Source organism: Patella vulgata, chromosome 2 (assembly GCF_932274485.2).
Source record: "Patella vulgata chromosome 2, xgPatVulg1.2, whole genome shotgun sequence".
Classification (NCBI taxonomy): domain Eukaryota; kingdom Metazoa; phylum Mollusca; class Gastropoda; family Patellidae; genus Patella; species Patella vulgata.
The window spans coordinates 40,057,075-40,201,253 of record NC_065880.2 but is presented as its reverse complement, the minus strand read 5'-3'; the positions used below and the strand labels follow the sequence as shown (position 1 = coordinate 40,201,253).

General features: G+C 36.6%; 1 protein-coding gene across 1 annotated transcript; it reads left to right on the top strand.

Moving 5' to 3' along the window:
* The first annotated feature begins 27,420 nt into the window (after positions 1 to 27,420).
* On the top strand, positions 27,421 to 92,240 carry LOC126812313 (allatostatin-A receptor). The gene is made up of 3 exons (XM_050538651.2): positions 27,421 to 27,541; positions 55,798 to 55,828; positions 90,719 to 92,240. Exon 3 carries the CDS (start codon positions 90,820 to 90,822, stop codon positions 91,909 to 91,911), a length of 1,092 nt encoding a protein of 363 aa, XP_050394608.1. The 5' UTR covers positions 27,421 to 27,541; positions 55,798 to 55,828; positions 90,719 to 90,819; the 3' UTR covers positions 91,912 to 92,240.
* The last annotated feature ends 51,939 nt before the right edge of the window (positions 92,241 to 144,179 follow it).

Sequence of the window (144,179 nt, the reverse complement as noted above, 5' to 3'; positions counted from 1 at the left end):
TTTACTATTATAAATTAATCTCTTGGCATTTTCAACACTAAAAACTTTCACATTTTGTCGCGGTTTATGCTCATCCGCAGCACGTAATCCAAATATATTACTAGTATAAATTAATCCATTGGCATTTTCTACACTACAAACTTGAGAACTCTACAACTCGTCTTCATTTAATGGATGTTCTTGTTTTTGTCTGTCAGTGGATGTCAATACCTTGCGAAGTTAATGAATTGATCTGTGCGGAAATGATCAAATCTACTTTGCTTATCAAAAAGTTAAAATCCAATCTTTTGTACTGATCTCGAAGTGTCATCATATTCCTATGCAATTGGTATTTTTCCTTGTGTTTGGCGGAATTCGACTCATCTGTATGGCTTTAATTTCTTGTTCTGTGAAGGATCGGGCTTCTAAATCTTCGCGATCATTGAAATCTCTTGCAGAACTGATATTCTCGGTCTTAGAAATATATATCTGTGACATTATAAAGTAGGATTCTTCGACGAATTCCCGCATTCATTTCTGCCATCCACTACAATCGACGCAGCCAGGATGTTGGCAAAACAACAAGAAATGGCTATGAATAATATTGTACAAAATGATTGGATGACGTTTGCTTTTCTCAACCAATCAATATCCCTGTTATCAACATTTTCCCTGACCTGATTTAAACCGTGAAATGCACATGCGGTGTACTGACATCATTTACCTGAGTAGAAATAAGCGTTTGCGATGAGATAATTGGGGGGGGGGGGCTCTAAATGGGAAACTTTGATAAATTTGTGAAATGAAAAATGCTTTTGAAATTGGGAAAAATAGAAAAAATCTCTATTTCTCGAAAAAGTATTTAGTATAAGTCAGTTATATACCTTGTTTTCTCGGTCTATGGGTTGATACACCGTCTCTTTTTTGAGTGGAGATCTCCTCGGCCCACTCAAAAAAAGAGACGGTGTATCAACCCATTGCCGAGGAGAGCCCCACTCGAAAAAGAGACGGTGTATCAACCCTTACATCCCACTTCTACTCATTGCCACTGGCAACCTTTGATAAAACTGTCCTGTTTATTAGCAATTCTTGCATAAAAGTATCCGTGTATCAGAAAGAGAACTGTCCATTTCTGATACACGGATACTTTTATACCGTTTTAAATACCTATCAAGCAATAAGTAGCGGACGTTTAGTCCGACCCAGATCGCAATTGAAAAGGATGGCTCTATACATTGTTCATGAAACAACTAGTCAAAATCATAGTAACAAAACAAAATGGGGGGAACTACATGGCAGTTCAAAAACATATACAATGACATTAAATTAACATAACAACATATTACAAAAATCAATTATTATACATATCAATTGGCATCTATTTCATAATTTGGGTTGATTTATATTAATATGCAAAATATATAAATTAGAATATTGAATAATTATTTTAATTAATTGTGATGATAGAAGGCGCAGTTCTCTTGCTGGACACTTCACAGGCATTGAAAATAAGCAGGATGAAAAAAAAAACGCCTAGAAAGTCATAAACTTTATTACAAATAAATTTCAACGGAAGAACCATCCGCCGATGCATACTTTCACCAGGAATGACCCACGTTTCGCATTTCCTTTACACTACATTTAATAATATCGCAGTCCTCTACGCCATAGACAAGTTGTTTTGACGATGTGGTCTAAACAAACACGTGATTGTTTTACGCTCAGAGTATCATAGCAAGACGCACGTGTAAATACTACTCAGGTCGTCTCTCCACTGCGAAATCATTCTACCATGAAATGTAACGTGAGGCTCAGAAAGGGATAAATAATGAAAGAGCAGAAAGTATTTGTCACTTTTCGGTTGAAACAACTCGATAATAAATACTATTTTTCACATTTTGCTTCACAATACTCGATAGAAATGTGATGTAAGTAACTTATTAGCACCTTTCCTCGGTGTATCGGTGAAAATCAGGACAGTTTTGGTCGGGAGCCGCCTCGGCTGGGCCCCTCGACCAAAACTGTCCTGATATTCACCGATACACCTCGGAAAGTGTGCTAATAACTACTACATACACCTTGAAAACAAGGTATATGACTATTACTTATTGCCACAATTGCAAAAAGTGACCGACAATAAAAAGTGTGTTGTACATGCATATTCTACACGCCATAAGTAGATTACTTATCAGATATTCATCCCAGTCTCATATAATGGGATACCTTTTCGAAAAACGGCCTGTTTTTATGAGTTACTGGTGACAAGTTTACAACTGTGGTTATATCGATTTGCCGGTATGCACATGGTAGTTTCGTGAAACAAGTCATTTAATCGTTCGAGGGAATTCTGTAACATCATAAAGGAGTAATGATTTTAACGTCCCTGACCACTTTAAAAAGAAATCTATTCAACTGGTGTACTGCTACTGTGGCTCAGTGCATACGGCACTGGTTCCTTGACCTGGATGTCTTGCTTACTTTGGTATAATGGCTTTGAATGCAGTGTTTATGAATTAAGGTGCTGCATTATCACTTTTCATCGATTTCTGATAATTGCTTTGAACGTTTATGCCCTCCATATAATATTAAGATTTAGGGGGAACTGGATATACGCTCGTACATTGTTATATTAGTAAAACCATGACCACATTCGTACATGCTTAAACACATTGCATACATGTATTGTAAAACATTCAAATAACCATCAACAAGAACAATCGTTATAATGCAAGCACACTGTGTCCGAGTTGGTCAAAATAGTGTTCGTGTTTCTTGATTAACACTGCAGGGCTAATAATTTAGTTTATCCTTAGAGGTGTGGCCGTCTGAAGCAGTGACGGGTTATTACAAGGGCAACAGAGGCTCGGCGATTTGGTGACAATTGTTTTTTATATATTTTGTAGAAAACAACAATGAAGACCCATTTCCTAAAAATCGTGAAAAATATTGGCCTTTTTTCAAATTATTAGGTAGGCTGGCTCCATGGGACTCCTAAACCCCAAGAGGAGAGAGCCCCTTCCCTCCAGGGCACCATCTTGTCACTGGGGCTCGGCGGTTAGGTTACCAGAGGGTCCGGCGATCTCACGATCCGTCACTGGCCTGAAGTAATAAATGTAAAAAACAAAATGAACAAGATATTGGTTTATCACAAAATGCAGAACACCACAGGACAGAAGATTTTCCCTATAACTATTCCTTCTTCCCTAACGTTTTACGCCCACTTCCACCAAAGGTGATATCGTAAACAAGTATAACTCTAGATATCGTAGTCCTTAAATTCTAATGAATTTATGGTTTTAGTACATGATCGATTTTGAAACGAACCGGGTCTGAATTTAAGGTCCATATATCTAGATCTCGTAGTCCGTAATTCAGATACAGTTCGTTGCAAAATCGATCATTTAGTGAAAACATAAATTCATTAAATTTAACATATCGCATAATTCAAAACATATAGTGACACAATTTTGTTGTGGGGAAATGCATAAATTATGCTTCAAGAATGTCCTTAAGAATCATCACATGAAGGCCCCATGGTATGGAAGTATAACGTTGCCAATATTATTTTATCTGCATTCTGCATTTTGCATAATAGAACCATGCATAGTAGAACATATACCTTAATATGGGATCTACGACTAACGTCATTTGCATACGGAAAAAAGTCCGGGCTATGACGGAAATTAATGATTTACGCGATAAAGCCATAAGGTCACCCGGATACGAAATGAAGTTAGCACACATATTCCTAGCGCCAATAAAAACCTAGATATAATGATCACGAAAATAATTGTTACCTTTATATTAGAAAACGACATATTAATGCAAAGTATATATGTAATAGATCCCCCCCCCCCCCATGAAAAAAAATATATACTATTACCGTAAACATACTAAAATATCGCACACTAGGCTAACTGAGCACGCAGAAAAGGGCTACGTCCACCCTGCATCAAAACGCACCGAAACCAGCTTTGGTGGCAAAATGTTTTTTTGTTTCATGGAATCAAGGGATGAATAAACTACTAGAATACAAATTTTCAGAAGCTTCCGAAGCTGGCTTTTAGAGAAATATCACCGTAAACATACTAAAACCACGGGGGGTAAGGGTAGGCTCATCGCGCACGCAATAACTTATAAAATAGCTTTGGTGGCTCTAAGATCTTTATTTCACCAAATCAACAGATGGATAAGATATGAACAGGCCAATTTTTATTTACTTTCTATGTTGGCGTATCGAGTTATACCACCGCAAAGTTTCCAGCACCTGGATTCGAGGCGGGGTTCGCGGGTGCAATAAACAAGGGGTACGTCCACACTGCACCAAAAAGCACTCCAAAAAGGCTTTGGTGGCAAAATGTTTTGTATTTCACAGAGTCAAGGGGTGAATAACTACTAGAATACAAAAATCCAGAAGCCTTCTATGCTGGCTTTTAGAGATATATTACCGTAAACGTACTAAATATGTGAGGGAATCGGGATAGGGTAGGCTCGCTGCGCACGCAATAACTTCTAAATTAGCTTTGGTGGCTCCAAGATCTTTATTTCCCCAAATCGACAGATGCATAAGGTGTGAACATGCCAAATTTCATTTACTTTCTATGTTGGCGTATCGAGATATACCACCGCAAAGTACCTAGCACCCGGATTCGAGACGGGGTTCAATAAATAAGGGGTACGTCCACGCTGCATCAAAAAGCACCCAAACCAGCTTTGGTGGCAAACTGTTTTGTACTTCACAGAGTCAAGGGTTGAATAAACTACTAGAATACAAAAATCCAGAAGCCTCCTATGCTGGCATTTTGAGATATATTACCGTAAACATACTAAAAATATGGGGGAATCGTGTTAGGGTAGACTCACTGCGCACGCAATAACTTCTAAACTAGCTTTGGTGGCCCCAAGATCTTTATTTCACCCAATTGACAGGTACATAAGGTATGAGGATGCCAAATTTCATTAACTTTCTATGTTGGCGTATCGAATTATACCACCGAAAAGTTCCTAGCATCAGGATTGGAGGCGAGGTTCGTGGGTACACAAAACAAGGGGTAGGCCCACGCTGCATCAAAAAGCACCCAACCCTGCTTTAGTGACAAAATGTTTTTTGTTTCACAGAATCAAGGGATGAATAAACTACTAGACTGCACAATTTCAGAAGCCTCCTATGTTGGCTTTTTGAGATATATTACCGTAAACATACTAAACATATGGGGGAATCGTGTTAGGGTAGACTCACTGCGCACGCAATAACTTCTAAACTAGCTTTGGTGGCTCCAGGATCTTTATTTCACCCAATTGACAGGTGCATAAGGTATTAAGATGCCAAATTTCATTAACTTTCTACGTTGGTGTATCGAGTTATACCACCGAAAAGTTCCTAGCATCAGGATTCGAGGCGAGGTTCGTGGGTACAATAAACAAGGGGTACGCCCACGCTGCATCAAAAAGCACCCAAACCTGCTTTAGTGGCAAAATGTTTTTTGTTTCACAGAATCAAGGGATGAATAAACTACTAGACTGCACAATTTCAGAAGCCTCCTATGTTGGCTTTTCGAGACATATATTACCGTAAACGTACTAAATATGTGGGGGAATCGGGTTAGGGTAGGCTCACTGCGCACGCAATGACTTCTAAACTAGCTTTGGTGGCTCCAAGATCTTTATTTCACCAAATCGACAGATGCATAAAGTATGAAGATGCCAAATTTCATTAACTTTCTATGTTGGGGTATCGAGTTATACCACCGAAAAGTTCCCAGCACCGGATTCGAGGCGAGGTTCGTGTGTACAATAAAGAAGGAGTACGCCCACGTTTCATCAAACGTGACATTGGTATTGTTGAGCAATGGAAATTGTAAATTGTAAAACTAAAATACGTATTTTGAACTACTGACATTTGCAGTTTGCACCGTGAACAATGAAATAATATTGGCAACGTTATCCTTCCATACCATGGTGGCAAATGCTTTACAACGTATTAATAGACCAACGGATTTATTGCAGACGTGGCGCTTATATACACAGCAACATGTGGAATGCAAACGAATTTCTATGGTGGCTGACATCACGACATTTTTAACCCGTCAATACGACATTTTCACCCGACACTAAAAATGTCGTAATGTCACGTAAAAATGTAGTATTGTCGGGTTACAATGTCGTGGTGTCGGGTTATCGGTTATATTCTTCTCAATACTATGATTATATACACTGATCCCGGTGTTGGTCAAGAAAGTTCCCCGGAATTTTGCAGCGTGGTTTCTCCCTGTCGGAGTGGTGGACAAAGGGTCTGGCAAATTAAATTGTCTAACATCTTTAATTGCCTAGAGTTAGGGCATCATCCTACAATGTGTCCCTTACCTCGTAAAAGTTTCCCTGCTGGCTCTTGGCGAGACTGGGGATACCATTTCAGTAGACTAATCAGAGATATCTGCTGTACCAGTTCCAGTGCCAGCACATTCAAGGCCACATCATTCAAACTCAGAACTGTTGGTGTTATGATCCCTTCCAGTTCCGGTATTTTTGTTGAAGGGAAAGAAGAGGGGCTAGGCACAACATTCTTAGTTGGTAACGGTGCTAGCCTGCCAATGATTTCGGAAGATTTTTATTATTCACTTGAGGACAAACTTGTATGTTGTTACAAGCTGATGGTTTGTCCTTAAATGGTCAGGATCATGCATCTCTTAAGATTGAAGTTACCGATAAGAGTTTTGTTGTGACCATGCCAAGAAAGGCTATTCTTGTTCCAGATGTTGTAAAACAGGAAATGTTATTTCAATGTTCCTTTGTCAGACTAAGGGTGGAATTGGCGTATGCCGTGTTAATATTGTAGAAAACACAACATTATTACCAGGGCATGGACAAATCATCACTGCTAAGGCTGATAATAAGGATGGTACCAATCCAGATGGGGATTGTCTGTGGAACCCCTAAAGTAAAAAAATCCACCTTCGAATTATCCTTAAATTGGATGTACCTTAGTTAAACCAGAGTAAGTAAGAAAACATTGTCTAAGCGAAATATGATCGAACCAGCTTCTGGGCCATGGCCTGCCCCCTTAGTTTTTGTGAAAAAAATGTCCATCAACCCGTGGCTTACAGGTTCCTGTTGGTTCTCTTGTTTAGATTTACAGAGGGTTTTTTTTCACGTAAAGTTTGACGAAAGAAACAGACCAAAAACTGCATTTTGAATTCCGTTTGTAATGTACTAATTCAAGTTTTGACGTGCCTACTTTCAGGATGATGAGATAAAATATCAGCAGGAGAAACGATAGAGGACGATCACCGAGATGTAGGAGAGATGATAGAGGTCAGATAAGCCATATCCTTACGAATGTGTCGAAAGTAGATTGTCTTGCTGAAAAGGAGGAACACACGGAGCAACAGGGCAGGGTTTGCCTCGTAGATGATTTCCAGAAGAATTGCAATAGTCCTCTAACTGGAGTAGACATCTTGCAACTTATCTACCAAACACCTGAAGAGCTTATGAGGTGTATGCCCAAATGGTCGTGGACGAGGTTAGTACAGCTAAAACAAACCAGCAGCCAACGCCTGGTCGAATTGTTAGATCCCCAACTTCTATTACGAGAAAGTCTCTTGGATCATCTGCGGAAATTATAGTAAACGGGAATGCCACACAGCGCAGTGTATGTCATGTCTCTAACAAACCTCATGTTCCAATAACCAATCCTATGGTTGCATCTATACCGTCATCTCTCCAAAGTCGGTCTCCTGTTTATATGGAATCAACCAATCTTGATATACCTCCCACGATTTAGCTGACGTAGTACAAACTATGACTTCAACGGCCATGTTGACTTATCCACCAGCACTTGTAGTAAACCAGATAAAATATATAGTAACCCCTTCTAGTATTCAATGTATGCCAGTAACTGTTATTAAACATTTACCCAATCTTATAGTCAACCCACTTGCAGTGCCACAAATTAGATCGACAACTACTGGTATAATGAGAAATTCTGTTCGTAATCCGAGATTACAGAATCTTTGCACTCTATACGAGGTTCTTCTGGTGAAGGACTGAAGGTATTACCTACAGGCTTATACCAAGATGGGGTCAGGAGGTGGCCAACTTTGATGCACAAGTAAATGTAACGTGATATACAATCTTCATTCTTTATATTGACCTATCGAAATTCCATAACCACCCCCGACGGAAGCCACGGAAGAATTGCGACTACGGAAAGAGACCACGGGGAAGATGTAACCCGTTACAGTACTCTAAATGTCGGAAGCATTCAACAAGTAATTATCTGTGATTAGTGCTACTATTAAAAGGAAATCATGGTGTTTATACATACGAATATGTAGTATGATTTCATAATCTTTTTAAATAAAAGTGTGATTTCATAATTTTGGTTTACGCGATGTGGAAATATTTCGTTTCTGGATGGGTAAGTAACAATAACATTTTAGAGTTCATCAAAGGGTGGTATAAATTAATTACTTCAAATTTGCTATTATTGTGATTTTATTTGTACGTGTTCAATATCTATTATGTGTATTATTGTATTATCCCAAAACTAAGAAATGTGGTATTTTCGTCGCCCGTAATTTTTTTTTTTATTTGAGGCGCAGGTTAGTTATTTTAAAAATGTATGTTGTTCCATATGAGTATGTCACTCACTTTCTTGGAGCTTGATGTATATATTTAGGACTTTGTACACCGTTAAATTTCTCTACGATATCACCCATAGTGGAAGTGGACGTAAAACTCCAGGAACGAAGAAACGAGCACCGTTAAACTGCCCTGGTCTGACTATGCAATACGCCATATTACTATTTACATAAAAGGCTGATTCGTAGTTGTAGTTTTGAATATATGTTTATGTTTGGAAGGTATTCTATTTTGGTTATATTTTTATGTGAGATTATTTTATACGTGTATGGACCTGGTGAATTGAAGCAAATTGTTATAGAAATTATTACATATTTAGAGACGTTGGCAAGACGTCCCGTTCCATTCATTCAAAATTACCCGAATTGCTGCTGGCTAATCACGTACCGAACGAATATTCAGTATTCACAATTTAATTTATTAATTTAACAGTGTGCAGGTAACATATTTCGGGGCTTGGTTTTGTTTAATAAAAAAAGGAAACGTATTACTAGAAACTTCAAATCGTCTTTTTTTTATAACCAAACGTATTACTAGAAACTTTTGACCAGAAATGGGCTAGTTACGTGGAGATTTTAATATTAGCCAAAAATTACAAATGTGCAGTAAGAATTGATCGATTAGAATAAATTTTAGACTGAAATGGTTTTAAAATAATTAAATTATTAGATATTAAATGATTTAACTCCATATTACCATGGTAATGCTTTATTACTGAAATGGAATCCGACATCTCCCCACTGACTTCTTTGTTTAACCATAACAGCCCAACATGTCATAATCACCTGATACAAATATGACCATTTTTTGATTGGCCTGTATATAGGAACCTATAGGCACTGACGTCATTTTAGTAAGCGATCACTTATCCGTGTCTGTTAACCCCCTGGTCATTCCGTACCTAGATCATGAATATTCACCAAAACCTGGCAGAAAATGGAAATTCAAGACCCAAAATAGTCACCACTACATCATAAGATCACGGGAAACCAGCGATTAGTCGTAGACAAGTCGACAGCATCCGGTGATACTTCATATTTTCCAAACATCCAGAAAACTATAAAAATATATCGTGGAAAGCCGAGTGTCTCAGTACATAACTGCCATCTATATTGATATGTAAAAGTTATCATATTGGTACACCTAAAGCAATGAATGTCAGTACTTAAAGCAAGCTTGCAGAGGATGGGATACATTATGCCTGGAAGAATTAGTAAATAAAAAGATCATAGCCCAAAATCATGCCAGTGAATTCTGTTGTGTGTGACACAGCCGTCAAATAGTTACATTCGGGTAATAGATTGTTTGTCGGGGAATTATACACCACAATACCGTTAAATGCTACCCGAACCGTCTCCAACGCCTCTTAGCGATCTCTAATTGTACTACTTACTCCACCACATCGATTTCTGACAACTTTGTTTACTTATCTGTTGGTTTGTGACAATTTCCATTTGAAGAGCGAATATTTAGCTATTATTGGCGATAAACTAGTTAGCATACTGTCAAAATATTATCATTTCTAAAAGCTGGACGACGCTGTTGACACAGACTGTGTATTAAATCCATTCTTGAAAGTTCTTGATCAGTAATGAACTGTTGGCAAGCGTATCTTTGTGAACTCCACGGAGCGCACAAATCAACGGACATTTAATTGATACGGTCAGTTCCAGAGACGTCCAATATCAGGACAGTTCCCAGAAGAAAACACGGTAGTTCCCGTCAGTAACAAATCCTGTCTCATCTGATGTATTAATATTACAAAAAATCACAAAAACTCGCTCTCTCTAGATTACAAAAAGGACACTGACAAGTCTATTAACTGGTATCTATTTTGGTTAAACGTTGCTTACATTTTGTTGGTTGAAAACGATTTGGCATCTGTCTTCCTTTAAAATGATAACTATTCAGCGGTTCTCGGCAGAACTATTGTTTCCTTTACTAGTTTTCCAATTCGAGGACCCCCCCCCCCCCTTACGAAAATAATAAACTCTGTTATCCCCTATCACGTTGTGAATCATCTAACTAGTTGCGAGCAGTGTACTAATCAAATTTATTCCGCGGACATAAATATAAAATTTATTGAAATGCCTGTGAAAGAACCCAGTATATTTCATATACGAAATCCCAAGGTATGTCTTCTAATTAATATTGCATAAATCGTTTAACCATATATATTTTATTGCAAATAATTTACAAAGGGATTGGGACAATTTATAGAAATTATGAACCTTCTCCCGGTGAACACAATAATATAATATAATGTGTTGATGGCAAAACAAACCTTTGACATAAACTATATACACGTATTTATAATTATCTAGTTATTGTTGTGATATATAAAAGAAAAGTTAGATTATTATCATTTTTCTAAACTAAGCACCTAATCTTAACTATAATCATAAATATGTGTGTATCTAAACAATATAATAAATATGAGTGTATGATTGTGAGGATGTACACTTACCAATAAAGAATTAAAACCATGTTTATACTTTAGTATTAAAACGTTTTGTGCTTGGAATATACTCTTCAAAAAAGTAGGGGATATACAGAAACAATACAAAACCGTGGAAATGCGCTGCTGTATTTATTAGAGATAACAGGCAATTGCCTACACATGAACATAAACAGTTCATATGGGTGGCTTATCTGACGGTCTCATTTCACTCTTTGCGAGTGTGGCTCCCATAAAATGTCAAGAAAATATTCAAATCCGCACGTAAGAAAAATAGGAACACCTCGCTAGCTTTTTTTGTACTTACACATTTTCATGCGGACGTATATTGTTGTCGCTCCTGTCCGTCCGTCCACAATTTGTTTGTGGACACTCTCTACAGCACACAGTTTTTTTATCAACAAAACTTGAAATAAAATAAAACCAGGCACGAACAATCCAAACCATAGGACATAATTCGAAGTCCTAAAAAATGTATAGGCAAAATAGTATAATCAGCAAATGGACTGTTCACTGTGTACAAAATACGCGACAGACACGTGCCAGGAAGAGTAAGCTTACCCGACTTGGCGCCACACCTGTATCCAAACCATTAGACGAAATCTCGGTAAAATAGCGCAATTGGTCAATGGACTTTCCGTATGCAAAATGCACATGATGAACAGTGTTAGCAGATGTAGTAGACATAATCAGGAAGATAATATACACGTCAACTAAATATATCTAGAATAATAGCCTAAAGAGACATGCTGTATTTGCTTATCAAATAAATATGACGGTCATGCAACTTTTTAAAGGCTTTTGTAAGTTCGGTGGGGAAGTAATAAGAAAAACCATAATATGGAACACAATTACTAATTTAATAAAAGCGACGTTTCGTTGAGGGTTCTTTCTACGTTTTCAGGCAAATAATGATGAAATGTTGTTGTTTATTACAGATTTAACGTCCAATACAATGAATATGATATTATGGACAGGTTGATTTAATTAAATTATTTACATTTAAAAATTGTTAAAAACACAAAATAAAAAGGTCCTCGGATTCCAAAAGTTTCTTAAAGCACACTTATAAATTCGCTGTCGTGAGAAGAGAGGGCGGGTCATCTCCCTTTGTCATAATAAAGTTAAAGCAGGAGGTCCAACTGACTGATGTTTGGCGTCATCAGGGCGGATAGAAAAAAAACGCGGGGAAAAAGAATCCGCTGGCTTTATGTGGAAAAGCGAAGTGCTCGCAGTAAAAAACACGTAGCTGGACCCGTAGATAATTTACAATAAGTTCCATGTTGTTGAAAATTAACTAAAAGTTCAAGACTTCAAAGTTTAAAAGTTGTAAGCATTCTATTAGAGTTTTCCTTGCGTATGGCTCTCCACAGATAAAGTTACCTGAAAAGAGAAAGAATAGCCAGCAGCAACACAAACACAAATAAACAATAAGACAAACTGAACCATTTATAGGAATAAATACATTTTTAAACACAGGTTAAATTAAATTGATTGATCTGCACTGTCATTGTGTAGGTCCCTATTCCTTTATTTTGTCATTATTTTCCCTTGTATATTATTATATTAAATCATGCAGCAGGCTGAACCGCCATACTGTCCTACAACAATAGTTCCTTTTTTGTAACTAGATATGTAGTTCCCTATCTTATTAAAGCATCCAGATGGCTTAGGGGCCAACCTGATCTACACAACCAGTTATCTTTCTTTGACTAGTGCTATTTTAACGCAACTAATTTAACAGTTAATTCCCGATTCTGCTATGAATTTTGAGATAGCTTCATAAATTTTATATGACATATTCCGAGGGGGGGGGGGGAGAGTGCATTTTGGAGGGTATATTGAAGTTTGGAATTTTCCATTAATCTTCGTACCGGGAGGGGAGTCTTTTCTTCTCCAATTTATTGCAGGCAATGATAACATGATTAACGGTCAAATTGTGGCCACATTCGCACTTCACTGGGTTAAATTTATGGTCGGTAATTAAATCCTTAGTTCTTAATCTTGTAATTAACCCACAAATTTTGCGCGATGGGTGATTAATCTCCGTCTTTACAACCAGATCGTTCTTTAAATTGAATCTAAAAGTATTTGCTATGGCCAACTCAATTTTCCATTGTGATTTAATTTTAGTTTTGACGATGCGATTAAATTCCTGAACGCTATATTTTAAGTATTCGGTCTCGCAGAAGCTGGGTCCTTTGCGAGCCAGATTGTCTGCGGACTCATTGCCTGCTATGCCAACATGGGATGGTATCCATGTAAATTCTACGGTTTTATTTTTGTTTCGGAGGAAATAAACACTTGCTCGAATATTCTGCACAATTTCTGGTCTAGGTGGGGTTTTTTTTGTCATGTATTATTGACTTTATGCTGCTAAGGGAGTCTGACACAATGACTGCTCTTTGAACGGTAGATGACACGAGCCACTCAAGGGCTGTGGATATTGCCTTTAGTTCAGCTGTATAGATAGAGCATCCATCTGGTAGCCTTTTCGATATATTAATATTAAATTCGGGAATGACCACACCTAATGCAGTTTTGGTAGTGTTTGGATTGTGAGACCCGTCCGTGTATATTTTCACATGCGATGACCATTTTTCATTCAAGAATTCCCTCGATAGCAATAGAGCTTGTGGATTTTCTTTTTTCTTGACAACGTTACCGAGGCTTATGTCATAGTTTGGATTTTAAAAAGTCCATGGGACTTGATACGAAAATACCCTGTCAGTAATCTGATAGTGATCTAATCTTAGGTCTTTTAATAGATCATTTGCGTGACCGAACGGCCGAGTCTCTGATTTGACATTTCCTTTGAATTTTCTCCTTGATGTTTTTGTACACTTAAATGTACAAATGTACAGCTGTCCCCCAAGATACTGTAACTTGGCCAAGTATCTCAATGTCAGTTCGTTTCGCCTCAATTCGAAGGACATTTCACCTACTTCCAGCAAAAGACTTTCCCTTTTTGTACCAAATGAAGCTTTCGTTGCTATCTTTATTGCCTGATATTGTAAACTGTCTAGTTTGGCAAGAGCTGTTTTATTTGCACTTGCAAAAGCGACACAACCATAGTCACATATTGATCTTATCATGGACCTATATATCATTAGCAGGGTCGTTTTATTTGCTCCCCATGATATGCCCGTCAGATTCTCTTTGCGATCAGAACATTCTGTCCTCGTTTAATATTTTCAATACCTGGTATAAAAGTCAGTTTGCGATCAAAGGTCACCCAAGGAAGCTTTGTCTGATCTTTAAATTTAATTTGGCTATTGTTCAATTCCAGTTTCATAGATGACACTTCCCTATGATACCTACAGAAGTGCATGCCTATTGTTTTACTTTCAGATATACGAAATCCACAGTCATTAGACCACGAAAATGATACACAGGTTTATATACAAAAACAAGTAACGGCTATTCAACCATTCATCAATAGGGAAACCATTTCAATATATTAAGTCAAATCACCACCGATGAAGGAAGATCTTATGAAACCATATACACAAAATATGTAACAATTAATTATAGCCAATAAACCATTTGGGGAAACCACTAATCATGAGTAAAAATACTTATAAAAACATATACAAAATAAATTACATCTAATTAGCCAATGATCATTAGGGGAAACCTCTTAATCATAACCTTAGTATAGTAACAGTATAGTATAGTGTACACTGCAGAGCTTGTGGCCATTCGTGACGCTATATCATGGATTTCCCATAATAAGACTAGTGAGTTCGTCATTCCAAGCGACTCTCTGAGCAGTCTGATTTCAATCCAAAATGACAACTCGGACTCAAGACCAGAAGTCATTTTGGAAATCAGGCAGCTGTACCAGAGGGTTTTAGAGAAGGGAAGCAAAGTAGAACTCGTGTGGATTCCATCACATGTCAACATTAGAGGAAACGAGGAGGCAGATCGACTCGCCAATGAAGGTCTCAAGGACACCGCACCAGTCCGTACCACAGACTACAGCACCACTGAAACCTACAGGTCAATTCAATCTGGGAATTAAATCTCGTTGAACTTGACACATACAGATTTCGGCTGGATGACAAGATCTACACAAAGACAACACTCCATCACCCTAGAAGAGATATTTGTAGACTTATATCGAAGCTAAGGGTGAAAGAGCGGCTGCGAGACTACAAACACCAAGTCATCATCTGTGAGTGCGGAGAAGAATGTACCACCAACCATGTCCTGGTACACTGCGAGGTATACGAGAAGGAGAGAAGGGAACTAGTGAGAACAATGGAGACCAACAACATACCATTCAACACTAAGAACCTACTCTTCCCGAGACCAGATTTGAAACTGCAAATCTTCGAACAAATCCACGCCCTAATGGACACAGTTGGACTAAGTAGAATAGTGAAGTAAGAGGGGGTCACGGTTAGACGGGCCCGGCATCTAAACACTAAACTACATAGGGGATTTATACCAAACTGTATAGTGGAGTAAGGGGGAGTCACGACCAGACGGACTCGGCATCTAAACACTATTCCACCAAAAACAGACACCAAACCTACAGAGTGGGATAGTGGAGTAAGGGGGGTCACGATAAGACGGGCCTGGCTCCTAAACCCCACAAAGATGACATCTACTAAACTAGCAGGATAGTGGAGTAAGGGGGAGTTACGGTCAGACGAACTCGGCACCTAAACACTATTCCGAAAATAAAACTGATACCAAACCCAGAGAGTGGGATAGTGGAGTAAGGGGAGGCCACGATAAGACGGGCCTGGCACCTAAACACTAACCCCAAACTAACTACCAATCCAGAAGCAGACGAGATCATCTACCAAACGATATGTTTTATATTAAATAAAGGGAAGAACTTTCCACTAAACCAAATCCATGGCCTGAGGCCAAATGGAAAGATTGCAAAATCATATTCTAAAAAACAGGAATCAGCTTCGGCTCTCCTATGTCTTGTCTGCGATATCACTTATGTTGAAGCAGACGTTAAACACCAAGAACTAACTAACTAACTATAGTAACAGATCAGAAAGAAACTTATCTAAACATTTACATCTAATAGCACATCTCATAGATGAGAGCCAAACAGATAGGAAAACATTATAATTATATTCAGTTATGTCCCAGTTTAAATAAATTAATATATAAACACACAAAATAAATTAATTGATAAACACAGAGGGCAGACTAGAGTACTATTGTGATTAGACGTTTATCGCTACAGTTATTATTACTTGTTGTCATATTGTTCAGTTTATGTATATATTTAGCAGTCACTACAGTAAAATTATAGACATATATGGGTATCTCACACATTTTTGTTAATAAAGAAGTGTTCAATTACCTGTGTTTATGGCATCATAAGCACGTGGTAGATAGATACCTTCATCTCTGTTTAATGCTGGTTTGTAGCGTTTTATGTTGATGGCTTCCAAGATCTTCCTTTTCTTTGTGTGATTTTGGTGGATTGCTAATTTCTTTGTCTTTTCCCATAGTATCTTGTGCTTTGGCTTTTGTCGGATATGGTCTGCTACAGCTGAGGTCTGGTTACATGGTCTTTGGTTGGTGTTGACTAAGTCTTATCAATTAAAAAGTCCATCATCTGAATTATCTGGTTGGCGGTGTACTATTTTTGAAATGACTATGGTTCGTAACAAAATATGTGGAATTGTAATTAACAACTAGATTTTCATATCTAACAGTTGCCGATTTAGATGAAAAGACTGGTTCATGGCCCCTGATTGTACGACAAATCGCTTTTTTTTTCAGTGTGTTCTCGGTCCATCTTTTGTAAAATGTGGGCGTATCTTGCATGGCAACCGCTTATTTATTATTTTTAATTCCCGTATGGTATTCATATTTCTGTCAGTAATATTCTTACAAAATAACGTGTTTTCGTAATACGATAAAATGAAAGCTTGCCGATCCGTGCCCGCTTCAATCAAATTCACGCAAGTTTTATTCCTCAAAAATTACGAGTCTTCGTTTAAACGGCAGCAAATAAAAGAAAACCGTCGAAATAAGAATTACTTGTGATGTCAAAACATTTTCGTAAAATGACATTTTAAGTTACATTCACAGTTAAATCACACACATAACTTCAGCGTATGGCATATGTGACCGTTAACATATATATATATATATAAGCACTGCCTTATATGGTAAGCGATTTTCGTGCGACAATTGAGCTCGCGGTAAAGTGCCACTGTAGATGGGAATTTATATATGGTGTCTTAGAAGACGTTGTTTCATTACGGAAAATAAGTTCATGGTGTAATAGCTAATAATAGGTTTTGAAATTTATAATGAGTGTCCATAGATTTGGGGGTTATATATTATTACGATAATATGTGACACCAAGGACTAGTTTCTACGTGCCGTCGGTTGATATCAATGATATTAAAATGTCCGGTAATAGAGAAACCACCTGTTGTTGTTTATTACAAATTTAGCGTCCAATACATAATGCATGATATTATGGATAGGTTGATTTAATTAAGTTATTGACATCTGAATGAGTAAAATATAGAAAATAGGTAAAAACACTAAATAATAAAAAGTTCTTGTATATCTAAGAGTCACTTTAAAACAGATTTAAAATAATAAAAAGTTCTTGTATATCTAAAAATCACTTTAAAACACGGTTTTAAAATCGTTGTCGTGGGAAGAGAGGGCGGGTCATCTTCTCACTTTGTCATCATGAAGACAAGTTAAAATAGGAGATCCAGCTGTTTGATGCCCTGTGGGATAAGAATCCGCTGTTTAATGTGGAGAGAAACCACCGAGGTAATCACATAGATAAGGTTGATACCCACTCTTATTGGATTGATAAATAGTCCGACAAAAGAGAAGCAATGACTTTGTTCATGATTAGATTGATGAATTTCCCGACAAAGGAATAAGTCAGTCAAGCAAGGCAGATTAAGCAGGTAAACTAGGTATGTGTATAGACGGGATTACACGATAAACACGCTGATCACTTATTGGTCTAATTAATCAAGCCTATCATCAACGATAATCGGGATGAGTGGTAATTATACACCAAGTACACTATATTAATTTTGAAATTTTTAATATTATTCACCATATCTTGATGTCCGATTGGACATATTCCTGACCGGACATTTGGAAAGTAGGGTAAGGTATGTCCGAAATGTACGGGCGAAAGGTAACGAATTTCGTAACTTTCGACACTAATTTTCCTACTGTCGAAGGTTAGTTGGCTGTGATTTTATTTTTTTTATGTTGTTAGAACAGGTCAAGCTGTAAATAAAATAATTTCATTTTTATTGCAAACCCTGCTCCAGTGGAGTTATCGCAATTTGAAGAAAAGGTATAATTCAGGTATCTGCAGACATGCATATTGTGTAGTCTCATGACAGCTACGGTAAGAAAGGTTGCACTGGGTGACCATTATTGGTAGGGTGAGACCCAAACTATATTCACTTCACCAACCAAAACCTAGTTCGCCACTGGTCGATTAACTGATGTAGCAATACTACAAAAATGGTAGAAATTTGATCTGAAAATGACGAAAATCAGTCGAAAAACGTAATCGGGCTGTATCACAGAAACAGTTGATTTCTAAAATCCGCGATTTCGGCTGGGGAGTAGGCTCTATGGGCCGACCAAACCCTGTAAATATGAACTCAATCGGCCGACCCCGACCTTCGAATCTTCTGCATGGTTTTCTTGGGGGTGGAATGACCTATTTCTTGCGTTACAATTAATTGTACGTTCCCCTCTATTATTAATTCTTATCTTTATATAAATTAATGGTCTACAAATATTTGGGTCGTGGAGATTAATTCTGCTTCCATTTATGTATGTTGAGGTAGTCTCGATCACCCAGAACCTCAGAGTCTTCAACGTACGGAGGGTCTGGGTCTTTTGTCAACTTTAGCTAAAACGTTCCATTAGCCATACGTAACCGGGAGGGTTTATTTATGTGGTTGATTATCCAATAAAATTCGCCTAGTCAAGTAAAAGTTGCGCCCATTCCCGAAATAAATCCCATAATTCATGCATTATTACAAACATACATGAATCGTGACGAATTAATAAAAAGACCTAGATAATATAATATGGTCCATGAAATTTTAGAATAAAAAATAAGAGTGTTGGATATTGAATTGATAATGCAAATGGGTTTTCTGAAATGGCAATTATTAAATTAATTTCATGGGCGTCGACAGCTTGTTTTAGAGCTAGTTATCTCCCTTAGATTCTGTTCACAATAATTAAAAGACCCGATAATCTAGCCTACTTCTTCTCAAATATTGACTAGTTATCCAGACTAATATTCGTGGAATATTTGTCTGAATGATAGAGACTAATATTGAGGTGGTGCTAAAAGAGCCTATTAACTATATAGTGGATAATTTTTTACTTGGACGTATTTTTTATTTATTTATGCATTTACCGTAACAAAGAAGTACTTGTACTTTATCTACTTTAATTTAATATGTCTCCAGAAATATTAGCACAACAGTAAAGCTGCACTACTTTATTTCACGGTAAAGGATGAAAAGATAAAAGGTATGCCGACACAAACTGATTTCAACACTGGTTATATACGGCATACATGTATCAATTGATTCAACCGGGCTCTCCCTTGTTTCTAGTTTTCACCTGTCGGGAGATAATAACACTAATTGGTTCCATTTGTATTATGGGTTTTTTTTGCTGATGTCTACGCAGAGATCATCACCTTCTAGCCACTGTTGCCGATCGCATCGCAAAAGGACAACGATGTTTTCTTCATGCTCTCTGTAATTGTTAGCTTTGGTATTTGCAAGAAAATTAGTTTCCGTTGACCAGAAAGCATTTCACTTTGTACTACTGTATATGTCAGTACCAGCTCGGTTATGGTCAAACACTTTTCTTCTCGAAGAAGCTCACGGATTTGCGGACCAACGGATACACAGCTGCCCCGGTCTATCCATGCGGCCTTAAAATTAAATGAAAAATCCCAGTTTGGTGTGTTTAGGGGTCACTTAAGAATTTTGTCCAGTGCCTTACGGAGAAATCAAGGAGACAGTTAAAAAGCCCGTTTGTCGACTTTTAGGAACACATAGGTAGAATACCCCAACTTGCTATTGCTGTAAATTAGGCGACTGAGTTTGACAACGAGCATTTGTCGGCTTAGGCTAGGCAGAGATAGCTATTTCATTTATCGATGCTTTGGAACACGTTAACCTTTTTTCTGCTTGTCATTTGTCATAGTTATGTGGTTCAACAGTTGCTACAAGTTATATTCCTTTACGGGGGCTGCATTACCTAACTAGAATTGATGTGGTATCTGATTTTTACCCAGAAGCTTGAGGGGGCAAAAGAAAACAGTACACCAATTCAGTTAATGAAATCCCGCGCCCATCTCAGTGAAAAGAGTAAAACAAAACTACTCATGCGAAATGTTGGCAATCGTATGCAGTTTTAACTTACGAATATTATTGTGACCGGTTTGTGCACCCGCCAGTCAAAAGATATAAGCCACCGACACGACTTCATAAATGGGACCAACTGAACATTTTCAGCGTCCCAGAACAATGTTATTTCGTTTTACCAACTCCTAGCTAGCGCGAATTATTTGCACCCAAGATACTTGGGCTTGATATCATTTTACTTACGAACTTACACGATTTTATTTTAATCTCTAAATCAATATTGTACATTAGGGTTAATTATTTTGATAGTATAATATTGAATGTGCGGTGTTTTATTTCTTGTGTCAGAAATAGAGACCCTCCAAATAATCCAAGCAAATGCCGTAACAGCTTTTGTCTTAAAATATATTCTGAATATATTCAAATGAATATATTGTTCAAATTACATTTACTAATCTGGACGTTAAACCAGAAAATCAAACTCTTTAGTGGCTCATGTAAACTCATTTCATATTGAAGAATAACGTTGTCATTATTATTTCAATGTTCACGCTCTACAATATCAATGTCACAGTGATGAAATATAGAATACACTTTTAATACAGCATAAAGAGATTCATGTATAATAGTTATTTTGCATATACAAAATGTATTTAGGACTTTGCATACTAGAACACGGAAACTACCAGAACCGCATTTGCATCCGGAAAAAAATGCAGACTTGGACGGGAATTAATGAAATACGCGATCAATCTAGAAGATTAAGGTCAGTAAAGGGGGGCGGTGCTCTCTGAACTCCGTGATGTAGGCAGACAACCATTAAATTTCCCATTGACTTCAATGTTAATTTTGTATCTTTGCTTGGCTCCCACTTTTAACCCAAATTTTTGTTGGATTGAATAGTTTTAACTAGAGACTGCAAAATAAATGGTCATGTTCGTTCCTTTCTAGAGTTTAACGTCCACTTCCACCTAGGGTGAACTTCCACCTAGGGTGATATCGTAGACAAAATGGTCATGTCTTTTGTACCAAATTTTGTAGGAGGTTGACCGCCAAAATTTTGAAAAACACAAACTTGAAAAACATACTAAAAACTTGTAAACTATTCGCCGTACATATCACCGTAACCAACCTGTTAACCTTCTGCCTCTAAATCATGACTATTTACCAAAACCTGGCAGAAAATTAATTCAAACCCTCTTTGTCCATTCTAGAATGAAAAATCAATAAAAATGGCCATGCAAAAGGGGGTGGGGGAGAGGGGGAATTGTTATAAATATACTAATTCAAACCCCCTTCGTCCATTCTAGACCACACAATTAACAAAAATGCCGATGCAAATGGGGAGAAGAGAGAGAGGGGGGTTGCTATAAATAGATAGAACTCAATGACCATTGAATACCGCTCGGGTTATTCAATGGTTCAAGAGAGTGTATCCCTGCGCAAGTATTCCACGAGCGATAGCGAGTGGAATGCGGCAGGGATACACTCGAGTGAACAATTGAATAACCCGAGCGGTATTCAATGGTCATTGAGTTCTGTTTTTATTCTATAATTACATGCAAATCTTAAAATACACTGTACTATCTAGATTATCATAAAAAAATCATCACCAATAACGTTAAAATTCATCATAGGTTCCGCCCTTTTTTCTTTCTTTTTTTACAAAAATTGTGGTTGCCTAGTTGTGACGTCATTACAGTTTGACGTGGTTCTGTAAGTGACGTCATTATGGACAAAAGTAGTACGTTTTCAAGCCATTGAATACAACTATAGGTTATTCAATGGCCATTGAATACAACTAAAGGTTATTCAATGGCTGTATTCAATGGCCGTAATCGATGATATTTGCTTGCATTTGCAGGTAGTTATAGAATAAATAGACGAATTACAATTTATGGGTACCAAGATTTTGAAATTTGATGGTGGTCTGTCTCCTAATATTTTATTAGTTCATATATCAGGAAACGTCTTTTCCGCATAGCTTCACATTTATTCTAGCAACATCATTATAATACTAAATCAACATAAATTAATCACTGCAAAAATGTGACCCTTTAAAGTTTTGCGCTGGTTTGCATACCGGGTTGTAGCTCAGGTCCATGGGCCCTTTTTTCTACACTTTAAGGTTTTTCTTAAATGTGCAAGAATGTGAGTTCTGCAAAAAGATTTAAAGACTTTCAAACAAAGCGCATCAAAAATATTCAAAATATTGGAATGTTTTTTTTTTAAATGACTTTCTTGTACCTTTTCCTGCAAAATGATCCATTTTTTTATACCGCGTATCTCTCAAAATGCCAATTTTTTGCACAAAGTCTGAGATGAAATGCATTTATTTATAGAAAACTTTGGTCAGTATACAAACAAACTGCAAATTGGTTTCATTGAAACGTGTAAGCCCACTTCCTAAAATGTCACTGTGTTAACAAATCCAACATGTGCCTGCATAACGGCCATGTTTTACTATCCCTGGTTTATATACATACCATTCACGTGGTGTATTTTTTTGTGGAAGCAAGTTATTTTAATCTTCACATCCATTTCCTGACAAAATGAAGAAGACAAAAGGCAGCTATGACAATTCACAGCATTGAAGGAGTATGCAAAGAGTATAAATTTATATTTTATTGCTTTGTAAGTGCAACATATTAAACGCTCTCCACAATTAATAGATTTACATTCAAAAGGTAGAACATTAAGCTGCAAAAAAACACATCTACAATATATCCATTTTTAGGTGTGGACTCATTAGGAAGAAATGTCATAGGATTCTATGTTTGGCCATAAACAAAAAAGAAAAAAAAAATCTTAGAAATCATTAAAATCTTACAAGTAACTATTTCTTGGTGCAAAATGAAAATCCAAGTTATAATTCTAGCACAAAATTTTATATTCGTCTGCAACCAACCAGAGAACAGAGTACCGCCCCCTTTTATGCCGTATGCAAATGAGGTTCACCGCAGTTTCGTTATAGGTATATTATGTTCTATTATGCAAAGTCCCAAATACATTTGTCTATAATGGAGAGTCGTAATTTGCTAAATAACTATTGTGGCCTTGGTATTGTGGAGCAATAGAAATTGTAAAACTGAAATAAATATTTTTTAATGCTGACATATGTATTTTGGACCGTGAGCACTGAAATAATAATAGCAACGTTATTCTCCTATAATTTCCTTCATAATATTCATTGGAAGCTACGGTATCCGAGTGACCGTGACCTAAAATATCACTAAATCGGCCACAAACGTACAACCGTTGTCCGACAATTGCTTCCTTAAATGTCTGCAAATAAACATGCCCAACAGTTTTAATCGAAACGATTGTGAACCCTGTGTTAACAAGGGAAATAGTTGTTTTTTTTAATATACAAATTAATAGTTGTCTTTATTGTTAAGCTGACAAATCACTCAAAATTTCTAAAAATAAATGACATCTCTAGAATGTGCACCAAGTTTCCGAAATCAACAGTACATAATTGTGGCCCAAAGTGTGAATAACCCACTTCGAGCTGCACTTTGTTCTGATACATCGGGAAGTAGCTAAAGCTCCACTTTCACCGAAGGTGATATCGCAGACTAGTTGTCTTTTTTTTTTCATTTTCATTATCACCTTAGCACACGTGAAGAGATCTTTCCTGTGGGAGGAAACGGAGTACCCGGAATAAACCGAAGGTGATATCGCAAGTGTCTTTGTTTTCATTGTCATTATCTTAGCACACGTGCAAGGGTCTTTCCTTTGAAAGGAAACCGGAGTACCCGGAGTAAGCCCAAGGAGTTGAGAAGGCGCCCCTATCTCCAAGCCACATACGCTCACACCGGGAATCAAAACCACAGCTAGAAGTCGAAGCGCGACCCTAGACACCTAGGCCATCTCAAACCCCTTGTTCTTGGTGTTTAACGTCCGCTTCCACCGACGGTTATATCACAGGCAAGTCTTAGTTTTCATTTTTATTATCCCAGCGCACGCGCAGGGGGTCTTTCCTGTGCGGAGTACCCGGAGTAAACCCACGAGGTTGAGAAGGCGCCACTATCTCTAAGCCACATACGCTCACACCAGGGACCCAGGGATCGAAATCACAACCGCATGCCAGAAATTACCGGCTAGCTAGAGGTCGAAGCGAGGCACTGCAGACAACCAGGCCACCCACCCTGCCGGCTAAAGCTTTGATTAAAGTCCAAATATATAGTTGTGAAATGAAATAAAATTGGGTTTAACGTCCTACTGTTCTGTTCCAACCGGGATAAAGAATACGGTTTTAGGGATTGAGCAAGCATTACATAATTATACTTTCTTTCCAAAGATGTGCAGAAGAAAAGTAGAACGTTTCATTTTCTTTCGAAATTGCATCATCGCAATCAAACTGCATTGAGACATTTGAACATCATTTACACATGAAAGCAATTAATACCACACCCTTTTTTATAATTTTATGCAAAGAAGTTTCCGTGGCTGTTTTCATAAAACGAGGTATAAAAATAAATATAGGCTTGTCAATTACTAAATGCCATTCAAACGACATTAAATGGGACAGCTACGAAAACAGGAATGCATTGGTATTCATAAATGCGGGGAAGAGTCGGTTAACTCTTTAGTACCAATTGAGAATGCAGACAATACATAAATCTAATCATCTCAATTATCATTTGTTTCACTTGATCATTGTCAAACCTTTAACAGAATCCTCACTGTGTTTAAAATACACGAACATAGATTTTAAAAGGTTTCTGAAACCACAGTATGCGTTAAAAATGAATAGATTTCTCTTGCACTATAGTGGTTTGTGTAAATGAAATTCACTCTCGTCTTGATGCTAAACACTTTTCACGTAATTGTCGCATCATTTTTGCTTATCCAATTTTTTATTGTATGTGTACCTTTTTTGGATAAAATAAAACATGTTACCCATTTCACAGTATAAGAAGTACAACTGTCTTGGGACCCATTTCACAGTATAAGAAGTACAACTGTCTTGGGACCCATTTCACAGTATAAGAAGTACAACTGTCTTGGGTAGTAAGAAGGACGATCAATCAACTGATTATTTAATCAGTAATTGGTATGTCCTAATAGTACCAAGACCGAGTTATTTCTAATTTTACTAGCCAATCACTGAATTAAAGTTTAACATTATTTACTAGTTCATCATTGTTTATTTTAAAAAGTACTGTTTGGTGGGATGAATACACACTTTAAGTCGCACTTAGCGTAACTGTCCACCGCAACATAAAACAGACAGTAAATAAGCACTCCACAGTGTACCGGTCGTGGCTTTTTCATATGACAGTAATCAGGCAAGGACTGATTTTAAAGGCTCAATACCACTCTTGTTGTAACTGAATAATATGTCCCAATCTTTATTCTGGTCAACAAATTGTACTATTTTAGAATATTTCAATTAATTGATGATACAAATTTCATCTTAACACAGCTTATTTAAAAAATTTGAAAAATTCAACATAATGGTTTGAAACGTCTAACGTAAACCTTTTCAAATGAAACTTCGATTTAAAAATATTTTCGAACCCTCTGGACAAGTAAAATAGGATTTAATGGATAATTTACACAACAGGTAAGACACTAACACATCTAGTACTTAGAATAAGGTCATTTTTTTCTGGAGCTTTCAAGCCAGCAAGAGTGTTATTGTCCCTTTAACAAACTACAGGACAGTAAAACTCCACCGTTATTTGGCAACTTACCAAGTTTTATTAAAATCGGACGAAAATTATTATTCTTGAGTGGCATTTAGCACAATAAAAAAAATACAACAGCAACTATCTGGATTCACCAACAGGGTGAATTAAATAAATATCGCCCACATTAGATATATTATTTAGACATTGGTTTGAACTGAAAATAAATGTTATGAACTCGCAGTAAGAGACTATTTATTTTGAGTTTTAGCGGACACCATTCTTGTTTGGTGAAAATACTGTACATTATAGGTCTGTATTTTGGTGATCTTATCACTGGCTGAACTGTCCTCAACATGGAAAAGAACTTTTCTTTGTCAATAGTGCCCAAAGTATTGCAAAATGTGACCGACAAACCCAGGGAATGAGCAACTTCAAACTTCTCATTCTGGTTATTGACCATCATGGTTCCCCCACCAAGCATGGTCGCGAGCTTGTAAACAATGGTCAGCTTCCATAAATTCTTTTAATTTATTTGGTGCAGATTATGGTATTTGTATACTGTTGTGGGGGGTGGAGTATGTGATGTAGGCCGGTAAAAATGAAAAAGTAACCTTTAAATTTACAAAAAATATTCATCTCACAAAGCAGATGGATATATCGGCTGATGCACGTGACCCTATATCAGGAAATCTTGACAGTCACTTCTTATATTTACAGCATAGATAATGTAAATAAATCTTTATAAAATACATCTTTTCCAAACGTAGTTAGAAATATCGGCAATCTAGAAATTGTATGTCGCTTAAGATATATGGGCCTATACACACGTTTTATACGCCCGCGTGTAATAGGATTGCTGAATGGGATATACGGGGCAACTCTAAGAAGAAACTTTTGGATTATAAATTTCTTTCCGTTCTCATTTTACTTATCATATCAAGAAATGGTAATTTGTAAGCGCGAGTTTAAGAAATTGGGTAAGATGTTCAAACTTTCTTCGCGGCAGGTTATGGGTGATGAAAAATCGGACACTCCCAAATGCATAATCCAAGATGAGCTCTAGCCTTTTATGTAAAATCCGGTAATCGATTTTGGAGTACGTCGTCGTTAGTAATAATTTGTAATTCCATGAGAAGGCTGATATCTGTGGTGGATTGCCCATTATGCATTATAATCAGGGTTTACTTTGTTTGATCTGAAACAATGTCACAATTAACTACCTAGATTTAGAAATTGATTATGACGTCACATCATCTAACGTGTTCCATTGGCTTGTTCTGAACTGTATTGATTGGCTTTTAACAAGGATACACGAAACATAGCCAGTATTCTCTGAGCTGGTGCTAACACACGTTGGCAGTTTATCACGTGAAAACAAATAGCCGGACGTGAGAGACTAAGTAACAGCTTTTACTTCAACTTGACTTGATCTAGCTTCTTACTAAAAGGTAAGTTGTTTAACAATATAATTATATGCTAGCTTGAAATAATGTTAAACTAACAATTGAAATGTTGGTTTAAAGTTGTGTTGAAAAGTTTAAACAGACGATTTAAACATATTTCAAGTTCTGTGATTACTAAAAGTTTCCCAGATTATTTTTATTAGGACAGTATAAATGATCAGTCGGTCCCCAAATCGGCATGTCTAGCAAGTGGAAACTAATATCTCTGATAACAAAAAGAACATGCATACCTTAATAGTTAACTATTATAAAATCTGTATTAATATTTTGACGGCAGTTTTCTGCAATCGAGATTTAATTTAAAAAATAAATATTTACAGCATACTTAGTTATGTTTCTTTAGTAATGTTCTATTTGATCTTCCGTAATGGTGTAATTCAATTATAAAATAAAAAAGAATAGAATGGCAAAGATTTCTAAAGCGAAAACAAGAAAGGCAATTACATATTTCTTGTAAATTGTTATTTATTTTATATTCGTGTAATGAGAAGTATATTATGAGCTGTTTTCTAGAAAAAAATATAGATACATGTTTTACAAAGTTAAAAGGCGCGACAAAACCGGTCAATATATATATATATATATAAAAAAGAACATATTTATGTAGCCTTTTACTTAAAAGACTATTATTCTCATCTAATGAGGCACATGAGATCCAAATAAATAAATAAATAATGTAAACTCGTATGCTTTTTGGATAGGGGTGATTGGATTTCAGATGGGGTATATTTCATTCGGGTATGTTATCCCTTTCATATAAGCGTATGTCCTGTTTATAGGTAAATGATAACGGAGATACCTACAAATATAGCTTAATGACAAACTGACAACAGTGGGAATAACCCACGCTTCTAAATATCACCAGAATGTCGAGTTATTATCAGGTGCAACAGTAATTATTGTCTCCGTAGATTGTGTATCATTCCAGTGAGATTTTCAAACTTTAACTACCGGTACGCGTGGTGCAATTTCCACAAAATGAAAAAAATACTAGATTCTAAAGACTGAAAACTTTATTTCTCTTAAACTTCTAGCCAAAAGTCATGTTTTTAAGAATTTAGTTAAATCACATTAAATTTTCAGTAATTGCTTTTTTTATGGTTAAATTCATTTTACATGGTGGGCCGAACTGATGAAATAGTGACAAAAGAGAAATGGCAGAATACTCGATGGACGAATTTTAAGCTATCATTTTGCATGGGAAGCCTTTGTCAATCCTATGTTAGATGTTTACAAGAAAATCACAAGACATTTCCTTTGGCGTTGAGTAGTCTGGCATGTTTTCCAGCAATATGTGTTTTATTAATTATATGCATCTGTAAATCTTATCTTATTATATGTAACATGTACTTCACGCGATGGGGACATGTCTTCATACTTACGCCGTAATGTAAAGTTTTTTTGGGGCCATTTTTTTCTGTATTAAATCAGATAAATAAAGAGAATATACTCTTTTTGCCTGCCGTTTCCATGGAATAAATAGTACGTGTATATCGATTTCTTAGTGTAGTGGTATTTACTGTAGCACTGCTTAAAGGACAAACTAGACATTCAAGCTTTTCATTATTTATTCGCGATTATACCTTGCTGTACATTAAACCATAAATTTAAACGTTTTCTGTTTATATCTTTAACATCCAATTATCTTTATTAACCGTCGGCTACACAACTGCGACGAGTAGAAATTTATTTCCTCTCGAAATTAGTATTTCCCCTATGATTGAATTAACAATACTTATCAAATCAATGACAGTCGTAACAGGAGCAGGATTAAATCTGAACTTTAGGGGAATGAGTGAAGAGATCAAGATAAAATATTTTATGTTAGATTTAAATATTTAAAATATTGAATTAATCTGTCGTAATATCCCTAGAGGTTTTGAAAGCTGATACATAATACTATATGCAGTCATCTGAAACTTATTCCCGGTTTACTCCTGCATACGAGGTGCCAAGTTATTCGAGACCTTAATAGCAAGTGCAGAGGGACTGCACCGCACACAATTACAGAAGACAGATCTATGGACAAGACACAATATACAGAAATCACCAACAACAAACGTACACATCAGATCAAGTGAATGGATCCGGTGCCGTGTTGTAAGCGCCCACTGCGCTGTACATTCCCGGGCCTGTAGTGATACAGACTTTACTCAAAATGAAAAACAAACTAACAGTAAATGGTATATTTTCCAAACATTGTATAGTACCAGTGTGAGACATGATCGGCTATGTGCTACATAAAATATAAATGTAGACACATTGAAGGAAAATGCCTTTACAAGTAAACCTTTTGCTTAGTAAAGAGCCAATTAACAACTAAATGGCCTATGTATTCGGTATACCTGTATAGAGGGGTAACAAGTGAACAAGCCTTGTATTGGAAGTAAATCGGCACGAACAAACTGCCAAGTTGTTAATAAAATTTGCACCTAAAGCGACATACATGTAGCTCGGCCATCCAACTTAAAGGAGAATGCTACCGCAAAAAGTTGTTTTAATATGAAAAAAACGTTAATATTAGACTATTTTTTGGCCCTGCGAAATTCTTAAAGTCATTCTGAATATTTTTAGAAAGGAAAAATCTCCCCCCCCCCCAAAAAAAAACAACAAAAAACCCCAAACAAACCCCGAATTGACATTTATACATATCTGCAGCCTCGTTTTGATTTTTTCCGTGAGTGATGTCGCGGATTTCCCTATAGAAGGCAATTGCAACTGAGCACTGTATCCCGTCATTTTGACTATCTGGAATTATAAACATGGTCAATTGCGTTGCTTGGTGATGTACTAATAGCACCAACAATAAATCAGGAAGCGCGTGTCATTTTTTAAAATTTCCAAGCGAGACAACAGGCAGAAAGGTCTAACAAAGCGATGTCAACGAGTTGGGAAGAAATGGTCTCCATCAAAACACGCTTCTCTTTATTCGAAGCATTTCGAGTTATCTGCTTACGAACGTTGTCCTGCTCGAATTAACCAATTGGGATATGAAAACCCAAGAGCAAAACTCAAGCCAAATGCCGTGCCCACATTGTTCCCGAGGGAAAACGTTGGTTAATTTTGACAGTGCAACTGCGACTTGAGGGGCTTACAGGAGGTGACGTGCAACCGAAGTAAGTACTAGGCTACTAATAGTCAGCCCTAGCTTAAGTACTAAAGTCCACTGACCAGTGAAATTTTAATAATATTTTTATATCGATCAAGATATAGCAGTTATGTTATATTTCTATGTTACAACTGTGCATAGTTCTATGGTGAAACCAACACGCTTTCAACATCTAGCAATAGAAATGACCGATGTAACCATAGCAACGAAATGTAAACAACACAGCTAGGAAACCTAAATACTAATCATGTAAATTAATATCCCCTTTTCGAAGCGTCTTGAGGGTGGACGAATGGTTAGCGTGCGCTGTATCATAAGGTCTGTCATTGAGTCAACTGGCGTGGTTTCGATTCCCCGGTTGTACGTGGCAGGGAGTAGGCTAGCCTGTCCAACCTCGTGGGTTTTCTCTGGGTCCTCCCCCTCCCACTAGTAAAGACCCCTACACGCAAGCGAATTATTGTTTAAAACTGAAACAAATGTTAGTCACGAAATGACCTAGTTTGTGTTGAGTGTACGTTAAAGTGTCTTCCGCGTCAGTAGTAGGTGTTGGCACATGTCAATGATTTTGCAGTCGATCATAGATAGTCCTAGATTTAGGAAGTCCGTTAGATTTAACTAGGTAAATGAGTCATTGAGTGTGATAGAAATTTGTATCAGCGATAGGCCTATACCATACGTGACCATCGTTTTTCAAATGTTGCACAAAGAATGTAGGCTAGGGCATAAAATACCGTTTTACCCTATGACCAGGGTAAACGTATTGGAATTAATAGTTTTTCTCTGATATATTTTCGCCAATGAAGCGAAAAGTTATCGAGAATCGAAGGACTGTGAATAAGACAAGGTACTCTGCTGACCTAATCCGGACACAGCCTGCAGCGATTGTTCTACTTGGCTAGAAATGGTAGATTGTTCCGAACCATCATCATCGCCGCTGTTGGTTCTAAGAAAATTAGGGGCGAACTCAATGTCTGACAAGCGGTCACTTTCTGCCGATGCCATATTGAAATACATCGACTGCTACACGAGCACGAGTGTCGCTTCTTACGTCATGTCACGTGATGTAGCTTCAGTCCATTAATTGTCCGGTGTTTCCGAATTCCGTAAGTGTTTTTTAACGTTATTTGTTCCGAGAACTGAAATGCGTTACACAATGAACTAAGTAAATGATAAAATTAAACTTCTACTATAGTTTTCTCCTTTAATCATATTGGAAACGACTCCTATATTAGATAAACCGTAAGCTTAGAAAAGGGCTTTTAAGGAAGAACATAACCAAGATTTCGTTTAAAATAAAATTAAATTAGATCTGTCAATCGCACTGAAATCCTCTCTGGTAGCACATGCCTAAAAAGAGCGGTGAATGACAAATAGTAAAAGTCACACGATATTTCAAATGGATTACGCTTTGGGAATGAACGAGATTAAATGACTTCAAAAGAATGAAGTGAAGTTTTCTCAATTCAGTCACTAATTTCTTTATGGCAACCATATATCATTTGAGCTATGGGTATATGTAATATTATGCAATCCACTGTTGCTAGGGCTATTAACTGCGTTATGGTATTTAATCTAGTGATGATCAAAAGATATTTACAGTTTGAAAGATCTGGGTGTAAAATGACCTGAAAGGCCTTAACTCTTTTATCCAGTGCTTCCTGATGAAAATAACCCGGACACGTCATTGGTCTATATCCTTGGGTCACGACTAACCAGGAGGTGGCTGCAAGGATATTTTTGACTCCCACAATGTCCATCACATAATTTCTACCCGTCACCCGGTTATAACAAACACTTGGTTATTAGGAAACACGCGAATGCTCATTAGTCCGCGGGTGCACTAGTCCGCCGGAATCTATTATTGTCATTTTTATGATTGATGATCACATGTAAATGAACACGCGTAACGAACTCTGGTAATAATACGAACACACCCGCCCTAACAATGAAATGTAGCGCACCCACCCTGACAACGACATAACACACCTACCTTAACATAACGCACCTACCCTGACAATGAAATGTAACGCACCACCCATGAAAATGGTATGCACGCAACGCACCCACATTGGCTGTAACCATTTTCAAAGAATTGATTGGACACGTTGAGCCAATAGAGAGCGATCAAATGCGAGAATAATTTTTACACACTGGACCCTTTGTTCCGACTCGGGTGTTCAAGTTACTGATCAACATGTAATGTGTTGTTTTAGCACGTGCACAGGTGATCATTTGAGGAAAAGTAAGTGTTCATATAAATGAACACCCCAACATACTAACCCGGTGATTGTCAAAACAGACCACGCATTTTCGTTATTTTGTTTGAAATAACAAGAAACACCGTGTTAATTAAAAAACATAAATACATGTAGTTAAAACAATAAATAAATATTTTTTCATTGTAGATTGTGAAATAGTATCATTAGTTAGAAAACGCATCCAATAGTATAAGGAACAAATACACAAAACCTAGCAAACTGGGATAAATTTCTGTTTGGTCATGTTTTAGATAATTGTAATCTTGTAAAATACCTTTCCTACATCATCGCACATGCTATTTTTTCGCACATGGTTATTTTGTTCTGTGGCTGACAATTCGTGAAGGTCAATGCAGCACACCCCATTCACACCAAATTGATATTACATTATTCATTGGCATGTTGTGGATTTTAAAGATAGATTGCCAGGCAACGAAACATACGTCCACAGTAGCTAAATCATCCGGACAGTCAATAAGGGGTGTCGCATATTTATTTCTTTTGTCGGTAAGGGGAGAGAAATGGGGTTTAACGTCCACTCGACACAAACTAGGTCATATTGGGACTCTCATGGTTCAATTTTATTTCAAAAATTCGCTGGCGCGTAGGGGTCTTTAGCAGTGGGGGGAAACCGGAGAAAACCGGAGGTTGGACAGGCTACCCTTCTTCTTGTCACGTACAACCGGGAAATCGAAACCACGCCAGTTGACTCAATGACAGACCTTATGATACAACGCGCACGCGCTAACCATTCGGCCATCGACCCCCCCCCCCCTTGTCGGAAAGGAAAACATTTACAACACATTAAAATATAATTACGAATAACAAACCCATTAAGTAATTGTCAAACTTGTTTGGCCTCTAATTATGCCCTATCCTGACGTTGAGTACTAAAAACATGAAATATCAAGGGCCATAATGTTTAGCCTCCAGTGCTTGGACACCGGACGGGAGCGACGACAATATACGACATGTTGGCGTATAAAAAGTGCCGAAAACCGAAAATCAGCAAATAGGCTTAAAATACATTTATCCATATACCAAATCAGGTATGCACATTGGCCCACTCCCAAATCTGCTGAGTAAACAACAATATATTATGACGTGCAAAATAATGTATTGATGCCTGTTATAGTGTACAAAATCACATATTGAGAGGAAGGTGTCGGACATCACGATATTTTAACCCGACAATACGACATTTTTACGCGACATTTCGACATTTATTAAAGATACATTATGGGAGATTAGGTAAAGAGCTGGTAGTTCTCACTATACTAGTTAAAAACTAGATAATGTAAAGGGAATTTGCTGAAAATTTCAGTCAACTTGATTCACCCTGAACCGAGTATTTAGCGATTGAATTTTGGGCATAGCATCGATCATCATTACTAAAGTCGCTACAATAAAAACAGTCTCTATTATTCATTTTTTATTTAATCAGAAGCAGCAGACCGGGTTCTAATCCAGTAAATATCGCAGACTAGTGATGCCATCGAGAGTTGATTTAAGGTCTGGATAAGTTAATTAATGTCTAATTAATAATTTAGATTACATTTTAGGCCTAAAGAAAGACCTGTAATTGGCAGATTTAGCTCTTGCATAATGTATGTTTCATGTCGTGGTGTCGGGTGAAAATGTATGGTCGGGTTAAAATGTCATGATGTCGGCAATTCGACATTTTTACGCGACATTACGACATTTAATAATGTAGTGTAGAGTGAAAATGTCCTAATGTCGGTTTGTCGCCTTTTGAATGGCGGCACCACGACATGATAATTTATAGTATTGTTTATAGCGGCGGACTAGTGGACCCTCCTCTTTGCACACATCAGCACTTTGTTCAATGGTGTATCTATACATGAGCTGATTATCAAAATCACCATATTGTACAGTTAACTAACACGGAACTTAGCTCAGTGGTGTATATATACATGAGCTGATGATCAAAATCACCATATTATATAGTTAACAAACACAAAGTATTGACAATTGAATGAAATTGGCATACATGTATCTAATTTGAACCAAATATGATAAATGAGCACGGTTTGCCACTAAGCAAAGGTATGATATATTATAATGTTATAATAAATGCCCGAAGAGCAACTTCGGTTGTGAAAACGTTAGCACAAATAATGTAGTTTCATTTCGCCAACATAAATTTTACACGCTTCCTGTTACTTCTGTTTTATGTATCTGTTAAGTAAGTGGTGTAGGTAGGCTTTTGGGCCGATGGGGTGAAACCGTGTTTGAAGAAAAAAAATAAAGCGAAACTCAAAAATTTGTGTCTATAAAGACTATATCATAAAATAAACTTAGTGTCGATTAGAAAACTTCCTAATATTTTTCAAATTTCCCACGTACAATAAGCGGGTAAACAAAAAATTGTAGCAAATTTGATTAATCACATTTCGAACTTTCAATAGATAAAGCAAACGACCAATATGTATATTGAATATTGTATACAAACTTAATTTGTAAACATAAAGGGGCTAAGTCGCTAATATTTGGGACCTAGAAATTGACACAAAAGGGTCGCAACGCATATAATAATGTAGTATGAATGTATATAAACTGATTTACATCGTTTCTGTTTCTACTGTAATTTCTAATCAGTTATGTTCGGCGAAATACGCCATTAGTCTCAATCGAATGGCTTTCTCTAGCGTCTGGTTTCTCCAGATTACACCGATATTATTTATTGCGCATGCGTTCCAGATAAGAATATGCTGTCACCGTTTGACATGACTTGTGGAATTTGCCTAGTCTCGCTTTTCGAGTCCCTTATTACAAATGGCGCTGAAACACATTATGGTACACGATTCGTGTACCAATGGTAAAATGTTTATTTTGTCTTAAATATTGGATATCAGAAACCCATCTTTACTCGGTAAGATCACAACATCAATGATTTTTTTTTAAAATTGACAAATAATTCGTGTTTTCAATGTCGAAGATTTTGGGTGATATTGATTTAGAGACTTAGCTACTTTAAGTTGTGTGGAATTAAGCAAATATAACCGGCCATTGACTTATGCACATGTAAAGTAAAAATGCTAATAATGCTAGTTAATATTGCTTCAGGAACATAAGAGTAGTGTGGCAAATTAAAAAATATATATATTATGTCGTGGTGTCGGGTGAAGGGCAACTCCACGCAATGATACCAATCAGCCCCCATATATACCCCCCACCCCCCAGCAAACAGAACAGGTATATCATTGAATATTGTTATACAAACTTAATTCGTGTGGAATTAAGCAAATATAACAGGCCATTGACTTATGTAAATTAAAAATGCTACTAATGTAACACTATTTCAGTGATAACAGAGATAAGTTTAGTAAATATATGATTTATTTACATCAGATATATAACACATCCACATACAAAACAATACACGAACCTAAACTAATATACAGTTACTAGACTACGACAGTAACACATATAACTATGTTAAATCCACCATTCTGCCCCTCTGCCAAGGCAGCGGCTGAACTCGGTGAATCCATACGCCGGTCTCTCCGTCTCTCTCTGCCCTATCTATGTCCGTCTGCCTAACTGTCAGCAAACTCCTGCTTATATAGCGTACGACGATTAGGAAAAAGTGGTCATCATATTATATAGTATTGTTTATTTATTAGATTATGGTATCTGTAACTGCACGGCGTAGTCCCTTTGAAGTCATTATCATGTCATGGTATGATGCACTGACCACTAGTACATTTCCTTTGAAGTCCTGCCGAGTGTTGCACACAGATCATGTGCAGCCCGTAAATGACATATTGAATTAATTACATGTTTAACTACAACACAGACAATCGTGACTTAAGAACAGGACATACAGAATTAAAAGGTCAATATTAAATATATTATCAAAACCAGTGAGGTCATACAGTTCCAAGCACCTAAATGTCCGTTCAATTTGATGAAAGTTATAGAGTACTTTGTTACACTAATGATCGTTACCATTAATTTCTTCTGGAATGTAAGCGAGGCGAATTAAAAATATATTTATATATACCCGCCACCGCCCAAGAAGGAACAAAACAAACAACAACAAAAAAAACCCTTAAGTTTTTCAAAAACACAAACTAAAACAAGCAGTTGTCGGGTTTTTGAAACAAACTAAATATTCAGTTAAAACCCTACAATTTACGGTTCCATCAATCAGGTGGTTAATAATTGCGGTCTAGCAACGGCAGATTAACTAATATATAATGCATTCATAAATATGTTTCTGGTAATAACAGGAAATTGTGGAAGACATTTTTGTGTTTTGGCTGCAGGACTATTTTGGTTTAAATTTCCGATGTTAATGTACAAGGTTAACTGTCATATAATTTGAACAAAACCAGCTAGTTTATTTTTGCAGTGACACACTTGAAAAGTGGTGGCGATATCATAGTCTTTTATTGCTTAGACATATTGTACCATATTCGATTATCTTCATCCTGACTTCAAAATAGATCTATCTCACCTTGTCTGTGTATAATTATATTTCCCATGAAATATTTCAATTCAAACCTAACACCATATTGCTGGTCTTTAATATTCTGATCGTAAACATGCTAGAACTTTATGAGTGTCTCTTGTCTGTGTCTGGGAACTCTGGCATTATAAATATTTTAGTTAAGAGTTAGCAAAAATATTCCCAATATACATTACTTCCACTCTTCAATAAAGTTAATTACAAGGTTCTTAAGAAAACAATGTCCCCAATAACCGTATGACAGTTGACTATTGAATTTATGTGGCATATCATTTGACAAACATTACAAATAAGCATAAATTCAATAGTCAACTACGCGTTCATAATACTTCCTGATTTGTGTTTGCATTTTATGATAAAAAAAAATTTTTTGTGGAACATTTTGTCACCCTTGATTGGCATCTTTCTATAACATCTTGTCGTGTTTAAATCAATCATTGTTACCAAAGCTGACCAATCCGCCAAGAATCGTTCCTGAAAAATAACTATATGTTTTCCTGCCATTATGTCTACTAAGTGAATACAATTTACCAGGCACTTCTTAATACCAAATATAACAAGTTAGTCGACGACATCTCGCATTTACTAATTAAAGCTAAACAAGAGATCCGAGTTTATTAAAAATTTATCCATGTAAAACAAACCAGCAATGGTTAACACGTGCGCGTTGTATCATAAGTTGGTCCCGAAAAGACCTAGTTTGTGTCGAGTGGACGTTAAACCCCATTTTTCTCTCTCTCTTTTATTGATGTGACCTTGTACACGAACCCGACATGTCACATTTAACAAGCGGTTGACATGCAAGATATGCCCACATTTTGCAAAACATAGATTTGTCAGTTTGTATATATGGACTTTTGAATTTTATTTGACCTCGATATGGTACAACGTTCTAATTTGTTCCACATGAACACGCAGCTTTAACTGTGCAACATAAATCAACAGGTGTGGAAATTTTATGATATATTGGGTTTTAACAAAGCTCATTTGAATAATGATTGCTCTTCAACTGGAACTAATGGCTTTTTAATATCGTTTTTCCTTTTAAAATATATTTTAGATATCTGGGCGTGGTGTATTTATTGTGTGTGGTGTGAAAATATAACCGGATGACTACTCTGGTCCAAAGTTTAATATCAAATATGTTTTTTTTAAAAAAAATGCTTTTCAGAATTCGGGATCAAAGACTTTTCTCGTTTGTTGTAGCGCAGACTATGAAACATCAATATTTAAGCGGTTAACATTTGATTAAAACTTTATCTCACCAAGAACACAATTACATGCAATAATATTATTTTAGCTATCTGAAAAGCGTAATGGTATGTATTAAGAAAGGTTAAATTCACGTATCATTTATCTCAAGTTTGTCAATCCCGATTTACAATTAATTAGGTGGATATAGATCATAAAGGGTAATTAAAATGCAAAATTTCTCTCATTATAACCCAGTGAGTAGTCCTGAATAGAACTACGGTGCGTCAGTGAGTAAGACGCTGGTTCACTAACCAAGATGTCTCGGGTTCGCTCCCAATGTTGGCCAAGAAAGTTCCTCGGGATTTTCCGGTGCGGGTTCCGCTTGCAAGTTGTGCAGGGCGGAGGGCCGGGCAAGGACAGTGTCTAGTCTTCTGGGTGGGGTAACAAAACGAGACCCCGTATACACGACCATAGGCCGTACGGGCAAAATGTTCCTTATAGCTCACTGTATGACGTAAATCCGTCTTCATTAGCCCAGTCGGTAAGGAACAGCAGGACGTTAAATCTCATTTCGGTGCTCTTGCAGCACGCGCTATTAAACTTTTTTAAAATTTAAATTCCATCCCATATTACAGTTTAGCTTAGTGGTGCATGGAGGTGGACGGTTACCACTATAGTAAGCGACAGGTTGGTATGTCGAGTGGTGCAAGCGCTGAAGACCACAAGGTCCGTCATCGATGCACCTGTTGTGTCCAGTGGCAAAGCTAGTAGGTTTACAGCAGGATGGGTTTGGTAACAAATCACTCGGAGTGAGTCGGAATGTGGGATATAATCACGGTAGAAGGTATTGATTACCGAAACACATCACAATGGGGATTCTACGGATTATCCAGTGTCCTCTCACATAAAACACAATTTTCCTCGTATCTCTGGAAATGCTAAGGCGTTCGCATATATAATAATATTCGAATTATTAATATTAATCGTTTTTTTGCTATTTTTTTTCGGGGAGGGGGGGGGGAAATTACATGAAACAACAATCCTACGTGAATTTGTGAAGTCATCAACACATAATAAATTTCTACTTTCTGCCACACGTATTTTCTTATTAACTAGAAGGAAATGATTTAAATATTGAAAATGTTATTTTTCTGTTGTCAAATGAAAATGTGTAAACACATAATTATGGTTCTGGTTTACATCAAACTGTCAATAAAAAAGTGAGGGCAGTAATAATGCGTATCGTAAAGGTAGACATACCCTTAACAATAATGATAAGTTGGGATGTCGCAACATCATAATATTTCTTTGGGAAATGTGTCGAAAGGAAAGCTTGTTAGATTTCACCACCACCTTTGCTGTGTGTCTTATTAGTCTAGTTTATGTTATTTTAAGTGTTTGTAGAACGAACCTGCTTCACTTTTGAAGGTGTAACAAAATAGGTGTTTAGTTATTATAGTATGCCTTTGCATAACAGGGTGTTGCTAAATTCTACGTACTAAACGTTATGTATCAGCTATGGTAAACCAACTTGATCGCAGAGTTCGTATTCATTGGCCCCGATGGAGCAGAAAAGTAGGACGTTAAAGTTTAAACTACATTTTAATTCTCAGATCACATAAATAACCCATCTTTAAACTATGGTGAAATATTAATATCCGAAGAAGGGTGTTTCGGTAATACAGAAGACCATTCGGGTCAATCAAATGAAACAAAAAATATTCTGAGCATCTTGTAATTACAAGATAACCATTCTGTATAACTATCTTGTATTTACAAGATAGCCTACTATCTTTAAATTACAAGATAGTTATCTTTAAATTACAAGATAGTCTGATATAGCCTATCTTGTAAGTACAAGATAGTTACAAGAGCATTATCTTGTAATTACAAGATAGTTACAAGAACATTATCTTGTAATTACTAGATAGGCTATATTAACTATCTTGTAATTAATATCATTAGTTATTTCGTGCCCCCATTAAAAACCATTCATTAAGTTTATACCCTGATTAACTTCATAGTCCCACCAACTTCATACCCTCATTGATATAATTTATTATTGATACATTGATTTCATGCTCTCCTTAAAGATACTTTCCCGCGTTCAAACTGTGTGGTTTGATTATATATTTGGACTAAAAACATATTCAAACTAACTAATCTATCAAATATTTGCTTCAAATCCTTCTTAAAAATTGTATTCGTCGGGAGATACCGCAAGCTATAAATAAACTGCTGTTAGACGATATGCCAGTCAACTCATTTCATTGAGGGAGGGTCAACTTTTCAGAATGTATTTTTCGTTACTGTCCATTTATCGTACATATAGAGATCTAAGTAAATTCTTAATTATTTTCTGTCAACTACTTTTTCCGTTGACACCCCTCAATATTCCTAAATCCGTATAAATCAAGAAATAACAACCGCTCCCTCAGTCAAGCTAGCACACAACAGTCCGGTTACCTTGACATTTTTGCCCATCGCTTGCCCCGTTGGTGTTTTTCGGGTAATCCAGTATTTTTTCCATATATTCTTTTGTGAATCAGCCTTTACTAATTACTTCCACATTGTGTTGTAGGATATCTTTTTATTTTTTCATAAGAAATGGCACCTGAAACCATAGAGTACACCAATCGTCTACTGATTATAAAATGTTAATTGTGTCATAAATATTGGATATTAGGACCCTCTATTGTCACGGCAAGATAACAACACCGATATTGAATTCTAATTCGTGTTTTTAATTTCAAATATTATGGAAAATATTGAGTTAGAGACTTAGCTCCTTTAAACATATATTTTGCAAGATCTAAATCTTCCTATTGAAGGTCTTTCTTTCGGCCTTAAATGATATATAATTTGTTAATTAGACATTTATTAACATGACAAGATTTGAATCACATGTGCTCTGCTGTTCAACGGTTGTTGATGGTTAACCATAAATTTTTTTTTTTTTCGTTCGTTAACTTCTGCAGAAAATAAAAATTGTGTAAAGTCAAAACAAAGGAAAACAAAAACGGCCAAAAATCAAAATTTAAAAAAGTTTTCCGAAAAAATATAAATAGCGTTCTTTGGCTTCAATGAACATTAAAGTTGATGAATCATGATATTAATATAAAGCTGGTGGGAGTATGAAGTTAATGGGAGTTTGAATTTTATGATTTTAATGGAGGCAAGTAAATAACGAATGCTATTTATGGGAGCGTGACATGAATGTGCCGATTCTGTAACATAAAATAAACTACGAAGTTGGCCTAGCTGTTCGCCAAAAATCGGTGTATGACGACCTTAAAATAAGTTACTCAAGGGCTTCTCCGTATCTTGTAATAACAAGATAGCTATCTTGTAATTACAAGATAGGTTATCTTAGGCTATCTTGTAATTACAAGATAATCAGAATCTTTTTTTTTTTCATTTGATTGACCCTAAAATGAGCCTCCGTACGGTAACCGTTTATAAAATTTTACATAAAATTCAGATATCATTTCGCACAAATAGTTTCAATATCCATAAAAACGAATAGATGTTCTAAAGAAATAAACATGTCTAATGTTTAATACCCTATCAACTGCATGGGCGTTTTACTACATATATTCCGCTAGCTATAGCATTAATACCGTTACAGGATGACTGGTTTTATGATCATGTGATAAAACAAGAGTGACATATCGTATGAGTTTTATAACATTTTAGCAATTCCATATTCACAAATTGCATCTCATTTACAAATATAACACAATCCCTCACAGATTAATAATAGATGATAAAGTCTGTCTCGGTACCTGTTATATCATAAAATATAAAATAATATGAAAGCAAACTGCCGTACGATGTTACTTCCATCATTTTTTAATTACCTAAGAAGAATGCCGCGAATAAGGCGCATTTGATGGATAAATCACTAGATTTCATTTGATTGACCCTAATGAGCCTCCGTTTGTAAAAGAGAAAACATTTAAGCAACGTGAAATGTTTCGTTCAAGGGTCTTCTTGTGTGTGCAGAGCACATATATAGCATTATTACGATTCATAAAATAAACTTCAGTCGGGTTTTGTTGGGGTTTTTCAAGAAAGATAATCAAACGCCGTAATGATGACGCTTCAGATGAAATGGAGATTTTGTTACAAGGAAGACTCACATCGATCCAAACAAAACGTCTTTATATTTTCCTTAATTAACTCTCCTACTTTTTATTCAGATTAAAAAAAACCCAGATCTTACTTTGTAGAGGATCAGCTTTATCAAAATATCAAACGCCCTGTGACAGTTTGACGCAACCCAACAGATTCCTAAAGTTATTGCACAAACGGTTTAATTATTCAGTTTATTGTCAACTTGGCGAATGCAAGGACTAATAATGAAACGCGGGTCTAACACGGGTGAGAAGAGCTCTCAAATATATCATTAAAGCGCTATTGTTTTAAATATCAGCCATATTAAACGTATTTCATTGTGTATTTTTAGTAAATAGCACAGCGATGCATCCAAAATTTAGTTCCGAAGAACAATGAAGCGAGGCAGAGGAGCCGATATTAGATTAAGATGTAAATAAATGAATGGCCGATTGTCCCCATCGTTCAAGTATCTATCTTTTGCATTCTCATTTAAAAGCCGTGTGAAGGTAGTTTTGTTATTAATTATCAAACCAAAATTTTATAACTGTGCAAGTGACGTGGTATTAATATAATGTTTATTATTACCCAAAGTAGATTCGTCACTGCTTCACTGAAAACAATAATAGCGACGGATCCAGACAAATTTATGATATTTCAGAACCTTCGGGAAAATTGAAGCCAAGCTGTCTCCAACCTAACGGTTTCAATACACACATCTAATGAAACAAGGGATATTATGCGGCCATGTAATGACAATACCGTTCCGCTAAACAGAATATATTAAAACTAACTGGTGATGGACCCAGCTGTGGCGTCGCTCTAAACGTTTTGAATACATTTGGTACATCTTTACATAAAATTCAAATATCATTTCGCACAAATAGTTTCAATATCCATAAAAAAACAAATAGATGTTATAAAGAAATAAACATTTCTAATGTTTAATACCATATCAATTGCATGGGAGTTTTACTATATATATTCCGCTAGCTATAGCATTAATACCGTTACAGGAGGACTGGTTTTATGATTATGTGATAAAACAAGAGTGACATATCGTATGAGTTTTATAACATTTTAACAATTCCATATTCACAAATTGCATCTCATTTACAAATATAACACAATCCCTCACAGATTAATAATAGATGATAAAGTCTGTCTCGGTACCTGTTATATCATAAAATATAAAATAATATGAACGCAAACTGCCGTACGATGTTACTTCCATCATTTTTTAATTACCTAAGAATGCCGCGAATAAGGCGCATTTGATGGATAAATCACTAGATTACATGCAATTTCTATCATACAATGCTTCCTCAAAAAAGCTGGGTTTTTTAACATATTATTTTATGAATAAATCAATAGAAATTTGTTACCTTATACAGCATTACGAAATGAAAGGATGAAGCCAGGGATTAGCTGCCTTAGGATGCTCTAGTCAATTATTGTCAAAATAAGTAACAACGTTATACATTTGTGTCTTCTTGCAATTAATACGCCACGTGTAATCTACGAGGCGATTGTATGATTAACGCCTTCCGCTCGTTGAAATATGGATGACAAAAGGTCACCGGAATCTTGGTTTATGAAATCTATTTTTATACACGGGACGGTAATTTGTCAATATCATATTATACAATAGCATGCATGCACAAAAATACCAGTGATGTATGGCACTTGGTTACTCGCATCTGACATTAAAAATTCGTATCGTTGAGTAAAAACAATTTCTTTGATTGATTTAAACCCATGTATCCTGCATGGAGAGATTAAACTCAATTTAGTCTATCCAGGCGTTGAACGGGGGTATTGAATAAGTTAATATATCGACTCGTTTAATCCAATTTCGTACGAAAAGTTAATATTTAGGAAACTTTAGACATGATATATGGCTTTATTGTTTCGCTAGAAATAAAAACTACTCTAATTTGAGAAACAAGGATCTTCAACTTCAGTGTAAAATAAGTTTTTTGATTCCAGTACAGTTTTTCCATCCATACTGTTTTTCTACCAATAGAAATCCTAGCATGCCAGAGTCCAGGTTAAGTATAGCTAAAGAATTTACACAATCAAAAACACTTTTTATTTTAAAAAAACGGCAAAAATAACTATTTTGTCTAACCATTATTTAAATCGACCAAATCTAACGTATGGTTATTTCGGGTTTAAACTGAATTCACCCCACCACCCATGCATGGGGCCTTAAATAACGATGATTCACACACCACCTGTGTAAGTCTTAGATAAATAACAGTGATTCACACCACCACATATACGAGTTTTAGATAAATAAAGGTTATTCACAGCATATCTGTTTGAGTCTTAGATAAATAACGGCGATTCACAATACCGTTGGTGTGAGTCTTAGAAAACTAACGGCAATTCAGCGAGCATGAAACAGACAAATAATCAGAAGGTTCCAGGTTCGATCCCGGTGTTAGCCAATATATTATTTTCGCGGCATTCCCCTGCCTGGTCCTTGTCAGCGGTGCAGGACGAAGACCTTGCCAAATGAAAGTGTCTAGTCGCTCTGATGGGACAAAATCCCGGGTCCCGTGTATACAGTTAGGAGCACTTTAAATATCAGTAACAGTTGGAAATCAAAATAAGGATAGACTGTATCACACTGGATAGTATCAAAAAGGTAAGATTTTAAACCCCATTTCATTTCATTTAGATAACAGTAATAATATTTATGATATTCTTTCGTACAGGCCAACCCATTCTCCATGATGGTTGTTTCAAAAAATTGGATGGGCTGAATTGAATAACAAACACAACAGCCTTCACATACACTTTAGAATAGTGCATATTTGTGACTTTGAATATATATATAGAGAGAGAAATTCGCTTGCGCAGGGGTCTTTAGCAGTGGGAAGAAACCGGAGGACCCGGAGAAAACCCACGAGGTTGGACAGGCGACCCTACTCCTTGTCACGTACAACCGGGGATTCGAAACCACGCCAGTTGACTCAATGACAGGTCTTATGATAAAGCACGCACGTGCTAACCATTCGGCCATCCAGACAAAAATTTCCAGACAAAAATAGGTCAATGATCAATGTAGTTTAAATTATAGATTTAATTTATCATATTCATGAAGTAATGTTTACGCAGTATCAGAGGTTTGGTTATCTTCCCCTGGCTGGATCTAGTTCCTTGTAGAGAGAGAAATGGAGTTTAACGCCCACTCGACACAAACTAGGTCATTTCGCGACTAACACATGGTTCACTTTTATTTCAATAATTCGCTTGCGCGTAGGGGTCTTTAGCAGTGGGAGGAAACCGGAGAACCCGGAGACAAACCTTGCAGTTGGACATCAGGCGACCCTACTCCTTGTCACGTACAACCGGGGAATCGAAACCCAACCTGTTGACTCAATGACAGACCTTATGATACAGCGCAGACGCGCTTAGCATTAGCCCCCCCCCACCACCACCCTTAGTTCCTTGTCGTATTAGTAGTAGGCTCAACACACAAACTGTCCTTCTCATGTATTTTACCCTTGCTTACACAGCTGACTCGAGATTTTTCAAGTCACGAGGGGTTCAATAGTCCGCGGGTGCACTAGCCCGTGGGTTCACTAGTCCACGGGTGCACTAGATCGCCGCTATAAAAAAATACTATTAATATGGGTATCAAAACAAAACTGATAGGAGGTATGGTGGATGATTGGTATCATGTCGTGATATCGTTGTGTCGCCCTCCATAAGGCGACTATCCGAAATCACGACATTTTAACACGACAACCAGATATCACGGCATTTTAACAAGAAAATACGACATTAAAAATGTTGTAATATCGCGTATAAAATGTCGGGTTGTCTGCCATCTTCCTCTCAATATACAGTTTGATTATGTACACTGATCCTGGTGTTGGTCAAGTAAGTTCCCCGGGATTTGCAGCGTGGTTTCTCCCTTTCGCTTGTGCAGCCCGCGGGTGTACTAGTCCGCGGATGCACTAGTCCGCCGCTATAAAGAATACTATAAATATGGGTATTTAAAATAAACAGCAGGTATATTGGTATCATAAGGCGACATCACCACATTTTAACCCGACACCACGACAAATGGGCTATACCGAACGGTTTAATCGTAGCTTATTTTAAGCTACGTTCCCAGAAAAGTATTTATCGGGTGGTTATTTCCAATAAAAGTATGGCAATTTTGATATATGGAAAGTAGAAATATCCAATCTTACTAGAAAAATACCGGATTCCCTGTAAAACACGCACGGAGCGCATACAGGACAACAATGTACGGTTTTCCCTGATCGACAGCCCGACGATTAGGAATTTCTGCACGCGAACATTGAGCGCTTGATGTACAAGTTGATAAACTTTATGAAGAATTAGACGTACAACACTTTCTGAGATAAAGATCACGGAAAAAGACGTGGGCAGTGGATAACCCGAGAATTTAATTGGGCTTCGATATTTGTAATAAATAGTCAGCGATAAAGGCCACATCGTCTTTTGTATGCAACGAATTCTCCTCCGACATCGCACCAGTTGTGTCACGTCACACAAACATGACCTCTTTTGATCGAGTTTTTATAGCAGGGTATTCCCTGACAATTGCAATGTTTTGAGAAGGATTTGAAGCAAAATTATAATAAATTAATTAGTTTGAATATGTTTTTAGTCTAAATATATTATCAAATCACCCAGTTTGTACCCGGGAATGTATCTTTAAGGCACGTACAACAGACATGTTATAATTTTAAAAGAGAGAGAGAGAAATGGGGTTTAACGTCCACTCGACACAAATCAGGTCATTTCGGGACCAACACATAGTTCCATTTTACTTCAATTATTCGCCTGCGCGCAGGGGTCTTGAGCAGTTGGAGGAAACCGGAGGACCCGGAGAAAACCCACGCGGTTGGACAGTCGACTCAATGACAGACCTCATGATACCCCCATCCCCACCCAATTTTAAAAGAAGCAAGAAGTAAATACATCAAGGCATAATGTATCGACGAATTTGATTAGTCTTTAAGCGAACGTAACATATGGAAACAAACGCCCATTATGTATTATGGCAGTGGTTAATATGTTGTTAATGTTCGTTTCCGCTGCTTTGGGAATATGGTAATTGATATACAAGACCGTTTCATTACATAATGATTCTATTTTTTGACATTCTAGATTGCATTTAATTCGCGAGAGTCTTGGGTTCACTACAGAAAAAACATAAAAAGCGGCGGCTTCTTGGAGACAAGGAATTCCTTCAGTGTACATGAAATGATGATTAAGTTGTTACAAAATGGTCATATTTGTAATTTAAGTGATCTAGTAGTGTGGTGCTCAGCCAAACTTTATTTGCATCTGGTCATTTCGATAACCTTGTCATAAGCTAAACTATATAGAAAGAACTGGAGATACGCAGTTTAGGCATCAGCAATCATCATAATTAAAGTCTTGCTTTACATAACCTAATCTTGTAAGAACCAAATTATGAGATTAATAGATGGTCTAATCAATTCAGCTTTACACGTTTACATAAGGGACCTGTCTGGTGTCCTATTTAATTAAATAAACTAGCCATCGTGCCATATCCTAGTCAAGTATATTATAGACGTGGCGTTTGGTTTGCGTGCAGATTATAAAGATTGCAAAAGATTGAATGGCATATTAAAAACAGTTTTATAGACATGAATCATAATATGCATGGATACGAAAATAGGGATATTTTGATTAAGGATAATTTTCTAACCAAGACTAGTTTGTATTACCGTAAAGCAAATCAAAGCATCAATTTCCATTTGCGGTGGCTCAATAAGGAAGGCACTATCATTCTAAGCAGGAGGTCCGGGGTTCGATCCCTTGTCAGTGGTAAATGACGTAGGGACAACGTCTAGTCTTTTGATTGGTACAAGGACTCTTGGCGGCTGGATTTTGAAATTTAGCTACCAGCATTATCAAAAGACAGTTTTGAATAATACAAGCCAACTTTTACCATCGCCAGTCATGCGCATTTGCAGCTTGCTGAGTAGACGTCATATTATATTATGGTTAGTTTCCGGTAATCGCGCAGCACGAATCCAAACATAATGGGGAACCGAATGTGTCTAGACTAGTTTACACCTGTTTCCAGATCACCAGAAGTTGATATATGTTTCACCGATTAGATATCAAACCTGGGGAGATACTGGCGTAACAATACTGCGTAGATTGTTAATAAAGGGAAGTAGATCTTAAATGACCACCCCTAATCACTGGTCTGTAAACATGACTAGATATTACACGAGGAGATATTGGCGTGATCATACTGCAGATAGTGTTAATAAGGGCAGTAAATCGGAAGTGCATGACTATCCCAAAACATTTTGATTGGTCTTTAACCATGACTATATAACAAATCATGGCACCGTTCTTGCCACGTGTGTGCACATTCCCTTACTTTCGAACTAGTACCATCATATACGTTACTAAGTTTAATATATATGGTGACAAAGGCAAAATGGGAGTATAAACGGTCGAGTATACCCGGACATCTGATTTCACAAAAATAGAATTGCTCATGGTATTGCTCGGAAATCAATATATAAAAATAATAAAGACTTCCTGTTGTATTTCGTTCATTTACAAAAGAAAAAAGAAGAAATCTTCCTTATACGACAGAAAAATGTTGGTGCTTGCTGTAAAATATAAAATAATAATATAGTGGGGAAAAATACTTTTCAGGGATCAATGTATGACTTCGTGATAAGAAAACCCTTCAAAACTGCTCGATACGTGTAGAATATATCTTTATTGGCTTAGAAGTTTAGTTTCTCGTGATAAAACTAAACAATCAAACTTATTTTTATAACACGTTTAATGTAAATATTTTTCATTAAAAAGTCGGATGCCTACAAGGATAAGTATTTTCCTTGTAAGTTAAAGGTTGAAATACATCAGATATTGTTTTTATCTGGTATGAAAATAATATGATTGTTTTCATGTTAAATATTTTGAGATGCGCGTGATTAATCGGATGCTTATAGAAAGCATTACCAGACAAAAGAAAAAATAAAGAAGCATATGAACAAAATAGAAATAAGTTAGTTAAGCAGAAACAACATTTGTTTGCGATGACAACTAGTCAGCCATGCACATAACAGCCGCAGCGATTCACATTGTATTTACATTTTAATCATCAATATGACATAAATGTAGAGGGATGAACGGACTAATGAAGCAGGGAACATTTGTTCGAGGTCGTTGAGATGTAAATAAGGTTAGGGCACGTGATTGTTGTCGAGATTGTAGGTTAGGGTAAGCATTTGGGCTAGGTCCAGGGCTAGGATTGGGATTAGCGCCAGTCCTGTTTACATCTCGTGACCTATGACCAAATATTGAGCCGGCTTTATCATTTAGCACAAACCGGGAACATTAACAAGGACGAGTTCATCCTCTTGACATGTCTCCCAGTTCAACATGTCTGGATGATACAGGGGACTATTTTTTAAATCGACAGATCTTTTACATTTGATGGCATTTTAAAATCTTAACTAACTCCATGGCCTTGAAAGTATTTCATAGATCAGGGGAGATAACATCCAGTATAGGCATTGGAATTCGATGAATTGTCGAGCCTAGGTGAACACGCATGCTCAATGCCTCAAAGATACAATGATAAAATCGACATAGTTTCGTAAAATGAGTATGATACATATTTAAGCTAAATGTGTGCAGTTTATTTTAAAATATTGGGCTTTTATCCCTATTTTTGTAACCTTAACAAAGTACATATTAATGTAACATTGCTGTATATAAGTGATTTTCATTCAATGGAGGTACCATAAAAGGGGTACAAATAAGGCGGTATTCTCCACATACGTTTATAATACTTGCTATATTACGTTTTTGTTTTGGGTGAACATTAAACCGCAGTTCTCCAGAAATATTAGCACAACCGTAAAGCTGCACTACTTTGTTTCACGGGAACCATAAAAATATAAAAGGTGTGCCGACACTGGTTTAATAACATTTTCACATTTTAAAGTACTTTTCGTCCGTCTTGGGACCATTCATAAATAATGTCATTGTATAAAGATGGACAGTTTAGTGTATTTATACATATTTACATAGTAACACTGTGGTTTTAATTGGCTATAGTTGCCATTGTCTATGGTTACATAGTATATCGGTAACTAATAGAAAACATGTAGACACGTGTGTTAATCTGTTGTGTAGAGGTACAATTTAGAAACAATGAGTGGAAGATAAGGATAGATTTAAGAAAATTAATGAAGTTAATGACCAATTTTTACTTATTGAGTATTAAGTCGAGGAACGTATTGTTTTTAAAATAAAATGGTTTTCCGTTAATTTCATTTTCGTAATATCATCGGCTTTCATTTTATAAAAAGAGAAATTTTGGAATTTTACTTTTAGATGTTGTGCACATCTAATGATATGTCTATTTAGAAATAAGGGTCCATTTTCAATATTACTATCCCGTCGATGGTTGCGTACTCTAACCCGTAGGTTTGTGCCCGTTTCCCCGATGTAGAAATTATGACAACCATTGAATGTCACGACATATATGTGTCACAATTGATATTGTCGTTGACACTAAAAGTAAAGTCATGAAAATTATATTTGTTATTTGGCGTAATATGCCGTGGAGTCGGGCATTTAGATACATAAAAACCGGTTCTTGTGATAGATGAATTGAATTTTGCTTTAGTTAGGAGGCGTTTCAGATTAGGTGGCTGTCTTTGTGATGTAATGAATTGAACATTATAAAATTTCTTTCGGAGGTTGTCATATATATTGTGTATTCAGTAAAATGAATTATCATGCCGCACGACAGTAACCCACCACTGTTTATGTGTCGGTCGTTTGGAATACTATCATGGGAAAGTTCACAAAGGTATGGTTACGTGTTTATTTAAATAAAAATATCGTTTATATCTCTTGGTATCCAAGAAGTTAAATTGCCACGTAATTTCTGCAAAACGACTATTTGATTTCATTTGAATGTATTCTATTCGGGTCTAAACGTAAACTAAGTCAGATTAAACAGTTTACAATAAGCTGCAATAACCTTACCGTAAAAGCAACGGATAGCCTAAAATATTTGGGTCTCATTTCACATCTCAATCATACAATGCAGCACATAGTTCTTATATTTATTGATGTATTTATTGGTGTCACTTTCCCAATCATACAATGTACCACATAGTTCTTATTCATATACGTAGCTATATTTATTGTTGTCATGTTGTAACCTTTACTTGAAGAATAAATAAAATATTTTTTTTTGAAAGTTCAGTTTTGGTGTTACGACAGTTTGGCACAATTTGTGACACCGAGAGAGTTGAAAGAGAATGGTAAACTGACGGACATAATGGCGTCAATCACACGTCAAATTTTATACGCCCACCTTTTCATGTGGACGTATATTGTCGTCGCCCCTGTCCGTCCACAATTGTTTGTGAACAGTCTACAGGTCACAATTTTTATCCGATTTCAATGAAACTTGAAATATAGGTTTATCACCTAAGGTGTCGGTTCCTCTCGTTAGTGGCATGTATCGGACCGTAACTTCATGGATTATGGCCCCTGATTGTACGAACAATCACGTTTTTAGCTTGTGAACACTGTAGAGGTCACAATGTTTATCCGATTTGGTTTAAACTTGAAATGTATGCTTATAACCCAAAGATCTCGGTTCCTTTCGATATTCGTGCATATCGGAACGTAACTTCCTGAATTATGGCCCCTGATTGTACGAAAAATCGCGTTTTTAGCTTGTGGGCCCTTTAGATGTCATAATGTTTATCCGATTTAAAAAAAACGTATTTTTATATCACCGTTAAACCCTAAGGAAGACTGAGTTCGAATTTCCTTTCGATATTCGCGCATATCGGACTGTAACTTCCTGAATTATGGCCCCTGATTGTACGAAAAATCACGTTTTTAGCTTGAAGACCCTATAGAGGTCATAATTTTTATCCGATTTAAAAAAACGTATTATTATATAACCGTTACACCCTAAGGATTGCTGAGTTCGAATTTCGTGAAAATCGGCCCAAAACTGACAGACAAAATGGCCGCCCCTCATTCTCAAATTGCGTAAAAATATGGTATATCAAGGTTGTGGACCCTATAGAGGTCACAATTTTTATCCGATTTTGTTAAAACTTGAAATGTAAGTTTATAACCCAAAGATCTTGGTTCCTTTCGATATTTGCGCATATCGAATTGTAATTTCCTGAATTATGGCCCTTGATTGTAGTAAAAATCACTTTCGTTTTAGCTTGTTTTCTATCTATCTCTCGAAAATGTGGGCGTATCCTGCCTGGCAGCCGCTGGTTATTCATCTAAGTGATAATGACTTTCCAGATCCATAATCATAAGGGATGATTTTTTTAATTTAAAATAATGACAGACCATTACGTATATCTGGAATATTCATCTATAATATAAAGTTATAATACTTTTATAGATCTATGATCATAATGGACAACATTTTTATTTAATATAATAATAGATGATTAAGTATATATAGAATAAAGATCTTGCACATTTAAGTTGCTGATTACTTTATGTAATATAATATATATTTTATCTGTGTGTGTATTATCTAAGGCAGTATAACATGAAGTAATATGCACCCTTTGTTATATCGGTACTCGATACCGTCTATATATTTTATACTGTTAATTTATTTCTATTGCATGAGGTCTGTGCATTGTTTTCTAGCAAAATAATAACCCATTTGTAACTTCTGAATGAAAGGATCCTTTATCGATTTTGTAGCAGCTCGATTCAGTATGATACATGTAAATATTAAAAAACATGCCAGCAATTTTAAGGTGTTCCTTTACTTTGTTACTGATATGGATATTGGTTTTAAAGACAAAGAGAGCAACCCAAGGCATATTCTTCAGTGGGATGCCTTAAGATGTTCACACGAAGATCTTGCGATCAACAAAAGGTTTCACAATACACGATCAATATTGGGTTCGAACTAAAACAGTATCTGGGGGCTGTGAATATTATTCTTTAAACTTTCCACTTATAAATCCAAATATCTTGCTCAGATCATTATAAAAGACAATAAGCTTAAGACAGCTTGCTATAGCACTAACGACAGTCAATAGTGTATTGACCGTTCTCTTGTTTTCAGTTGGAGCTTATATTGGGTTCTGTTGATATAACAAATTATACTAAAATGAAGTTCGTTTACATTATATGCGAGATAATCTCACGTCGATAATATGTGGGCTCTAAAACTAGAAATACATTAGCGGGGGGAGACGAGTGGTTGATCATTTTTAGGGGGTGGGAGGAGGTAAGGGGTTGATCTGGTCTTCTTCAGTAGATTATGTCTCTAAGTACATCTTGTAGTATGCTAACCATAATATAAAAAAAATATCTGAAGGAAACCCACATTTACGTCGCCCATTATTGAAACATGCATTAATCCCTCGAGGAAAGTGCAGAGAGAAAGTTCGGTGTTATCTTTTGTTGTATGGATAACTATATCTGCCAAAATATGCAATAGTCTGGATTGACCTCTGTGTATTAATAGTTATGATCACTTGGGGTTCAAAAGATTAGATAACAAACCAGCATTTGGCATCCATTGTAGACAACACATGATTTAACTTATAGTACTTTTAAGATGGCTCTCTGGATCCACAGCCTGTCTAGCTTTTGTATTCTCCACGATATTTGATTTATTTGTTATATGTATGTTTTCGTAGCGTATATAATACTAAGACGCTTATAGCGCACTGGCCTCTAAAGGGTGGTTTCAAAAACCTATTAAAGATGACTTTTAAAAAATTGAGTGCCATCATATCACACGGAAGTTTCCTTATAATAGTTCTTATTTAATACGTTACTGTCACTTTATTTTGTTAAAGCCCCTTTCTTTTGACGTGGTATTTTAATTCAAAGACAGATTTCATCTTCAAGGATTTCAATCTTACATGACGGCAGGTGGCGATGTTATTGAAGTACCTTCGATAATATATTGCGACAATAGCGCGAGACTTGTCACATATTTCAAAAGTTTCGATATTGCCTTTTTAATGAATTACTTCAACACATGCAGTTGTCAGTAGACAAGATGCTAGACGAGGCAATAAACTTCAACTAGGCTTACCATCCTAATGCCAGAGATATTGAAACGTTTTATAAAATTACTTTTATTACTCCTGGATTGGATTCTTCCTTTTCCAGTAACGAGTCAAATTTAATTATTTCATCTGAATTACTTTGCTCACGCTAAGAGTAATATGTTTGCACTTTTTACTAAAGCCACGTATTTTACTATAGTTGAAAGGTGGTTTTACAGCCAATTCGCTAGACTAGAACTTGCAGATTTTTCATATACGTGTGACCGAGAAGGCGACTTTTAACATCGAGAGAAAACATTAACAGAACTAATAATTTTACTTAATATTCACAAAAAATATTTTTATGGTGTGTTTTAAATATGCTTGCTGAGCTTTATTAAAGATGCATTATAGTTCAAAAATACATAATCGTAGAAGCGTTACTTGTTAATCCATTTGTAAATCAAATCATTAAATGTCGATGGTATTTCAGTCTGTTTACATCTCCGCCATCCGATGAACTAGAAGAGAGTTGATTATAGGCTTGTCATGTGAACACGTATCTAAATAATAATAATATATAATATCTACCTGCAATAGGCAGATTTAGCACTAACATAATGCTAATAATATTAAATTTTAAATTCAGGTCAACTGTACAAAAGACCTAATAATATGGTTTAATTGATGACATGACAGTTTGGAGAACGGTCTCTCTATAAATTGATATGATTAAATAGAAAAGATTAACTTTTTATGAGAATTTACATTATTATGTATTGATTTCAAGTCGCCATTTTCATAGACTGCAATGGTGTAAAAGTGTCTGATTTGCACCTGCGGGAATCGATATCAAGAGCTGCTGATAACCTGTATTATTTTAATTTGTTAACCTACCTTACAGTTTTTATATGTCTTGGCTGATCTGTCAAGTCCCCTTTTTCCCTTTTAGTAGATTAATAATATGTAAGATAAAAGGTATATATCCATTTTTTCAGATCGATGATGTTGGGTTTTACAGTGTGAAAGGTGAGTATATTTTTGTTATCTTTATAATTAAACTTTTATAATATATTATTTATAACTTATTCAGTGAACTATACTCCGAGACTGTTATAACACCTTGCAAGATCGCTACATTTAATCCCACTTTTGTCAAAACCAAGGGATTTTGTTCATCACCATGTCGTTTGGAAACGGTTTTGTTAGAAACTACAATGGTACCATGGAACATATCCATAACAGAACGGGAGGTGGTATATACATTGAGAAAAATATCTCGTCTGAGAACTCTTATAAATCAGTAAATATATACTGCGACATAAGAACCAATATTTTTCCTGATTTTTATTATCTCTCTTATATATGAACAATAGACTTTACACAGGCACAATACTTAGCATCGGCTTACTGTTATATTTGAAAGACACTATCAATTTCACTAACAACTGTACCTGCAAGTGCTAGTTAGCAAAGAAAGGAAAAGGATGTCGATTAGTTGTGTAATAATATATTACAATTAAACTCGAAGGTGAGATTGTACACATTTGCAATAGTTATTTGTAATTAATGCTATTTATAATTCATATTTGTTTTAACGTATAGGTTAGTGCAGACGACAAGACAAAAACTACACATAAAACATACGAACATTGATTGCTAGTAGTTATGCACTCTATACAGAAATAAAATAGGATTTAACGTTCCAATTGTCTGTATGAAGACGGGCATACGCCTTACAGAGTGTTATGATGGACATTTTGCTCGGACAGTGGCACTACGGCCTACTATTTTACGTGCACGCCAATATGACCTCGGTTTTCCGTCCCATCCGAAGCACTAGACATTGTTACTTTTCAGGCCGTCACACCGGTAAATCCCGAAGAAGCTACTCGGCCAACACTTAGTGCCAATCCGAGACTCCATATCACTTTGGTGTGGTAACTGCTACTCATAAACATTTTGCCAGTTCTTTCTGCTTTTGGAAACGAAACAAGTCTAATTATTTCTGATTAACAAATGTGGCCTTTTTGCCAGTTTTAAGTACCACTATATGTAGTCTTCTACCACTAATAACATAACATATATACCTACCAAAATCCATGAGCATTATCTGTCGAAACATATTGTGCCTTTGGGCTTGATAGTTTAATATTTATAGCAAAATTGGCTAGAAGAGAGGCAGACTTGACATTATATATGTCATAACCGTTTAATACAAATCAATCTCCTTTAATTACTGGAATTGGTCTGACACATTTAATGCCAAGAACGTCTAGTGCTGTAACGGATCTTCGCAATTTTGTAATATGAAACCTGCTTTAGGTCTACTGAGTATTGGTTTATCAGACCTTATTGGATTTGGGCGTTTAGAGACTATGCTACGTTGTTTTCAGTGGATTAAATACTTTGAAACTGGCACGTCGGCGCCATTACTGTTCACTTGGTGATTTGTAATTGTATCACCACAAACAAAAATGTATAATATGTAAATAAAAAAAGTGAACATCAAGGTTTTTGTGTACCGACTGAGCTAATGGAGACGAACATGTGCCATACAATTTTCACTGCCATCGGCGCAACGGACTACTCTTATTTTGATTTCCAACTATTAAGGGTTCTCTTACGTTCATGCCAATGTGTACACGGGGCCCCGTTTTTTTTATCCCATCCGAACGACTGAACGCTGTCCGCGCCACTGGCAAGCAGATATATGAAAATATTCTATATAATATTACGTTTCTCAATTAAATCAACATATCCTTGGTAATTTATATTACACTAAAATTTTGTTAATTTTCCTGCCTGTTGAATTTCCATTGGCTTTTATGCAGATCTATAATGTTCAATTTAGATATGATCGCGTGTGTACGTCCAATTCCGAGACTAGGATCTTTACAGAACTTGACCTTACTGTTTTTATTTGAAGATTTTACGCCTAAAGATAGATCAATAATCGGAAATTTAAGAAGTAAATACGTGATCATTTAACTTCGTGTCTAGTGTCAATGACATTAATGATAGCTCTATAAATTTCTAATATCGCGAACCTTAAGTTGGAATAAATATACCTGACCTTCGGAGCTTAAAATCAATAGTTGGGTACTTGTACCACACCATTAAATTTCCTTTCCGCTAATACATCAAGGCGACAAACATATATTTGCTTCCCAAAAAGGAACTAGAAAAAGCGAAACACGAGCATCATTTCCCCAAGAACTTCCAGACAAAATTAAGTCTGCATGAAGATAAAGAGTGGGACAGAGAGAAAGACTCGTCCTTTTCACGCAAACACGCACGACATATTGTTATATTAGACTTTACCAAATTAGTGTCGTATGTGTTGTCAATATAAATCCAGACAAGAAATGCTGTTTCAAGCTGTTTAGACACAAATGATATGTCTTTAAACATACAAAACCAGGCGAAAAGCTGTTCTACGTGCAGTTACTCTTTACAGCATACAAACCACGCTGAAAATCAATTTAGAAAAGCATAAATATGGTTACATAAATCAGATAAAGACATAAAAATGTCGTGATGTCGCGCAAAAATGTCGTCGGATTAAAATGTCGCGTTGTCGTGTGAAAATGTTGTATTGTCGCGTAAAAATGTATTGTCGGATTAAAATGTCGTAATTCGCGTAAAAATGTTGTATTGTCTGGATAAAATGTCGTGTTGTCGCCGTATGAGAGAGAGAGAGAGAGAGAGAGAGAGTCCACTCGACACAAACTAGGTCATTTCGGGACTAACATATGGTTTTAATTTTATTTCAATAATTCGCTTGCGCATAGGGTGTCGCTGTATGAAGGGCGACACCACGACATGATACCAATCAGCCACCATTGCTTTAAAAAATATAATCAGAGACATGAAAACATGTTGTACAAAAACCTATATTTTAAAGCACATAGGGAACCACAGTGGCTCAGTGAGTAAACCGTTGGCTAGCTAACCTTGAGATCCCAGGTATACGTCCCATAAATACGTAAAAGATCCCTTGGCAGTTGGAATTCGATATTAGAGTAGACCATAGTTTCGCTGGCCGGGAAAAAATTCCCTCACAACTCACTGTATGGCGTATGTCCGTCTTCATTAGCCCACTATTGTCGGGTTAAAATGTACAGTTGGACGTTAAACGCCATCTCATTTTCATTTAAAGTCTATAATTTAGAACACGAAAATCTTTTACAACACGTCTTTTTAAACTTAAAGCGAGAGAGGAATGGGGTTTAAGGTCCACTGGACACAAACTAGGTCATTTCGGGACTAACACATGGTTCAATTTTATTTCATTAATTCGCTTGCGCGTAGGGGTCTTTAGCAGTGAGAGGAAACCGAAGGATGCGGAGAAAACCCACGAGGTTGGACAGGCGACCATACTTCTTGTCACGTACACGCGTCTAATCGAAATCACGCCACCATTCGGCCACCAAAACCCTTTTTTGTAATAACAAGCCAACAGCGAGGCTGATGTCCCCCGCCGAAATCCCAAAATAAATAGATGACACATATTAATTAATCACACATTTATTTTTTTCAAAAGTATCTAGCAATCAAAATATACACTCTCTATTAGATAGAATCAAGATTATCTTGTCCCAAAACATCGACCAATGAAATTGATTAGCTCTGCTTAGCTTCAGCTCGAAATGTTAATCATTGAACTCAGTCAAGACATTCACCTAATGAACATCAAGTTTAAACATTCTACCTCAATTAAAAGCAGAGTTGTTATGTTCCAAAGTCTCGACCAATCAAATTGCTTATCGCTCCTTAGCCTAAACAGAAAATTCGCACCATCGAACTTAATCAAGGTAATGATTATAACGAAAGTTATCGTGCACAAAGCATCAACCAATCAGATTGCTTATCTCTGCTTACCGTAAGCAGACAATGTTCATCATCGAACTCCATCAAGGCATTCACCTAATGAACGCCTACACCAAGTTTGAACATTCTACCTCAATTAGAACGAGATTTATAGTGTTCCAAAGTCTCAGTCAATCAAATTACTTATAGCTCTGCAGAAAATGTTCATTATCGAAGTTAGTCAAGGTATTGATGTAATAAAGCTATACACCAAGTGTCCTCACTCTCACTTAATTAGAACTAAAGTTATCGTGTCCCAAAGCATCAACCAATCAAACTGCTTACCCTTAGTAGAAATGCTTATCTTCGAACTCCATCAAGGCATTGACCTAATAAACACCTACACCAAGTTAGAACATTCTAGCTCAATTAGAAGGGGAGTTATTGTGTTCCAAAGTCTCGACCAATCAAATTGCTTATCGCTCTGCTTACCCCGATCAGAAAATGATCATTATCGAACTTAGTAAAGGTATTGATGTAATGAAACTATACACCAAGCTACACTCTCACTTAATTAGAACTAAATTTATCGTGTCCCAAAGCATTAACCAATCAAATTGCTTATCTCTGCTTACCCCAAGCAGAAAATGCTCATCTTCGAACTCAGTCAAGGCATTGGCCTAATAAACACCTACACCAAGTTTGAACATTCTAGCTCAATTAGAAGCAGAGTTATTGTGTCCCAAAAAGTGAAACGGACAGACGGACGAACCCATTTTAATAGTCCCCTGCTTTCTTCGAAAGGCGGGGGACAAAAATGGAATGATTTAGTTTGCGTCGAGTTGACGTCAAGCCCCATTTTTCTAGACATGTTTACACGTTGTTTCACAGGGATGGTTTTAATCATACACAAACTTTAAACACAGATTCATACGACTTCAGATCCAACAAACCTCGACTTTTATATTCCTTCTCACCGGCGTATAACGTTATTCTTAAAATTTATGTCAGAAATTTAGACTTTTAATTTTGGTCGATTTACAATTTTATACTTTACTGACATTTCTGTTCTGTCAGGCAGGTTTGATACATGAACGATGCTTGTATAAAGCAGGTCAATAATTCAGTTCAATTTGGTGTTAAACGCCACGGACATCTTGGTGCTATACACACAGGTTTTTCCAGTTCGATACTAAAGGAACTGATTAAGTAGTGTACACCCGATTGGTTATCTCACTCGTTCTAAAACACGGAATTTATTAAGACGTTTCCCGCGTGGAGTGTTTATGTAGCCTACGGCTGCTTATTTTAAGTGTCGTTACGTTACCGAAAAAAGAAATTAGTGTACGAGAAAGATGTTAATATGCTTCGGGATGTACTTCTTCAGAACACTTGATACCATTTTGGATTGATTTGTACTTCTGTAAAATTTAAATAGTTGTGAATCAAAGATCTCTCAATACATGCGTCATTCGAACAACGCCATCATTACAAATCATACTGATTTAACTGGCTCTCCATATCTTGCACAATCGAGGTGATGACTATTAGCATTCCAACGCGATGAATATTTACTTAAGTTCTTAAAAAGCAATTGACCATCGTAGACGTCTATGGTATGTGAAGCAAATGAACTTCCCTCGGTTAAGATTCTGTTTACTAGGAAATCATTAGTTTGATTGATTTTTGGGGCTATCTCCCAAAACCATTACTTCTAAACATAACGACTAAGCTCAATAGAACGAGGCACTGTTGTAGTCAGAGGATAGTGTGGAAACGCACCAGTGTTGAGGCATGTAATCCGTATTATAAGCAATCTTAACTCTTTAACAGATTGTTCTTGTCGACGCTCTGCTTCTTTTGACATTTTAATTGAAACGAAAGACCTTTGATCAACCGTCTGATAGACAGTAAGTCCTTATAGTTGATTGCATTATTTCTGGTCGACATGAAATACGGTCATGTTAAATGAAACCCTTGTCCAGAATTGTGATAAATCTAATTGTTTGGAATTGTGGTACAAATCTAATTGTTTTACATTCGGATACAAAATAGCAAATTCGATTGACGTTTGTCTTTATTAATGTACTGGAATAAACTCGTTAAGTATTCATTCCTGTAGCACAGTGAACTGTTGACATATAGTTTTACCATTCATACCTTAAGGTGGTGATTCTTTTTTTCTGAATAATACTTTAGGATATACATATTATATTTCATCTTCCCTGTAGGATAGTTTTATTCTAAAATCGGACACGAGTTTATACACGGTGCTAAAACCTTCATCTGTTTTGTTAGTACGTTGGTAAAGGTTTTACATGTTAAATGTATTTTGGAAGTTTTTAAGCATCAGATGATAAAAATATTAATGACTAATAACCAGTAAATATGCGATAACACAGCAATATGAAGGATGATCATAGAAATGCGGACATCAATTTTAAATCCGCCATTAGTTCTTTTTAAAATTATGGATTAATTCCCATGTATAAATCTAATGTCATTTATTGGCAATTCAGGGATGGTTTTAAAAATTAGAAGCAATTGTTCGTTTTATGCCATAAACCCCAATTCTAAAGGGGTCGAAGTTTCGGAAATTGAAACCATATAGTCAGATTTGCTTCGATATCTCAAGGGAATATTGCACAATTGATTGCAAAGAAACCAAAGAAAATGAAATTTGAACGAAGTGAACTCGCGTTATTAGCTAGATGTATTTTGGAATCGTCTGTTTACAATATTGCATTTGTGAAAAAGGAGCTTTAAAACTCTAAAGCACACTATGTCAAAATAAAAATGAGAGAGCAGACTTGTCGTCTTATGATATGATGGCATGAAGACCATGTGTGTGAAGAACCAAATTCATTTTAGAATCGAAAATTCCAGGAAAATCATTTTTTTAAATGTCAAGACTTCGGCGATCAAGATGGTTAAAGCATAAATGAAGCCTATACGTGTATATGCTTTAGAATCTGTCCACTGGTTAGATTAGGGCATAGTACGTATTAAGGTACAAATACAGCATTGGAATTATTTGGTTTGGTGAATTAGTTTTGTTAGTGATCAAAAGCTCTACGATTAAAATATTTTGTTTCGAAAGTTTGTAGGGGAATTAGCCCCAATTAGATAAGAGCTGACAGTTCTCGCTATAATAGTTAAAATAATAGATAATGGAAATAGAATATGCTGAAAATGTCAGTCATTCTTGTATCATGAAAATGATCGAAAGTAATCACACTTTCAATAAAAATGTAAACTTGTTAAATTCACCTTTGTTATTTGTGACCCCAGAGGTCAAAAGGTCACATTTTCCGTTTTAGCACTAGGAAGATTTAAAGTAATAAATGTCAGCGTAAAATATAAAAACTAAAGCGAAACCTGTTCTAATTAATAATAGGAACATTTAAAATTTATCTTTATGTGGTCTTAGCACCGAACTTTTACCTTGGAACGTCAAAAATGACCTTGCATAACAGAACCAAAACGCTTCGGAACCGGTTTCAAAAATACGTAAAAACTGTTATATCAAAATCTCTCCGAATTAGTTTTACAACGAATGCTATACATAATGATACTAGTTGTCTGAAAAAAAAACCATTGAATATTTTCATGGCTGAACTCCAGGCTGCAGGACGTGTCACAAAGCCAAAATTTTCCCCACTAACATTTACCAATACGACATAGATATACCCTGTGAACTACTATGTACAATGCATTCGTCGGTTTTATCTGCGTCCATGTTCCGGCGATATTCATAAAAACTCATAAAAAATTTGCAAACTTTTAATCTCGTCGTCAGATACATGTTTTCCCGTCACTGATTAACGTCGGTTTTCCTAGACTGTGATTCTCGGAAATCCACGCGGCCTGCAGGCTAGGCTCGAGTCAAACACTGAAACTATTCAATTGTTTTTTTTTTCCCGATAGCTAGTATCATTACGTATAACAATCGTTGTGAAAATAAATCGGAAAGATTTCGATTTGACAGTTTTAACGTATTTTTGAAACAGATTTCAAAGTGTGTTGGTTATGTTATGCAAGATCATTTTCGACGTTCCAAAGTAAAAGTTCGGTGCTAAGACCCCCTAAAGATAAATTTTAAATGTTCATATTATTAATTAGAATATGTTTCGCTTTAGTTTTTATATTTTACGTTGACATTTTATTGCTTTAAATCTTCCTAGTGCAAAAAAACGGTAGGGTCACTACGACTAAAGGTGAATTTAGCAAGTTTACATTTTTATTGAAAGTGAGATACTTTCGATCATTTCCAGCTTCTTTTTATAATACAAGAATGACTGCGCATTCACTGTCAGTGCAAATGAACTCATTTGACCTTTGACCCCCGAATATCTCGAAAACGCCCCAACGGCGGACTGATTAGCACTTGGCATCGTATTTTACACAGAATTTTACTCTAGAAAAGTTGGGTCTAGTTTTGTGCCCATTTGGTGGACACCCCCCGCGCTGAGCCTCCGATCTAGGAGATATTAGTGATTCAATTTTAGGCTTGTCTCGTTCGTAATACGATAATAATCAATGTTGTTTATCCAACTTTACGTTTAATTATCCATCACAAAAGTACGAACAATCCAAACCATTAGACAAAATTCGAAGTCCTAAAAAAACGGTATAGGCAAAATAGTGTAAAAAGGCAAAATAGTGTAATCAGCAAATGGACTGTTCATCGTGTACAAAATACACGACAAACAGTGGTAACAGATGTCCGAAAGAGTAAGCTTATCCTGCCTGGCGCTACACCCGCCATAGCTGTATCCAAACTATTAGGCGAAATCTTGGTAAATTAGCGTGATTGGCCAATGGACTATCGGTATGCAAAATGCACGTGATGAACAGTGTTAACGACGTAGTAGACAGACATTATCAGGGAGATTGTATACGCGTCAAATTAAATATATCTAGAATAATAGCCGAGAGAGACATGTTATATTTACCAATCAAGTCAATATGACGCCCATAAAATTTTTTAAAGGTTTTAAAATAAGTTTAGTTCGCAATTATCCCTGTAGTTGAAGCTTAGATGACAAATGCCTCGATCTAGTTAAAAAATCAGAATAAAATGAACAAGCTCTCGCGTAACGAATTAGTTGAGACACGAACACTCCATAAGCTGGTGATATTGGAGTGTTACTACTAGTAAATGGAAAATTAACAATCGGAAAGTGAAAGTCATCACGTTTATCGTACAATTTAACACTAAGTTTATGGCAATTGTCAAAATCGAGACGCAGATCCAAGATGGAAGCGTAATTGTCACTGTCAGTAGTGTTTTTAATTTCGAGCTCATCAGGATATATGAATTCTACATAATCACTAAATTTTGGATTATTCAGTGACAGGACATCATCGATTTATCGATAAGTGAAATTAAAATGTCTGACTAATCGTTTATTTGATTTTACGAGTGCCTGTATGTAATCGGCTTCGTAGGAATAGAGAAACAAATCAGCAAGCAAAGGTGCACAGTTGGTGCCCATTGGGATACCTACCACTTGCTGATAAATTTCCCCTCCAAATTCAACAAAGATATTATCAATTAAAAAATTCAACATCTGAATTATCTTGTTGGCGGTGAATTTATTTTTGGAATCACTATGATTCTTAACAAAATATGTGGAATTGTAATTAACAAATAAATATTGATATCTAACATTTCCTGATTTAGATGAAAAGACACTGTGAATAATGTCTTTTAACCGAGCTTTTAATTTACTATGGGGAATTTTAGTGTACAAAGTAGAAAAGTCAAATGTTTGTATAGATGAGATTGAAGCAAGTGATCTAGATTGTAAACCATCAAGTAATTCTTTGGAATTTTTTAATATCCACATTTCATTAAAAACACTTCGAGAGTATATTTTGTCACAGTATTTTTGAATACTCTCGATCACTGCCGTTAGTATAGATGTCAATACTTTTGAAAGTGGTTTTGTGGAACAACGGGATGAACTTGCTATAAAACGTTGCTTGTAGGGGTTTTTATGTAGTTTAGGTATCCAATATAACAAGGGCAGATCTGTATAGGTATCTCCACATGGAGTACCAAATGAAGTGAGTACAGATTTGTGATTGGATATAATTCCAGCCTTACTAAGCGAAGAGCGTTTATACGTAGCACTGTCGATTGATTTCCCGAAATTAAGTTCTTTGAACAGGCAGTCATAATAATATCGTTTACATATAAACACTAAGACCCAATATTGTAGGCATCGAGAGTTGATTATGGCCTGGATAAATCAATTAATGTCTAATTAATAATTTAGATAAGATTGCAGGCCTAAAGAAAGACCTACAATAGGCCATTTTAGTTCTTCCATAATGCATGTTTAAGCCCATATTGGCTTGTGTGCTGAACTTTCAATTTTTGGCATTTTACCTTCTGGGATTACAGGAGCTTACAAGTTCAGGCTAATTATTATACCTATAGTGTATTCAGTTTAGCGACATTATCAAATTCTGGCGCTAATAACTCGTCTGAAACCGCGTGTCTGTTACTAGAAATATGGAATGGCAAAAAAGTATACCGCCTGCTTTCTCTTCGGCGTTCTCTTTACTGCGCTGCTACGGCGACGGAAAATGGTTCCAGGCCGCGTCAATATCGTCATTAGCATGGTAAAAGCGTGATGGAAACGCCAGATATCGTGCCGTGGTCGCCGGTGTCATCAAAGTCTTGAAATTGTTCAATACGTTCCATATGCTCAAGGTTAATATATTGTTTTCATACACATCTAACTACAATTATTGCGCAAGGAACATTTTGTGAAAAGATAATTAAACGTCAAAAAGGCTCGAGTTCTAAGCAACGGCGTTAGGCATAGAAGACAATATCTCCTTGCTTAATGTTATTGTTGGTCTTAAAGTTACTGAGAAATGATCGTCACTTCCGATCAGACAGAACAAGTATTTGAACAGCTTATACTGCCGCCAGGTTTAATTTTAAAGTGGAATTTAGTGATTAACCTCTTAATGCCAAGATCTTGCCGATTGCTTTCTTTTGGGATTAGATATACGATTGTTTTGTTCAATGCCAAACCTTGCGTTCTCGGATATCTTAAAAGATAAAGAAAGACTGTGGTAAATCGATAAAAGGACCCTTTTATTTCACCAGCGTAGAATTATTAACACATATAAGCGAATATTTAATGAATTAAGTGAATAGAAGATATGTCTTTAAGGGCAAGGTAAAGTGACACCATTTTGTCACAACACCTGAAATGGGAGGTTCTCAAAAAGGGATTTACACCAGCTTTAATGCAAATATGTTGGTATCTACATGTGCCTGAGATGATACAGAACAATAAAAAATGGATGTAAATCCAAAATAATGACTTTGAAATAAAATATTTACCAAATAATGAAGCAAATTCCTAAGTCAGGACTGCGCAGCTACAAGCTTTATAAAAAAGAACCCAGGAAAATTAAACTGGCTAAAAGTTGCTCAGATAATCAAACTTCAACCATCAAGACATGAAATCTGAAAAAAAAATATCAAAAATTAGTTATAGGACCTCAAAGTTTTCAAATATTTTGTAAACAAAAGGCCATTTTGTTTCATGCACTACTTTCACTGCAGATGTATGGTGTACCACTAGTGGCACATTGGACAGCAATATTGCCCCTATGATATGAGGTACACATTGTACAAATAGCCTTCATATTCCGGATATGACATCTAATTACAATAATAGCAGCCTTTTTGCAGGGATTTTTCATGACTTAAATACAGGGCTATATTACAATGTATGCATGTCTGCTAAGGCTTATTACATGTATAGTTATACCATAATGATGCATGTATTATTTGTGTGAGAGAGAGACACACAGAAAGAGAGGTTTAATGTCTTCTGGACACAAACTAGGTCATTTTGGGACTAACACATGGTTCAAATTTATTTCAATAATACGCTAGTGTGTAAGGGTCTTTAGCAGTGGAAGGACCAGGAGAAAACCCATACAAGTGGACAACTGAAACTACGCCACTGGACTCCATGACGGACCTTGTGATCCAATGTGCACGCATTAAATGTGCACAATTTGTTATACCCACCTGTTATTATATTAAAGTCAACAAATCCTAAATCACATTTCAGTTCCTGGCCTATATTTCTGAAAAATAAATAATGTTAAGGTGTATTTTTCAATTCATTTTCTAAATCCAGCACATACACAAATTCTCAATATACATGTATATGTGTAAAAATTCAGCATTATTTGCAAACTTTCCAATGGAAAGTGATATCAGATGTTCTAGTTAGGCCCTAATTAGATGCTGACATACATGAATCACATCCATTCACAGATGTACAATGTTTCTGTCTTCTAGTAGGCCTATATAGATTTGTAAACTTGCCAACAGGGTTTGTGTAATATTAATAGTGATATTTTGGGCATACCCTGGCCATGCACAACACTTGTCACTTTGCAAAAGTGTGACTTAACTGTCTAGATAGGAAATGTTTTTGATTGGCATGTATTTAATGGTTGCTTTTGGTATGCTAGATTTAAAAAAAAGACAGCTACCATTGTAGATACATTAACCATATTCACATATTTTATTTGACTCGGAATGTTTAATGTTTTTGAGGGTTTTTTTTCATATAAATTGACAATAGTACCATTTTAAAGATTTTTTTTTATCATAAATGCCACATAATTTTTAATGCTGCTTTAAATTCCATAGAAATCATAGTTTTCCTTGTTTATCTGTCAAATTACACAAGTCTCTAACTCAATATCATCCAAAGTCTTCCACCTTGAAAATACAAATTATTTGTCAGTTTAAATAAACATTGATGTTGTGATCGTACCTGGAAAGCATGGGCTTCTGATATCCGATATTTAAGACAAAATAATCATTTTACCATTGGTACACGTATCGTGTAACATAATGCGTTTCAGGACCTTTTGTAATAAGGTACTCGAAGAACGAGGCTAGACATATTCCAAAAGTCATGTTAAGCGGTGATGCCATATTCTTATCTGGAGAGTATGCACAATAAATACTATTATTGTAGACTGGAATGACCAGACGCTAGAGATTGTCATTCAATTGAGACTTCTGACATATTTCGCCGAACAAAATTGAATTGAAATTTGAGTAAAAACGGAAACGATTGAATGTAAATCAGTTACATTATTATATGCGTTGCTACCCATTTGTGTTAATTTCAAGGTCTCAAATATTAGCGATTTACCTCCTTTAACTTTAAAGCAATAGGGCCACCATAATCTGCGTAGATTATCTTGTCCAATTCTGTAAAATAAGAATAAAAATTACAAGGTATATCAGTGAAAAGTTTATATGAAACAAATCCTAAATAAACGACACATAATTATAATAGTATAATTATTATATAATAATTTAAAAAATGAAAAACCTAACAAACCATTAAATAAAGTAAGACACAAAAAATAATTTATTAATATACACCTATAAGTATATAGGCTAAAACTTGATAATATTAACTTATATATAAACCCATAAAATTTATCACTAGAAGAAATTGAAAATATCCAACAATTAATTTTCAAGTTAATAATAATGCATTTTGGCAAAGTTTTAATTTCCAAAAGCCCAAATGATTAGGCAAATAAATTGAAGACTGCCGTCTTTGGCATGTGCTACCTGTGGCGTTCCGTAGTCCCAAACAAAATACAGGATAAGCAATTAAAAACTTTTTTTTTTCCAAATTGATACCACCACAACATAAGTTGCAATGCAAGAATGCAGTGTGTACTTACCAACATGAAAATAAAATTTATTCATCGAATTTGAGATCACTTGACGACGAAACCACATGTACCAACTTTTTTGACAGTTCGTCCCATCTTTCTAAAAAAAACAACATATCTCCAGAGATCGGCTTTCCGATCACAAATGACATCGATGCTACATAATGCCACAGTACCTTTCATATTTTCTCCTTACAAAACATTTCTCTCAAAATATTCACGAAATAAAGTTTTTGCCAAATTTCTTAATTGTTGACATTTGGAGGCCGAATGACACCTTCTAGAAGTTCTCCAGCGAATGGCAATAGTCCGGCAAAGCTAATTTAAATTCCATAAGTTACACCTCAACAAATTGTAATACATGCAACATATTCTTACTGATATGTGTCAAATAGTATGCCACATAATATGACACTTATTACAGCAAATTATAAACTTGAGCCAAAAACTCATTGAACGCGGAGTAATGCCTGTAAAGGGTGAAGGTCGTTTGAGCTGTGTTCGGAACTACAAATTCTATATAATGGGTGATCAGAAAAAAACTGCAACGGTTAGGGTTTTTAAAAGTATATAGGTATGTAAATAATTCATTTCCCTCGATTTGTATTCCGTCAGTAGGTTCGATCAACCTGGCGATTTTTCATGCTTCAGTGATATGTCAACATAGGGTCACTGGAGAAGAAGGGCGAGACGAAATAACAAAATGGCTAAAGCACATGCGAGTATGTACCTCACGTTATGAAATACGTATTACATAAATAGAGAGAGGTTAATTGAAAAAGAGAGCATCGACGGTTGTACACACCATGGGACAATAGTTGAATGTGGTAAGTAACGTCAGAAAGTTCAAATAATTCTTGTAGGTGTAACCGCGTTTGTTGGACATTTTGCGATATTTTCACCATAAATTTACGCCTCAGTGATCACAAGATCTGTTTAAAGGGTCAGTGGTAGTAAAAAAATGGTCTGTGAGTAATGTTTTTTTTATTTTAGACTTTTGTATCCAAGGGCCACTGTTCTGGTTTTGGAAATAAATTTTTCATCTTTTCAGGTGATGTGACAAAATGGTGTCACTTTACCTTGCCCTTAAATGGCATTCAAAATATACTGCTGCTCGTATTATCAGTACATGGCGTTTAATCGTTTCGTTGTGAATTTCCCGGCAGTTCTAATTTTTACACCAGAATAAAAAAAAAATACGCGGGACATAAAGGAATCCCGGTTATCAAGTCGTTCGACATTCGCCGTTTTAGGAGAATCAGACACTGGGGCCCGAGCGCTAATCATTTGTTCTTGGGGGCGTCAATTCATGTACGACCGGCATGTAACTTGGCTTGTTTATTCCTTGGACAATTACTCATCGATTTGATATGACGTTACAATTCAATTCCAAGATGGCTGTATTGACGTGACAGTCAGTCCCTTGTCCATAGTACGGTGGGTGGTACTAGTTCTTGTATCAGTTTTAAATACAAATTTAAGAAGTTTGGTTGATACATAGTAACAATTTTTCCCATTAATATTGTGAATAACAGTTAGCTTTGGAATTCGAAAGATATTTTCACATGACTGTCTGAGTAATATCACAAATCAATATTGCAACAATCAAATACTAGCCCTTTTTCGCGTTGTCAAAGAATGAGACTACGAAAACACTTTTACTTGTTCAGCCAACACGTAACCGCAAAACTGTCAGACAGCTTATTCCCCATGAAGACCCGCATCAATTGTTTTAAATATTAAAACAAAAAAGATTTATAGACAAATATTTCTTTCGAACACCATTTCAATCAATAGCAGGTCAAAGGGGATAGTGGCATGTGTCGCAAATGAAACTTATCAAAACCAAAAACAAGTATATCAGAAATTGATATCATTGTGAAGCTCCCTTAGAAATCATATCAGAAAACGCAGAAACATGTAGTCCCAGCTGTCTTAAAGGGCATTCAAATTCAAACAAACCAACAAATTAGTATATTATTCCGTCAAATTTCTACCAGAACGTGTCAATGAACTTCAGTTTCTACTAGCAGAGTATTAGTATCAGGTGTTCCGGAAAGGTCATAGGCTACGCTGGTCTTGTACACTTCTTGAATCACCCATACAAATTGAGTTATGGCACCAGGGGCTCGGGAGAGAGATAGAGGGGTCGTGGGGAGTAATATCACACCCTGTCGTGTATATGTGCTGGATCGACCCTGAATCATAGCCATGGATTTGACCCCTCAGAAAATGGTTGACTATAATTTTCAGGTCATCCAGCCCTTTATCAACCAGCGGATGCCAGGCAGGATACGCCCACATTTTCGAGAGATGGATAGAGAACAAGCTAAAAAGAAAGTGATGTTTCCTACAATCAAAGGTCATAATTCAGGAAATTACAATTCGATATGTGCAAATATCGACAGGAACCGAGATCTTTGGGTTATAAACTTACATTTCAAGTTTCAACAAAATCGGATAAAAATTGTGACCTCTATTGGGTCCACAACCTTGATATACTGTGCCATATTTTTACGCTATTTGAGAACGAGGGGCGGCCATTTTGTCTGTCAGTTTTGGGCCGATTTTCACGAAATTCGAACTCGGCCGTCCTTAGGGTGTAACGGTGATATACTACCCCCCCCCCTTTTTTTTAAAAATCGGATAACAATTATGACCTCTATAGGGTCCACAAGCTAAAAATGCGATTTTTCATACAATCAAGGGTCATAATTCAGGAAATTAAAATTCGATATGTGCGAATCAAAGGTCATAATTCAGGAAATTACAATTCGATATGTGCAAATATCGAAAGGAACCGAGATCTTTGGGTTATAAACTTACATTTCAAGTTTCAACAAAATCGGATAAAAATTGTGACCTCTATAGGGTCCAAAACCTTGATATACCATATTTTTACGCTAATTGAGAACGAACGGCGGCCATTTTGTCTGTCATTTTTGGCCGATTTTCACGAAATTCGAACTCAGTCGTCATTAGGGTGTAACGGTGATATAATAATACGTTTTTTTTAATATACCATATTTTTACGCTAATTGAGAACGAACGGCGGCCATTTTGTCTGTCATTTTTGGCCGATTTTCACGAAATTCGAACTCAGTCGTCATTAGGGTGTAACGGTGATATAATAATACGTTTTTTTTTAAATCGGATACAAATTATGACCCCTCTAGGGTCCACAAGCTAAAAACGCGATTTTTCGTACAATCAGGGGCCATAATTCAGGAAGTTATGGTCCGATATGCGCGAATATCAAAAGGAACCGAGATCTCCTGGTTATAAACTTACATTTCAAGTTTCATCGAAATAGGATAAAAATTGTGAGCTCTATAGGGTCCACAACCTTGATATACCATATTTTTACGCTATTTTCTCAACAAAATCGGATAAAAATTGTGACCTCTATAGGGTCCAAAACCTTGATATACCATATTTTTACGCTAATTGAGAACGAACGGCGGCCATTTTATCTGTCAGTTTTGGGCCGATTTTCACGAAATTCGAACTGAGTCGTCCTTAGGGTGTAATGGTGATATTATAATACGGTGTTTTTAAATCGGATAAAAATTAGGACCTCTACAAGGTCCACAAGCTAAAAACGCGATTTTTCGTATAATCAGGGGCCATAATTCAGAAAGTTACGGTCCAATATGCGCGAATATCGAAAGGAACCGAGATCTGTGGGTTATAAACTTACATTTCAAGTTTCAACAAAATCGAATAAAAATTGTGACCTCTATAGGGTCCACAACCTTGATATACCATATTTTTACGCTATTTGAGAACGAAGGGCGGCCATTTTGTCTGTCAGTTTTGGACCGATTTTCACGAAATTCGAACTCGGCCGTCCTTAGGGTGTAACGGTGATATAATAATACGTTTTTTTTTAAATCGGATAAAAATTATGACCACTAGAGGGTCCAGAGGCTAAAAACGCTATTTTTTGCACAATAGTGGATCAATTTGAATATTTTCAGCAAATTGCCTTTACATTATCTAATTTTTAACTAATATACTTAGAACTGCCAACTCGTTATCGAATATCCCACAATGTATCTTTAACGCTTTCTGTTAACACCAACATGTCCTCTGCATCTATTTTGGTCCACCGAAATAATTTAGTTTTCGGATAAAGAGAATTGTTATTTTATTTTCCAAAGTAGTTATTGTCGGTCATGCACCCACATTAATATAGTTTACTACATAAACAGTATAATTAAATATAAACGCTGTAAGGGAATCTTGGCCATCCGACGTGACTTTATGAAGTTATAACTACATAATGTTCTCATGTCAGTCAGATTGTGCATAGTATATGGCAAAGGGGCGCATTAATCCATATTGGTCGCTACCCTTGACCATTCTACTTAATTAATGGCGTCTATACAGTTTTATGCTCAGAGTTCAATCACATGTTTTGATGGAATCTTGTATTTATGACGCGTGTAGCCTTTGCTTTAATTGAGACATCTCTGTTTATCACCATTATCGGACAGGAGTATCTTAAGTTTGTTTCTCAATGCCTATATATTTGCTTCAATGAATACCAGGCGCACTTGTGAAATACTACGTTTCCTTTAACAATCCCATTTAGAGCCAAGACATAATAAATATTACCTGCTCTGGAAAGCGAATTTTGCATGGGGAGCTGCGTTATGGTTCGAGTATTCCAACTGTCACGAAATGTGTAAATTCCCCATTTCTTCACTTCGATCTGAATGATAGCACCCAACATATTAGTCATCTTCGAGATCTTTTTCTTGGGATGACGCTCTTCGAAAAAGCCCAAGGCTCCGTCAATTTAAGTCTGATCGACATGAAAATTGACACGCTTGTTCTGTGAACAATTCAGCATCGATTTGGTGAATTAGATACTTGGAGTTCATCCAACAACATGGTCAGTTCCTGGTCCATACTACGATTGTACTTATTAAATATCGCGACTCTATTAGGCGGGGAGAGAGAGGAATGGGGTTTAACGTCCACTCGACACAAACTAGGTCATTTCTGGACTAACATGGTTTAATTTTATTTCAATAATTTGCTTGCGCGTATGGGGTCTTTAGCAGTGGGAGGAAACCGGAGGACCCGGAGAAAACTCACGAGGTTGGAGACTCTATTAGGAATTCATAACCGCGGTATTTACTATTATCGAAGAAGGTACATTCCCAGTACAATATTTTTCAGTTCTGGGGAAATCCCTATAGATATATTCAATATGCACGTAGTTCTTCGATCTTATGAAACCAATTTAAAGTATACATATATATTATTTATGTTTTGACAGATAGTTGTATCCTTTGACGGATCTCTTATTACCACCTCTACCTTGAATCTCTCTCATTCTCTAGCTCCCGCCTGAAAATAGACATTTCGTTATAGATGCCAGGCGGTTACCACATTGAGACAGCTTATCGTCTGCAATTTTCTCACCTCTATGTTTTTGAAATGAAAATGTCAGCAGTTGACATGAGCACTGGAATTGATCAAGATTAAAATATATATATCTTGGTCGGGAACTCGGCTTTACGCTCTGTAAATATTGACAACCACGTTATGTCATGCATAAAGCGTTTATCTATGAGGAGATGCGTGAATAAGAGTGAACGTACACAGGCATTCATAGTAAGCTCGTGACACCAATGTAAACGGGGCTTATAGTTGGGCAATCTTTTATTATGAAATCATTTAAATTTTGGATGTGGCCGGGTTTATGTCGCCTGCAATCAGAGATTGGTAACAAGAAGTTGGTCAATATTTTTATGAAATTATTTAAGTTTTGGACACGACGTGTAGAATATGAATACCTATAACATATCGTATCGCTTGACTTAATTATAAGAAAAGGATGCACTTCATCTTGTTTACAGTATGCTGTAAGAGTAAGATAATATATAAAACAGGTGATAAACAAAATCACGAGTTTCCGGATATAATAGAAGTCAAACATGCTCGTCAAACATCGTGTTTAGTATGGAAGGGCATCGCTGCCAATATTAAATGCTCTGCGACAAAATACCTCTAAGGCAAGAGTTAAATGTAAAATGTTAAGTGTTAAATGACAAATGTTACATATAATTACATATAATTTACATATAATTAATGGAAACATTGTCGCAGAGCATTTAATATTGGCAGCGATACCCTTCCATAGTTTAGCACACTGACGGTGAATAATAAGAAAGTAACGTCTTAATATTCAATTCCATGAAAGATTAATAGGGTTTACAGCCATACATAACAACAATCCTGAAAACTCTCTGTACACATGACGTAATTCATATTGATTTCATAGGAAACACTTACATGGAGTGACTTCAGATCAGTAGTGTCACATTAGGTGGATAATGAAGCATTTAAGCGCCACGTCATAACCCATTTTGATAATAACACAGGATGTTAATGAATGGTAAAAGCCTTCGAGAAGTCTTAATGAGAACAGGTACAAAGCTGCGACGAGGACAAAATACAATGCACATGTTTCTAATGACCTACACCACAGTTTCAGTATTATGCAACTAAAGAAAACAGGGCTGGTGTGTATCTTCTATTGACACCAAAAAAAAAATCGTCATTAACATTTTCTCAAAGTATTGAACGAGATTCAGAATTTTCAGCAACCAAATTCGATATCTTTCAAATGTATTCGTCATTGTACTTAGACCTTCACAATAAGTATTCAATAAATATTTTCGAAATATTCATTTCGAAATTGTCCAGGGTTGTCTAGACTACTGTCGCTTTTAGTTTAGGTTTTCCAGTTTCTACTCACCAGTGTTCAAATTGTTAACACGATTTTACCTAATCGAAAGCTTGAGCGTCAGGTCAATAACCATGACGTGCTAAAGTATTCAATAATTATTTTCGAATATCAACTTCAAAAGTTCTCACAGTTGTCTGGACTACTGTCGCTTTTAGGTTAGTTTTTCCAGCTTCTACTCGCCAGTGATGGGATTGACACAATGAATTTACATAATCGAAAGATCGATCCTCGGGTCAATAGCCAAATAGGGTCAGTTGCCTGGTTTGTAGAGACTTTTTACCGGTCTTCGGATTTAGGCTAGTTTTTCCAGTTTTTACTCACCAAGTGTACCCCCTGCGGGTCACCGACCTGTTATTTTAAGATTAGAGAGAAAGGCCGATCATACAGTGTTTCATACCAAAACAAAAGAGCCAATGGCTGCAGATTTGAATGGCAGCTACGAAATTTGGAGTTCACCCACAACTTCTAGCTGAACACTGTGAATATTTAATCATCACTGGTATTGTATTGGATGTAAGACCATAGCGTCTAAACAACTAGCAGGTATTCGTCTGACAAGCAATATTGGCTCCTTACTTCTATAGGTCTTTGATCTTCATTTATAAACGACCACGTATCGTTAGAAAGTAGAATATAATGCCAGGAACGCACTGGGTATCTTCCTGCTATTTGCGAACTTAATAACTTTTCCTTTAACGAATAGATATCTAAATTATGAAAAAAGAATGGAATTTTCAGACTTAATTGACAATTTCCTAGTTTCATTGTGTAATTGTTTCATGTATGTCAGATTGGATTATGTGGAGGGTTGTATTCGAAGTTTAATCAAAATATAAATGAATACCGTTTCGGCTTGATATTAAAATGGGATAAATTAGGCCTCCAAGAAATACATAACTGGATTTTTCTGGACTTTTATCTAATATTTATGTTTTGATTCACAGTCGCTGGAGGTTTCTCATACTTTTTAAGTTTGGTTTCTCAATCGTTGACGTAACGTAACTGTAGGTCAAAAGGATTAATAAAACTTACAATTTCTTTTAAATATAGCAGACCAAAGACAAAAATAAAAATAAAATTTCAACAGATATCTAGAGAATTGGCATTAATCTCAGAAAAGAAAAGAAGTATCGTAATTGAAAAATTGCCTATACGTTAAACACGACCAGCTGAGGACCAAATGCCTTTCTGAATTGCATTCTCTGCTTCACTGTTTGGTCGATAATCGTTTACACGGTGTTAACTATTTACAAAACTCGGAATCATAAAACGATACCAAATCAGTATGAGATTTTAAGCGAATCTTATTACCTTTTTATTTGGTTAAATTCACTTTACCTAAGCTTACTCTTGCTTGATATTGTTTTCGTTTTTTGACTGGAGATAAGCTATTGATTCAAGATGAAAAAATCTCGCGTCGAAGCATTGGTATGACAGGCAACTGAATTGCAGCAAACGAAATCTTACCAGAAATGTTTTTGCCTGGAAGCTATTTGGTGCTAATAAATCAACCATCTTTTGATTGTATGACTAGGGGAGTGTGAGTGCTTTTTGAGACAATGTTGAAAGAAGGATAAATGAGAGACCAGAATGATTTTGTGAACCCGCCGCCATCGATTACAATCATTTGTCTGTCGTAGATAATGCACGTTAGACATCTTGTTATTCAATGCTTCTATCTCTTTTGGTACTTGGTTGTCTAAAGCTTCTGAATGAATTACTCAAATTCTTCAAGTTCCTCTTGATTATTTAAAACCAAATAATTCAGTTACTATGTGTAGTAGCACTCGTAATGAAGCAAATGCCCACCTTACATTGTCCATTTACCTCTTAGCCATCGATGGGGTTAATGAAAACCTCATCCTGATCTCTGAACACGGGTTGTTTGAACTCAGAGGAACAAATGATTAGATGAAGGAAATGATCAAATAGAACGGACGATGCGTGTTAAAAAGAAATCCAGGGAAATTAAGCGATGTCTGTGCACCTCAGTGGATTTCTGTTTTCTTAATAAGCCCACATTATAAACATAAATAATATTGCATGATTAGTTTTAGTTATCAGGGGAATGTAGTCACTGGACATATCAATATTAATTACGACCTGGTTTTGTCATTTAAAGGTATTTAGATATCCCCAATTCTCTAAGTAATTACACGATATTTGATAAGACGAAAATGTTACATATTTTATTGAAGCGGCGTAATCTTGATGCCATGCTGATTCGATTTTAGTATATTATATTCTTGGCATGTGGAATGTAAAGCCCCCAACAAATTAATTCAAGGCAATGCAGCATGCATTCAGTCTCTTGATTTTGTGAAGCTCTATTTCTCCCACTGGCTTTTTGGCCGAATCTTATTTCAGTAAGAAAGAGGATAGAAAATTTAACATTTACAATAAATGAAAGCAAGCAATGTATTAAATCGCCATATTAATTATATACAATGGGATCTAATATTAGCGTGATCGCAGACATCTTTTATTGGAAGGTCAATTCCTGTAATATTAGAAAGCAGATCCCTCCCCACGGTTAATCCAACACGATTTCACTATGTATGAGGCTCAAGCAGGCCCTTTTGAATATATATACTCTTCAAAAAATAGAAACGCATAGGGACATTTCGTCGTCGGTATACCCCCCTCATTCTACCATCGCCTCGTTGCAACAGGCACCGCGACTCGTCGCTGAACCAATCTGTTCTCCAGCGTTGCTGTATTTCCGAACCCATTGAAGTCAGATTTGACGGTGTTGGCGTATTTAAAAACAGCAGCGCTAACGGAACGCCTGGCTCGTAATCCGGTTTCACGTAGACGTTTACGGTCTTTCGGGTCTGTGCTCCTACGCCGTTCAGGAGTTGCTGTTGCAGTGGAGGTCGCTGTTGTGAACCGTTTCCGCAAATGACGTAACCGAATGTGACGATCCAGGGCAGATGCGGTCACCTTTGTTTGGCCTGAGCTTGGTTGGTCACTTGTTGAACTTCGCTGTCGGTACCTATCCAAAAGGCGAGAGATTGTTCTCTGGGAAACATTCTGCAGTCTGGCTACATCTCTCTGGGATTCACCTGCTTGTAACTGACCGATAGCGTTGTTGCGTTGGTCTTCGTTCAGATGTGGCATCACTTGGCTCAGTGAGTGTGTACATGTACAACTGATTTTGAAACCGAGAATCTTGGAAATTTAAAGGCCTTACATAATGAATTTCTTTTATCTTTACAGTAAGATTTATGGAAAAACGATCCCGTTGAAATAAAAAAAAAGAAAAATGGGCTATGCCGTTTTGAAGGGTATATATTTATAACCGTCGGCTCGAAATTAATGAAATACAAACATCATTACCCCATACAAGTACCACTCTATTTCTGGTCAATACTACAGATAATACCACAGATCATATATCCACTCTTCTACCACACGTACGTGATGTTGTCAGACGCATTGGTCAATTTGCGGCAATGGACATGTTTATTGGTGGAAACAAGGGACCGATTCTTGTACACCATGTTCTGTTTTATTTGGTCCCAACTGATGTTATTGAAGTGCCATGTATCATGTGACGTAAAGTCAATTGTGGATTATTTTAACACGAGCGTGTTGTTTTTCCTTTAGTATGTACTGTTCCAACACAAAAGTATCGTACAGCCTGTTGGGTTAATCTGCTATAAAATCATTAAACTAAAAATAACATTGTCGGTATTCTTCCCTGCGCCAATCTCTATGCAGTCATATTATTTTGCACTCAAATATTGTTTCACTGCATATAAGTGCTCTTACAGTACCGTTTCACTGCATATATTTAGGTGATCTTAATTACTGTTTCACAGTATATATCCAGACTCCCTAAAAGGTTTCTTTCGCTGTATGTATCCAGGTGCTCTTAAATTATTGCTTCGCTGGTTCTACCCAGGGGTTCTTATTATTTCTCAGTATATATTCAGGTGATCTTAAATGTATTGTTTCACTACATATTTCTAGTGGCTCCTGAAATATCATTTCACGGCATATGTCCATGTGCTCTTAAAGTCATACGATCAAAAACCTTTTGCATGACCCCTGACGTGACCTCCCACTACAACCGGTCAGCTCTTCATGTAGTGGAGGCCATCGAAAGTATATAAAAACGAAACGAAGTATAGATCAGTATTTTAATCAGACTGGATACGTTGTATCTGGTAGAAAGATTACACACTTGTCCTTGTAGCTAATTCAAGCGATTTCTTTAACTTGTGTTTCTAAAGCCTAAGTTGCCAGGAAGAATGTAACCTGGGAGCTAAAGACACATGGCCAGTGATTTACATACAGATATAAGACATTTGTAAATTATGCGACCACCTTAATGAATTGAGAAGTGTTATCAAGTGTTCTAGGAAGGGCCCATGTCCGACGCACAACACTGCTAGTAGCTAATTTGAACGATACTTTAGGTTTCGGATGCTTAAACAATATAAACTGTCCATTTCTTCTGCTTATCCGTAGTGCGGAGTGTGGTTATACACCATAATGATAAAATAGTTTATTTGTGGTGAAAAAGAGGATAAGCGTGTTTAAAAAGAAACAATATTCAGATTGGTTTTCAGTGGAACTCTCTTTGCCATCATGATCGGTTGTGTAGTAACTAATTCTTATAGTTCAATGTAAATTATGTTATTTTTAATATGTATGTAAATTCAATTTACCCCAAGTTTAATTATGATATGAAGCATTACTCCACACATGTGGCTGATTAGAAGTCCTATGTGTTAATAACTTATCGCCGTATCTGTAATTAAAAACGGATAATGTCTGATTAGTTTTCTAGCAAAATGCCACAACCGTTATATTTTTTGGTAGTTTATTTTTAATACTGGCGGTATTAATAAGAAAAAGTAAAGAACAATGTATAGGATTACAAATTAAACAATTTTAGAGATACATTATGTAAAAATTTAGATAAAGAGCTGGTCGTTCTTGCTATACTAGTTTCAAAACTGATAATGCAAAATGACTGTATCGAAAATTTCATTCAAATTACTTTATTCTGAGCAAGTTATTACTGTTTGTAGTTCTGACTAGATGTGTGCATCGATTATTTATTATCGTAACCAAATTACTGGTATATTCGAGTTTTAGCCTCGAATGTGGACGTATATTGTCGTCGCCCCTGTCCATCCGTGCGTACGTCCGTTCACATTCTGTTTGGGGACACTGTATAGGGCTCAATTACTATCAGATTTTGACGAAACTTGAAATATAGGTTTATGCCCCAAAGATCTGGGTTCCTCTTGATACTTGCGCACATCGGATTGTAACATCCCGGATTATGGCCCCTGTTCTTTGTTTGTTCTTTGTCCATCAAGAGACAAAAACATTATACAAGTAATCGATGAAGAATTATGATATATTATTCTTTGGTTAGTACGGCCCCCAAAAAATTAATTGCTGTGTGATATGGTTCCTTGGCAGTAAACAATACCTATGCAGAAAACCACCCCAATCCGTTTGATAGGACCTCGGAAATTAGAACAAAAGGTTTAGGCTTGGCGATTTGCGCGCCAAGTATAAGGTCGTTGTTTTTCTTTTGGCCTATTATTCACTCAACGGTCTTAAAGATGCTCAGTCCAACAACAAAGTGATGTTTATTAACGGCTAATACAAGCAATATATGCGTCGAGCCAAATAAATAAGTAATGCAGTTGTTTTGATATTCATGCCAGTAAAACAAAAGAATAACAGTATCCTTAATGATCCGACCTCAAAATGATCTTCACTGTGATTGATTACATGGATTTATAGACCGCCTTATCTTCAGCACTATATATAAGAATGTATTTCCTTGCTTGAACGTTTTACGTTAGTCACAAGATATTATCAGCATTTTGTAATTTCCCTGTCTCGTTGTGCGCAATGAATTATAAGCTTCGAAAAGAAATATTTGTCTCTAGGCGCTCGACCTAGTATTGGCCCTATATGTATTTTTTGTTCCCGCCTTACCAAGAAAGCGGGGGACTATTAAAATGGGTTCGTCCGTCTGTCCGTCACACTTTTTGGGACACAACTCTTTTTAATTGAGGTAGAATGTTCAAACTGGGTGTAGATGTTTATTAGGTCATTACCTTGATGGAGTTCGAAGATGAGTATATTCTGCTTAGGTTAAGCAGAGATACGCAATCTGATTCGTTGATGCTTTGGGACACGATAACTTTAATTCTAATTGAGTGAGAGTGGTGAAACTTGGTGTATAGTTTCATTACATCAATACCTTGACTAAGTTCGATAATGAGCATTTTCTGCTATTAGCAATTTGATTGGCCGAGAGTTTGGAATGCAATAAATCTCCTGATTGAGCCAGAATGTTCAAACTTTTAGCAGGTGTTTATTAGGTCAATGCCTTGATCGAGTTCGAAGATGAGCATTTTCTGCTAAGGGTAAGCAGAGATAAGCAACTTGATTGGTTGATGCTTTGGGACACGATAACTTTATTTCTAATTAAGTGAGAGTGATGAAACTTGGTGTATAATTTCATTACACCAATAACTTGACTAAGTTCGATGATGAGCATGTTCTGCTAGTGTAAGCCGAGCGATAAGCAATTTGATTGGTCGAGACTTTGGAACACAATAACTCTCATCCTAATTGAGTTAGAATGTTTACATTTGGCGTAGGTTTTTTATTATGTGAATGCCTTGATGGAGTTCGAAGATGAGAATTTTCTGCTTAGGGTAAGCAGTGATAAGCAATTTGATTGGTTAATGCTTAGGCACATGATAACTTTAGTTCTAATTAAGAGAGAGCGAGGACACTTGGTGTATAGCTTTATTATATCATTGCCTTGACTAAGTTCGATAATGAACATTTTCTGCGGAGGGTAAGCAGAGCGATAAGCAATTTGATTGGTTGAGACTTTGGAACACAATTACTCTCCTTATAATTGAGGTAGAATGTTCAAACTTGGTGTAGGCATTCATTAGGTGAATGCCTTGATGGAGTTCGATGATGAACATTGTCTGCTTACGATAAGCATAGATAAGCAATCTAATTGGTTGATGCTTTAGGGCACGATAACTTTGGTTATAATGAAGTGAGAGCAATGAAACTCCGACTCTTTTATGCTGGATGGGATAAATGATTTTGAAAATATTTCTGTACGACATCGAATTTCTTTTATTTTATCTGCGTTTCGAAATGAATATGTATTTATTGGTTCTAGATTTATGAGATTCTTAAGGTAAGGTAAGGAGGTGTAAGGTCATTTATAATTTTGTATAGTAATTTTACTTTGTGTCGACTTCGTCGTTCTTTGAGTGGAATAAACCCAGTTTCCTCGTAGAGGGAAGCATGGCTAGTACCCTTAACTGCCCCACAGATAGTGCGTAGTGCATCAAGCTGAAGGGATTCGAGATTATTAGATAAGTAGTCTGTGCATCCGTCCCAGATAACATCGGCATAGTCAAAGTGCGGCAGGTATTTAGCGAATTTCTGTTTAAACGATATTTCAAGGAGCGTAGGCAGTTTACTAATTTTGATACTTTACTAATGATACTATCAATGTGGCTGTTCCATTTACAATTGGCTTGAAAAGTAAGTCCAAGATGTTTCTGTTCAGTTACTTCCTTTATTTTAATTGATTTCATTAATAGGGGTGGTTTCATAATGTTGCGTTTAGTCGTGAGTGTTAAGGTTTCTGTCTTGAGGGGGTTAAATGTCACTAGCCACGTTTCCGCCCATATATGATTGTTTCGAGATCTTTGTTTATGGTAGCTTCGCATGCCTCTGGGTCATCTATTTTATGTATAGAGAGGTGTCATCTGCAAATAGTCTGGTGTTTGATTGTATATCATTTGCAATGTCGTTGATATATAATAAAAATAATAGTGGTCCCAATACACTGCCCTGTGGGACACCAGCGGAGATCCCCTTGGAGTCCGAGGAGGTTCCATGTATTACGACGCATTAGTTTCGATTGTCTAAATAGTTCTTGAACCACAATAACCCCCCCCCCCCCGCACTCCAGCAGCGTCCAGCTTGTGACAGAGTCCAGCATGCCAGACTCTGTCAAAAGCCTTGCTTATGTCACAAAAGACGATCCTGGTATATTTGTTATGATCAATGGCTTGACATTGATTTAGATTTATTAGTTGGAAGACAGTAGAATCACCTGGTAGGAAACCACTTTGCAGTGTTGTTAGTATTGAATTGTCCTTGAAGAAGTTAAAGACGTGCTTATATATTATTTTCTCAAATATTTTTATAATAATGCTAAGGAGAGAAATAGGTCTGTAATTGCTGCATTCGTTTGGGTGCCCTTTTTTGAAAATAGCCAGGACATTTGCAAATTTCCATAAATTTGGACCAGTGTGTGTTTCTTGTGACAATCGAAAGAGTTGGCACAGAGGATTACTAATTTCATTTACAATAAATTTTAAAATTTTCGAGCTTACTCCGTCCGGTCCGGAGCCTTTAGTTGTATCTAGACTATTAATTACGTCTCTAATTTCTCCAGGTGTTGGTAAAATCTTGTAAGGACAGTTAGTATTCATTTTGAGGGGTGGAAGAGATTTATTAGTACTTGGTAGTTCAGTTTGCTGTATGAAATAATTATTAAGGGCATTGGCTTTGTCAGTGAGCGTAAACAATGTATCGTTCTCAACTGTTAGTGGAGGAGGCTCCTTTGAGGATGCAACATTTGTCTTGGTATACGCGTTTATTAGATTCCACCATTTTTTGTGCCAAAGATTTCTCTGTCATTAATTTTTGCATCAATTTTCTGAAAGTATTCTTTTTTACATTTCCTTATCAAGTTAATATAGTCATTTCTTATTTCACGAAAGGTTTGCCAATCAGTTTCCAAATTTCGTTTTACTGCTCTTTTATGTATTCTGTTTTTCTTCTTTTTCATTCTTCTAATGCTATTATTCATCCAAATTTTGTCATTTTGCCATTATCACATCGGCTGTTTTAGAATGAATGTTTGATGTCAAGGTGGGGAAAATGTTCCAAGGAGCATTAATATGTAACTCACGCAACGAACCGATGCATAATTGTCAAGAAATCGGCAGCATTTCATTCTAACAAATCTGCCAATCAGTAGCCACTGGGGGCGGAACTTAGGAACCGACTTCACACTGATTAATAACCGGCGAGTTTTACCAGAGATAAACGAAGGGTAAAGCTATCTTTGGGGTCGGAATTGTCCCGGAGTGTGATTTGAGCGATATAAGAATAACTTGAAAACAAACATTTTGTGAAAGTTGAATGATAGGAATGTCAGTCTAAAAAATTGGTTCAATTGCGTTCAGTAATTCCAAAGATATGACTAAGTGAATTCCATAGATCTAGATTACCCCTTCTGTAAAAGGTACACATTTATTGTCTTTATTTTCTCTGTTTTCGCTAAAAATGTTTCTCGACAGAATCTGTATTAATAAACAGGTCTACATCTATTTCAAGTTTAGATTTCCGCCATTTTGTAATCTACCATGGGCTGATAAGCAATTACAAGTATTATTATTGTCGGATGACCTCATCTGAACGATTTCTTGAAATCTAATCGATGTGTCTGCTTAATCCGATTGAATCCAGACCTGGAGATTAATTAGCGTTGATTTTTTGATTTTGTTTTCGTAATAATATTAAAACTAAGTACATTGAGCTGCAACAAATGGGTACGGTATATGATTTAGTCAGTCTTTTCGGTGATAAATATTTCTGGGAGATTCGGTATCCGAGTTGTAAAATTTAACCGCAGCATTGATAACTCGATCACATAATAGCAACATACCCGTAGCAGGTTTTTTTACCTCTTTGAAACCTTATAGATTAATTATTAAATGGACGACTGTTTAAATCCAAGCCACACGGGGGTCTACGGAGTTGATTTGGGCTTGTTGTTTCCAATACAGGTCTAATTAATAATTTCTATAACATTTGAAGCCTATGAGAGACTTTGCCATATACATAATTAGCTCTTAACTAGTGCATCTCTAAACTCAGACCGAAACTGCCCGGCAAAATGGCCGCTCCTTGTACGCAAATAGTGTAGAAGTATGTAGTACCAAGGTTGTCGACCCTCTAGATGTCAAAGTTTTTATGAAACTGAAAATATATGTTTACTTCCCAGAGATTTCGATTCCTTTTGATATTTGCGCATATTGGATGATAACTTCCTTGATTATATCCCCCGATTGTGCGAAAAAAAATTAGTCTGTACTTATCCATTTCTTGCAAAATGTGGGCGTACCTTGCCTGGCAACCGCTTGTTTAGCTTGTGGATCCTCTCAGAGGTCACAATGTTTATCCGATTATAAAAACCATTTAATTATATCTCCGTTTCACAATAATGAAGTCTTGAGTTCGAATTTCGGTAAAATCGTAACGAAACTGCCCAACAAAATTGCCACTTCTTGTACGCAAGTTGTGTTAAAGTATGTACATGTAATACGAAGGTTGTGGATCCTCTAGAGGTAACATTTCTATCCGATTTTGATATATCTTTATATCCCAAATATCTCAGTCTCTTTCAATATTCGCGCATTTTAGACCATGAAATCCTGGATTATGGTCCCTGATTGCACGAAAAGTCGCTTTTCTTTAACTTGTTCTCTATCCATCTCTTGCAAAATGTAGGCGTATCTCATTACTTCCGCATTATCTTGAAGGATATGTCTTTCTTTGTTCATTACAAATGGCACCCAAAACCATAGAATACACTACTCATGTGCTGATTTTAAAATATTGGATATTAGAATCCCATAATTTCACGGCTAGATAACAACATCCATGTTGATTGAATTTCACCCACCAATATTGAAATCCAATTCGTGTTTTTTTAAATTTTATTTTGAATATAATGGAAAATATTGAGTTTGAAGCTACGTTCCCAGAAAAGTATTTATCGGGTGGTTATTTCCAATAAAATTATGGCAATTTTGGTATATATGGAAAATACTATTTTACTAGAAAAATACTGGATTCCCTGAAAAACACTCATGGAGCGCATACAGGACAAAAATGTACGGGTTTCCCTAATCGACAGCTCGACGATAAGGGGTGTCTGCACGCGTGACGTCGAAGGTTTCACGCGGAGATTGAGCGCTTGATGAACATGTTGATAAACTTTATGAAGAGTTAGACGTACAACACTTATGAGATACAAATCACGGAAAAAGACGATGGCAGTGGATAATCCGACAATTAAATTAGGCTTCGACATTTGTAATAAATAGTCAGCGATAAAGGCAACATCGTCTTGTGTATGCAATGAATTCTCCCGACTTCGCATCCGTTGTGTCACGTGACACAAACATGACCTCTTTTGATCGATATTTTATATGTATTCCCTGACAATTGCAATGTTTTGAGAAAGATTTGAAGCAAAATTATGATAAATTAATTAGTTTGAATATGTTTTTAGTCCAAATATATCATCAAATCACCCAGTTTGTCCCCGGGAATGTATCTTTAAGAGCTTTAGCTCTTTAAACTTGGGTAGTTCAGAGAAACTCTGGCGTGTGTGTGCAATGTATCTGTAATGTAGTGACGTAGCTCGGTACGAGTATTATGAGTACTATTCTGTATCGACTATAAAAAGAGGTGGGGAAAACGTGAGATATCATTACAGGCGCGCTCTTAACATTTATGCTCAATTTTAGTTTTGTAGCTTCTGCGCTTTACATAAAGAAAATGCCAAGACACTATAATGGCAATGCGTAATAGTGTATATTTATAACAGCTTCTTTTACGTAGCACAAGAAAATGTGAATCGGAGGACATAAATTCCATGACCATCGACTACTTTGACCACTTGTTGCCATCACTCTGTCCGCTCATCTATCGTTCACATGTCCTGCTACAACAAATCATATATCCTTTTGAAATTGACACGAGTTTTATATCTCATTAATTTAACGATTTATGATTACTTCCAGGCTTATTCCTATTGGTTAAATTATTCTGTTAGCACTTTAGAGGCCTCAGTTATGATCTGTCTGAAAAGTATAAAGTATATTGGATGATATTGACAGTGGGGCCCTTTTCAGCGATGTTCGGTAATAACTCCCCGTTGTTACGAAACCTTGTTATCACCTTTAATAGTGATCTTTCATTATGAAAATTCTATGAGCTGTTTAATTAAAAGTGTTGAGACGAGCTGCTTCATTACCTGGCAATTTATGTTTATTAATCAATCGTAATGGATTAGAAGACGTATTACAAAGAATATTGTTACTGCATGTCTAGCTGCCTTCCTTTGCACGCAATCTGATATGAACAGCTTAATTGTAATAGACAAATCCCCTAAAATCGATTGTACATGTATTTTCTTTTACCAATGGGCGTGCTTTATCATTTAAGGCACGTGGTGAGAAATTAAACTGTTATAAGCTTATATGTAGTAGATTGACGAGGACACCAATACAATACTCGCTAGCATCAAGTATAAATTGGGATGGCGGATATATCGTTCTTACTTCCTGTTCCATCCAGACATAACTAGAATATGTTTTTGAAGAAAGTCTTCTGACGGTCGGTCTCAAGGATTAACCAGGATTTGTATTTACGGAGACACAATGAAAAGGAGTACTTATTATATGGATGAGTTCAGCGATAGCCTGGACGGCAAATTATCCAGCAACACCAGTAGAATCGCATACTGCCAGCTTCCCGTTACTATTCGACACTGAGTACGCATAGCCGGACTGTGTTGGGAATGGTTAGCGCATGTGCGTTGTATCATAAGGTCTGTCATTGAGTCAACTGGCGTGGTTTCGATTCCCCGGTTATACGTGACAATGCGTAGGGTCGCCTGTCAAACCTCGTGGGTTTCCCCCCGTTTCCTTCCACTGCTAAAGATCCCTACGGGCAAGCGAATTATTGAAATAATATTGAACTATGTGTTAGTCCCGAAATGACCTAGTTTGTGTTGATTGGACATTAATCCCCATTTCTATCTCTCTAACTCAACGACATGGTGGTTACAACACGTTGACAGTACAACAATGACTGCATTGTTGGGCGGACAATGTGACAACGCGGCGTTGATGGAATGGCGATTCCTCTATTATATGACCTCCCTTGCATTTGTTGGACATACTGGACGTCGCCTCTTCCATGGTCTAAAATTGCAAAATCACTGTCAACAGACCGCAGCATTGCCATGAGAGGGGAGATGGATTCCAAAAGAAGCCATTCGGAGGCTTATCTCCTATGGGCTAAAATCACCGTCAACCGACAGCAGCATTGCCATGAGAGGGGAGAAAGATTTCACAAGAAGCCACTCAGAGGCTTATCTCCTATATACGATGTCGATGCATGGTGTGCGTGAATGCTAGGATTGGACATGCACGTTACTGACTTCGTTTCACTGTAAAACAAATTGTTATGGCCGTTCTTGTGTCAGTATATGACTAGCCTGCAATCATGCCATAAATCACATTTAAACTGCATTGTATGGAGCTGACACTTTCAGTCAACTCAGTGTTGCATTTTCATTGCGTGTCTGTATATATATATATATATATATATATATATATGCAAACATTGCATTTGAAATTTCATAAGAGTTTTCGCGTTTTAAGGTTTATATCATGCAGCTAAATGTTGATTAGGTTTGAAATCAAAACAAGAAGAGCCAAACTCCCATGTCATGAAAAGTATAAAGTATATGTTGTATTTCATCAATTCCCCTTACATTTAATTAGGTAGGACGTTAAACCCCATTTCATTTCACATTTAATTAGCATGTGTATATATCAATAGGAACTGAGTCTATTCCATAGGGAGATCACAGAACTACGTCAAACATTGCTCATGGCCATTTGGCGAAAAAAGACCCTGAATGTTGCAATAATATGGAGATGTCCTTCAGGCTTCTTTGGTCAATGCTACCCGACTCATTAATCACCATCATTAAACGCATCGTTCAATGACCATGCATTAAAACCAATCCATTTACATGCAACACTACCGCAAGGTTATGAGACCAAAATTGTTGATTCGTCAGACTATCTAATGCGCTTTTAAATGGCAGTTACACGTGCCATTCCTTTGAAATGAGCGGGTAATAAAACGTCGATATAGCCGTCCCGTTGCTTTTAATTTGTTTACTTTCTGCCATTCAAAGCGTTTACTCAGGGGATTTCTATTAACCATTGGGTTCTTTAATAATTGTATTAATGGAGTTACTAACAACAAAGGTTACATGCCGACCGTGTGTATTTCTGTATAAAACCAATTGCTATGAGATTTGACAGACAATAACTGACTGGAATTCGGTACAGTTGTTTTGGAGTTTACTCACTTACTCGTCTTTCAGTGTTCATTCAACTTATGCCTCCTCGGTAAAAAATAAATTGGGATTCATGTAATACCTCAGCTATGTATATCGTTTACATTAAGCACAAATATACTGCTGGATATGAGTTTTAATACCAAACAAAGGTTAAATTTATTAATTTCCTGGAGATTATTCTATTTCCCGGAATCAATATCACAATAATCACGCCACATTTGTTGATTAATTATTTTTCTTGTTACTATTGAATGGTGTCTTGTAAAGTTTAAGACATGTGTGGAATTGATACAGCAATTAGTTAATTTATATTTCTCTATTTCAGGTAGCCTTAGCTTTGAATGGTTTTCTTCACGACGGGCCAGTCTTACCAACTATTTCTATATTTCTTGTTGTACAGAAAGTACCCGATAAAACGACGAAATCATGGATAATGAAACACTCTCCTCGTGTACAAGCCCCAACAATTGTTCATCCAACATGACCAATTCGGATGAAAGCTACCTAAATTTTGAGTCGCTGGTTCGGATAGTTGTACCTACTATATTTGGTGTGATATTTTTGTTAGGACTCGTAGGAAATATAGTTGTGATTCTGGTCGTGATTGGTGATAAACACATGCGAAACACCACAAACATTCTAATATTGAACTTAGCTATTGCCGATTTATTTTTTATCGTTTTTTGTGTGCCATTTACTGCTTCTGGATATGCGATGACTGTTTGGCCCTTTGGTAATATTTGGTGTAAAGTTGTTCAGTATATGATGTACGTGTGCGCTTATGCTAGTGTATACACGCTGGTATTGATGTCATTGGATAGATACCTTGCCGTTGTTCATGCCATTAGATCGATGAGGTACCGTACAGAAAGAAACACTTCTTTAGCCGTTATCATCACTTGGGTCGTCATACTGCTGTGCAACATACCCCTCTTGTTCATCTACGAAGAATACCAATATGAACACTTTAAGGAGAACCGATCAGCTTGTCTGAACGTTGCTGAATTTGACAAACCGTATGTGGGTAAACTGTTCTATGGCATCTTCTTTGCTTTTGGCTACATTCTTCCACTTGGAGCTGTTTGTATAATGTATGGACTTATGCTGAAGAGGCTATTGTATGGTATAGTTCCTGGCGGAAACCAGTCCGCTGAGAGTATTCGCGCCAAAAAGAGAGTCACCCGTATGGTAATCATCGTAGTCGTTCTTTTCGCGGTTTGTTGGCTGCCAATACAGGTCATACTAATTGTTCAAAAGTTTGGATTCTATCCTACAGACATATTTTACGTAGGAATTCAAATGGCGTCTAACTGTTTAGCTTATATGAACAGTTGTGTCAATCCGTTTTTGTACGCCTTTTTATCAGAAAATTTTAGAAGAAGTTTCCGCAAGGTTCTTTTTTGCTTCGATAGTCAAAGAGGAAAGCATTCATATGAGCGAACAAGCACCCGTATGGTAGATGAAAAAACTAAAAACACGACCGTTCCATCAAAATATAACAATGATAATAACGTGTAATTTATTATAGCAAGTCGTGTGTGTGATATGCAATGAATGTACAGTTGTAAATATTGGTGAAAAGTAATATATATTTGTCTTGTGCTGTTGGTTATTTGTCATTAAAATGTTCGGCAAAACCATCGACCCTGCATTTTGTGTCCTAGTGGCAAGTCTCTTTAGGATTGTACCTGAAAAAATATTTGATATTTAGTTTATGTTCTTTAAAAATACCAAAGTCAAACTTAACCAAACAATTAACGAAGTAAATCTTGATATAAATTTTTAAAACTATCTGGTCATTTCATAATTTAATTGTAAATTACTGATTTAGACAACACGGGGTTGTAATAAAAATATATACATAGAAGTTGTTTTGCAAGTCTTATATATGACGTCAAATGGTTTTCTGTGTGTATCTTTTCTGAGAATAATAGACTAAGTATTGTGCCATATAAGTGTGTTCTTTTACCTGTAAAATATTTTTTTTTCTATATTCATTTTTTTCATTAGTTTACTCTCCATAGTTGTTGTGCTGTTTATTTGAATATTTAAAGCAAAATAACTCTCTAAATATTCTGTGATGATCTTGATTTACACGGCTGAACACCTTTAACAAACGTTTAAAGAGGCGAATGGCTGATTTCTCCTTAGCCGATCTACTATAAGCGGGGGTTAAAATCGGATTTACGGACATATCATTTAGCATGCACGAAACCCGATTTTAACGTCAGATTATAGTCATTCAACGTACGTGAATAGCAAAGACAGTTAAAGGGAGTCAGCCAACATATTATATAAACCCAACGCCATTTTCGAATTCACTTTTTAAAATTATCAGTCTTATTTTCATCGCCTAGAGCTATAAAATAAAATGTGAAAATCAGAGCCCATCTTACTAGTTGTATAATAAATGGAACAGTTAGTACAGCGAGCAAGGCTTCTGTGCCTTTATTTTGTCGGTACGCGATAAATAGGTGGCACATTACATCATGCAAATCGGATTATGAAGGATATTAACTACCTCATGTAGGTCCCTATTACATTGGTACTCAAATTGATAACTACCTGAACCTTTTTTTTAAATGTCAATGAAACGGGTTAACACTGTTCTGAACATAGTGGTCATTTATATATTTTTAACTTTTTATTTGTGGTTGGATTTTTGCAGTTAATTACTGTTCTATTTAATTTATCACTTGTGGGGCATGACGGAAGTCTAAGAGCGTAACAAACTGAATATCAGAGAAACGGGTCATGTTGGGTATGACAGGCACATGTCATGTATAACAATCAATAATATTCAATCTCGCCATAGAATTCAGTCGAGACTTGCTACCATTTCTCCAGGGTATTATTATTCGTAATTCACACTATCACACATCTGATTCCACAAAGAAGACTAAATGCAGAAAACGCATTAGGTACTCTAACTCAGTTACACATATCAGTAGAATTCAAATATTAGAGAAAAAACACCAAGAATTAAATTTTTAGCTAGTACGTACGTACTAGCCAAAATTTAATTTTTAGTGTTTTTTCCCTAATAATTGAATTTTGCGTGTAAGTAAATGTTGGTAAATGGATTGCGAGTCGCAGTGGCTCAGTGCAATAGGCGCTGACTCGCTCCCGGTCATTTCTCCTTGTCAGTGGGAAAGAACAGCGTTTCGCCGTTCAGATGAAACAACAAACGAAGTTTCGTGTATACGGCGACGTGCACATACAAGAACCCTTGACAGTTGGCAAATATTTCCCTCATAGCCCCGACATAATATTCAATCTCGCCGTAGTATTCAGTTGAGATTTGCTACCATTTCTCCAGGGTATTTTTATTCGTAATTCACACTATCACACATATGCAGGAAACGCCAAAAAAGTAGGGGATGTTCAGAAACAATACAAAATTGCGGAAATGCACTGCTGTTTTTATTAGAGGTAACTAGTGTATGTTCATGTGTAGGCAATTGGCCTGTTATTAACAGTTCATATGGGCGGCTTATCTGACGTCCCCATTTCACTCGCAAAGGAATACACTGTCAAAAGTGAAAATGGACGTTTTTGATTTTTGTCTTAATGAGTAATTGCTCCACCAATCCTCAGACATTCAGCAATTCGTCGTGGCATGCTCTTAATCAACCGTTCAATCACGATTTGGGGCAATGTGACCCACTCCTCTTGCAGTGCCACGGCCAATTCTTGCAGTGTTGACGTCGACGGACACGTCTGCCGATCATTCCCCAGACATGCTCTATAGGAGAAAGGTCACGACTCGTGGCTGGCCAAGGCATATGGACAGTATGGTGACGCTGGAGGTAGTCATTCACGACACGAGCGCGGTGGACACTGACATTACCATCTTGAAAGATGAAACGTCGACCTGCACGTTGAGCAAAGAGCAGAACTATCGGTGCCAGGATGTGGTCACGGTAGTACACACTAGTGACCCTTTCTTGAACAATATGCAAGTCCGTTCTGCCAGTCATGGCGATTCCTCCACACACCATAACATACCCACGTCCAAATCTGTCATGTTGCCTGACGTTAACATTAGCATGACGCTCATTTACATGCCTCCAAACGCGAGCACGCCTATCGGTGAAATCTAGAGTAAATCCTGAGTCATCTGAGAACATTAAACGCGCCCATCGACGATTACACCAACTTCTACGCTGCCATTGACGCCTGTTTGCCATGTGCTGGCGAGTTAACGGAGGCACAACACGCGGTCGTCGCGCATGCAAATGGGCTGCATGTAGCCGATTTCTAATCGTTTGGGGTTTAACTCGAATTCCTGTACCTTGGTACAAGTTTACAGAAAGCTGATTGGCCGTTTGTCCTTGATTTCGCAGGACCTGTGTACGAATGTATCGACCCTGGGCTTGTGTAGTGGGTCTAGAACGACCCTCGTTCAGGTCTATCATCAACATTGTGTGTTTGTTGGTACCGATTCCACAGTCTGCTGATCACAGACTGTGACTGTGTAGAACCCATTCGAAGCATGCCAATAGCACATAGACTTTCATCATGTTGAAGACGTCTCATTGCAAATTAAACGTTACACACTAAAGCAAAGATACGCTAAACAGTAAATCTTATACAAGAACCTATAGGAAAGCTAACATGGATAGGATAAAACCAGCACGAGGCAGTTTTCATCAACCCTTCCTTGAAGTGTCAAATTTGACAATGAACCCCTCCTACGTGTATGGCACTATTGCGTGTCGCACTTGCAGCTCAGTGGTTCTGTTGTGGTGATACGTTCTTCATCTGTGGACATACTCTCAAAGCATGTCAAGTGTCCATGACTATTTATCATATCACAACCTGCATAGGTATTTGCATTTCAATATCCCCTACTTTTTTTGAAGAGTATAAATGATGTTGCACTTGAAAACGATGAAATGTAATCAAGTGTAGATTCTCACAACCAAACAGCACTCCCACCCGCCAAAACAATAAAATAAAAATAACAAACAAAAAACCGCGGAACTATTCTTAGAATAACCTTAAAATATAACAGTAATTGCTTTTCTACGGAAGTGTATTAGGGCCAAATCAATTAGGAGATACTAATTCCTAATTAGGAGACAGTAAAGGTTAAGTAGGGCTTAATATTATTGGGGCCAAACAAATAAAAGAATAGCCACACAAAACAAGGAAATGCGTCCACGGGGGAGCTACATTTGTGCAGCTATATAACGGAAAACGTGGATCTGGTTATTTGAGGAAGGTCCTGTACAAGGTTAAAATACGTTAAAGGTGTATCGGGGAGGGGGATATCTGGGGCGCTGAATTGACATGATTTGTCCTCCCATTAATGCTTTACACACAATTTGAAAAATATCTGTTATAAACTGTAGCTTCTAGAAGGAGTGTAACTATTGCAAATGAGGGCTGAGAAACGCTGAATAGCGATCGGGGTTGTCCTCTCAAAACCCCAATGATTCAATCTAAATTGGAAACAAATTCACGAAACTGTAGCCTCTATCGAGTTCGGAAAAGGGAGATTTGGGAAGGAAGGTTGTGGAACACTGAATATCGTGTTCAGACTTAAAACTCTATCGCGTCCAATATGTTTTCGACAAAGCGCGTACAAACTCCGAACCGAAAGATGGGGTGATGCTGAATACTAAGTCCGAACCGAAAGATTGCGTGATGCTGAATATAGATAGGCTTTGTCCTCGCAGACTCAAATAAATTAAATTCCAAAAAGAAAATCGGCTATTCGGCATTATGCGATTAACACTTAAAGGAAGGTCGTGTAACGCTGAATGACCTCAGTGCTTCACACCAAATTTGAAAAATAATCCGACAAGATGTAGCCTCTATCGCGTTTACGGCAATGGGTATAACTCCGGAATGTAAATAAGCGGAACGTTGCATATCGCTAGAGCTCTCCCTCTCATGACCCCAATGCTTAAATTTAAAGAAAAATCACCAAAATTCGGCAGCATCTATCACGTTTACAAACACGTCTGCACCCACATTAATTAGGGGATACTAAGTCCTAATTAGGAGATAATATGTAATAATTAGGAAACACTACGTCCTAATTAGGACGTGACATTGAAAGCTTCGTGGATTATTCATATACTGAAAAATAAATATGTTATACGTTTATTGTGCTGCATAGCTGTATTTCATAGCTGCATGTAAACATATTTTTTTCATTGACATTGGGGGGAGTGATATAGATATGAACATTAAAAATATAAATGTAATTATTCTCGGAGAAAAAAGTGCAGCATAACTCAATAATACATTCAACAAAAATATTTATTAATAAATATAAATATCAATGAGGTTGACTTAAAAGCACAAAAACAAATTACTGCCCAAAAGTCAGATAACAACGACTATAAGTTTTCTGCAATGAAACATTATGGCTATTCACGCTCCGTAAAACAATTTCCACTTTTGATCAAATCTATAATATTAATATCACAATGTTTATTTTCACTTTTTCCTATACCGCAAATGAATTTTGAGAACCATTTATTTATGGTTCTCGGCCTGTTTACAAACATGCTAGTTATTAATAACCACCCCCGTTTATAAGTGTCAACCAAAACAATGCTCTTCTGGTTAATTGCTCAACAGTTTAGTGACTTTCTACGCTACAAACCTCGTCCAAATACATTAAGGTATATATCCTCGCATTGCAGAATTTAAAGTTTCATAAATCATGACTTCGGGTTAGTTAACCATACATTCTAATGGTTTTGTAAAAGATTCATAAATAACAAAGGATCATCTCTACAGACGTATGCATCATTTGTTTAACACTAGTCCAATGCGTGATAGATTCCTTGTCATATTACAAGGATACCTAACAAATGTTAGATGAAATGTTAAAAAAATAAATTCGCTTATCGAATAGAAGCGTGATCATTGACTGCATATTGTCTTTTGTTCCTGCAATAAACAATTTATTTTTCTTTGAACTATTTATTTCTCGTACAGGCTTTCGCTATAATTATGTACAAAAATTATAGTATTCGATTCTGCTTTGAAAGATTAAGCGGTGGTGTCTTTACTACTTTTAGTTGAATTGTTTGCTTAGTGTAGTGAAACACATAATCGGTTATTTTTTGACATTGTCGTTATTTCTGAATATAAAATATTTAGACAGGTTACCATACATCAAAACAAATCAACACTTTTAAAATGCAAAGAAATCGGCAAATATATTCTTGATCCAGAACAAAGAGGTCAAGCCATCTTATATACTGGAATGTAGTGTGAAATGGCTTTGTCTAAAATCCAGGAATATACTTTTGTCTGACTTCTGGAAATACCATCTTCCAATAATTGTCCCCCGCCTTTCGAAGAAAGCAGGGGACTATTAAAATGGGTTCGTCCGTCTGTCTGTCTGTCTGTCTGTCCGTCTGTCTGTCCTTCTGTCTGTCCGTCTGTCTGTCCGTCACACTTTTTGGGACACAATAACTCTCTTCCTAATTGAGCTAGAATGTTCAAACTTGGTGTATGTGTTTATTAGGTCAATGCCTTGATGGAGTTCGAAGATGAGCATTTTCCGCTTAGGGTAAGCAGAGATAAGCAATTTGATTGGTTGATGCTTTGGGACACGATAACTCTCTTCCTAATTGGGCTAGAATGTTCAAACTTGGTGTATGTGTTGATTAGGTCAATGCCTTGATGGAGTTCGAAGATGAGCATTTTCCGCTTAGAGTAAGCAGAGATAAGCAATTTGATTGGTTGATGCTTTGGGACACGATAACTTTTAATTGAGCTAGAATGTTCAAACTTGGTGTATGTGTTTATTAGGTCAATGCCTTGATGGAGTTCGAAGATGAGCATTTTCCGCTTAGGGTAAGCAGAAATAAGCAATTTGATTGGTTGATACTTTGGGGCACGATAACTCTCTTCCTAATTGAGCTAGAATGTTCAAACTTGGTGTATGTGTTGATTAGGTCAATGCCTTGATGGAGTTCGAAGATGAGCATTTTCCGCTTAGGGTAAGCAGAGATAAGCAATTTGATTGGTTGATGCTTTGGGACACGATAACTTTAGTTCTAATTAAGTGAGATTGATGAAACTTGGTGTATAGTTTCATTACAGTAATACCTTGACTAAGTTTGATAATGAGCATTTTCTGCTCAGGGTAAGCAGAGCGATACGCAATTTGATTTTTATATGTGTCCTCTAATTATTTTCCTATTTCGGCGGGGGACATCAGCCTCACTGTTGGCTTGTTACATGTAGTTATGTTTTAATCCAATTGAGACTTCAGTAAACCCAATACGTAAAATATCACTGTACAAACCGCGGTTGTGAGAACAGGCTAGATTCCTCGAGGGTTTCTTAAGTTATTCAATTATGAACGTAGCAAATAGAAATGAAACGGGGTTAACGTCCTACTGTTCTGCTCTGACTGGCCTATAGCAAATGGAAATGACCGTTCACTTACAATTTAATCCTGCATATTTTATGAATGTTTTCAAATCTTTTAAGAACCCTTCACAAAAAAAACCCCAACAAATCAGAACGCAATGATTGCAAATAAGTTGGAACGCAGACGTCATATATTTAAAGTACGTCGATGCGTCGTATTATTAGGATGCCTGGCTACAAAATGTGTTAAATTCAAAGATTCACAATTATTATTCATTATTCACAATTTTTAAAAAGACAAACGTTTAAACTTCGGCCCTCGGTTATTTTCAAGTATAAGCTTCAATCACCAATTGTAAATTAGACACTAACTAAATACATCTTTAAGTCTAATATTATACATACCAACGGCTTTACTTTATCGTGAAAAAACGTCGACTTAATTATATAGTTCGATACAGAATCATAATATAATCAGACGGGTGGAGCCAAGAGACAATGTTTCCATATGAAGTGACCTTTTCCTATAACGAGTGAAGTAATAACGTTACAGTCAACACAGAAAAGAGATAAATCTATTGGGGCTAAGTGTTAGCTTCCTTAAGGCTACTAAACTTACACAATGCCAGTTGACTTGTCCATCAATATCGATACACGGACATTGCAAAGCTGTGTAGTTACTGCTCGTTCCTGGTAATATAACATATCTCCCGGTTATTTATCCTAATGGTAGGAGACTAATCTCCAATAACCACATAGCAACTGCCCCGTGGGACGAAGAGGGATTAATGTCCACAACACAAATAGGTCATTTCTGGACTATAACATGGTATAATATTTTATTGCAATGTTTTTGCAAGCACTGGCGGTGACATACCTTATAATTTACATGTACAGCGCGGATAGGACCACACTTCTTCACATAATACTTATTTGAAAAACCGAAATGAAATAAAAGGGGAACTTGCTTTCCTGTATCAACTGGGCTAATGAAGACCGACATATACACGATGCAGTGCGCTATGTGGAACACTTTGCCCTGACAGGGACGCTTCACCCTTCTCTTATTTCGGAGACCAGCTTGATATATTTCTATTTGAGTATTGTTTTAAAGCTCGTGTAAAAAGACTCTACTTCACAATAAAAATTATAATACTTATTTGGAAAAAAAAAACAAGCCAACAACGAGGCTGATGTCCCCCGCCGAAATTCCCAAATAAATAGATGACACATATTAATTAATCGCACAACTATTTTTTTTCAAAAGTATCGAGCAATCAAACAGATAATCAACTATACACTAAGTTTCATCACTCTCTATCAGATAGAATCAAAGTTATCTTGTTCCAAAGCATCGACCAAGGAAATTGCTTATCTCTGCTTAGCTTTAGCACGATATGTTAATCATTGAACTCAGACAAGGCGAGCATCTACATCAAGTTTAAACATTCTACCTCAAATAGAAGCACAGTTGTTATGTTCCAAAGTTTCGGCCAATCAAATTACTTATTGCTCTGTTTACCCTGAGCAGAAAATGCTCAATATCGAACTTAGTCAAGGTATTGATGTAATGAAACTATACACCAAGTTTCATCACTCTCACTTAATTGGAACTAAAGTTATCGTGTCCCAAAGCATCAACCAATCAAATTGCTTATCTCTACTTACCCTAAACAGAAAATGCTCATCTTCACACTCCATCAAGGCATTGACCTAATAAACACCTACACCAAGTTTGAAAATTGTAGCCCAATTAAAAGGAGATTTATTGTGTTCCAAAGTCTCGGCCAATCAAATTGCTTATCGCTCTGCTTACCCTGAGCAGAAAGTGCTCATTATCGAACTTAGTCAAGGTATTGATGTAATGAAACTATACACCAAGTTTCGTCACTTTCACTTAATTAGGACTAAAGTTATCGTGTCCCAAAGCATCAACCAATCAAATTGCTTATCTCTGCTTACCCTAAGCAGAAAATGCTCATCTTCAAATTCCATCAAGGCATTGACCTAATAAACACCTACACTAAGTTAGGTCAATTAGAAGGAGAGTTATTGTGTCCCAAAAAGTGTGACGGACGGACAGACAGACGGACAAACCCATTTTAATAGTCCCCTGCTTTCTTCGAAAGGCGAGGGACAAAAAAACGAAACAAAGAAAATGTGGATTTGCTTTACTGCATCAGCCAGGCTAGTGACGACTGTCATACACTATTTACTCTGCCATGAGGGACATTTGCTTTCTTGATTTTTCCTTGCCAAACCCTCCATCCCACAAAAGGGAAACCGGCTTGTAATATTACAAGGAGTCAACACGGTTTAGTATTTTCAAAGATAGGAAATATGTGGGCATTCAGAAGTCATCTGTTTTTTTTTTGTTATACTTTAATGGGCCTTTAAAATCCTGGTGAATCCAAGCCGAGGTTGGCTGTATTTACTTAATTACATGTTAAATAGTCAAGTTAACGTCGAGCTGACCGTTCTTGCCATAATAGTTTAAAATAGATAATGCAAAATTAATATACTGAAAATCTCATTTAAATTACTTTATTAGTCGGATTATCACTTTTTTTTATGACAAGATGAGTGCATTGTTTATTATCGTAACCACGGTACTGGTATATTCGAGACTTAGATTCACTCCTCCATTTATAAAATAAATCATTAAATTGCCGAACCGTTCTAATCTACTTAAAACCTCAAGCACTCGATGGCATCGGGGGTTGATTATGGTCATATCATTTCAATAATTGTCTAATTAATAATTTATGTAACATTTACGGCCTAGGGAAAGACCTGCAACAGGCAAGTTTAGCTCTTGAATAATGTCTCATTGGTACTATTTCAGTAACGTACCTCTACCAGTTCCCGTGATCGCAGAGACTTGAAACGTTCAGGGGGTGTTCATGGGGCCTCAATCAAAATGGCGTCAAAATCGGATAAACTTATCTCTTAAAAAAGCTAAACTACGGTAAAATAAAAAGTTATTGACCGATTCGGCTGAAATTTGGTGTGAGGTCATGACTAGTCAGTCCCCGTGAATACCCCCTGAAAATTTCAAGTCTCTACGATCACAGGAACTGGTAGAAGTACGTTACTGAAATAGTACCGTATCATTAATCTTTAACTCGGGCGTGAAAGTCCGGCAGACCTATGACTGAACCTGGAAATTGTATACAAAGGGTTTTTTTTATGATTGAATTTAGTAGCCTAGGGTGTCCTTGTTCAGAATCTGCCGGGTGAACTTCGGTCACCCTTGAGCGTTTTGAGAAATTCAAGATGGCGTCCAAGACGGCCGCCACATCAAGTAATCACCTATAGCTCCCATAGTATTTATTCTAGGATGATAATTTTGGTGTCTAACCGTATGTTTCTGGGGTCAAGGAATACACTGAAATCATTTATTATGTTGTGGGTTGATTAGATGATATTAAAATCAAACATGCCAGACAATATGACCATTTAACTCGTTATCGGCGGTGTCCAGCGAGAGAAATCTCTTTTTAGAGAATTTGTTTTATTTATCTAGCTTGCTTCTTATTAGTTACATTCGTGTAATCATTTTACGTTGATCCCACAAGTTCACAAAGCTGATCGTCGAGCGCTGATTTGAATTTCGCAATTTTTCATATGCTAATTTCCTTATTTGATAAACTATTTTAGGTCATTTGGATACATTAAAATGTGTTCATTTTGGTGGTTGCAATATCTAAATGCACTTTCCTTGTAAATATGTCAACCCAGATATTTCTTTCTCTCTTGACATTGCTTATCCTAATGAAACAGCTCATATTTAGACCTTACAGACACACTGTCATTAATATGTTACTGTCTGAATGTGGTAAATTTTAAACGGATTTCTTCGATTGTGAACAACTACTGAATAATTGTTATTAAAACATGCCTATGTGTTTGAAATCACCTCCGGTTGAATAAAATCCATTGCCCAATTAAATATCCCACCGAAAAAAGAAGTTCTCTCTTGAAAAGTCAATGTTTTAGCTTGTATTTTCGACTGTGTTCATCACAACATTGGGGGGGGGGGGGGCATCACGGTGGCTAAGTCGCTGGCTCGTTAACCTGGAGATCGGGTGTTCGGTCCCTGCGTTTGCCGGGTTGATCCAGATTTTCCGGCGTGGTTCACCCTTGTCATTAATGCAGGACGGAAGGCCTGACATGGACAGATGTCGTTCAGATGGTACGAAAAACCGAGGTCCCGTGTACACATTGGCGTGCACGTAAAGATGCCTGTACGGGCAAACTTTCCCTCATAGCACACTGTCTGGCGTATGCCCGTCTTCATTAGCCCAGTTCGGAGCAGAACAGTAGGACGTTAAACCCCATTTCATTTAATTTCTCAAAATTGTACATGTCACGTGATTTAACCCAACTTAATATGTTAAAGGGGGGTAACGGTTGAAAAATTTTGACAGTCACGTGTGTTGCAATCACAACAACGCGGGACCTTTCCGGTCGTTTGTGTTTGGGCAACAAAAATAGCAGTTGAAGACAATAACATTAATTTGTAAATAATTGATTGTCAGGCTACTAAATTTTATTCACAATGAATATATCACCGATTACACGAATGCTCGTAAATATGATATTGCTTTTCAAATCATCAGCACCCCATAATTGCAAATACCCTGTAAATTATATATATTTTAATAAATTATATCAGGCCCCACATCCCTGTCAATTATAGGCAACTTTGTGGCAAACATTTACAAATAAATACATTTTATTTCATAATTTTAATTGATCATATTTCATAACGCGGGGTCTAATCCCAATGCTCTGTGGTTATTAGTCCATTTTCAAAGTTTTATGAATAGCACAAAAAGTATGAAAAAAGGCTACCGCTTCTCAATAATTTCCATATTTAATTCACGTTCTGACTTTTCATGTCAATAATATTACTAATTAAATTACGTTTTTTTTTTGGGATAATTCGACAGATACTGAAATCGAAACATTCTTGATAAGAAAAGTTCGGGATGTCTAAACATCGTTTATCGTCTTTATAAACATGTATTTAAAACAAAAAATCATGACTCATCAAAAGAGGCATCGCAGATTGCGTGTATTATTGGGTTATTGGGTCTTGTATGTTAATTATGCAGACCGTGAGAAAAACTAGTGCAAGTTTCGCTCTAAATTTAACCATTTTCACTACATATGTGTAGCCTACAATAACTCATATGACAATAGAATTCAAAGCGTTGATTGGCTGAGGCATGATCGCGATCTATGAAATGCCATCAGAAAATCCCATTCTCCGTGTATTTCAAAATGGAGTTGTGATTAATATATAGTTACGAGTTTTAACTGAGCGTACACTCGTATGGATACATTGCCCTTTGAATTCCAAAACGAAATAATATTCGAAGATAAATAGAAAGACATTGAACTATCTGCCGATAATTAAACCAATGTGCGGTATGATTTGTTGATAATTATTTATGGTATTTATCAAAAAAAAAAATAATAAAAAATAAATAAATAATAACGTGATATACCTATTCAATGATTCAATGGCCTCGGCTATTAATTTTGCCGAGGCAAATGTAAAATATATACATAGGCATAATACAAGACGGAAACAAAATAACGGACTACGGGCGTGTTTATGTTTGTAAACGCCCGAACTCATTACTGGGTCCGAGAACAATAGCTTATTCATACACAAAATTTGAATTGTCGTAAAAGACCCAAACGCCGTTACGATAGACAAGCCTTGCCGAGACCCACTTATACGAAATGATCTATCTCGACAAGTGACGTATTTCTCGATGTCAAAGTTTGTGATGAGTTCAATTTTACAAGAGATAACTTTTTATTCGCTGGGATATTTAGTTGTACAGTGGATTTTTATTTAAATATACATTGTGTAAGATTTAGATAAAGAGCTAGCCATTCTTTCTATAATAGTTCGAAAATAGATAATGTAAAATGAATAATTTGAAAATTTCATTCAAATTACTCTATTGCGAGCGAAGATTTTAGCCTTTGAAGATTTGACAAGACGTGTGCAATAATTTCAACCACCGTACCACGGTTGTTCGAAGCTAAGTCTCGCTTCTCCATTTTTAGCTTAAATCAAAATATGACTAAACTGTTCTAATCTATTTAATATCGGAGAAAGCCGATGCCACCGAGAGTTAATTATGGCCTGGATAAGTTAATTAATGTCTAATTAATAATTTATAAAACATTTCAGGCCTAAAGAAAGACTTGCAATCAGCAGATTTAGCTCTTGCATAATGTATGTTTAACCAGAGGTAATTTCAAACACATAACCAAAGTTAAGTAGTTTGTACTTGATAACGATAAGTGAATACATGTCGAAACGTCGTGCTATATGTGTAAAAACTAGTGATTGTATTCCATATAAATTGTGTTGTGTTTTTTAATCACCATTGTTACCATGTTTTGATTCCGAGGATACGGACCTAAAAAACATTGTTTTAAAAAAATAAATGGGTGGGGCAAGTACTTTGGTTCCACACATTAGAGCATAATATGGATCTATAAGAGCGTGTTCACAATGGAGAATTGTAACAATATTCAATGTCCTAAGCTTTGATCCCATTAATTATGACTGCAGTGACATGCTTACACAAACCCGGTGATCGGAAGCCTTTTGCCCGATTTACGATTACACCTTATGTCTATAACTAGATGACCTGGCGCCTGGTACGTTCGGGCATTTTTATGCGCGAACTCTTAGTTTTTTTTTACTGGCATGCGCACAGGTACTATTTCTTTTTCTTTTAACAAGTACCCAAATCGGGGATTTCGTGCGGAGGTAGTTCGGAGGTAAACAGTCTGTGAAGTACAACACTTGCCACTGTACCTGTGTATCGCTAATTATAAACCGAATGTGTGAAGACAGTTCATACATATCACTCAAAAATTTTTCAGTACAAACTCAGTTGATTCACGCTCGATTTGCTACTAAACAAACCCATCGGTTTATTTTCTCAACAGTGTGACCCGAAGTGACCGCGGATTTATTGACCTTGTATGAACTTATCCATAGCTATATCCTTACACCGAGAGAAATTATCTAGTCTCGGTGAAAAGAACCATGGTCATCTGGTAGAAAATTACTTTTGTATTTTTTGGAACGGAAAACAGTGTTTTTAGAAGCAAACTAACCTGCCGCACATGAGGAAGTCATTATACTAATAATAAAAGGCGAGACCTCTTTTTGCGGCGCAGGCTTATCACTGAGTAGTAAACCGTCCACAAACAATAATATAGGAAGCCTAGTGACGAGTGTAGGCTATAGACTATAGGTTTGAGTCGAGATTACTCGCTTTCAGTTTACTCTGTTTTTGCGATAACCAATTATGTGAGAAATACCACACTGACATTCGGTTTTTAAAAGTTGTACGCGAACTAAATACGTTTGTTAGATACTGACAGAGCAGCCCCGAGTCGAACAATCGCCGCCCGAGCTGTCTTCGTCAGCTAGTTTCACAATATCGTGCAATAGGTGTATTAATGTGATTTTTAGGTTTAACCCCGCAAACAATGCCAAAATAGTGTTTTCACTGCTTACAGAAAATTGAAATTTTAAAAAAAAATTTTTATGAGGGTAGCCTCATGCCTGGCACATACTGTCAACATTGTATATTTTTCCGTTTCCGCCCTCCCCCCCCCACCCCACCCCACAATATATATTTCACGGCTACGTTGCGACGGTACCAGCATACCCAGTTGTTGACACCCATTACATCACTCCTGTCTAACAAATCATAAAGCTGTGGTGTTACGGTGGCGGCATAGTATTTCACCGCAACACCACAGCCACTCTAACCATTCATAATACATCTAACTATCCCTTTACAGCACTTCACTCCCTACACATTTCCCCTCGTCCTTCTTTCCCAAACGTCAACAACACATCTCATACATCCAGTTCGCTGATTAACCCTTGTACCACGTCTACTGGATTACTTGAATATAAAAAATACTTTACTTGAGAGCGTAAAATATTTCATTAGTCTATGGGGTGAAGGTCGTAAGTCAAGGCCAATATCCAAAAACTGAATTTGAAAAGTTTGATTTCAGTTTTCTAAACCATGATCTTGACCCACCACTTTGACCCAATTATCTTTTCTGAAGGGCACTTTCAGCAAGAAATAGGGCCTTAGCACACCTATGCCCAAAGGCCCCGAGCTCGATGGGAAATTTGCATTACGAGTCAAAGTCAAGGTGATATTCACACGTAAAGGCCAATCCAATTGGTCAACGCCAAATGGTCGTTTATAGAAAATAGTGGCTCAGGGCAACAATTAAAATACCTTTAGTTCGATAGATGGGAATAACAGACTGTCGTATTAAAGTAGCTAACTCAATAGCATCCAAAGTCTTCGACATTGAAAACACGAATTTTTTCCCAATTTCAATCAATATTGATGTTGCGGGAAAAGATGGACCTATGATATCTAATATTTAAGACAAAATAAACATTTTACCATTGGTACACGAATCGTGTACCACAATGGGTTTCAGTGCCATTTGTAACAAGGAACTCGAAGAACAAGGCTAGACATATTCCACAAGTTATGTCAAACGGTGACGTCATATTCTTATCTTGAAAGCATGCACAATAAATACTATCGGACGCTAGAGCTTGCCATTCGATTGAGACTTTTGGCGTATTTCGCCGAACATAACTGATTTGAAATAAGATTAAAAACGGAAACGATTGAATGTAAATCAGTTTATATACATTCATATCACATTAATATAAGCGTTGCGACCCGTTTGTGTCAATATCTAGGTCGCAAATATTAGCGAATTAGCTCCTTTAAGTTAAAGGGGCATTAAGTAAGATTTAACTGAATATAAATCAGTTTATATAAATTCATAAAAATAATATTACATTAATATAAGCGCAGCTAAAGAACTGACAGTTCTCGCTATTATATAGTTAAAACAGATAATGAAAAGGGGATATGTTGAAAATTACACTCAACTTACTTCATTCTGAGCTGGGCTATCAAGAACAATGTAGTCTAGATTGTCATTCCTACCGATAAGATAAGTTTAAGTTTATAAAATTTGGGTTCGATCTGGGTTCTAAGGGAATTCAGATCGAACTTTGGTATAGCGCTCGTTACTGCTGCACATCAACATTCAAAGGCGCTTTACAAAACACATAAGTATTAAAAAGAATATAATAAACATATACATATAGTACACAATATAGGATAGTGGCAGTTCAATCATTCTTAGCAGAGTTTGATTTATTCTGGGAATGTACGCTTATAAAGATGGGTTTTTAATGATTGTTTAAATTTGTCTAATGTTAAAGATGACTTTACAGAATCTGGGAGATCATTCCATAGTTTAGGACCAGCGACACTGAAGGCCCTGTCTGCGAAAGTTCGTTTTTTAGTAAATGGAACATGAAGGAGGTCAGTAGTAGCTAAACGTGTTGAACGTCTATTTAAGTTATATGAAATTAGATTTTTTAAATAGTCCGGGGCCAGATTGTTCAGACACTTGTAGACCATGACAAGGAGCTTGAATTCAGCTCGTACTTTTACTGGCAAGATGTGGAGTTCTTTGAGTGCAGCAGTTGAGCTTGAGTATTTAGATACACCAAGTATCATTTTGGCCGCCATGTCTTGGACTCTTTGAAGAGGAAGTAAGGTAGAGGCTGTGAGATTGACAAAGAGACAGTTACAATAGTCAATATGCATTTACTAGTTTGAGGCAGGTTGACTTATCAAGAAATGGTCTCAATTTCCTGAGATTAAATAATGCTAGGGCTGCATGTCGTGATTTGCGGGAGATATGAGATTTAAGGGTTAGAGATTGATCAAAAGTAACCCCTAGCACTTTAACACTATTCGAACGGTTCACCATGATATCACCAACTTCCACTTCGGTTGCAAGGCAATTCGGCAGTAGGCGATTGCTTCCGAACACGATAAATTCCGATTTGTCGTCGTTCATCTTCAAACGATTTTCGTGCATCCAACTCTTGACATTGTCCATAGTTGATGTAAGACGAGATAAAGTTGTTAGTTCAGCGGATGAGTCAGAAGCTTTCCAACCGGCATACACGTTATGGTCATCAGCATATCCTATTAGGCTAATTCCGTCACCAATAGAGTATTGCAGTGTACTAGCATAGCATGTAAACAGAACGAGGCCGTTTATGCTACCCTGTGGTACAGAGAAATTGATGTTAATTGCATCGGAGTAGGAGTCATGAACATTGACTTCAAAGTTTCTGTCAGTGAGATATGAAGCTATTCATTCTTTGGCCTTACTACAAACACCAAAGGATGTTTCAAGAACGTCCAGGAGAAGCTGATGATGAACCGTGTCGAATGCGGCGCTTAAATCAACTGCGATAAACGCCGTTACCTGTTGTTGTTCCATACCCCACAGTATATCATTGTACAGCTTTAATAATAGCGTTTCAGTGCTGAAGTGTTTCCTGTAAGCACTTTGATATGCTGGTAAGAGTGATTGTGAGTCGATGTGCTGTGAGAAACTAATTAAAGACGCCTTTTCCACCAGTTTTGAGAGAAAAGAAAGATTACTTACAGGTCGATAGTTTTTCTTTGCACGCTCTAAGTTTGGTTTTTTGAGCAGCGGTTTTGCTATTGCCTTCTTCCAGTCTTTGTGGAAAACTCCTGTCTCCAAGGAAAGATTAATAATATGACAGATTATGGCGGCGAATATGTCCACATGCTGCTTAATTAAGCTAGAGGGTAATGGGTCGAGACTGCAAGTTGTGGCCTTTGCATTTACAATGAGTTTTTTAACCTCATCTATTGACAGAGAGGTAAATGAGTGGAAAGGTTGGATGTTGTTCAGAGTAGGAGGTTTGTATAGTGGATGTTCCTCTAAGTCTTTGCATATTTTATCCACTTTACTGTGGAAAAATGATGCAAAATCCGAAGCGAAACAAAGTATCGATTATCTATTTTAAAAATAAATCATTAACTGTCAATCGTATCTGATGGCATCGAGGGGTGATATTATGGTCTTGCTAAGTTAATAAAATGTCCAATAAATAATTTATATAACATTTAAGGCCCCCCAAAAGACCTGCAATGGGCAGATTTAGCTCTTGAATATTTCCTCTTTAAGGATTGATCAGAATAACGAATTTAGAAGGCTGAAAAGCCGCCTGTCTACCTTAAGGACCACTGAACGAAAAGACTATCAGGCCATAAATGGAATAACTGGCGGGCAGAGTAAAGCTCGGACCCCCAACGAAGATTATTATTACTATTATGAACTGCATGGTTGGCAGGAATCCGTCTTAGCGCCTTGTTATTTTAGTCTAAATAGTCAAAAAGCAAAATGGCTACAATCGGAAAAACGTATCTCACCAGAAACTAAAAGGAAAAGTTGTTGATCGAATCGGCTGAAATTTGGTGTGCGGTCATCGCTGGTACTCCTTTAACATCCGACCATGGGAACTGGTAGAGGTACATTACTGGAATACTACCCCATGTCAGGCCATTGGCCAAGGCCCACACAGGTACGCGCCGAAGCCTGAATGGGTTGTAAATAGGTCAATTTTAGACCTTTTTTCACCTCTAAATGGAATTTGCTCGAAAATGAAATCGAAATTAAAAAAAACTGAGCTCACACATTTTTGCGCTTTCGAAAAATGCTACCTGTCAAAATTGTAGTTTTTGGTAAAATTACGCCACTTCCGGTGCCGACAGATAATCCTACCGGTAACAAAAAACATGACCATTGAGATAACAGCATATGAACTTTGGTTTATACAAATCAAACAATAAATAATTAATCTAGGACTGAAAAACTGAATTATCCAATTTTCACATTTTTGCTCAAGTCAGATGGCTCTTTAATTCTGTGTAAAACGCGACTAAAATATATTCATAAATAAAAAAAGTTTTTTGTAAAAATTTAAATTTTCTAAATTTGACGCCTAATATCTGCGAAGATTTGCCGAAAGTCAAAAATCGAAAGTAGCGTAGCTATGTGCCCTGTTTCCGGCTATGCCAAAATGTATCGAATGTTAAAATCAAATGATTATTGTTAAAATTACTGCAATATTTCTAAAAACGATAGCTTCGGTGATTTCGGACATTTCGCATTGTCGCAGAACGTTCAAAATGGCTTTATCCTCAAAGTCACACCCACTTTCCAACTAAAACCGAAGAAATCGTAACGATGCGACAAGCAGTTGCTGAGATCTAATCAAAATGGAATTGTAATAATAATAAGAAGAAGAACCGTAACAAAAACAATAGTGTTTCACACAAGCTACGCAGTGTGAAACCCTAATTATAATATACATACAGTACACGTATTTGATAGTTCTGTTGACGCACATCACAGAATATAGCGAGAATCTTCGAATTAACAATCACAGAAATAAACGAATATCATCATCTGGCAAGTTTTTGGCGATCATTTCGGCGATAATGACTTATGAAGAACTGAGTTGAGGTTAAAAGATGATTTACACGGTTCTCGGTATAATGAGGTCAAACTCAAACAGTTCTTTCCTTGTAGTACACTTCTTTTTTTTTGTGTTGTTTGTCAGTCATTTTTTTCCTATCTTTTCTTTCTCCTGTCCTGTGCTCTCCTTCCTTCTTTCTTTTCTCCCCCCTCCTTTCTTTTTTCTTTATAGGCTTAGGCCCACTTTTTTTAATGGACAGGTGGGCCCAGTCCGGCACTGCCCCATGGTTACTATGCCATATTCCAATTATTTTTCTTAGTAAATTTTAGTCCTATATTGTATTTCATGATGTCAAAGCAATCAAGGTTTTATGGAACTTCGAAGATTTCTCTTTAGTTGAATGGCTTCTATTTTTCTATTTGTGGCGTTATCTCAAAACTACAAATTTGGGGTTAAATCATATTGGCTTAACACCGACCAAATATCGTACACGGTAACTTATTTATGATTGTCATAAAAAGCCTAACTGGCCTAAACGTGAACCAAGCATCTAGACATATTTGATGACGGCGCTATTCCCAATGTCACAATGTATTGTGGCGACAAATATTAGATGTTAAGCGTTCGTCTTTCTCCAGGTTCTGTGTTTGTCATTTGTTGCGAAGACCCATAACAAAAACTCAGCTGTATCGGGCAGAAATGTCTGAGATCCGACCTCTCTTGAGGTTTCTTATATTACATTCAACGGATGTCTGCTGTGTGTTCTTCCTGTTAGCTTAGTAAATCATATTGACTAATATATGCGATACTCTATGTGTTACTTAGCACTTAATTTTATTAAACCGAGATGAGCAATGCCAAGAAATGTTACTTATTTGGTGAGGACGAGCCACTCGTCTTCGAAAATAGCCTTTCAAAAGGCTAACATGACCCCTTAGATTATATACACCATTAGTCAATTCTATAGAATTGTATCGATATCTCTTCATTGCCCAGATCATTTGACAGAATGTGACGGATCTGTTCTATATATGATGTGATCCCAATGTATATCGAAGTTGGTTGTATGACATAAAGTAATAAGACAAGTTTTTAAATTTATCATTACTAAGTGCTGAATTATTTAGGTCGCCGAGTGCACAATACATTGGAACTATTCGATATCCAATCAGACCATGACAAGAACAAGTACACCAGAAGGCAGATGAACTAAATCGATTATTAGTGTTGATTTATGGTTTACCAATAGACTTTATAGTTACGCACTCGTAAATTTCCAATTATTTGAGATTTTAAGTTCTATGGGGATTCCTGCCTTCATATTTCAAGATTTCTGTTAGTTAAGCGTGCCCTTTCTGTAGAAACTAAAAAACACATACTGTCAATCTAAATATAGTATAGTAACAAAAATTATTGTCTCTAAATTAAGAGCCATTACTACGGAATTGAGCTATAGTCATTCCCATTAGATCTTCTTCGGAAGAAAATTGTAAAAACGGATTTAGGTTAATTTTAGTTGCCGCATATTAAACTCACTCGAAGAAACAGAACACATTTCACAGATAAATATATGTAGAAGAGGGTTACACGAAATTGTATGTCTAGATAGATATAGATACGAGTTGAGCAACGGTTTTTACAGGTCTAGGATAAAAATTATCCATGCGGGAAAAATAACACATAGGAGCTGACAGTTCTCGCAATAATAATTAACCAGCTGCTGCCAGGCAAGATACGCGCACATTTTCTAAGAGATAAGTAGATAAGAGAACAAGCTAAAAACAAAAGCGATTTTTTGTACAATCAGGGGCCATAATCCAGAAAGTAACAGTCTGAAATGCGCAAATATTAAAAGGGGCTGAGATCCTTGGGATATAAAGATATGTTTTAAGTTTCATCAAATTCGGATAAAAATTGTGACCTCTTAGAGTAGAGGGTTCACAACCTTCGTATTACATACTTTTACACAATTTGCGTACAAGAGCGGCCATTTTGTCGGGCAGTTTCATTTCGATTTTCCCGGAATTCGAATTTAACCTTCATTCAACAATCAGGGGCCATAATCCAGGAAGTTACGTTCGGATATGCGCGATTATCAAAAGAAACCAAGATCTTAGTGTGTAACGGTGATATATTGACACTTTTTTTTTAAATCGGATAAAAATTGTGACCTCTACAGGGACCACAAGCTAAAACCGCGATAATTTAGGAAGGTACGATCCGATATGCGCAAATTTCGAAAGGAACGACGATCTTTGGGTTTTAAATGTGCATTTCAAGTTTCATCAAAGGAAAGGAACCACCATCTTTGGGTTTTAAATATGCATTTCAAGTTTCATCAAAATAGGATCAACATTGTGACCTCTTAGAGGGTCCACAACCTTGATATACCATTTGTTTACACTAGTTGCGTAAAAGGGGCGGCCATTAAACCGACATTACGGTGTAACGGTGATATCTTCAAACGTTTTTTTTTTAAACCGAATAATAATAATTGTGACCTCTAGAGGGACCACAAGCTAAAAACTCGATTTTTCGTACAATCGGGGGCCATAATTCAGAAAGTTACGATCCTATATGCGCGAATGTCGAAAGGAACCAAGATTCTTGGGATATAAACATGCATTTCAAGTTTCTTCAAAATCGGATCAAAATTGTGACCTCTAGAGGGTCCACAACCTTGCTATACCAGATGTTTACACTATTGGCGTACGAGGGGCGGCCATTTTGTCCGGCAGTTTTGGTCCGATTTTCACGAAATTCGAACTCAACCGACATTATGGGGGAAAAGTGATATATTCGAACGGTTTGTTTAAATCGGATAATAATTGTGACCTCTAGAGGGACCACAGGCTAAATACGCGATTTTTCGTAAAATCTGGGGCCATAATTCAGGAACTTACAATTCGATATGCGCATACAATCAGGGGCCATAATTCAGGAAGTTACGACCCGATATCGAAAGGAACCAAGATCTTTAGGTTATAAAAATGCATTTCAAGTTTCTTTAAAATCGTGTGACAATTGTGACCACTAGTGTGTCCTCAAGCTAGAAACATGATTTTTCATACACACAGGGGCCATAATCCATGAAGATATGGTCCGGTACATGCCATTATCGACAGAAACCGAGATCTTTGGGAGATAGACCTAAATTTCAAGTTTCGTCAAAATCGGATAAAAATTGTGACCTATAGAGTGTCCACAAACAGGGGCGACGGCATAATACGTCCACGTGAAAATGTGGGCGTATAAAAAATAGATAATGAAAAAGGATTATACGGAAAATTTCAAATAACTTCATCCTGAGCGATGTTATGGCCTTTTTAAGACTAATGTAGACTCGATTGTCATTGCTACTATTGTTACGATAATAAACCATGTCTCGATTATCCATTTTTTAATTATTAAGTTGCGACCGCGTTTAAATCCGTTCAAAATATCAACCATCCGATGTTCTAGAGAGTTGATTATGGGCTTGGCATGTGAATAAAGGTCTAATTAATGATTTATTTAACATTTAAGGTCACAGGAAAGATCTGCAATAGGCAGATTTAGCTCTTACATAATGCATTCTTAAATTTAAGGCCAGCGGAATTCGAAGTATATATTTACAAATAAAGATTACATAGTAACCACGGTGTTTCCGAATACAGATTAACTCATAAATGCTGTATTCATGTGTACTAAACCTAACCTATTACCCCATACATACACTATTTACGATATACAGGGTTATCTACCGTAACCACGATTAGGATTACGAACAACCTTTCAGTTAAATATAACCACCCACACATCTACAATCAAATATGAAATGAAAGAAAACAGAGTTTAACGTATTTCTGTACACAACGATCAAATCTAAAGATTAAAAATACATTATGGGAGATTTGATAAAGAGTTGGCAGTTCTCACTATAATAGATAAAAAATAGATAATGTAAAGGGAACTTGCTAAAAATTTCTGTCAAACCGAACCACTGTGAACCGAGAATTTAGCGATTGAGTTTTAGGCCTAGCCTCGATCATCATTACTAAAGTCGGTACGATAAAAACATAGTCTCGATTATCTATTTTTTTGATTAAATCATCAATGAGCGTTGAGCAGCAGATCTGATTCAAATCCAGTAAATATCGCAGGCTAACAACGACATCGAGAGTTAATTATGGTCTGGATATGTAAACATACTTTATGCAAGAGCTAAATCTGCCTATTGCAGGTCTTTCTTTAGACCTGAATGTTATAATTATTAATAAGACATTAATTAACTTATCCAGACCATAATCAACACTCAATTAGGATCCCATTTGGTGCACATGATTTAATCATGAAATGGATAATCAAGACTGTTTTTATCGTACCGATTTTAGTAATGATGATCGAGACTAGCCCGAAAATTCAATCCCTAAGATCTCGGTTCAGAGTGGATCAATTAGACTGAAATTTTCTGCAAATTCCCTTTACATTATCTAGTTTTTAACTATTATAGGGAGAACTGCCAGCTTTTGATCGAATCTCCCACAATGTATCTTTAATTAAAGTCTAATTAATAATTTGTTCATGTTTTTATATCACAAAAATCCTAAGTAGACTGCCGAGAAGAGATAGGTAAAGCTAGATATCTGTACTGCAATCTGTGCATGGCTTTGAGATGTAATTTTGATTTCGTGGTAAAAGAGGAATATCAATAACGTTTTAGATGATCGACAACCATAATTTCGGCATTTCATTTATAAACACTGCTATTTATTAATCAATCTATATAGCAAGAATTGTATCATACAAAATAGGGGATCACGGTGGCTAAGTGGGTAAAGCGCTGGCTCGCTAGCCTGGAGGTCGGGTGTTCGATCCCTGCATTGGCCGAGAAAGTTCATCCAGATTTTCCGGCGTGGTTCCCCCTTGTCAGTGTTGCAGGACGGAGGGCCTGACAAGGACAGCTGTCTAGTCATTCGGATGAGACGAAAAACCGAGGTCCCGTGTACACATTGGCGTGCACGTAAAAGATCCCTTGACAGTTGGAATTCGATATAAGAGTAGGCCGTAGTGCCGCTGTCCGGGCAAAATTTCCCTCATAGCACACTGTATGGTGTATGCCCGTCTTCATTAGCCCAGTTCGGAGCAAAACAGTAGGACATTAAACCCCATTTCATTTATCATACAAAATAAAAATGTAATGCACTGTAGAATGTTGTCATTTCGTTGCATGTGCCATTTTATTGAACATTCCAATGAGCTTAATCATTATATCCATAATGAGTCCAACATCTCACGATCATCTGAGAAAAATCAGGTCAACAACATCTATCTGCGGTGACCTTATTTTGTAAAGTAAAATCCCCAATCTATTAAAAACCCCGTTCTTTCCGGCCTAAAATATTCACCCGAAAATTTGAAATAGTGAACACGAATGTACATAGAAAAGGGAAAAAGATTTTTTTTTATATAAATTGACGACGAAGGAACATGAATTACCCCTCCCCGAATGATCACTGACCCGATTATTTGAATGTATTATTTAAAAGCTGAGTCACATTATGTTCCTCAGAATATTAACAACAAATGATATTATTTTTTGTAAAATTTGCAAAGTCAAGTAGAAAGGACATCAATTAGACTTCCTGTATTTTTACTACATATACATTACGTATAGATATATCGTTTTTGGGGATAATGGCCACGCAGGAAAATGTGCGTAACGAATAATGAATACCCAATAGTTGATCTATAGCGCAACTAATTGCAACTCTTAATCCACTGTAGGCAGTTAATCATCGGAAGTTAAATATAGACCGAGTATAAAATGAATGCTCAAAGGCAATCACTCTTCGGCTGGACATACGATTATCATATTACCCAAAGCATATCAACGTATTCGTATCCACGATGGTTCATGACATTATCGAGGTAAAGAAGATAATCCACAGTAGTAGCACAGCTTCCGAATTGTCCCTTTCGTTTTTTTTGTACAGATGTACCTCATCAACGACTGGTTATCATCGATTGGTCAATTCCAGAAATCGAATTGTGTCTTCTCGTTCTAATTTAAGTTTAATCAAAATCAGATAAAATTCTGACCTCTAGCGGGTCTACAAGCTTGGTATTACATACATTTATTTACACTAAATGCGTACAAGAAGCGGCCATTTTGTCCATTTTCTCGAAATTTGAACTCGACCGTCATTATAACACTGATATATTTAAATGGTTTTGTTTTTTTAAATCGGATAAAAATGGTGATCTTTAGAGAGCCCACAAGCTAAAAACTGGAATTTTTGGTACAAACAGGAGCCTTAATGCAGGAAGTTTCGATCCCATACGCGTGAATATTGAAAGAATCCGAGGTTATGGGGATATTAACATATAATAATGTTTTATGTTCCATCAAAATCCGACAAAAATTGTGACCTCTGGCGGGTCCACAACCTTGGTATTACATACTTTTACACTGTTTGCGTTCAAGAAGCGGTCAGTTTGTCGGTGGGGAAGTTCAATCCGATTTTTAGGAAATTCGAACTCAATCATCATCAGGGTGTAACGGTGATATATTTAAACGATTTTTGACAATCGGATAGAAATTGTGACCTATAGAGGGTCCACAAGCTAAAATCACGATTTTCTCGTACAATCAGGGTCATAATTCGGGAACTTACGGTCCTATATGCGCAAATATAGAAAAGAACCGAGATCCTTGGGACATTAACACATGTCTTAAGTTTCATCAAAGTCTAGAGGGCCCACAACCCTGATAATACATACTTTAATTCTATCCACATAGAGCGGCCATTTTGTCAGGCAGTTTCGGTCCGATATGCACGAAATTCGAACTCAATCATCATTATGGGGCAACGGTGATATATTGAACGTTTTTTTTAAATCGGATAAAAACTGTGACCACAATTTAAAAAACGCGATTTTTCGTACAATCAGGGGCCATAATCCAGGAAGTGCGGTACTATATGCGGGAATATTGTACACGTACATTTAAGTTTCATCTAAATCCGACTCTAGAGTGTCCACAAGCGACAAAGGTTTCGATCCGATACATGCCAATACCGAAAGGAACCGATTCGTTTGGAGATAAACCTTTATTTCAAGAATCGTGACCTGTAGAGTGTTCACAAACAAATTATGGACGGACGTACCGTTCGGACAGGGACGAGGACAATATAAAAAACTATATGAAAAATAGATCTATATTTAAATCAGATTGCAAAATGTTATTTCTCATATTATTAGATTCACTTTTTGAGATAAACCTATATTATTATTGCAAATTTCGTCAAAATTGGATAAGAATTGTAATCTGTACAGTGTCCACAAACTAATTGTGGACGGACGGACGGACGGACAGACAGACAGGGGCCACAACATACGTTCACATGATAAGAATTGTGATCTTTAGAGTGCCCACAAACTAAATCTGGGCTGACAGGGGCCACGAAAATATTCCTTCACATAAAAATGTGGGCGTATAAAAATATAGATTTGTATTTTAATCAGATTGCAAAACGCCATTTGATATCGACCAGTGAACTGCATAGAATTAAATTTCTTGGCTTGACGGAGAGAAAAATATTGAGATTACAACAACATCGATTCTTAATCACGTACCACAAATTACAAAATTTGTTTTCATCTGGCACAATTCTCAGTGGTACGAATGGTAATCTTTCTATCAAGTATTAGGCGACACAAAGAGACATGAATCGTGATTGATAATAAATTTAACGTTGATTTTTAATGCATTGATTCAACTAAAGAGTACATTTTTAAAATGAGTCATGCCTGCAAATATAATTTAAAGCAAATATTCTGATATTAATATCTAATAAATCAACAAGTTCATCAGGGGTAGAAAGGAAAAATATATAGTTAAAAATTTCATATTTAAAGTGCATGTGAATCGATATTCACAAAATTTTCGGAAAAGGGTTAATGCCCTGGATAATATATTATCGTTGATAACGTACATTGTCCATATTGCCATATTCGTCCTCACACAGAGCTGAGTGACGGATTTTCATCAAATGTTTAAGAGTGGCTTGTATTATAGTAAAAATGGCATCTGTAGTTCCAGGGTTATTAAACACGATCCTTGATAAAATACATTACAGACTAGTCCGGTTGACAAACCCCATTTTCAGCCTTGACGTAGAAATATATGCCACATAATGTTTTTTTGGGTGGATTATATATCTTCAATATGTGTAGATTCAGAATCCGGACGATGTAACCTTGACACCCTTGGGGACATTTAAATATTCCAGATGGCCGCCATGAGGCATTTTTCTGGTTATTTAGTGGGGTAAAATATGTGATATATTAATTGGGACATCGATTTGAAGATGGTTTCTATCAGAATTGGACGCGCTGAATCCAATGAACTTGGGTATCCCTCCTAAAAGTTATGGTTAATTCCGCTAGAGGAGGCCAAATTCAAAATGGAGGCTCATTTTGCAAGGAAACTCATAAAGTCCCCCAAAAGGGTGTGCAAGATATAAACATAGAAACATGTTCCGACCAAACGGCATTCCAGGTTGAGCTCATATTCAAAATGACTGCAATATTTGGCAAGACATAAGGATGTTAGTAATGTATTATAAACTATAGGTTTTCGGATTCGCCGAATTCATATCTAAATGGCGAAATGTGTCATGACAGAACGACACGCCAATATGGCACCCAATTTCAACAAAATATCTAAATTTAGTAGACCATGAAAGAAAATGGGACTTTTGTATCACACGACTAAGAGCAAAAATTACAGGACCATATGAACAGAAGACATGGAGCGCGAATTCTCAAGCATACATTATGATCCACTATGAAACCCGTCCATGCCACCTTCCCTACTAAGTATGCATTTTTTTATATAAATATTTTTGTTTCTGTGTAAATATATTACGACTATTAAAAGAAAGTTTGTTCTTACTTTGAGTCCCTCTGTTGTTCATTTCTGAGTCTTTCAACTCACTCCCTTGTCGTGCCAGTTTTCCATTTTTGTCTTTTGCCTTTTTGGACCCAATGTGGGTGGATGGGGGGGGGGGGGTTCATGACATGTTACAAGTAATTATTGTAACTTCCGTCTAGATATTATTGTCATTGATGTAGATGGTGCTGTTGATTTTGAAGGTTGTGTTGCATTAGTAGCTTCTGACATATTTGATACGACATTTAGTAACTGAACATATGATATAAAACACATAGCTGGTACAGTAGGTGGTGGGGGTTGTCAATACCGGGTAATGAATCTAATGATTCCACCTGGCATGTCCGACACAAAAATGGTAGATCCGTTCTAGTTTTAACTAATCTCAAATAGACTGCTTTCGAAATACCTGTAAAACCAAAATGCAAGTAAATAAGTAAGGTTTTCCAGAATTCATATAAAATTCTAGACAAAATGTCTAATTAAAATTAATAATTATGAATGATTTATTTAGCTTGAGTTGATATTACTGACTGAGGGTGAAACTTCAAATAATCAGTTCTATGATCAATCAATTATAATAAAAACCAATGCAGCTTGGTGAAGCCATGCCAAAATTAGGCCTAATCTAAGTTAAGAATGAAGATTATCATTTAATTTTAAAGATAATCAGACAGTTCGATCCAAAAATTAGGTAACCAGGCAAAGCCAGTGATAATCAGTTTACCCGAGGCGAAGTATTATTAGTAATAGTAGTAACACCAACGGTATGATCAACAATGACAACGGGTATCGAAATTCTAATCATTCAGATTTTGAAGCCTTGAGAGTATAAGTAAATAATATAAACTTACCGGAAAGAATGGAATCGTCGTTTGGGATGAATCGTAGTTGTTTATGCTTTCTAAAAGTTAAACTGTCAGTCATATCTATCATATCATTGCGAGAAGCGAACTGTCAATAGTAAGGTGACATCTTACGCATGCGCGATAATGGGATTCCCTTTTTTCCTGTTTGTAAACAAGATTTACCAGTCTCATTGATAGTGAAATTGTGAAAACGCCCAAGGCGTAGTTGAATTTTTCCATTGTTTTCAATTAGGGGTGTTAAGATGAAATTTATATCATCCATTAATTGGAATATTGTAAAATAGTACATTTTGTTGACCAGAAAGGAGATTGGGAAATTTTATGTAGTTACAGCAAGAGTGAAATTGTCCCTTTAAGTTTTGAATAGTTACGCGTGATGTATATTTTCAATTATTCTTTGTCAAATATAATGACCTGATAAAGTGCCTAGGATGCTTCAGCGTTATTTTATCTTGTTAGTTGTGCAGGACGGGAATTATAACGAACAGAGGCAAAATTTGATTCATAACACACTGCATGGCGCACGCCCGTCTTCATTAGCCAGGTAGATGCAGGGCATTAAACCTCATTTCGCTTCATGTCATTTCATTTGTTAAATTTAATTAAAGTTGACAGAACCAGACAATTTCGATCTATAATATAATCGACGTGTTTTTTGAGGTTACTGGGTTCAATTAGGACTCCTAAATATACCTGTGAATATCCCAGATGGTATAAATTTTGGAACGGCAATCAAAATAGAATCCATACTGGCGATTTTGTTCATGTGAATATTGCTTTTTAAAATATATCTATTGTTTTCAGGATGAATATATTCTATTGTTTTCAGGGTGAATATATTCTATTTTGGGTTCAAAATTAATTGTAAGAATTCCAAACATCTGTGTAGCGTTCCTTTTTTAAGTTTAATTTTCTTCATTCGGTATGTCTCTGCACCACCTTCACCTCGGTTAAAAGTTGTTTCGATACATCTAGTTGTTAAGAATTTGCGCCCTAATATTTTATCAAAAATGATTAAGCGATCTGTGGTTACTGTCCTTGTTGTATCAATTCCAGGGATGGACTGAAACGGGGTATGGTAGTTTCAAGGGCCTCTAACTGGTATATGTCCTTGTGTAGCTTAGGGTTTCCTGTTAGTCATGAATTTACGTTGCTTTTGATGAATTATTAAGAATGCCACACGTTAAATAAGTGCATAAGTCAGAAACACCATGATATACCATAGAAAGTACCATTTACATACAGTGTTTCAAAAACATTTCGCGCCCGTTTGAAGAGATCCCCTCAATACCACTCCCATACTGTGGGAACCCCTAACGGAGGAAGATCAGGACCCCTGTATCGTCCACCCCTGGTATTTTATAGACCGATAGTAACCCACAAGTTCATTTGAGAAAATACACATTCAAACAATGGGGTTTAAATGGGGTCTACCACCTGTAGAACCCTCCCTTCAACATAAAAGTGAATTGTTTATTGGAATTTTCGATTAAACGTAGTTGTAAATTACTCGACTAATATACTAGTTGTTAATTTGTAACACATGAGTTAAGGTCTACTATGGAATACGGAAACTTGCAACACTTTTTAACACCATATCTTTCTACACGACCCAACAATAAATTATTCATTGGATAAAACGGAAATATATATTTTTTTTTTAAATGTAAAATAATGTACCGATTATCATTTTATATGACGTATTTTTTACTGATAATTAAAGTAATCAAGTAATGCGGGAAATTGAAACACGTTTTAACACCGTATCTTTCCGCCTCCGTTTTCAGGGACGGGCTAAAAAGGGGTATGGTAGTTTTAGGGATTCCTAAACTAGTTAATTTTTTTGCGTAGTCATGAATTTACGTCGTTTTTAATGAATTGTTAAGATTTATGCATAAACTAAAAACACCAGGATATACTCTAGAAATTACCATTTACAGTCCGTTTTTTTTCAAATTAATTTTGAGCCATGCTTTGAGAGAACAACGTCGTTTAGCTCACGGAGCAAAGAGCAGCATGTCCCAGGTAACATACGTGTATTGAATAGTGTCCAATGCTGGAGAAAAACAGTATTACCTTGGCAATTGCAAGAACTTGTCGTGAAATGAATAACGGCGAGAAATGAAGCCGTGTTTACAATCGGTCTAGAATTTACTTGATACCAGAACCGGACCGGGGGCCGAAAGGCTGCTGAACCTTGCCCGGCGAAGGGTTGCCACTCTATGGGGGTCCGCTGTGGTTATCTGCTCCCCAGCGCGAAATTTCTTTTGAAAAACTGACTAAATTTATATTTTATATAGTATGCACAATATAGAATTCAGTAACCCTGAAAACGTTATTTCACAAGCAAAATTCACAACAAAAATCGCAATTTTAAATTTACACCAGGTTTTTGGGTAGAAACTGAACTCCGCAACCTCAAAACCCTTATAAAAGACATTTTAAATTCAGAGACATCGAAAACTATTTAAAAGACATAGTAACACTATTTTCCGTGGTTATATGGAGAAAATGCTATTTTATTACGATTAATTAAAATTCCGCCATTTTGAATTCCATTTGGTGGCAATTTGGACTTTCTTCCATCATGGATGCTCTAAATTCATCAAGTTACAAGTCATATCCAACTGGAATAAACGATGATTAACTTAAAATTCGTCTTTTTGGATTGCATTTTGGCTGCCATTTTGAATTGCTACCAAGGTGAATTTTTGAAATTAGCCGTCCATGTGAAAAATACATTTTCTTCCAATTTGTATTTTCGACACGTTTTGCCTTTATACTACTTTTTGTTTGAAGAATTTAAAAAAAAAAACAGTTATTCTCTCGCCACTAAAACACACTGGTTGCGAGATATCGCGCTCCGAAACGTCCCGAAGACCACCATATTGACTACTGTTAATTACGTTATTTCGCCTTGGCCAAACTGCATTGTTTTCTTTTGCAATTTGTTTTGGGTAAAACTTTATCCCTCCCCAACTAACTAGGTTTTTTTTTATCGAAATTGATTGAACTGCTTGTAACCGCTCTACATTTCTGAGATTTAAAGAGTTATTTTTCAGACATGTTGGGACTGGTCAACGGGATATAAGAATGGGCCCTATTCACAACCCATTCAGGATTTTTTCATATTTTAAAATATTCCTTTGTAACTTTATTAGACTTGTAGCATTAATCCATACGAAGAGAACGTATTAGTTTGTAATATAGGCAGTTGCCGAGAAATAGGCAAGTTTGCCTGTAAAGGAGTCAATTATTATTGGGTTTTCATAAAAGTGACACCATTTGATGTGTAATGTCACTTTTGACTACGTCAAACCAATTCAAAAATTTTACTGTCACCGGAAATGGCGTTATTTTAGCAAAAACTGTATCTTTAGCCTTAAAAACAATCAACAAATAGAATGAACCCATACGATCATATAGATATCAAAAAATGGTTTCTAACTTGTTCAGTTGCGGAAATGGGCGATATTCAACGGGTCATTTTTCAAGGTTTTTGGTCCTTAAAGGTGTTAATTATTATTCGATTTTCGTAAAATTTTCACCATGCGATACCTAATACTATTTACGATTTCATACAAGTAATTTAAAGGGGTAGATCAACGATTTCCAACAAGGTTTCCATAAATCTTAAATATACTCTTCAAAAAAAGTAGGGGATATTCAGAAACAATACAAAACTGCGGAAATGCACCGCTATTTTTATACGCCCACATTTTCATGTGGACGTATATTGTCGTCGCCCCTATCCGTCCGTCCACAATTGTTTGTGAACAGTCTACAGGTCACAATTTTTATCCGATTTCAATGAAACTTGAAATATAGGTTTATCACCCTAAGATCTCGGTTCCTTTCGATATTGGCATGTGTCGGACTGTAACTTCATGGATTATGGCCCCTGATTGTACGAAAAATCACATTTTTAGCTTGTGAACACTGTAGAGGTCACAATTTTTATTCGATTTGGTTTAAACTTGAAAAGTATGCTTATAATCCAAATATCCCGGTCCCTTTCGATATTCGCGCATATCGAAACGGAACTTCCTGAATTATGGCCCCTGATTGTAGGAAAAATCGCGTTTTTAGCTTGTGAACCCTATAGAGGTCATTATTTTTATCCGATTTAAAAACCGTATTATTATATCACAGTTAAACCCTAAGAATGGCTGAGTTCGAATTTTGTAAAAATCGGCCCAAAACTGACAAACAAAATGGTCGCCGTTCGTTCTCAAATAGCGTAAAAATATGGTATATCAAGGTTGTGGACCCTATAGAGGTCACAATTTTTATCCGATTTTGTTGAAACTTGAAATATAAGTTTATAACCCAAAGATCTCGGTTCCTTTCCATATTCGCGCATTTCGTAACGCAACTTCCTGAACTATGGCCCCTGATTGTACGAAAAATCGCGATTTTAGCTTGTGGACCCTATAGAGGTCATAATTTTTATCCGATTTAAAAACACGTATTATTATATCACCTTTACCCCCTAAGGACTGCTGAGTTCGAATTTCGTGAAAATCGGCCCAAAACTGATAGACCAAATGGCCGCCCTTCGTTCTCAAATAGCGTAAAAATATGGTATATCAAGGTTGTGGACCCTATAGAGGTCACAATTTTTATCCGATTTTGTTGAAACTTGAAATGTAAGATTATAACCGAAATATCTTAGTTTTTTTCGATATATGCGCATATCGAATTGTAATTACCTGAATTATGGCCCTTGATTGTAGGAAAAATCACTTTCTTTTTAGCTTGTTCTCTATCCATCTCTCGAAAATGTGGGCGTATCCTGCCTGGCAGCCGCTGGTTATTAGACAGGTAACCAGTGTATGTTAATGACAGGCCAGTTGCCTACACATGAACATAAGCAGTTCCTTTTGGCGGCTTATCAGACGGCCGCATTTCACACGCAAAGAGATACACTGTCAAAAATGAAAATGGACGTTTTTGATTTTTGTCTTTATAACGAATAATTGCTCCACCAATCCTCAGACATTCAGCAATTCGTCGTGGCGTGCTCCAAATCAACCGTCCAATCACGATTTATGGCAATCTGACCCACTCCTCTTGCAGTTCCACGGCCACTTATTGCAGTGTTGTCCGTTGACTTCGACGAACACGTCTCCCGATAAAATTAAACGTAACACACTAAAGCAAAGATACGCTAAACAGTAAATAGTATGCAAGAACCGATAGGAAACCAAACATGGATAGGATAAACCAGCAAACGGCAGTTTTAATCAGCCCTTCCTTGAAGTGTCAAATTTGACAGTGAATCGCTCCCACGTTTATTAAAATATGAAATCTGTAAGTTCTTTACTTAAAGTTTCATGTGGTACTCCACACTCATCAGAAGAAAAATACAAATGAAGTTTGATTACACGAGGCATGGTAAAAACGGTTGACGGGCGTGACGTCAACAGTATACAACAAAACATAAATTATTTAGGAAAGATATTACTGAATTATAACTACTAAAAAAACATCCTTTCTTAGATGAACCAAGCTTTAAATATTGTCGACTGGTAAATTTAGTACATGTAGATTAAAGGGTATGACCTATTGACACAATTTACATTAAGTTTAACTGGCGGAACAAGGCAATTATAAAAACATACTTTGGTTACTTAGAATATAAAGCAAATAAATACAACAAAATGATGTGCTATAGTTTAAAGTTCTGCAGTAAATATTTATGAAGATGCCTGCATGTAGAAACAATCTCATTTCTTCTATTTAAGGAGGAAAGTTCTGGTTTGCAAATAATGAAGTATTTCTCCCATATGCATAAGTTGCATCTATTTGTGGAGGGGCTGTATGGTTTGGAATTCTTTAAAAATTTTCATATGATGCTGTAATTTATATTATCGTCTTTAAGTTTCCATATGTATTTACTCAATTCCGTGCAGTTTTTCAGCTTAGTGTTTCTAAAAGAATAAGTGCGGTTATTAAATCTAGTTTTAAAAGGGCCCTCTGTGAGGCCAACATAGGTTTCTTCTGGTTTGTTGTTAGCGGAGACTGTCGCTTGGTATATTACTGACTCTGTCAAACCCTTTTTTTGGTAAGGGGCAACTGTCGCGATTTCTACAATTACATTTTTCGTTATTTGAGTATCCATCACTTTTAGCCAGGATTGAATTATTGTGGTTGTTGATGCTCTGTTGAATATTATTCATTGTACAATAGCTAATTTTGACGGTATTTCGGTTGAATATTTTGTGAAGTTTATTTGTGATTGGGAATTCCTCGTCTAATATTGTAAGGAAAGTTTTATCAACATTTGTGTGTACGTTTCGGCTGTATGGTGGATTGAACCAAATTACATTTCTTTGTCGTTTACGGGGTCTGTTGTTGCAGTTTTCTGGTATGCTTGGGGAATAGGTGAGTTGATGATCGTATCCGCTGTTATTCAATGCCGTTTGGTATTGGGGCGCAGCCTTGTCGAATGTTTCTTTGTCACTCGATATTTCATTTAGACGTTTGTTAATGGCATCTGGAATGTTTTTGAGTATACTGGGTGAGTGGTTAAACTAGATCTAATAACCACACTTATTCTTTTAGAAACATTAAGCTGGAAAACTGCACGGAATTGAGAAAATACATATGGAAACTTAAAGACGATAATATAAATTACAGCATCACATGGAAATTTTTTTAAAGAATTCCAAATCATACAGCCCCTCCACAAATAGATGCAACTTGTGCATATGGGAGAAATACTTCATTATTTGCAAACCAGAACTTTCCTCCTTAAATAGAAGAAACGAGATTGTTTCTACATGCAGGCATCTTCATAAATATTTACTGCAGAACTTTAAACTATAGCACATCATTTTGTTGAATTTAAATGCTTTATATTCTAAGTAACCAAAGTACGTTTTTATAATTGCCTTAATGTAAATTGTGTCAATAGGTCATACCCTATAATCTACATGTACTAAATTTACTAGTCGACAATATTTAAAGCTTGGTTCATCTAAGACACAGATGTTTTCTTAGTAGTTATAATTGAGTAATATCTTTCCTAAATAATTTCTTATGTTTTGTTGTATACTGTTGACGTCACGCCCGTCAACCGTTGTTACCATGCCACGTGTAATCAAACTTCATTTGTATTTTTATTCTGATGAGTGTGGAGTACCACATGAAACTTTAAGTAAAGAACTTACAGATTTCATATTTTTAATTATTTATATTTGCTCTGGATTTATTCATCGAGCACTCTGTGTTGTGCACACTATATATATATATATATATCCTCTGTATGTAGCACAAGCAAAAAAGATTTTGTAAGCGAAAAACCCGAAGTGACATAGTTGGTTCAACACGCCCACTGGGCTCTATAGTAAGCATACAGATTTGGCACAAGGTTACTGCTATATTGTGTTCATGCGTCGTCCTTTGGCCAAAAATCTGATCAAATGGATTGTTTATTAGGATATTATAAGCACGAATTTATGTTTTTTAAATGTTTAGTACACAAAGCCGTCGCGTAAATTCACTTGTACTGAACTACGCTGTGCCTTAATTCACGCCATATGGCTAATTGTTTACATCACGTGGTTTGATTGACAGCTTGCAAGTGAATGGTGTTTTTAAAGAAGGTGCCTCGATCAAAGTCATAGAGGCAAACTTCCCGAGACCCGGCCCCGAGTTCACAAAGCATTCTCAGACTTAAGTTAAGAATTTACTCAAAATTGTTGGCTATATTTTAACTAAAATATAGCCCTTTATAAAACTTTTGCTGTTTTAATATATCAAATACATCAATAAGAAACTATGTACAAAGTTTCGTGTTTCTGGATTAAAGATATTTCTCATAAACAGTGATTAAAAGTTGAGTAAGTTCTTAACTTAAGTCTGAGAATGCTTTGTGAACTTGGGGCCCGGTTTGGAATTCAGAACAAACAATACTTAATATACTCTAACAATAAGAGCAAATATTTAAATACTACATTGCAGGCGCCGCTAAACCTGTAAATGTAAATTGACATCGAGAAAAATTAGTGCCTTGACAGTGATTATGCGGATTGTTATACTTTAGCCACCTTCATTATGAACCCTAATTAAACAATATGAGAACAGATGATCTAGAATAAATATACGACAGTGCGTTTGCAATTCAATAATTTAATTGTGACCTGGGCCCTTTTTTTGTAAAATCACTCAAGTAGATTAAAACTAAAATCAAAATGAAATTTTTAAATTTTACGTGTTTCACGAAGATCGACCGTAACTTATAATGCAATTTTAAGAGATTTTAGTTAAAATTGCTTATGCGAGAACTTACGGTGTAAGCAAATACGCTTCGAAACTGAAAACTGTTGACAGGATGAACTGACGGGTACAATATCAATAGGGAGAGTTTAATACGTTGTAACAATGTTTGCACATGGTGAAACGGTGTGTTCCCACTTAGCCGGCAGACTGTTAATCCTTTGGTTCATCTTAAAACTATAGTCTGTTTAAAATTAGTCACTAGTGTTCAGCGTTAATGAGCTCTTAATCCCTCTTAATAAAATTTATTAACTAACTAATTAATGACATATTGAACACAGTTCATGCCGGCGTTATGATTTCAAACATGAATTCAATTCACTATATTAATATAAATAGATGGTATGGAACAAATATTTCCTATTTAGTGGGGCTGTAAAATGATTGTTATGTTGTAAGTCATTTATTTATAAATTATATAATGCTATTTAATAAAAGTTAAATGTGTAAATTGTAATGCATTTTTATATGTGTAAATCATTTAATGTTATTTAATAAATATTAAATTTGTTAAAATCAATATATTTTTATACGTGTAAGCTATTTAATGTTATTTAATAAAAGTTAAATTTGTTAAAATCAATACAGTTTTAGTCTTAAAAAAGATATGGACTATAGTTTATAACACCATTGTTCTAGGATTAACGGCAAAATTTGACATCAAAGCCTGTCGGCTAAGTGGGAACACCCCGGTGAAACAGTCGTAGCCAGGTGAAATAAATGAGTTTATTGCGTATTATTCGTTTCGAAATGTATCGGTGGGTTGGCCTTGAACTGGGCATTTGATTCGTGACCTTGGCATTTGATTTACTCGCAGACTTCAACGTAAATAATGTGTATCGATAAACTATATTAAATCGCTTGAATTTCGTAGTTTTATGGTATATTGGATAACAGAAACTATTGAGAATTGTCAAAAACATATATCTGTGACTCAAACAACTAATCTAGGCTGTAAATTTTTGTCGAAATTTAAAAGTATTTAACAACTTTGAAACTAATCCACCAAATAGCCAATGTTCCGATGCCCAGAAATGTCATCCTAAACTGTTTTAAAAATACTCTGAAATTACCAAAGTGTCATACTCCTTATTAATTCCTATCTATCTTACTCAAGTAAATTGATTTTTTCCCAAAATAAAATATCTTTGGCTCCTAAAACTTCTCTAATTTATGCTGTGTTATTAACGAAAGCCTTCATTAAAAAATAATAATAAATTCCCGATATTAAAATTTAATTTCAAATAGACCTATAATATTTTTCAATAAACGCATTTGAGATTATTGATTTATCTTTTTACAAATCATCATATGAGTAAATACTTTGCATGTGACATGTCTAGTAGTATAGGCCTGTGGGCCTACTAATACCAATAAATTGGTAATTTTAAACCATTGTAGGCCTACACGAAGTTATTTTTTTATAGATAAGACATTAGATGTGAAGTGAGTTCAGATTTTGTTTTAGGTTTTTTATACGCCCCCATTTTCATGTGGACGTATATTGTCGTTGCCCCTGTCAGTCCGTCCCAGAATTGTTTGTGAACACTCGAGAGGTTACAATTTTTATCCAATTTCAATGAAACTTGAAATATAGGTTTATTACCCTAAGATCTCGGCTCATTTTAATATTGGTATGTATCGGACTGTAACTTCATGGATTATGGCCACTGATTGTACGAAATATCACGTTCTTAGCTTGTGAACACTGTAGAGGTCACAATTTTTTACCCGATTTGGTTTAAACTTGGAATGTTTATAACCCACGCATCTCGGTTCCTGTCGATATTCGCGCCTATCGGACCATAACTTCCTGAATTGTGGTTCTGATTGTACGAAAAATCGCGTTTTTAGCTTGTGTGTCCCTCTAGATGTCACAATTATTATCAGATTTTAAAAAAAAACCGTTTGAATATATCACTGTTACACCCTAAGGTTGGTTGAGTTCGAATTTCGTAAAAATCGGACCGAAACTGACGGACAAAATGGCCGCCCCTCGTTCGCAAATAGTGTCAAAATATTGTGTATCAGGGTTGTGGACCCTCTGGGGGGTCACAATTTTCATCTGATTTTGATGTAACATGAAATGCATGTTTATAACGTGTTGTGGTTCCTGTCGATTTTCTTACATATCGGATCGTAACTTCCTGAATTATGGCCCCTGATTGTACGAAAAATCGCATTTTTAGCTTGCGGTCCCTCTAGAGGTCACAATTATGATCCGATTTAAAAGAATGTTCGAATATATCACCGTTACACCGTAATGTTTGTTGAGTGTAAACATCTGCTAAATCAATGTTGTGGACCCTCTAGAGGTCACAATTTTTTTTCCGATTTGAAAAACCGTTTAAACACATCACCTTTCCACCATAATGAAGGTTGAATTCGAATTTCGGGAAAATTGAAATGAAACTGCCCGACAAAATGGACGCTCTTTGTACGCAAATTGTGTAGAAGTGGTGTGAATACGAAGGTTGTGAACCCTCTAGAGGTCACAATTTTTATCCCAAAGATCTCAGTCCCTTTTGACATTTGCACATTTCAGGCCATAACTTTCTGGATTATTGTCCCTGATTGTACAAAAACTCGCGTTTGTTTTTAGCTTGTTCTCTACCCATCTCTTGCAAAATGTGGGCGTATCCTGCCTGGCACCCGCTGGTTCGTTGTTGTTGTTTTTTTTGTTTTTTTTTACGTGTATTAATTATTTGAAAATAGTATAATTTACACTTGAATCATATGGTAATATATAAAATAGTAACAAAGAGGAGTTTTTTTTTTTGTTCTTTGGGTTTTAATTTGGGGGTGGGACGTCATCTAATTCCTTAATTTGCAGCTATATTTCTCATGCTATAATGAACAGAAATTGAATGAGAATTGTTTTTGTGAAAAATAGTATATTAAAATTATGTGACCCGGGCCATTGGCAATATTATCATTATTCCAAATATATCTATATGTCGCAATAGATCTAACAACGTAACTCTATATCAATGTTTGTTAATGTCGTAATTTAAAGTTGGGAGAGAGTGACGGCTGTCCTATGTTAAAATTGATTTTAGTTAAACTTTTCCCTAAAATAGTTTTTTTGAAATGCCACTAATTTAAGTTAAGATAAAATTTTAACTTAAAATATTATTTTAGTGGATTTTATCTAAAGTGCTTAAAATCGTTTTGTGAAACGCATCTATCTTAAGTTAGGATGAAATTTTAGTTTAAGATGATTTTAAGGAGATTTAAGTTTTTGTGATGTTCATAATATAGCTGTTTACTGCACGAAAGTAGCAATTTAGCGTATGCAGTGTATCTAACTCATAAGTAGAAAGTTTAATAGTACATAATTTTACAACAAATATCCACTAGTAAGAGTAGGCTGTGAAATAGATTGCAAGTGCCATTCCGACGATTGATCATAAATATAATGTACTGTGGCTAGTCCATGTACTTAACGGAAATGTTCTCTGATACCCGGGCGGTGTATGTTATCCAGTAACCAAACTGTGTTAATATAATGGCTCTGTCGCATGCTAGCCTTTGAAACTATCACTTATAGGCTGGTGACATAAGGCGAGGGGGGGTCACGGTGGCTAAGTGTGTAAGACGCTGGCTCGCTAGCCTGGAGGTCGGGTGTTCGATCCCTGCATTGGCCGAGAACGTAAGGTTTATACGCTAAGGCCGACGCTTATATGGGCTCTTTGCCAAGTAATAGCGATACGCTGGACATGGGCAGTGCATACGCTGGCGATACGCTACTCATAGGTTCAATACGGAAAGTATACGAACAATTCTGTATTTTCAAGGGCATTTACTGCGCATGAAAATTAATTTATTACATTTCCTACGCAAGTCACACATTTCTATCATAGGCAGTAGTGTGACAGGACCATCAAGGTACAACCTCACCAATCTGCATACAAAGCTTTTAACATCCCGTCACAGCAATTTAAAATCAAATCCTAAACACTGGCGCTAATGGGACTAACCATCATAATGTCCAGTTAGTCCGGTAGCTGAAGGGGGGAATCGCCACCCGAGCTGTGAATTTATGAGACCAAGTTTTGCTAGACCAGTTTTTTGCGTAGATTCCGAATCTGGATGGTGATCAGGCGTTTGAGAGGGTGTTTTCGAGATATAGGGGGTCAAATGTCTACAATGGGGGGGGGGGGGGAGGGGGTGAAGTCATTTTGTTGGTATAATATATTAATAAAACATAAATTTCTAGGACTGCCCATCTATAATTAAGTGTTTATGATGCCCCTGGGCAACTGTTTTGATTTATGGGGAGGTGGGGTGGGGGTAGCAGGTGTGCGCGTGTGGAGGGGTGGGGTGGGGATAAAATTGACGGGGAAATGAGTTCACGTTGATTTTAAATGATGATTTTCTAAGGGCTTGATGAAACATCTCTAAATATGTTTATAAGATTCATATTGTATGGGGGTGGACGTCGGGGTGAGTGCCCGTGGGGGGGGGGGGGTGTTGATGCGGGTGATGGCGGGTGGCAACATGTATTTTTGTGGACAGAAATCATTTCGTTCATAATTGAGCTTAAAGTGGTATCTCGTTAGCGTTTTCGTTCGAAATATTAAATTATAATGGTACTTTTCAAGAGATCGCAAACGATGATCCAAATATACTAAGTACATTGTAAATGACATGATCACTTTTGTAATTGCTTCCTTCGGCGCATGGTGTTTCATCGAGTATCCCATTGGAAATATTTGAAATCCCGTTAGGAGTGTTCATTAGGCTAAAAGAAAATACTTTCGATGTTCAAAAGTTTCTGATAGTAATACCATCGATGTTTAAATGCTTCGGATCGTAATAAGATGAAATCAAATGAAATCAGTTTCTGCACCGACTAATGAAGACGGACATACGCTATACAGTATGATTACTCTTATTTCGAATTCAAACTGTCAATAGTTCTTTATGTGTACGTCAATGTGTACACGGAACCTCGGAATTTCGTAACGTTCAAAAGACTATACTGTTTTGACCCTCCCCTCCCTTACTTTGCACCACTGACAAGCGCACATCGTACCCGTGACCTGGTTAACGAGCAAACGTCTTACTTACTGAGACAGATCTAATAAGTGGAAAAGGTTTAGTGAACCGTCTTCATTTAAGACTTTATGTCACCTATTATCTTATATTTGATATATCTGACAACTGTTCCAAGCTAGTGTGGTGCGATATGTTAGTTTACATTGTTACGTATTGCAGAAAAATTGTCTATCTTTCAATTGCCGAAACTTGGCGCATATAATATATAAATAATTGTAAATCACTGTCAACCGTTTTTGAATTTGAACCCGCTTCATCAATAATTCGTGGACCTTGAAATTTCTTATCTGATTTTTATGACATTTGGTATGAGAATTCATATAAACGAGGAGGACCACACTACACGCAAAGCAAAACCACAAGACAAACCTGCGGACAAGACATTGCAAGAATTAAATATCAATGGATAGATCATGGGGTCAACCGTAAGTATCCACTACACTGCGCAGTCCTGGGCCTAAAATAATGAATGATTTACAAGAAAAAGCTATAGAGATAATGTGACCGGTCTTGGCGGTGGTCGTCTCCTGAATGGCGGTAGTCTGCAAATTGACGCCATGAGTTAGAGCGTCTTAACTATTATCAATAAGGTAAATCCGGATCAAATTTCGAAATTACTAATAAATAAAGTGTAGGTAGCAAATTTGTCACTTTAAATCAACATTGATGTTGTGATCTTATCGGGAAATATCCAATATTTAGACAAAACAATCATTTTACCATTGATACACGAATCGTGTAACATAATGCTTTTTCGGCGCCATTTGTAACAAGGTACTCCAAGAACGAGGCTAGACATATTCCACAAGTCATGTCAAACGGTGACGCCATATTCTTATCTGGAGAGCATGTGCAATAAATACTTCCAGTGTAGACTGGAATAGCCAGACGTTAGAGATTGCAATTCGATTGAGAGTTCTGGCGTATTTCACCGAACGTAACTGATTAGAAATTACAGTAAAAACAGAAACGATTAAATATAAATCAGTTTATATACATTCATATTACATTAGTATATCGTTGGGGCTCATTTGTGTCAATTTCTAGATCCCAAATATTAGCGATTTAACGCCTTTCAATGAAACTCAATTCTTAGCGGAAGCAAAGCCCTCATTTGATTCAGTTCTTTTCTCCTTAAATATTCAAATAGTTGCCATTAATGTGCAAAGCAAACACCCGAAAACTAGTTGTGGTTCAAATGCTGACATTTACAAAACACACAAGCGGACATATGCGCCGTGGCGGCCTGTAGATGAATAAATGGAAAATTGATTTTGTAGTATAAGGCAACGGAAATGACAGAATAATTCTTTATATCCACCCCCGTGTGTATCAATAAAAACAGGTTGGTTTATTTCTATTCGTTTAAATAGAAGTTTCAAATATCGTGCTCACGACAGAAGGGGAATAACTCCATGCTGTTGAGATCACCAATGGTGGCAGACCACCATTAATTTCCCCATTGACTTCAATGTTAATTCTGGCCTCCTTGCCCGGCTCCAAATTGTCGTTAGCTGAATGCTTTTCACTACAGACAGAGGAACAAATGGTCATGTCTTGGCGTTAAAATTTGTATGATTCAATGTCAATGCTTGCCACCTCATTTAACAAATTATAAACAAAATGATGACACGGGAGCTGTGGATTAACATAACAGGACAAACATCAGATCTGTGCGCTTCCAGGCTAATCTGTCCTTTGGGCTAAAACTGATTTGTATTTGATTATTCACAACGACTTTTCGAATCAACTGTAATAACTGTTAATGATGGTCCAAATTTAACCATTATCCTTTAGTGGCATTTAGCAATTGGAAACATAACAAAACTGACACAGTTATATAAGACAACAATCACTGGTTTATTATACACAAGCACAACGTTTCGATAAGTATTTTCTTATCGTTATCAAGCACAGTGACATTTAGTAAACTTGAGGGTCTATATATATGTACAATGTGAAACCACATTATTACTAATGATTAGAAGAGGAATTACTGCTTTGGGTATCTGTCTTTGCAAAGTTGTAAAGTAAAATTCTTTTCGATTTGACGTAAATTGGCTCTATAGTCAGATTGGGTATTTGCAACAAATCCACCATCCCATACAATTACAATCTCTGCAGTGTACACCGAACGGTTATTGGGCAGTTCCCTGCTTATTTCCTGTTTCCCGTTTGGTAGGTATATTCCAAACGATCCCGTGCCCCTTTCAGTATTGCGTGAGCCACCCGTATAAACATGGTACCAGTTATCTTCCAGGTGTTCTAGAGAGAAAGTACGTGCAGCAATAGGATTGTTTCTCTGTAGTAGATCTTGATTGACTCGGAGTATTTGGAGTGTCCAAGGGGCGATCGTGAGCAATACACAGAGCTTTGTATTGGATAGTGTCAAGCTTACTTAAGAGTGTTGGCGCACAGTTCATGAATGGCAACGAGCCGTAATCTAATACAGAGTGTATTAGAGCACGATACACTATCATTTATGTAACTCTATTGGCTCCCCACGAACTGCCCGTTATTTTTCTCATTAAGTTTTGGAGCATCTATTTACAGTCCAGTCGATGTGCGGTTTCCAGGTCAAGATAAAGATTAAACACCAAGGAACTTGGTTTGGTCTTTAAACTCGATGACCTGGCGCCTGGTACGTTCGGGCATTTTTATGCGCGAACTCTTAGGGTTTTTTTTACTGGCATGCGCACAGGTACTATTTCTTTTTCTTTTAACAAGTACCCAAATCGGGGATTTCGTGCGGAGATAGTTCGGAGGTAAACAGTCTGTGAAGTACAACACTTGCCACTGTACCTGTGTATCGCTAATTATAAACCGAATGTGTGAAGACAGTTTCATACATATCACTCAAAAATTTTTCAGTACAAACTCAGTTGATTCACGCTGATTAACCCTTGTACCACGTCTACTGGATGGTTTTCGCGTTCGTACACAGTCATTATGCTCATCACACAAGCATGCCGACTGTTTTCTTCTCTGAGACTTTGAATCCCCAGTCGTTTGCCCATGTCGTGAATTTGTCTAAGGCCTTTTGCAGATTTTTTTGTAGTTCAGTTGTTTGTCCTTCTCCTCCCAAGTTGTACTGTCGTCATCAAATTCTGCTAACACTGTTCTGTAGTCGAGATACGATGATTTCTGCATGTCGTTAATCATGATATTAAAGATAGTCGGACTGATGAGATCCCTGAGGCGTGCCATTTTCTAATGTTTTGCCGGCACTCAGGAATCTACCAACATTCACCTGTATCCTTTTATCGCTCAGAAAGCCTTTTATCACCCAACACAATATGCGCATTATACTGATACGTCCAAGCGTGAAAATCAGCCCTTCTAACCAAACTAAGTCGAAAGCCTTAATTAAATCTACGAACACGGCACATTTCGGGTTCCCCGAGAGGAGTGCCTGAGACATGACTTACTGTAGTTTCACCATGTGGTCCATTGTTGATCTCCTTTCCTGAACCCGCTTTTATATTCGTCGATTGGTGGGTTGTTCTCCAGATAGAACTGTAACCGGATGTTAACCATTGTCTCCAAGGTTTTGCAGAGTGTTATAAATGACATTTGGGATAAATTACATGTTTAATTAGATCATAGCCAGTTCGTGCCTTAACAGAAGTATATACAGAGTTCAAAAGTCTATATAATATATTATCAAAAAAAGCAGCTTAGGTCAACAAGTTCTATGCACCTAAATGATCGTTCAATTTGATGAAAGTTATAGAGTACTTTGTCACACCACTTTGTGCCTTCTGGATGGTGTCTCTTGCAGCGTATTTGGTACTTGACTTCATTGTAGTGGCGTTTTCGTACGCGAAGTGCATTCTTTCTGTCGTAAACTGCCTTCTGACATTCTGGCGAAAATAAATGTTTTGTATTCATTGGCTTCCTGCAGTCTTTGGGATGGAGTCGTCTGTGGCACCTATAATAATAGCACCTGTGATGTTGGCAGAGTGCACGTCGATGTTGGTATCGATGATGTCTTCTTCCTTCCAATCAAGGCAGCCTACACGGAAGTTTGCCCAATCAGCTTTTTTCACTTTCTAATTGGGTCTTCCGTGATAGACTTCCCATGTGGTTTCAGCTTGGATGTAGATCACCAGATCATTGCCTAGTGTTTCATCCTCGTGTACTTGCAAATCGCAGCGGTTTGCCATACCAAGCGTACAGAATGTAAGCTCCAGGTGTGAAGGGGGGCATTTCCTCCAACAAATGTAGGACTTTCATCATTCAGTACACATAGGTCGTTCCCTTCTAGTATTGAGGATAGGCTAGTCGCCCTGCAGTCATTCCTCGGTGACCCACACAGAGCGTGTTTGTCAATTTCATATTATTGCTCAATGTGATGGCTATGCCCATTGCTTCCAAAGGGCTGGCTATATTCAGCGGAACAGAAATATTTATGTTGTCACTGACGTAGATGGCAAGACCGCCGCCACGTGTCGTGCTGTCCGGTTTGTCCCTTCTCTGACAAGAATATCCGGCTAGGTAGATGCCGCTCTTGTTTGGTCACTTGGGAGCATAGTACATCGTTTGGTTTACGGTTGATGTATTTTCTCAGCTTAGCACACCTGGGGGCCAGTTCATTACCATTAAGTTGTAAAACTTTTACCTGTAACGGATGGATGCCTCTCAATGCTAAGGCTCTATTGATCTACTGGTGTCTCGTTTTACATAAAAGGTACCTCATTGGTGTTCGCCGTTGGTTCTAACACCGGAAAGCAACTGTGCATATCGCCAGTGATATAGTGGCGAACATGAGATATCCTCCTACGTAGTGCGAGATTAACCCCTTGATCATTCTTTTCAGATTCCTCTGAAACTCCATTCCATTTCCTCGCCGTCGTCCCTAGATCTCTTCTTGACCATATTGATCGCGTTGATTAATACGTCTGCATTGACTATATACGCTCCTAGTTTTCCTGAATTTCCGTATAAAGTGCTTTTCATCAGCTTTCGTTTTCCGTTCCTCTTGCTTCTTTGGGTTGATTTTCGTCTTTGGTGTTTTTGCAGTTGGTAGCTGATTTTTGTCTTTAAATCGAAGCGATAATAGCTTGGCTCTCCGTCATTTCAATTTTGACATCTTTGAAGTCATGAAGGCGGGGCGTCGTGTACAACAGGCAATCAAAGCACTAACTGATACACCGTAATTATTAATGTATGCATCCATTTTGATAAAAAAACAACACTTGATTTAATTCATTCAGAATATTTGAAATGAATTGAAATGAAATGGGGTTTAACGTCCTACTGTTCAGAATATTTGAAGAAAAACCAAAGTTGTTTCACTAGAGTGGGGTGCGTATGTTTAGTAAGTCCTAATACTAAATTATTTAACTTAATTTCCAGATGTTACACGCATTAAAATAAGGCACGTAGCTAGCAATACAAGGTGTGCGGGGGGTGTTGGATGGCTGAATGGTTAGCGTGTGCACGCTGTATCATAAAGTCTGTCATTGAGTTAACTGGTGTGTTTTCTCCGGGTCCTCCCACTCCTAAAGACCCCTACGCGCAAGCGAATTATTGAAATAAAATTAAACCATATGTTAGTCCCAAAATGACCTGGTTTGTGTCGAGTGGACGCTAAACCCCAAGTGACACTAAAGGCACATCAGTATATCTCAACGTTTTTAGCTGCGTTCTTATAGCTACTTTACGGCGTGACAAGAAATTACGGCAGTTGCAATAATTGTCATTGGATCTTTTTATGAATCAGCAATTAACCATCGCAGTTTTATCCAATTTGATCAAAAGGCGGAAAATCCAGAGTAGTAGCCCACTTTTTGAATCGCAGATTTTTATATTCATTTTTTATAATATTTCTTATCAGGCCAAATAGGATTTAAACGTAACCGCCTTTACCAATATTCTAGGGCTATATTATATTAGTGAAATAAGCGCCCCCCCCCCTCTTATCTATCATGATTCTGTTTACTGTAACCTACGCAACTAATTACTTACTAATACCCCCGTCAGACTGGGGTGGCGTCCTTACTGCGACGCTACTGCGGTGGAAAATGGTCGCAGAGCGCGTCAAGATCGCCATAAGCGCGGTAAAAGCGTGGTAGAAATGCCAGACATCGTGCGACAGTGGCGCTACGGCCTACTCCTATTTCGAATATTGCAAATGTCAAGGGTTCTTTTGCATGTACGTGAAGGTGTACTAGACTCTGTTCCATTCCAGGAACCTTAGAGGGCCGTTTGGTCCTGGTGTTGGACGAGAACGTTCGTGGAGATTTTCCGCGTGTTTTTTCCCTTGACAGTTAGAATTCGATGAATAATAGGCCAATAATGCGCTGTCCGGGCAAAATTATCGTCGTCATAGCTCCCTGCATGGTGTATGCCCGTCTTAAGTATCCCGGTTGGTACAGAACGGTACCACGTTTTGATTTTGAAAACACCAATCAGCTGGCTTTAACTGATCAGTAAATGGAGTAGTCTCCCCTTTATTACAGTCCTTTAGAGGACCAATTGTTTAATATACCTTTCAAAAAAGTAGAGGATATTCAGAAACAATACACAACTGCTGTTTTTATTAGAGGTAACCAGTGTATGTTAATAACAGGCTAATTGCCTACACATGAACATAAACAGTTCATATGGGCGGCTTATCTGACGGCCCCATTTCACTCGCAAAGAGATACACCGTCAAAAGTGATTTTTGATTTTTGTCTTAATAATTAGTAATTGCTCCACCAATCCCTAGACATTCAGCATTTCGTCGTGGCATGCTCCTAATCAACCGTCCAATCACGATTTGGGGCAATCTGACCCACTCCTCTTGCAGTGCCACGGCCAATTCTTGAAGTGTTGTCGATTGAAGACATCTTATTGCAAATTAAATGTAACACACTAAAGCAAAGAAAGGCAAAACAGTAAATCTTTGCAAGAACCGATACGAAAGCAAACATGGATAGATAAACCAGCACGCGGCAGGTTTCATCAACCGGTCCTTGAAGGGTCAAATTTGACAATGAACCCCTCCCACCTGTATGGCGCTATTGCGGCTCGCATGTACAGCTCAGTGGTTCTGTTGGGTTGATAAGTTCTTCATCTGTGAACATACTCTCAAAGCATGTCATGTGTCCATGACTATTTATCATATCACAACATGCACATTTATTTGCATTTCAATATCCCCTACTTTTTTTGAAGAGTATAGTTAAGTCAGATTCTTCATGGCTGGCTGAAGTCCAGTGTGGAGCTTGACTTTTAAGCAAACAAAAACTAATGGAATTCGTCAATATTTTTTTCTAAAACTTTAGTGTGATTATTTAAAACATTAAACTCTGACGGCATCGCTGTACTCTTCAATGTGTTCCAATATATAATCGGTGATAGCCATTTATTAAATGTTCTACACTTTTATAATGAAATAAATAATTACAAGACTTGCGAATTACACATTTGTGCAATACTGTTTCCAAGGCGTTTTTGAAACGGTAAAACTTGCAACTTACGGGCGAATATTATCTAACAGAAACTGGCTTGGATGTTTTTACAACAGGGTTTTTTGTTGTTTTTTTTCCGCACCGTCAACATCTTCTTGTTAAAGTTAGTAGGGATTTGGGGTCACGGTGGCTAAGTGGGTAAGACCCTGGCTCGCTAGCCTGGAGGTCGGGTGTTCGATCCCTGCATTGACCGAGAAAGTCCATCCAGATTTTCCGGCGTGGTTCCCCCTTGTCAGTGATGCAGGACGGAGGGTCTGACGACAACTTGTCTACTCGTTCGGATGGTCCCATGTACACATTGGCGTGCACGTAAAAGATCCCTTGATAGTTGGAATTCGATAGAAGAGTAGGCCGTAGTGCCGCAGTCCGGGCAAAATTTCCCTCATGGCACACTTTGGCGTATGTCCGTCTTCATTAGCCCAGTTCAGAGCAAAACAGAAGGACGTTAAACCCCATTTCATTTCGTAGGGATTTTCATTTAAAAAGATCCCTGCGGGAATTTAATAATAATAAATTGAAAATTTCTGTCGCTAATTACTTTTGGACTTATGTAGAGGCTATAAAGGACATGGTTCTTGATAGATTGAAGAGAAGATATTGATGATGATGCGTAAGGAAGACCTATATCTAATTTTGACATACAAAGCGTATGAGCGCGACAATTCTCTTATTTTATAAACCTGTAACGGTAAATCCCTTTGATCTTGACGTCTCGTGAAGTCAATGTTTGAACACTCGGTGGGTTTCTTCTTCAAGGCGTGTAAGAAGTGGGATCTGACAAGAACAGCTGTCTTAGTCGTAAGAATGGGACGAAACACCGAGGTCCCGTGTATACGCACTTAGAATTCGATACAAGAGTAGGCTATAGTGCCGCTGCTCGGGCAAAATTTCCCTCATAGCACACTGTACGGCGTATGCCCGTCTTCATTAGCCTAGTGGTAGCAGAACAGTAGACCGTTAAACCCCATTTCATTTCATTTTTTCATCAAGGCTAAGATCCTATATTTCAAACACGTTTTGCACAGTTATCTTTCCATTCACTGTGATGTAATTTTAGAAACGTTTTCATATTGTTCATTGGGGTATACGGAGAATCTTTAAACATACATTATGGAAGAGCCAAATCTGCCCATTGCAGATCTTTCTTTAGGCCTGAAATGCTATCTAAATTATTAATTAGACCATAATCAACTCTCGATGGCATCACTAGCCTGTGATGTTTATTGGATTAGGTCCCGGTTTGCTGTTCGACTTCCATTCATAATTTAATCATGAAATGCATAATCGAGACTATGTTTTTATCGTACCGACTTTAGTAATAATGATCGAGGGTAGGCCGAAAATTCAGTAGCTCAAATCTCGGTTTAGAGTGGATCAATTTAACTGAAATTTTTAGCAAATTCCCTTTACATTATCTAGTTTTTAACTATCGTAGTGAGAACTATCAGCTCTTTATCTAATCTCTCATAATGTATCTTTAAGAAAATTCTCGCAAATCAAAATTATCTCCCCATTAATTGGAATGGACACGGGCCAGCAACAGGGTTCCCGCGGCTTCGTCAAATATTTTTTCAAGGATTTTCAAGGACATTTTTTAGCCTAAAGTTACAATTTTTCATCTTAAAAATAACCAAAACATTACCAACTATCGTTATAATCTCATATTTAAAAGGAATTGAAGACATTTGCAACAAAATTAAGGATCTCAACTGAAATTCAAGGATATTTTCCTATTTCCGCGAAATTCAAGGATATTCAAGACCTTGAAAATGAAATTTTTAATTTAAGGATATTCAAGGATTTTCAAAGACCGTGGGAACCCTGAGCAATACTATCCCAATTGACTTCAATGTAACATTCATGTTAAGAGCCCAACATGTGACACCTATCTGATAAAGCATGGAAGGGGGTTGACTGTTGCGACTTTTGTCCACGCCCCAATACTGTGATGTCTTTTACGTATGTGATTGCCCCAATTCTTGGCTATACGTCTTCTTCCTACTCAAAATTGTATATATATAACTTGTGAACTTCATAAAAAAATGGTAGATTCCATAATAGAACTTTTAAAATCTTGACTGCAGAAACGTTTTTAGACTTTGCTGTTGTTAGGCGTAGGGGGCCTGCGTAGGGGCCTGATGTATGTGATTTCTTGGAATTGACATTTTACTACAGTAGCACCAAATTAACCTGAACTTGTTTATTCTGCATTACTTAGGGATTTTGACAAAGGGCAAGTGGGAATAATTGTTTTGAGAAAAACATGTCGTGCTTTTCGTACAATAATAGCATATGTGATTCAAGTAATTTACCTTTTTACGCGACTTCCCCTTTTCCAGAGGAGGCAACATTTAAACAGCGCGTATTGTAATTCGAAATGTAGGAAGTGCAATAGTTACGATATATAATTTACA

Bases quoted from the DNA above. Each gene is read 5' to 3' on its own strand.
- LOC126812313 (XM_050538651.2), top strand. From the start codon at position 90,820: ATGGATAATGAAACACTCTCCTCGTGTACAAGCCCCAACAATTGTTCA.